The sequence below is a fragment of the Blennius ocellaris genome, assembly GCF_963422515.1.
Source record: "Blennius ocellaris genome assembly, chromosome: 17".
Classification (NCBI taxonomy): Eukaryota; Metazoa; Chordata; class Actinopteri; order Blenniiformes; family Blenniidae; genus Blennius; species Blennius ocellaris.
The window spans coordinates 9,560,991-9,688,919 of NC_137666.1; the positions used below are offsets into that span (position 1 = coordinate 9,560,991).

The 127,929-nt window shown below is 42.8% G+C and overlaps 13 protein-coding genes across 19 annotated transcripts; 6 read left to right on the forward strand and 7 right to left on the reverse strand.

Moving 5' to 3' along the window:
• Nucleotides 1-457: 457 nt before the first annotated feature.
• Nucleotides 458-1,813, forward strand: slc35g2a (solute carrier family 35 member G2a; the record flags this gene model as incomplete). The annotated part of the gene is made up of 1 exon (XM_080513160.1): nucleotides 458-1,813. The coding sequence occupies one exon, from the start codon at nucleotides 458-460 to the stop codon at nucleotides 1,811-1,813; it is 1,356 nt and encodes a 451-aa protein (XP_080369286.1).
• A 2,226-nt stretch (nucleotides 1,814-4,039) lies between these two features.
• LOC308142432 (pentraxin-related protein PTX3-like) lies at nucleotides 4,040-7,081 on the reverse strand. The gene is made up of 2 exons (XM_080512823.1): nucleotides 6,823-7,081; nucleotides 4,040-5,270 (listed from the first exon to the last, which is right to left on the reverse strand). The coding sequence occupies exons 1-2, from the start codon at nucleotides 6,956-6,958 to the stop codon at nucleotides 4,651-4,653; spliced, it is 756 nt and encodes a 251-aa protein (XP_080368949.1). The 5' UTR covers nucleotides 6,959-7,081; the 3' UTR covers nucleotides 4,040-4,650.
• A 4,142-nt stretch (nucleotides 7,082-11,223) lies between these two features.
• LOC308142031 (endophilin-B1-like) lies at nucleotides 11,224-17,309 on the reverse strand. Of its 2 annotated transcripts, XR_013936991.1 has the most exons (11): nucleotides 17,122-17,309; nucleotides 16,895-17,036; nucleotides 15,571-15,699; nucleotides 15,354-15,487; nucleotides 14,896-14,988; nucleotides 14,694-14,777; nucleotides 14,565-14,588; nucleotides 14,282-14,371; nucleotides 13,918-14,018; nucleotides 12,788-13,443; nucleotides 11,224-11,348 (listed from the first exon to the last, which is right to left on the reverse strand). XR_013936991.1 is itself a non-coding variant. In XM_080512320.1 (10 exons), exons 1-10 carry the CDS (start codon nucleotides 17,176-17,178, stop codon nucleotides 12,885-12,887), a joined length of 1,413 nt encoding a protein of 470 aa, XP_080368446.1. In that variant the 5' UTR covers nucleotides 17,179-17,309; the 3' UTR covers nucleotides 11,407-12,884. The 2 variants fall into 2 exon arrangements, 1 of the variants encoding a protein (XP_080368446.1); XM_080512320.1 differs by lacking the exon at nucleotides 11,224-11,348 and having other exon boundaries at nucleotides 11,407-13,443.
• Nucleotides 17,310-18,373: 1,064 nt separating this feature from the next.
• atr (ATR checkpoint kinase) lies at nucleotides 18,374-36,230 on the reverse strand. The gene is made up of 48 exons (XM_080513171.1): nucleotides 36,157-36,230; nucleotides 35,931-36,022; nucleotides 34,955-35,107; nucleotides 33,952-34,865; nucleotides 33,733-33,866; nucleotides 33,173-33,346; nucleotides 32,920-33,083; nucleotides 32,248-32,400; nucleotides 31,924-32,122; nucleotides 31,590-31,846; nucleotides 31,192-31,385; nucleotides 30,870-30,970; nucleotides 30,612-30,783; nucleotides 30,306-30,461; nucleotides 30,014-30,208; nucleotides 29,684-29,779; nucleotides 29,493-29,582; nucleotides 29,089-29,184; nucleotides 28,830-28,960; nucleotides 28,252-28,395; nucleotides 28,030-28,123; nucleotides 27,632-27,757; nucleotides 27,280-27,486; nucleotides 26,793-26,906; nucleotides 26,581-26,696; nucleotides 26,245-26,365; nucleotides 26,001-26,138; nucleotides 25,754-25,919; nucleotides 25,263-25,429; nucleotides 24,967-25,131; nucleotides 24,794-24,885; nucleotides 24,602-24,693; nucleotides 24,127-24,304; nucleotides 23,841-24,026; nucleotides 23,560-23,719; nucleotides 23,235-23,414; nucleotides 22,566-22,708; nucleotides 22,369-22,466; nucleotides 22,039-22,268; nucleotides 21,759-21,893; nucleotides 20,760-20,960; nucleotides 20,528-20,671; nucleotides 20,215-20,365; nucleotides 19,971-20,127; nucleotides 19,725-19,878; nucleotides 18,954-19,105; nucleotides 18,745-18,850; nucleotides 18,374-18,630 (listed from the first exon to the last, which is right to left on the reverse strand). The coding sequence occupies exons 1-48, from the start codon at nucleotides 36,207-36,209 to the stop codon at nucleotides 18,457-18,459; spliced, it is 7,815 nt and encodes a 2,604-aa protein (XP_080369297.1). The 5' UTR covers nucleotides 36,210-36,230; the 3' UTR covers nucleotides 18,374-18,456.
• An 838-nt stretch (nucleotides 36,231-37,068) lies between these two features.
• gins1 (GINS complex subunit 1 (Psf1 homolog)) lies at nucleotides 37,069-38,422 on the reverse strand. The gene is made up of 7 exons (XM_080513310.1): nucleotides 38,276-38,422; nucleotides 38,011-38,075; nucleotides 37,806-37,904; nucleotides 37,629-37,719; nucleotides 37,433-37,546; nucleotides 37,283-37,357; nucleotides 37,069-37,201 (listed from the first exon to the last, which is right to left on the reverse strand). The coding sequence occupies exons 1-7, from the start codon at nucleotides 38,348-38,350 to the stop codon at nucleotides 37,133-37,135; spliced, it is 588 nt and encodes a 195-aa protein (XP_080369436.1). The 5' UTR covers nucleotides 38,351-38,422; the 3' UTR covers nucleotides 37,069-37,132.
• Nucleotides 38,423-40,127: 1,705 nt separating this feature from the next.
• Nucleotides 40,128-48,271, reverse strand: pls1 (plastin 1 (I isoform); the record flags this gene model as incomplete). The annotated part of the gene is made up of 16 exons (XM_080513500.1): nucleotides 48,134-48,271; nucleotides 47,768-47,867; nucleotides 46,313-46,473; nucleotides 46,109-46,238; nucleotides 45,034-45,166; nucleotides 44,757-44,838; nucleotides 43,671-43,836; nucleotides 43,211-43,353; nucleotides 42,924-43,019; nucleotides 42,641-42,842; nucleotides 41,910-41,988; nucleotides 41,137-41,251; nucleotides 40,858-40,991; nucleotides 40,613-40,736; nucleotides 40,355-40,488; nucleotides 40,128-40,266 (listed from the first exon to the last, which is right to left on the reverse strand). Exons 2-16 carry the CDS (start codon nucleotides 47,865-47,867, stop codon nucleotides 40,128-40,130), a joined length of 1,938 nt encoding a protein of 645 aa, XP_080369626.1. The 5' UTR covers nucleotides 48,134-48,271.
• A 3,344-nt stretch (nucleotides 48,272-51,615) lies between these two features.
• LOC308142665 (glycogenin-1-like) lies at nucleotides 51,616-61,136 on the forward strand (the record flags this gene model as incomplete). Its single annotated transcript, XM_080513182.1, has 7 exons — nucleotides 51,616-51,745; nucleotides 55,266-55,401; nucleotides 55,495-55,669; nucleotides 55,777-55,939; nucleotides 56,574-56,700; nucleotides 57,785-58,001; nucleotides 59,312-61,136. 7 exons carry the CDS (start codon nucleotides 51,616-51,618, stop codon nucleotides 59,492-59,494), a joined length of 1,131 nt encoding a protein of 376 aa, XP_080369308.1. The 3' UTR covers nucleotides 59,495-61,136.
• A 469-nt stretch (nucleotides 61,137-61,605) lies between these two features.
• Nucleotides 61,606-69,366, reverse strand: hltf (helicase-like transcription factor). The gene is made up of 25 exons (XM_080513207.1): nucleotides 69,289-69,366; nucleotides 68,843-69,042; nucleotides 68,534-68,700; nucleotides 68,274-68,416; nucleotides 68,106-68,191; nucleotides 67,696-67,767; nucleotides 67,381-67,572; nucleotides 67,185-67,259; nucleotides 67,045-67,105; nucleotides 66,913-66,955; nucleotides 66,751-66,803; nucleotides 66,615-66,662; nucleotides 66,385-66,495; nucleotides 66,164-66,255; nucleotides 65,919-66,062; nucleotides 65,650-65,782; nucleotides 64,889-65,024; nucleotides 64,577-64,756; nucleotides 64,365-64,480; nucleotides 64,077-64,258; nucleotides 63,856-63,975; nucleotides 63,241-63,353; nucleotides 62,949-63,129; nucleotides 62,424-62,504; nucleotides 61,606-62,101 (listed from the first exon to the last, which is right to left on the reverse strand). The coding sequence occupies exons 2-25, from the start codon at nucleotides 69,038-69,040 to the stop codon at nucleotides 61,958-61,960; spliced, it is 2,871 nt and encodes a 956-aa protein (XP_080369333.1). The 5' UTR covers nucleotides 69,041-69,042; nucleotides 69,289-69,366; the 3' UTR covers nucleotides 61,606-61,957.
• Nucleotides 69,367-70,070: 704 nt separating this feature from the next.
• LOC308142109 (serine/threonine-protein kinase PAK 2-like) lies at nucleotides 70,071-83,998 on the forward strand. Of its 2 annotated transcripts, none has more exons than XM_080512430.1 (15): nucleotides 70,071-70,271; nucleotides 76,123-76,313; nucleotides 76,425-76,531; nucleotides 77,053-77,200; nucleotides 77,312-77,328; nucleotides 77,440-77,550; nucleotides 78,386-78,509; nucleotides 78,602-78,665; nucleotides 79,098-79,146; nucleotides 79,769-79,881; nucleotides 79,980-80,097; nucleotides 80,228-80,327; nucleotides 80,429-80,625; nucleotides 81,326-81,463; nucleotides 82,297-83,998. In XM_080512430.1, the coding sequence occupies exons 2-15, from the start codon at nucleotides 76,139-76,141 to the stop codon at nucleotides 82,381-82,383; spliced, it is 1,548 nt and encodes a 515-aa protein (XP_080368556.1). In that variant the 5' UTR covers nucleotides 70,071-70,271; nucleotides 76,123-76,138; the 3' UTR covers nucleotides 82,384-83,998. The 2 variants fall into 2 exon arrangements, with proteins under 2 accessions (XP_080368556.1, XP_080368557.1); XM_080512431.1 differs by lacking the exon at nucleotides 70,071-70,271 and adding an exon at nucleotides 73,839-73,944.
• Nucleotides 83,999-85,175: 1,177 nt separating this feature from the next.
• On the forward strand, nucleotides 85,176-88,827 carry tspan37 (tetraspanin 37). The gene is made up of 7 exons (XM_080512531.1): nucleotides 85,176-85,565; nucleotides 86,561-86,752; nucleotides 86,839-86,913; nucleotides 87,000-87,098; nucleotides 87,330-87,482; nucleotides 87,592-87,675; nucleotides 88,451-88,827. Exons 1-7 carry the CDS (start codon nucleotides 85,512-85,514, stop codon nucleotides 88,520-88,522), a joined length of 729 nt encoding a protein of 242 aa, XP_080368657.1. The 5' UTR covers nucleotides 85,176-85,511; the 3' UTR covers nucleotides 88,523-88,827.
• A 1,238-nt stretch (nucleotides 88,828-90,065) lies between these two features.
• On the forward strand, nucleotides 90,066-99,055 carry elavl1a (ELAV like RNA binding protein 1a). 4 transcript variants are annotated; one of them, XM_080512935.1, is made up of 7 exons: nucleotides 90,066-90,169; nucleotides 91,851-91,910; nucleotides 93,272-93,464; nucleotides 93,965-94,068; nucleotides 94,673-94,835; nucleotides 94,975-95,200; nucleotides 96,143-99,055. In XM_080512935.1, exons 2-7 carry the CDS (start codon nucleotides 91,875-91,877, stop codon nucleotides 96,465-96,467), a joined length of 1,047 nt encoding a protein of 348 aa, XP_080369061.1. In that variant the 5' UTR covers nucleotides 90,066-90,169; nucleotides 91,851-91,874; the 3' UTR covers nucleotides 96,468-99,055. The 4 variants fall into 4 exon arrangements, with proteins under 4 accessions (XP_080369061.1, XP_080369062.1, XP_080369063.1 ...); XM_080512936.1 differs by having other exon boundaries at nucleotides 94,673-94,826; XM_080512937.1 differs by having other exon boundaries at nucleotides 93,284-93,464.
• Nucleotides 99,056-101,207: 2,152 nt separating this feature from the next.
• Nucleotides 101,208-109,088, reverse strand: slc1a8b (solute carrier family 1 member 8b; the record flags this gene model as incomplete). Its single annotated transcript, XM_080513134.1, has 11 exons — nucleotides 101,208-101,354; nucleotides 101,507-101,657; nucleotides 101,770-101,904; nucleotides 102,009-102,203; nucleotides 102,295-102,528; nucleotides 103,424-103,523; nucleotides 104,487-104,700; nucleotides 104,813-104,855; nucleotides 106,880-107,095; nucleotides 107,574-107,653; nucleotides 108,924-109,088. 11 exons carry the CDS (start codon nucleotides 109,086-109,088, stop codon nucleotides 101,208-101,210), a joined length of 1,680 nt encoding a protein of 559 aa, XP_080369260.1.
• A 4,107-nt stretch (nucleotides 109,089-113,195) lies between these two features.
• Nucleotides 113,196-119,816, forward strand: LOC308142674 (receptor expression-enhancing protein 5). 2 transcript variants are annotated; one of them, XM_080513197.1, is made up of 6 exons: nucleotides 113,196-113,242; nucleotides 113,362-113,494; nucleotides 116,654-116,747; nucleotides 117,883-118,021; nucleotides 118,898-119,088; nucleotides 119,260-119,816. In XM_080513197.1, the coding sequence occupies exons 2-6, from the start codon at nucleotides 113,380-113,382 to the stop codon at nucleotides 119,264-119,266; spliced, it is 546 nt and encodes a 181-aa protein (XP_080369323.1). In that variant the 5' UTR covers nucleotides 113,196-113,242; nucleotides 113,362-113,379; the 3' UTR covers nucleotides 119,267-119,816. The 2 variants fall into 2 exon arrangements, with proteins under 2 accessions (XP_080369323.1, XP_080369322.1); XM_080513196.1 differs by having other exon boundaries at nucleotides 118,898-119,066.
• The last annotated feature ends 8,113 nt before the right edge of the window (nucleotides 119,817-127,929 follow it).

The window sequence follows — 127,929 nt, forward strand, 5'->3', positions numbered from 1 at the left end:
CGAGGAATGGAGAGTGAGGCGAATGAGGCAGGAAGCACTCGCTTATGTAACTGTCATTGCCAACAATCTCGAAGCTCTCGTGAAGGTTGTGCAATCTGAAGAAGCTGACAGGCGCGATAAGGCCATTACATTTCTTTGAAACTCAACCAATATGTCCTTTATGTGTAGCCTTGTCATGGGGCAGAAAAAGAAACAATTAAAGTGGAGGTGCGTCAAACCGGTAAAGCTTGCGTGCATTCACTGCCACAAGGGAAGATGTGTCACTTCTATTATTATCCTGGATATTAAAGATATATGAGATATCAAGCAGGATCCCAGAGAGTGGCAGCATGAGGAAGTGAGAGCAGCAAAGGCTGGCAGGAGTTAAAATATATATTGCATTTGTCACTAAAAGCCTGTGTTTTTTTTTTTGCTTGTGTTGTTTCATGCAGGTGCTCGTCCTCTCTTCAGTTTCAAAATGGAGTCCACTCACCTCCTCAGTGGCTCAAAGAAGAGAGTCAAGATCCACCCTCACACTGTCACAGCAAAATACGCCACACACACCCCATATGCCCCCCAACCCGGAGTTCACACGCACTTTCCCCAGCCTGGAGACGAAGGCTACGATGACGCTCCGTCTTTTGAGGACTTTGGTTCTTTCTTGGAGGAGACGTCAGACAAAAAACAGCTGACAGAGAGCAAGAGATGGCCCCTGACTTTGTTTGGGTCCAGAGACAAAGACACAGCACACAAACCTCAGGTTGCTGGTGGAGCAGAGGGAGGAGAGGGAGGAGCCAAGGCAGCAAAAGGCCCTGGGAAAGGGGTGGGAGAACAGCTAGCCAGCTTTGGTGAGGCGTCTGTATCTGCGTCTCGCCTCACCTGGGTAGGGCTGCTCGGGGCGGCTCTGGCACACGGCTGCTTGATTGTTCTGACCCGCCTGGCCTCTGAACATTTCAGTCTCGGTCCCTTGTTTCTGGTCCTGGTCCGGTCCATCGTACAACTACTGTCCGTGGCCGTACCACTTCACAGAGGAGAGAACCCCTTCGGACCACAGGGCTACCGACTGCGCCTTCTTTGTTATGGCATCGCATATTCCCTCTCCCTTTGTTGCGCCTACTCATCCCTTACCTTTGTCTCCCCTGGAAACGCGACGACAACGTGGCGCCTGGCAACCACAGCACTTTCAGCGACTCTCGCCTTCCTGCTCCTGGAGGAGAGGCTGGGATTGGCTGATGGGATCACCATCGCCGCAGGACTGTGTGGTTTAGGGCTTGTTTTACTCCCCACAGCAGATGAAACTAATGTGGATTCGCCGACTGACCCAGTTGTGTTCTGGAGGGGTGCGTTCGGATGGTCCCTCTCAGCACTGGCAGGGCTGTGGATGGCCCTGGCCTTGGTTGGGTATCGCTCCCTGAAGGACAGGGTGGGAGTCGGCACGGCTTTGTTCACCGTCAGCTGGACAGGTTGCCTGCTTGCCCCAGCCTCCCTGGTCCTGCTCCAGGAGGGCTGGTCGTGGCCGGTCAGTGCCCCAGCCTGGGCTCTGGTCCTGGGCCTGGTTGCATGCTCAGTCGCTGCCTTCCTGGGAATGACGCATGCCCTCACCAGGCTCCATCCCGCTCTGGTGTCTGCCTCTCAGAGCCTGGAGGTATCTGTTGCCATGCTCCTGCATTTGGCCGTGCTGCCGGCAGCCCCCACTGCTCCGGAGGTCGTGGGCAACGTCATGGTTGTGCTGAGCGTCGGCTGGCTGGTTGCAATGAAGCTGCTGCCGTCGCGAGGTGGTGGGCGCCGCCAGAGGGAGGAGTACGAGGAGATTCTGGACTCACCTATAAAATAGACATCGCTCTTCTTGAAGCGTTGCACACTTGTCCTTGGCTCACTTCCTTCTTTGTGAGATTTATTCCGGTGTACATAAAAGACTGCTATATGTTTATGGAAGCTTTAAATATTTTGTATTGTCTTCTTGATTTCAAGAAAGTGCCAATATTGTGTTGTCTGTTATGGTGACAAAGTGATGTAATATTAAAATCTCTCTGTTGAACACAGTGCAAATATGGTGCAACAATTTTGATCAGTTGCCGCCAAAATGACGTGCGTGTGTGTGTGTGTGTGTGTGTGTGTGTGTGTGTGTGTGTGTGTGTGTGTGTGTGTGTGTGTGTGTGTGTGTGTGAGTGTGTGTGTGTTGGCTACATTTCATGAAACTATTACGTCGAAACTTTGAGCAGCCAGCTGAGGTTCGGCCAAGAACTGATGCTGTTCTATTTGGCTGCTTGTAAGTGTAAGAAAAAGAAAAAGAAAAAAACAGAAAATGGGAGGTAAGAGAGGGAAGTGAGACCCACAATCACAGTAAGACAAATGGGGGAAGAGCAAGAGAAGACGATGGGATCTGCATACAGATAAGGACCAGATGACGAAATAGGGATGAAAGGGACAAAGCGTAATTAGAAAGGAAGTCAGGACAGAAAAGCGAGGAGGATGATGACGGGTTATTGTGCTGGGTCTGGCCAGCTGGCTGACAAGGGCGTGAGCGGTGAACAGTCATTGTTCAAAGAACTACTTGCTACACACACAAACACTGTCACAATTTTTTTTTAATCCCCCCATCAACAATTTCCCTCTTCATGAGCCCCCTTTTTGACTCTTTGCGTCTTCCCCTCTCTCACACACACCACATATGGAGAATATTAATGGCAACTGCTCCAGCATTGAACAGACTATGTATAAATACTAGGAAACCATGGGAAATAGCTGTAACAATATCTTGCAGCTTATTTGTAGTATTTTATTAATAAACCTCCTGGCCCTGCAATTCTTCACACAGCTGCTCATATATAAAAGCAAGGGACATGCACACAAGCAGAAATAACCACAAGTATACATTTATTCGATGGTGGCAAGACATTTTACGAGTCAAAATGTTCCTGTGACGTTAGTATGCTTGGACTAATTAAAACCACGTGTGGTTAAAATGTTTTTTTGTTGCGGCATTTTACTCATAGCCTAATCGAGCCCTTCCCAATCTTTTTTTCCCCCTGAAGCTTCCCCTGATTGCTTAAAAGAGAACGTCGCCAAGAGACAAAAGCAGGAGCCTTGATATTAAAAGCATTAACCAGTTTCCCTTGTCTGCTCTGGAGTTTAATTGTGTTTTTGTGGTTGCTTTTCCGCATCTGCCAAATCAAATTTGAGGCAACCTTTGATCTGATGGAGCATCAGGCCACCTTGTGATCTCTAATGCTCACTGAACCACTGGTGTAATAAAACTAACCTCTGTACTAAATGAAATTCTAAAGTATTAGTGCTTCCTAATTTGCAAAAGACATCAGAGAAAATGATGAACATTTACAACTTAGTCTTTTTTTTTTTCAAAGACATTTACTGCAGTAAATGTAAAAAATACAGACTCAGAAATGCACTGAAATGTAAAAAAAAAAAAACGAACCCAATGAACAACATTTCTATTAGCACATTATCTTGGGGATACAATGCTGTCGGGAATTTGCTATGTTGTCAATTGTTCACTTCCTGGCACGTGGCCACTCCCATTAAGAGGCGTTTTGATCAATAAGTGCTTCAAATCATGCATGTCTAGTTCTTCCTGACATTATGAGTATGAAATGTGCTGCTGAAATGTACGAACAGATCAATATTTCTGTAAGTTAATGTGTCATCCATTGAGACCTTATACAGGGCTGATGATTGCAAGGCATGTAATGATGGTTTTGTAAAGATCAAAGAAAAGAACAGTGAGGAAATTCGAACTCCACGCAGAAAAGCTCCTGAGCCAAACTTAAATTTGGAACAGAGATCTTTTCACCACGCTAAATCCTACACCATAGGTCATTGGTTTGAAATGAAAGGAATAATAGTGAAATCACGCCGTTGAAATATATACAACAGATACTATTTAAAGTAACCCAGTATTTGTATTTCATCATATTCCACTTCTGGTAATGATTTTTCTGCATTTGTCCTTCCATTGTTGTCCAATTTCCTTTTTCATGCAAATGTAAAATTGATTGAAAAGGGGGCCAAAAACAAGCACACAGAAAATAGAACCAGCAACCACACCACTCACTCATCTTTATTTAATAGTGAGTACACGTGCATGTGTATGTGCACAGCATAAAAAAATAAAAAAATAAAAAAAATGGGACGGGCGCAGTGTAATAAAGTTCTGGCTGGGTTTAATGCACCATAAACACTCTGAGAATCAGAAGTCATGGCCTCTTTAGGTTCAGACACCCTTAATACAGTTAATGAGTGGGAGAGACCAGAGTTACGCACAATCAAATACTTTGACACACCTTGCGGCTGTGGGGATTTTGCAGACGCCACCAGAGGCAAAGTCTGGCACATGTGAGCACAGATACTGCCCATGTACGAGACAAATACGATCCTATGAAAACATAAATACACAGCTGGAATGGAGTTGAGTGGAAGAAGTGTGGAAACCTTTCTGTGAGGCTGATTGAGTCGTTACATAAAATTGTATTCATTATAACAAGCCCCCAACGTTTATGGTACATTGAGGTTCATTGCCGCAAGACAAACACTAACATGCACATATAAATGAACTCTTTTAACAAGTAACCTCCGAAACAAATATGTGCAAACTCATTGTCATCAATTGGCGCAGTTAATGTTTTTAGAATTATTCCTTTCCTTCGGGCCAGTTCATGTGTCTCCTCTGTCCTTCCTCAATTCTCCTGCCTGCTCAATAACTTTATTAAGCTGCAGGTGAAGCCTCTGCAGCTCCGTTGCTATGGTAACCAGAGCCCTTTCCATTGTCCCAGTATCTGGTGGTGAAGTCACCTCTGGTTTCTTTAGGGCAGATGTGATCAGCTTCATCCCGGAGCCAAACGTCCTGGAATCCCCGGGTCCCTGTGTTGTCTGGGGTCCCGTCCCGCTGTCGGCCGGTCGTGACGGTATCGCATGTTCCAGCCGCCTCAGCCGGGCGTTTTCTTCATGGCTGCTGCGCAGGAGCATCTGCAGAGTCACGTTCAGTCTCCTCTCCCTCTGTGTTTCCTCCTCTCTGAGCTCCGCCAGGCTCCGTTGCAGTTTGAGGGTTGCTTCCTCTGCCTGTGGCCGACACACAGTCTCCCTACTGGGCGCACACTGCTGGCACGTTCCCCTGGACACTTTATCCACCAGGTTCTTCAGAGAGACCTTTCCCGCACAGCACTGCTCCGCAGACTCCAGCAGCATGTTCTGCCTCATGTGGGAGTCCTCCAGAGCGACAAAAAGCTTGTCCCAGCGTGAGAAATCTGCATTGCACGGTGAAGTTTGAGAGTCCCCTGCAGACAAACAACCCCATGGTTCCATCAGTTACACATTAATTACATCAGTCAGCAGCCAATGAAAGATTGTACGATCATCATAGCAACTATGTTATTCATTTGATTAAGTAAGATGATGATGGAATACAAATCAAACGTTTAAAAAGGTTTGTATTGGCACTTTGATATATAGCTGAAGGACTTTTAATGATGGTGAAAAACTGCCTAATGTGTGCATTGAATGTGAATACGTAAAGTTTAAAGAGTTACGTGTTGAAACTAAACTGCAATGATGGTGTTTGACAGTTATAAAATGCCAAAAAACTATTAGGTTGCTGCATAAAAGGGACTTTGGAAAATATTCCAAAAGTTGGATGGACAGGTCATTAAAGAACATATGTTTATTGTTGAAATGGGTGTCAGAAGGGCTCATTAATGCTGTAGTTTTGTATTTGGAAAATATGAGAAAAAAGTTACTTCAATTTCCCATAAGCGTAGAGAATTTACTATAGATTAAAGTTGTAAAACCATCCAAACACACATATTAGAATAAACCTATAAAAACACGGCGAAAAAGTCAATAATGGATCAGTTAAAATCTTTTGCCTGTTGTTATTGTTAGTATTGTTTCAATGCCATGTCTTTGTTCTGCATCAAAAACAAATGTCGCAATCTGACGTCGGTTTTATGTCAGTCCCAGTAAAGTTTTTACACACTTGTTGGCAATCACTTCAAATGGGTCAAACTCATGACTCCCCTCCTCTCCAAAGTCTGGCTTTCTTCCGCTTTACTTTTTAGTGAGTAACATAAAGATCACTGAAACAACAAAGTTGTGATGGAATTTCACATCAGAATCACAGTTTTCTCCATTTCATTGAGACACATGTGCTGTGTGATGCTGCTTTACCACTTTTCGCTTTAACATCTCAGATTCCTTCTCTGGTCTTGAAATCAACATTTTTTCCCCCCTTTTTTTTATCATTTTGCATCACATCTTCATTCTGTTGTTTGAGTTTTTGTTTGATGTGGCTGACAACGGTCTGAGAAGGAACTGAATATATTTACATGTTTATTTGCAGCTATATACGCTGCCACATAAATAAAGAAATCTTATTCTAGTGAATCAGATTTTTTTTTTAATGTTTTTTTTTTTTTTTTTTTATTTAATTCAACAAATGTGATGGCACTTAGACTCTATTACAGTGACTGTGAATGAATTTGATCAGAGAGTGGTGGTCAGCTTTTCCAGAAGCTTTGATAATCAATACTATTCGGTGCATATAATATCTGAAGGTTGTATATTCCACTTCACAAATAAGGCCATCACAATACGAACATGATAGTAACTCTAATTGGCTCAAATCAATAAACATATTCTGGATAAGCGTCTTGTGACATCTTCACTTTAAAAATCTACCAAACCAGTTTTTCATCCAATTCCATTCGTTAAAAAGTAAACATATATTTACTTGGCTGACGGAAGGCTGAGAGCAAAATGCTTCACAATGATCCATCTGTTCAAACAAGCTGCGGACCGAAGAGACCAAGACACAAAACAAATGAAGCTCACCCTCCTGCCGGTCCTCAGCGATCTCATTGTCATAGTTGTCCACGTAGTTTCCCTCGTACTCAACCTCATTCGCACACAAACATGAACCCAAAGTGCCAAGCAGGCAAATCAGCCTCCACATCCTGAGCGCACACATGACGGATTCCCTTTAGGTCAGCAGGAAATAAGGTGAGTGCGTCTTGGAAGCGTTTCAGAGTTGCTGCCACCCAGTGCTGCGCTCCCTTCACTCATTCAACCCCCCTCCCTTCACTTTATGTAAAGCTCCTTCTCACTGAGCCAGCTGTTGGGGGGGTGATGACTTATAAAGCCAAGCCAGCGGGAGGAAAAGGAGGGATGGAGCAGGGGAGGGTGGGCCGGAGCTGAGGTGCCGTGAGATCGAGTGAAGTAATGCTTCGATGGAGGTACAATGTCAAATGTCAAACTGAGTGGGAAACGTGAGGGAGAGTTATGGGGGCACGGGGAACGTTGGGGGCGAACAGAAAGAGGCACAGTGGAGAAAATATTAGCAAGAAAGAAAGTTAAGCAAAAGACAACTTAAAATCTGTTGCTGTTACATTATATTCTCTGTCCAAGTTGCTTCTCAGGACTCACATGAGAGGAATGACGTGATAATGGAATGTGCCAGTTATTGTACAGCTTGACCTCATCTATTTTATTTTCAAATCTGTAAAACCTTATTTTACCAGTCTGTTATCAATATATTCAATAGTTAATCCTTTACCGTTGGTATATGCATGAGAAAAACAACATGTTTACTGGCATCCTAAGTATTTCTATCTTTGTAGCATGAAATGCCAACCATCCGTCGTCTATACCAACTTCATCCAAAACCATGAAATACTTAAAGTATTTAAAATGTGGATTAGTTCATGTTACTCATGATTGCTTTATGCAATCGAGTTTATGATGATGAACATGCCGCATTTTACACTAATGTTCTCTGAGCTCATAGTTGCTTTTCAGCTCTCCGCAGCGTCTGGAACAACATGTTGTAAAGTTACATGCTATTGTAGCAGTAGTACATTTGTAATGCATTACAATTATCGGGTTTATGGTACTTTTCCAATTACCAGGCAATCATTTCACCTCACATATATTTATTTGGGCTTTGGGGTGGGGAAACCGGAGTATCGAGAGATAACCCATACATGCACGGGTAGAAATGCAAACTCAACACATAAAGACGCAGTCCAGATTTGTACCAACAACCTCTTTGAGTGTGCTAAAATGAGATATCTTTGTTTAGAATCTTTATTGTCATTGCACATTACTACAGCATATTGAAATGATTTTTTTGGGATTAAAACTAAAGCTTGTGGATTAAATGTGAACTACAAACAGGATCATATACAAATAGTGCATTGTTGTTAGAATGTAAATATATAAAATGGCTATTAAGTATCAAAATAGGTTTAGGCTGAGGTGCAAGACCAGTTTAGGCTTGTAGCAGCGGTTTTGCCGCACTGGGACCAAAGCTGTGTGTCCAGACACAGAAGAGCTAATCACTGAGCCACTGTACTGCCCAGGTTAGTAGTTTATTTATAGTTAGTTGTTGTTCCGCTTCAGCTCTCCATTTCTCGAAGAGCCTCGGTCTCACCAGATCGTAGAGCAACGTCCTCCAACTTAATAACGTATCTTCAGTTTAATGTGATGAGTGAGTCAGTCATTACATGACCCGCATTGTGCTGAAAGCTCAGCAACGCTGCAATAAAACGGCGATAGGCACATTATAAGGACATGCTGATCTGGGGATGGACGCAATTTAAAATGCTCCATGTACATGGAAGTTACTCTCTGAGATACACTTTACATTTAAAGCTTTAGAGCATTTGTTTCACAGCCAAAAACATCAAATCAAACACATGCCAGTTCTTTATAGCTATGTTGACATTGTTACCATGACACATCAGAAAGCACACACACATATTTAGGATTGTTTGATGAGTCAGAGTCACTCCCTGAGCTGTGCATAAAATCCCTAACCAAGAAATTACAACACAGCAGAGTTTGGATTACACCGTAAGCTTGTAATAATTCTGTTTTCACCGCTTGAAATCACTTTTTGTTGCCACGCGACGAACTGCAGTGCACTTTCTGACTTAGATTGTATTTTATTGCCGCCTCCTCACCGAGGTCGGCTGACCTTATTCTTACTGACAGATACGCTCTGGCCAACAGGTGCTGAGGTTAAGCAGCAGAAGTAGGACATGTCAAGGTCAAAGGAAAAGCCCTGACCTTTCTCCCCGCAGACCTCCAGACTGAGCGTGTTGCTGCTGATGCCAGCATGTCTGCTGCTCACCATGTCTGATTGTGTGCGGTCGGCTATAATTGTGGCAAACAGCTGGCAGATTTATCTAAGGAAAAGAATCAAGAGTGGCGAGACAGAAAGGTGGATTGCTGGAAGGAAAAAGGCACAAAAGGTCAGGGAGAAATAATTTTTCCTTTTCTTGCTGCAGCAAAAAAAAAAAAAAAAAAACCCTCACCGTGTCTATTTTCCTGGCGCGGTTCCATAAACTACAACTAATTAGGATGAATTCAGAGAGGTAATAAATTTAGAGGTTACAGGTGTGGCTGGAGGAGCTGTTCTCATGTTATGTTTCTTGGTTCCTGTACAAAGCATTACTACCATCACCACCACCCACCCCCCCTCTTCCTCCTCCTCCTCCTCCATTCTATCTATAGGTCATCTTTCTATTTCAGCCATCAAATGACTCCACAAGAAGGGAGCGACATTTAATCATCAGCTGCCAGACGCCGTTTATCACCCCCACCTGCACACCACACCTACAGTTTAGCTGTCACGCAAAACACTCCCAGATGGCGATGACGCTGACGAGCGATGACAGATGATGAGACAACATGAAGACAGAAAGCTAGAGGAGGGGAGGGTGTGATGTAAGTTGCATCTAAGGAGAATATTCCTTCCAATAGGTTTCGTTAAACCAAAGGGAATTGGAAGAAGAAGAAGAAGAAAAAAGTCCTCTTCACTGTTTTTATCCGGACTAAATGGAGACGCGGTGGGGGGGTTGGGTGGGGATAATGGGTGGTGTCTGCCCAGTTTATCCTGGCTAAAAACAGCAGTCATAAAACAGCAACAAAACTTTGCTGATGAACAAACCGCACACTAACACTGGCAACACTGGCAAGTTAATGAGAACTGTGTGGTATCCTTGGGTGGATCCCTTATTTTTGTCCCCAATATGTAGGCCAGCAAAGGGGAGGACACTTTAGAGATTCTGGTGAAATTCAGTGTGAAATGATAGAGGCGTTGTCAGACTATAGCAGATCTGTGATGACGTAAAGACCCTAAACCTAGTTAGGGTTTACATAAAGACTAAAAATCACAAAAAAAAAATGCATATTTGACCTATGTTTGCCTCATCGGAGGAACATAATTAATTGGTCAGGTTCGTGCTCTGGGAATTAATCAAGCTATTTAAATGGTATAAGGTTTATTATATAAAGAAAAAAACCAACACAGGTTTCCTGACCTTTTCTGTTTAATTTAGGTGATTTTTGTTGTGCTTTATTTGAAACAATGCATATACTTTGGTATGGCTATTTGAGCTTGCATGTCGTCCATGTGCCTATGTCAGGGCCAATTTCCTCTCACAATGCCAAAAACAAGTGACTAAACTGCTTTACTTTGTGAACGTGAGTGTGTGTGACTGTCTGTGTTTGAACTGTGATGGCGGAGGCAGCCTGTCCAGGGTGGAACCAGTGTTTCCCCAAGGTCAGCAGGTAAAGTGGAACAGAAGTGGATGCATGTATTTCATGGAAAAACCGTGACATTGCCTCTTCGGTAGACAAAAGAAAGGATCCCAGGGTAATAACAGGGGCATCCCAAATACCCTTAACGGCACGCATAACCTGCTCCAGGAATGCAAAAACATCCTTTCGGTTTCCTTTTCCTTTCATGCATCAAACAAGAGTACCCTGTGGAGACCAGTGAGAGTATCTGAAAGGACATATTGGAAATAATAATAAAAAAAAAATTAAAAAAAGCTGGAAATGTGACAGAAACTTGCTGTGTCAGTGAAACGGATGAACACTCACGAGCAACCAGGGACAGCTCGAGGAAATTCTATTCTTGTTCGGTGAGATAAAATGGAAAAAGGGAGCAGGTGAGAACCTGATTAATGTGTGGGGGGGGCTGTGTTTACCCCCACAGATGAAATTGTAGGGCTGATATAGTGGCATGGTAAAAGTGTTTATGATGTTATTGAACCACGGGCCTCCCGACTGCACTCGGATCAATATCATACAATCCACCCTTAATCGATGTAATCTGTTTGGTCAGCCCTGGATAGAGGAGTTGAAGCATTGTGTTATGTGGTTTACATAATTACTAATAGAGAGGCAAGCGGAGCTTGACCGCAAGCTGCACAGCGAGTCGGGATGTTTTCTTTCTACATCGGAAACGTCACTGGAGTTGGCCTCGAAAGCCTGATCCGGACAGCACACACTTGGCAGGTACTGTAATGTACATGAATGTCAAGGTCTTGACATGAAGATAACAGGAACACCTTAAACAAAACAAAACAAAAAAACACAAAACAAAAGATAAGAGTCCACACACACGACTGACATGCCATCACTGTTTATTTCCACGTCTTCACACGAATCCCAACGAAAAAAACGCCAAACCCTCACACTGACATCAGCTCAAAAACAAACACGCGACTCCATCGTGACCGCATCACGTACGAGTGGCGAACAGCTGGCAAGCGGCCCGGGTCGGGGGAATGCTGCGCCGATCCAAAACCCCACACGCGCACGCTCACGAGTCGGGACCAAAAGTATAGAGCCGGTGGGCGATTACCTCAGCTCGGCCAACGCCGCATTAATGCGCGTGTTTCCATTCGGGGGTCCCCAAAGTGGAACCACATCACGGTAAATCAGGGCCTAACCCCCATGAAGAAAAAATGAACAACATCTGGAGGTGGAAATTTAGACCCATTTCAACTAATGGGGGGCTTTAAGAGGGGTAAAAGGGGTACAAAATGTGTACGTGACCCGAGATGTTGGGGGAAACACCCAGAGTACGTATGAGGATGCATAAAAGGTCCCGTTCAACCCGGTGAGTCGTCGCCGCCCCAGACTTTTTCTTAACACGCGTAGAAACAGAAGTGACACTGTGCTTCGTATGGAAAAATGAGCTCACTTTGTACAAACGTGAAGGCAGAGACGCACATAGCAAGACGCACACTTCTTTTTGAAGGTGTCACAGACTCACAAATTCTCACAAACAGGTATACACGCATACACTTGGCACAACGCTTGACGAGTTCGGTTAGGTTTGCAAAATGTAAAAAATAAATATTTAGCTGCTCAAAAGAAGTGACCGCAGTAAATACACACACACACAACAGTCCGTCGGCCTCGTCCTCTCGCCTGCAGCCAGGAAATATCGTGTTGCACGGAGAGCAGGCGACAACATCTACGACGGCAGACATAATTTTCGTACAGCATGAGTTACGTATGGTAAGGCTAAAATTACTGTGGCACTATTACACGTTTAGAAAAATAAACACTCTTACCACCACTTCACATTAGCTTCCCTATGGGAAAAATTAAACCCTGTGATTTCTGTAATACGGCCTGTCGTTATTCAGCCCTAACCCTAAACTACTCATTTATATCGGGTGACGCAGAGCTGCCAACTCTCGCATTTCACCCTGAACTCATTTTCTCACACTAAGCGGCAATTTTTAACTCAAAACGGTTTCTGTGTTTCAGAAATACGAAACTAATTAATGAAAATTGTCGATTAACTTGATATGCACTATTGGAAGGTTTCATTCTGAACATTTATTGTCTACAACTGCATTACCTATAGTAATATTTCCTATTTCATGTCTTTTAATTGGTCCTTGTACTGTATTAAATTAAATCAAATATTACTTCTATGCTCCACTGTCTTTCTCTGTCCTCTCTATGTTAATCTACTCTGTTCGCCACAAACCTCAGTCCAAGCTTGGCAGCCGTGGCCGAAGCTCCACTCCATGTCATCACAAGCGGAAGTATTTTTTTTCCTGGTGTCCTCAACTGGACTGTCGTCTCTAGTGAGCCACATCCTGACTGTCTGACGACGACGGCGACGGCTCCTGGACATCCTCTCCATTAATGCTGGGCTGCTCGACACTTTCATTGGTCATTTGGGAAATCGGGGCCGGACTGTTGGCGGCGACGGACTCGGTTGGGCCTGTGTTTCCTGGCGAAGGTGGTGCATCATTACTGACGGGAGGCGGTACAGCGTCAGTCCTGCCGGGAGCCTGCTCGGCTTGGTTCGATGCGTCACTGTGTTCCAGAGCCTGACTGTCAGATAACTGGCTGTTAATACCCGGGCTGTGGTTGGAGGACTTGTTGTTGTTGTTGTTGTTGTTGTTGTTTTTATTAGTCCCAACCGGTGGCAGTGTGTTTGAAGAGGAATCTTGTGGAGACGAGGTACAATGCCACGAATCCTGGTCGAATTCTGGTAGCTGATGGACGACCACAGGCAAGGAAGTGACCTGATCTAACTCTGCAGGCCCGTTGGCAACATGGTTGGTTTTTGATGGCTGAGTGGCTGCATCATCAATCGCCGACTGCCAGTTGTTGGAGCAGAAGACAGCTGGAATGCTGCAAAGAGTTAAAAAAAATAATAATAAAAAAATTCTCATGAGTCATTTTCTTTGTAAAACCAGATGTCTTGAATTTGTGCTATAAATACATTTTTGCAGTGACAGGAAACGTCTTGCTCACAGAAATTTTTTTTTGCCAATTGACTCACCCAATTCATTAATTTTCATTAATGGACTGGGACTGGACTGACATTAAAAGTTCTTACATCCATACAATTTCACAGCTCGTTACAAATCCTTTTAATTGCATCCTGCCGCGGCTATTCGGCCAATAACACTTATGAACGCTGGACAATTCAAAACTAAAAACTGAAGCAGACAAATTGAGCTTTGTATCTATATAATCATCACTGCCAAATATTGAAAGACAAAAAGATGTGTGGTCTTCACAAATAGCGCAAAACTTTCAAAACTAACGTCAAGCAGTACTTTGGGTTTAATCTTTGGAAGTTGCGAATGGGAGTGCACAGACCTGGACAGTTGTTTGTGAAGCTCCTGTGCATGTTGGTTGCACTGAGCAAAGAAACTGGCCTGAGCGTCCACAAAGTCAGTCAGACTCCCCATGTGGTTGATCTGACATGAAAAAGTATCACAAATTAGCACCGTTTCGCTTTATTTATTTATTTTTTTGTGTGTGTGATTTTTCAACGGTTAAATCATTTGAATTGGATGAAAACTAAAGAGCTAAATATACATATCTATACACTCTATATAGACAAGATCAGTGGTTGGAGGGCACCAGATCTTCATGGGTGGTGCAGATGAAGGAAAGGGAGAAAGCTGTTGTCTGTTCTCCTCAGAGACGGCGACTGTGTGTAGGTTCTGTGTGCACGTACATGTGTGTTGTCAAGTCCCTCCAGTGTCCGTTTTGTGATTTCTGACTGGCGATCGAAAAGGCTCTGACAGATCCTCAGCTCCATCTCTGCCTACATACACACACACACTTATTATTTTCCAACAGCTTCATTCTATTGGTAAAAAAAAAAAAAAAAAAAAAGCCCCTTGAACAGCTCTGAGAGTGGAAACTAAAAAAACAAGAACAACAGGAAGGAGCAGTTTTCTATTTCAATGAGCAGGCGACAATTTCAGAGGTGAACCGAAGAAAGCAAAAGTACCAACCTGAGCGATTTCCTGAGCCCACATCTGCACGGAGAAAAGGAACAGAGGACAAAAACACTCAATTTAAGCCGAAACAGCCGATTCGTCGGTGTCTGACGCGTTGGTCGTCCCCGTCCCACGAACACTGACCTTCAGCCATTTCACGCGCAGGAAGCTGAACATGTAGGACATGTGAGACACGTAGTCGTCGTCCAGCGGGTTGGCGTTCAGATTCTGGAAAAAGAAGGGAGGATGAAATGGAACACGAGTGGATGAAGTGAAAAAGGGGCACGGTCGATTTGTTAAAGAAAACCGATAAAGCGGTGGAAATCGGGGACACGGCGGGACTCACTCTGGCCTCTCGGTCGGCCTCGTGGGCTTTCTTCAGTCTGGATTTAGCGATGTCCAAGTCCAGACGCTTGTTCACCAGCATCTTGCGCTCGTCCTATAGACACACATGATAATCGACCATTAAAAGGCAAACTGCTACGCGCAGGCGGTAGAAAATATGATGTTGAACGGAGCGTTCTGCTTGTGTGACTGCTTCCTCCTCTGAGGGTGGGCGAAGGACAGCATCATTCTGTCACCCTGTCAGGCTTTTCAGTAGAAAACCACACGGGGGATTAAGTGCAGTGATTCCCCGATGTCTCAAAGAAAGACTATCTGATCGCTGATTTGTCAGAGCGTCATAGTAAAGCCACACCAGGGTGAAGACACACACTATTTCCAACAAACAAAAGTTAGAAAAGTTTGAATAAAGCAGGTCTTTTGGAGATTCTTCAATACGTTTTTTACGTAATACGTAGCTACCTGTATGGCTCTGTATTCCCCCTCGGAGAAACCCCGCAGAGGATTGAGAAAGTGTATCTGAGTGCTCTGGACAAACTTCCTCTCCGCCTCGCCGAGGTGCTTCTGAGCCTCTCCACACCGCACCAGCGCGGTTCCTGAACACCCAAAGCACAAAGCAACAAACACTGAGGAACGATTAGAGAGACATTCGCCGCAAACAAGCCGAATTCTATTTCACCATAGGGGGTGTTGGAGCCGATCTCCAGCCCGGCGTGGATCATCTGATCTCCCAGCAACTCGTTGGCGCGGGGCCGAGGCGGGGCGCTCCACTCCAGATGCTCGTACAGACGGTCTTCGAGCCGTGCTCCTGTTGTAAGCAGGACTCGTACGTCAAACATTCAAACCAGGAGCTAGCTGGCGGACGAGACGCGAGAACTGCCACGAGTGCACATGCACACCAGAGAAGGCAAACGCATAACTACCAGACACATTTCATTATTAAAGCTTCACAGGCTGGATGACATCTGCATCGTTTCAAAACTGTATTCTACTCACGCAAAGTTGATATTCTATATTTTAGTAAAAAAAAAAAAAAAATACAAAGCTGCATTTGAACCATTTGTCTTTGGTATGAAAACACGGTCAATTAAATATGTTTTCAGGTAGACAAAGAGGCCCAAGCAGATGAACAAAACAAGATCTGAAATTAAATCCTTGATACATCTCCCAATTAAATATTATTATGTTTTTGTGATAGATTTGCAAACCCCCATCCAATGATCAGCTGTGGTAATTGGATTCAAAACAGGCCAAAGGAATAACCTGTTCATCCGGACAGGCCGATTACACTGAGAACAAGCAGCAGCGCAGCCCAGGAAAATGGACTGAAAGAAAATAGACGTGAAACAATGAGCTTCAGAGGGAAGCGTTCAAACCCATTTGAAGAGGTTTATTGTGTATAAGCCATGATTGTTACTGCCTATTTAACAGTAGCAGCTCTGATTTGGTGTAAACAGGAGGAGAGTTTGTTCATCGGGACAAAATATTGTGCAATTCGCTGATGAGACTATCCTGTATCACTGCATCCTAAATTAAGTATATCATCCACATGTATCTGTGCAGTAAATGTGTTGTTGGAAATTATCAGAATTAAAAGGTAGCTCAGCCAAAAGTCCAAAGTTTTCTCATAAACGTCTCAAAATATCAAATTCTTAAAAAAAAAAAAGAACAAATGTATGACGTCATATTGTAAATTCCACTTCAAGTTACTTGTACAAAACATCTTTTAGAAATACATTTGTTAAACAAAAAGAAAAAAAATAGACTTAATTGTCTGTTGATCCAATTAAACCTGTTGGCTACAAAAATGAAGATACATTAGTAAAAAAATAAATAAAAATACATACTTGAAATACTTAATTAATATTAGTAATGCGAGTATGTGTAATCTGTAACTTTCACCCCTGCACGTAGAAGACATTTTTTAGAAATTCAAAAAGTGCAAGGTTATAGAATCTCTCTCTGATACCTAAAATCAATAATAATATCTTGGAGCCTCTCACCGGGACTCGGCTGCAGTAAAACCTCAATCTGGGAGATTATCTGGTCCGTCCACGTCTTGGTGGCGTCTGCCCGGGCCAGCAGCCCCTCCAGCCCCGGGTCAAAGTCAGTCCTCTCGGCCTGGCCCAGACTCTCCCCGGTGTACTGGAGCCATAAATCAAACATCACGTCAATGTAACAAACCCCTCCCTGTAGGTTTTAACGCGGAGGAAGGCTCGTTATTACTCACCTGGACAGCCCGGTTGATGAACTGACCCGCATCCACCGCCAGCCGCGTCAGATCCATGACCGCGTCCCCAAGGTCGAACCGCCGTCTCCCGGCCGGCAGGACCTGCAGACCGTTACCGGCTCGGCGGGACCGCGTCAGTACAGACGCGTGAACGACCGACGGTCAAACAGCGGACCCCGCCATGTCTCCCAACAGCTTCACCGCCCCCCCTCTCCGCCCGTTCAGACAAGATTATGAGCTGCGGCGAGCAGCCGAGTCCGTGAAGGCGGCGCAAGTGCAAACAGCACCGGCTGGAGAGGTCGTTTATTCTCCTCCGGGCATAACGACAGTTACGATTCAGTTTTATTCCTCAAAGATCAGCGAGGAGTTTACGGCTTCGTGTTTGATTTAGACCACAGTGACTCACAGATGGAGAGATGTTCGCGTATCCCCCCGAACGCAACATTTTATGTCGGATTTTTAATCTGCTTCTTTGAACGCATCACGGTAAACAATATATATTTTTTAAAGGACATCAATACCGTTACAATTCGCGTAAATTTACACAAACTTAACTTGAAACGAACACGATTTTCCTGTTATAATGCATATATAGATTATGATGACTGATGGTTTTTATTTCTCAGAATGACGATATATAGAATAAACGACCATTCATTTGTTCAGATTGCACATCTCTGCACAACCTGGTCCGTTATTTTTTTTTTAATAAAAAATAACTCCACCACTGCAAGACGAGGAAGACTAAAAAAAAATGTTTAAAAATCCAATCACAGCTTGAAAAGCTCCTTCCGAATTTAAATGATTAGTAACAGCTACCCTAAAGCCAGCTGAAATACCAACCATCCATTGACGAAAACAAGAAAAGCAATAATAAAAAACACCGCGACTCTCTGAGTATCGGAACTCATGGCGCCACGAAACAAATGTACTCACAAATACACGCACGTGATCGAGTTCATACAAGGACCTTCGCTTAGGCGTCTCTCTCCTTGTGTGAAAAACACGCATGGAGACGGTTGATGGGACCACAGGGTGTAAGAGCAGAGAGTGAGAGGATTAAAACAATCAGCTGACCATCTGACTGCCTCCAAGGAAGGTTAAGTGATTAGAAGACACACCGAGGCACGTATTACAAGAGAAATGAATTGTCTACTTTATTACAAACCGATGTACAACATGGCAACTTTTTTGTTTCCAGAAAATAGGAAACTAAAACACTCCTTATTGAAGACCTATTTTGTAACAAATATGTCAGGGGAAGAAAAAAAAAAAGGCTTTAGATTCTCCTGAATGGACTTTCCAATGCCGTCATTCATTTATTGCAGCTGTTTTCTACAGGTAGGGCCCCCAGCCTAAATACATCTGACAGAGCAGTTTGTCATCCGTGGCTTCCTGGATGAGGTAGTGGACGTGTCCCTCTATGGACAGAGGAAGGCCCAGCACTTTGTTCCTGCTCTTTATCACTCCCTGCAGACGCTGCTCGATGTCGCACACGTGGGTCTTAGCCTGGAGGAGAGAGGAAGGGCATGACGAATACAATATTGGTGCCCCGTCAGCATGTAAACAACAAATGGAGCAAAAATAAATAAATAAATAAAAATATTCGAGACATGCACACACCTTTTCATTCACTATCTCCCCCGTCTCATTGGCCTGAGCTTTGGATAGTCCTTTGCCTTGCTTGCTCCACTCCACCAGCGGATCATGAAGGAACGTCTTCAGCACACTTGGGAGTTATCAAGTAAAGACGGAATCCACTCATTACTTGGGTTTGATTTAAACAAATGTAAATCTGGTGATACAAATTAATGACAGTGGAGTCGCTATACCTCATGAGTGGCTCCCTCTGGTCTCTCATGAGTCTGAGCGTCACCTCGCAGGCCTGCCTGAAGAGGCCCTCGGTGCCCATGGGCCCCATAGCGTGGACCATGTTCTGGGTCAGACGGAAGGGAACCACCTCAGGCACGTCAAATGTCTCCCCCTAGTGGGCGGAGAGAGGAGGACCACGATGAAAACTGGACATTAAACATGTTCGTCTTTAAATATGAACCATATTGTACTAAAAACAAAAAAAAAACAAATGTTAGATAAAATACGATAAAGACAGCGGTGATCATATTTTATTTAAATATGGATTGGCAGACCAACCTTTAACATATAAATAAGACTTATTATTTCTTTTTCATTAGTTAAAATTTTTGAAGGAACTAAAGATTTTTCCACACATCTTGGGAAGCGGACCAGTGATTTTCTGCGCTTTCGTATTTTTTATAGTCCATGGTGTTAAATTTATTACACAAAAATGTTGTTTCTTTCACCTGACCCACTGTAGCCTCTGTTATAAAATAATGCAACATTTATTAATCAGCTTTTAAACCTTCATGTTCACGTTTGTTCATACATTTGTTCACAATTATGAACTTCTGTTGTGTTTTATGCCAACATATATGATTGTGTGATTTTATATGTATAGGGTCTCCTGTTAATGTCAAATCCATACAGAGGATTTCGTCACTCATCTTGTCGCAATAAAAAAAATGAAATAAGTCGATGGGATGATGAATGAGTGGCACTTGTCCCCCACGCGAGCGCGACCAGACCTTGTTGAAGAGGCAGTTGAAGTCGACGTGGACACACTCCCCGGTGAGAGAGTCGAAAAGGATGTTTTCTCCGTGGCGGTCTCCCAGACCCAGGATGTAGCCCACCATCGACATCACAGCGGTGGATCGGCAGTATGCAGAGCGACTGCTGTACCTGTGAAAGCACACACACACACACACACACAAATTAACTCTGGGATTCATTCAGACACGTTTCTTAAAAGACTATTTTCATAATAGTTTGACCATGATGTGGGGTCGGGGAAAGTCCGCAGGAACCACTCGTGGAAGACGGGGGGATGTCGCGCACACAGCACTTCTTTGTGGATTTGGAGTTTCTCCTCAAACGGAGCCGTCTTCGGAAGAATGAGCTTCCTCAACTCTTTACCCGATAGGTAGACGCCTCAAAGACACACAAACACAAATCCATTATTTTGTCTCTCCTTACAGTCTCTCCTCAGTCACCGATCAGCTAAACCTGTGGAAGTACCTCTTTCCTTGTACAACTTGGTGAGGATGTGTCGCAGGCCCGCCGTGTTGTTGACCCACTCGATTATGCCGCACTCCTCGTTGAGGGGAATCACGGCATAGGTGCAGATGTGGAGCTCCCTCCTCCTCGACTCAGCATCTTTACGAAGGCACTACACAAAAACAAAGACACTGGAAACGCTGCGTCTTTCCTCAACATCGAGTACAACTGCACAGTCAGCTTATCCTCAGCGCAGCCACATTTTAAACAGAAGGAAAGCCAGTGAATGGAGTCGTAGCGTAATTAGCAGGGAAGCAGCTGAACGCCAACACACCTTGTTGATGAGGCAGTTGAACTCCATCAATCTGCAGTCCTTCCGCAGGTCGTCTTTCGGTTTGCACATCATCGTGTAGCCACGGCCGTCCGAACCTTTCAGACTGATCTTCTTTGGTTTCTGCAAGGAGGCCAAAATCTCCACCTGCACACAAATGCGCGGGTTGTTTAACGTCAAACCGGCAATCTTCCGTCGGCTACTCGGCGTTCGCTTCGGTTTTATTTTCACGCACGGAATCTTCGAAGCCGTCCAGGTAGGCCCAGTGTCCGGGGAAGGCGTCGTGCTGCCGGTTCTCCCCGCCCGTGGAGGGCAGCGTGGGGATGAGGACCGACTGCAGAGGGATGAGGATCTCGCTGAACGTCGGCTCCTCCACCAGCTGCTTCAGCTGCTTGAAGTGAACGCTCATACTCAGGGTGGTGCAGTTCCCGTCCACCTGAAAGACACACCGTCACAGTTTCCCTTCTGACTTCTGTTTATTCGCGTGACAATCACTGAGCTGTCACTCAATCTACAACAGAAATGCTTAACGAATAATACAGCTGCTTGTACTCACGTTTAGTTTACAGTTAATTGATGAGTTTAACACTTTTAAATAACTTTTATGATGTCCGTGACTTTTAATGAGGACGTTATGCTTGAATACAATGGTCCCTATCTGAAGTGTAACGATTAGAGGCAGTGATGCAACTTGAAGCTCCTGAGAGACTGGAGCCTAAATCCAGAACAAAAGATGGGCTGCCACGTTGCTCCACAGGTATATATGAGCCGACATGTGATTTTAGCACTAAAATTTCTACTAGTAACAAACAATTAAATTCATCTTAGAGGCCACATGCTGCCCCAATCCATCTTATGTTACTTGTGAATAACAACAGCTCAAATGTCTCCTTTTGTTTTGTCTGTGCGAAGAAATTTTCTGAAAAAATGTGAAACATTTCCATTACAAATCCAAAATACAATTTTTAAAACATACAACGTGAGCTTTTCAGACTGATTTTTAAACAAGCCTGTCACTACTCAGAACACTTTTCCCAGGTTTTTTTTTTTTGGTTTTTCCTGCTGGTTTCACTTCATCAGTTCTACTCCCAGAGAGAACTTGAAGGAAATCCGATACTTGTATTGGAAAATTGCACATAATCGCATCTTGTTAATTTTTTACTTGAGGCTTGGTCATGATTGGACGGTCTTGCGTGCTTTTGTATAAACCTTTGGTGTGTGTGTGTGTGTATACCGGCTTGTTGCAGAGCTCCAGCAGCTTGTCAGTCAGTCTGTTGGCGTCTCCAATAAATTTGGCCAGAGACTGTTTGAGGCTGGTGGCTTTCTTCAAGATCTGATTACAGCGGTTCATTCGCATGGGGTATGAAGACTGAACACAGAGAAAAATTATAGAATTCAGTTGTCTTGCAAAGTCCAAATACATTTCCTTTAAAAGGGAAGAAAGTGTGCCGCACAGATGGTTGTCCATAAGATTATGACCACAGGTGGAGGCGGACAAACCGATTTTCAGTTACCTTGGACACGGCGGTCATGAGCCACATGGCTTGTTGGGGGTATGCGAGGAAAACCTTGGCCACGATGGCCATGAGGACGGAGAAGACCTCGTCGCTGGAGTGACACACCCTGGAGATGAGCTGTGAGAAGGCCGTCAGGAACTGATAGGGAGCCAGGTTGGCGCAGTGCTCGTTGACCGCCGCGTTGATTCTCGCCAACTCCTGCCGCATCTGTCTGTCTGCTCGGCCGGCTGCAGCGGAGGGACGCGGATATCAGAGGGATTATTCAAAGAAAACCTAAAACAGAAACGTCCACCAAAAAACAAAAAAAACAAAAAAACCATCGCCCACCTTTCTCACATTCACACACTTTGGCTCCGAAATCCAGCCAGAGTGACAGCATGCGAGGCATCGCCTGGTAGATGTACTGGTTTCCAAACTGCAGGGCTCTGGGATGGAAGGAGGTTTTTTTAATTTGATGGTTGATGTAAAGAATAACTGGCCTGGAGCTTCACATGCAGTGCGAATGGACGGTAAGAGCAACTTACTTCCCGGAATATAAGACGATGTATCGGATGAGGTTGCCCTGCTTCTCCAGCTTGTTATCAGTCACCATGGGCATGACTTTGTCGTAGTATTTGGCCAAGTAGAAGTTTCCATCTTCCCACTCTGGAAGGAGGTTGGTCACATCCTAGACAACACAAGGGAACTGAGATAAAGGAACTGGGGGAAAGCAGATTGTTTGGATCTTACAAATCAACTAACGACATTTAAAAAAACACCTTTCTAAGAATAAAGTCAACACAGGCCAGGATGATAAAACAGTGCAAGAAAGAATAGTGCTTTTACAAAGAGAAAATAATAATAATTAGTCAAATAAATTTTTTTTAAACCATTAATTAAATGAGGAAAAAGAAAAAGCATACCAGGATTGATGCTAATAAATAAAAATATGAGCTTGCTGGAATATTACTTAGTATTCAATTAAAAAGATTTAATGAAAAGCAATTGGCAGATTGAATAAAGTAACTTCAAATAATCAGCCTATTAGCAGAGTAAGTATATGAAAAATAGATCTTTAAATTTGACAGATAATGTGTAATAAATATTTAACAATTTAAAATAAATTGTGTGGAGGGGGGGGGATCCTTATACATTCAAATAAATTGTTTTAAACTCTCCATGTAATCTACACGGTGTGTGTAGGAAACAGTCACCTTGTACGTCTTCATGATGGCGTTGGACTCGAAGTTGGCGGTCTCCTCCATGAAGCGTCCCACGAGCAGCATCGCCCTTCCTTTCGTCTGCAGGCTGCGGGGGTCCGTCAGGGGCTGGTCGTCGGGGAAACACTGGGCCACGCCTTTCTGCAGCACGATCAGGGCTTGGTGGACGTCGCCCTGACCAGAGGAAAGCGTCGGATTTATAAGCGGCCATTTTGTATCACATCACGCCTGAACACCGTCACTCTGCGCCACAGTGCAAGCGTACTGGACGAGCCGCTCTGTGAACAGGTGCTTTTTCACTTTGCAGACTTGTTCTAACCTTGGACCAGAGCCACTTGGCTTTCTCTGTGAGCAGCTCCGCCAGGTGTGTGTGTTCTGCGTTCAGGAGGGCGTTGAAGGCCGTCTGATGGTGTCCCGCCTTCCTGGCGACGCGGGTACTTTGTAGCCAGCACTCCCCGACCAGCTTCTGACACACGGGCCTGCACAGCGAGATGGAGACGGTCACCCAGGCACGCCAGTCGAACTCGCACTGTTGTGTGTGAACCCCGGGAAGTATTGATGTTAGTTTAAGGGTGTGTGGAGAGGTTTCTACATCCGTACTGTGGTCTCAGGCTGAGCAGAGCACGACGTAAGGCCAGGATGGGCTCCTTGGCCCTGAAGGAATTCTGAGTCATCTCCAGCCGCTCTGACCAGTGGGGGGGCAGCTGGCTGAGGGTTGGGGTCGAGCCCTCTCTGGGAGTCTGCAGTTCGGTGAACGTGTGCTCCAGCTCACTCAGCATGTGGAGCCTAAACACACAGGCACATTGTTTCTTAGAATTACAGGGAGAAAAAAAAACCCTCCCATTAAACCCCATTGATTAGAGTTGGAAAAAAAAAAAAACACTACCTGACTATGTACTCATATCCTCTCTGGTAAGTGCCACACTCGTAACTGGCGGCTGACAGAGGGACGACCTGCTCCTTCCTCACCAGCTTCAGCTTCTCATAGAAAGCCTCGGCATCCTGTTTCTTAGCCGACAGCAGCAGCTGGCCAAGCCGTACGCTCCACGTACTGGACTGCTGGTCTGGAGGCAAATGGCGAGAATAAAACAAATATTTTACACGGGACGGCAACGGAAATCGACACTCCCACTTTTATCTACAAGCCTCATCGCTCCGTTTCCTAATTTTTTTTCTTCCTGCAGTTTCTTGATGTGATTTCCACTGCAGAGGATGCTTCTCAATCTATACCCTCTGTCACCTGGATGCCCTCCTTCATTCTTCTCTTGTTGCCTGGCAGCTGTGGGTCTTATTCATATCCCAAGATTGTCAGGTACAGACAGTTTATCGTTATTCAAGAAGTCCATGTGGTTCTCCCTTACCTGAATCCAAATAATCATCCAGTAAGTCCCACTTCCCGAGCTTCCAGGCTGCTTCCACTCTGTAGGTGTTCAGCTCTGATTTCCATTGAGGCCTGAACGATCATTTTTAAATTAATGATTGTAACTTGCAGCAAAAGCATAATTGAGAGATAAACTTGACTTGTGTCTGTGTAAATGTATGAAATGTCTCACTTGTTGGCCAATATTCCATCCACATGCATGATGACGGTGGACAGCTGTCCCAGGCCGAGCATTGAGGTCATTATTCCGTGATGGTGACCGATCTAAGTGTGCCAGAAAAGAACACGTATAGATAAAACGAGCAGTGTGTTGGACAGTTTTCTGTGCATATATATGACATTAACCTGGTCTGACTCCAGCTGTATGGCCCGGTCATAGCAGGCCGTCGCGTCTCGGAGGAGGCCGATGCTCTCGTGCTCCAGGATCTGCTCCCGTAGCGACGGCTCCTCCCTCCTCAGGGCGTTGACCCCCCTCACCCCGTCGGGCTCGTGCATCGCAGCATAGAGAGTCTGTGACAGTCGGACATATCTCGCAATTCAAATTGTTTCACAATACAGATTGCTAGAATCTAAATAACATCGAGGTATAATGGATTAAATCATGAAATGCTTAACAACGATTAGCTGGCTGCTTGTCTGACCTGAAGGAAAGTGAGGTGGTCCTGGATGTTTTCTTTGTTTTCCAGGATGTACGCTTCAAAGTGCATAAGGGCGCGAGTGTACGCTTTGGATCGTAGAGAAGCCTTGGCCAGGACGTCCTGGGGAATCCCCTTCAGGAAGGCCACCACACGCTGATAATCTCCCCTCTCTGCAGCAACACATTTAATCTTTATTTTGTCACATCCCTGCATGAAAAATATCAACACGCTTTGACCAATTGATGCAACAGAAGCAAGTTAATTTTGAAGAAACATTTCGCTTCAGTCGACTTTTGTTATGATTTGAAGTATCCAGTAACTACAAAAGAAATTCCAAAGACAATCTGGTCAGATTTCAGATTAATCCTGGTTAAATTGTGCGGAATCATTTACAGCAATGTTTATAAAACCTGTTAAATCACTTGAGCGTAAAAAAAAAAAAAAAAAATGTCTGAACACCACGTGACTCCCGGAATAATTTAAATTCCTCTCACCGTTGCTTTTTGGTTTGGAGGAGAGGATGTGGCGGCTCCACTGTGTGAGGTGTGACAACATGCTGAACACGGTCTGGGTGCTGAGCTGTGATAGGCTGGAGGCGTTCTCCTGGACCAGCCCTCGTCCATCGCCTTCAGTCAGCACAGCCAGCATCTCCTCCGTAACCTTCAAAACAACGGAAATGGTCTAAAGAAATAACAACACTTGGTAGTGAACTGTGTGTATGGGATGGAAGTGCGTCCTCACCTCCTGCTGCTCTGCAGGCGTGCAGCCCAGCAGCATGTAGAGCAGAATATGAGGCAGCAGGTAGATGGTAACCTTGTAGTCGTGCTTAATGATGAAGCTGCAGCATGTAAACACTTTGCTGGCCAGCTCGTGTCGGACCTGAAACGCATACAAAAAAAAACGACCATTGCAACGTTTGACGTGAAGAAAAGTCTACGACGGGAGAAGAAAACGTTTTGATGCCGTTAGTCGGCGATCCACCGACTTTGCTGATGAGGTATCCGGCCCAGGTGGCCGACCAGTCAGAGAACTTGCTGCCTCTCTTACTGAGGTACACCGGCTTCTTCAGCTGGGACCAGTTCACCTTCTTCTGACTGCTCTTGTACCTGCACGAAAGAAGGAAAAAGCAGATATGGCAAAACAGGGAAAAATTACAAATGTTATCTTCAAAACAACCGTCACATTTATTCAGACGACAAGAAAACAAACATTTTGTGAATGAGTGTATTTTTTTTTCTTGAAGCGCCGTGAGATGGTTTTCATATAAATAAATCAAACTGAACTGAATGTTTCCCCACAGTATTCAGGTGTCGCTGCATACCTGCTGTTGAGGTGCGGTTCCAGTATTTCTTGAATCTGCTCTGGAAATCTCTTCCACAGACGGCGGCCTGACGTCGTGGTTCGACTTTCACGACACTCAAATATGGACAGCAGCTCCTGCAGAGCAGCCAAACAACCCCAAAAAATTGAAGCCTTTATACTTGGAAAACTCTATCATCAGAGAAAGGAAAGAGCGCGTGTGCTTTTATAGACCTGAATTGCGTAAGCGGCGGAGTCCTGAGCTCTCACGTCATCAGCATAAGCCAGAAACGTTCTGGTCAGTTCAGTCAGCAGCTCGTAGGCAAAGTTAGGATCATCAACTCCACTCTGAAAAGAGAGAGGTTTGGTTTCTGTTGAGAACTGATGAGCAGCAAAGGCACGACGAGGTGATCTCAGTGTCAAACAAACCTACAAGCAGGAGCAGCAATCATTACTCAACATCATTACTCAATTTTGTGTGTGTGTTTTTTTTAAGTCATTTTCAATCAAATGCATCACAATGTAGACAAATCAAGCATGCGAAGAAGTGAAACCTTTTTACATCCAACTCTGAATCCATCAAATAATCACAGTGATACATCCTTCTACCTTCTAATAAAAACTAAAGCAAGGTGGTGACTGTCAGCTATTATTTCCTACTCAGCTGAAGACGTCATGGAGTTAATTTTACAATACACAGATGTGGTCTAATGTGCCTCACCACGAAGGTGTTGTGATTTCCATGGGTGTGTGTGTGCGAGAGGTCCAGGCGACCGGGGTCCACGGCCCCCAGCTCGCCCAGACACTCCCCACAGAGGAGCCTGGCCTCTGGGGATGAATCCTGGCAGCCCTTCAGCAGCACGGACACCAGGCTGGAGATGACCGGCTCCACCGCCTCGCTGGCACACACCTGCTGCAGCACCCACTCCTGCAGGCCGGGAAAGAAGAAAACATTCATAAAAAAAAACAAACAAACTGAAATGCAGTTACAAATGCAAAGGCTGCTGTAATCCGTGTGTGTGTGTGTGTGTGTGTGTGTGTGTGTGTGTGTGTGTGTGTGTGTGTGTGTGTACCTGGTTGCTGTGCATCATGTCTCTGAGGCTGGTCAGTGCGTGAATCCTCACGTCAACGTTCTCATGCTGCACGGCTCTCATGGAGAGTTGCAGCGCTGCAGCCAGGTCACTGCTGCTGGCGGTCAGCTGAAATCAAACAAAACAAGACATTTCACATTAATACCTCCCATCCCAATCAGTCATCATGGCAAGTTTTTTTATTTTTTTTATTTTGTGTGTACGGGATAAAAGATCTCCCAGAACAATTATTGGGTGTGAACTGCACATTCACAGTGATTGGTTTGCGAAAGATGCCATCCCTCCTCTACTGTGGAGCAGTTTCACAGTAAACATGCAAATACGCTGATATGATTTCATGGTGTCTTTAATAAAGCTCTGTCTGTGACCAACAGACTGACCTTCTTGTAATCTTGCAGCACTGTGTGAATGTCTTTCAGCTCAGGATGGTCTGGAAGAAAGTAAATCTCATGCAGATAGTCTTTGACCTCGTCCCTGTGAGAGAGCAGATCAGACATGAACTTTACAAACTTACAGTGAGCCAAACATGACGGCACTTCAAAACCTGATGCACAGCTGGAAAAAAAAGTTTGGTTTGGTTTGTTCATCCAGATGTATGTTACCTGTTGTCCAGGATGAGGAAGCGGATGATGGCAGCAGTTTCTTTCGGCTGCAGAGGGATGAGTGGAAGAAGTGCAACAATAACATGACTCAGCAAAGGCCCGAGATGCGCAGGCTCGACACTTCTGACGAAACACTCCCATGTCCTGTGCACAGGAGGTAAAGAAAACACACAGAAAATCAGAAACGGTAGCTTTGAGTGAATCCTAAAATGATCATCCAGAGCAAACAGGAGTGGTCCTTTTGTGTGACAATACTTTGATTGCAGTCATGTTGTAGGATCAGGCATGTATGCTCATAACTATAAGGCGGAATCTGTGTGATATCTAGAAATTTTAATTTGTTTGATATTAATCATAAACAAAACTAATTAGAAATATGTACCTAACATGCAGGCAGACAGCAACACTGAGGAGAAAAAGAGCAACTGCCATAAAGTAAAACAAAAAGAGGGCAACTGTAGTGATAAAAGAGTTAAATGTGCTCCTGGAATTGTCATAACCGGGAGGATTTATGTTGATTTTGGACCAGAGCGCGGAGGTTCACTTGTGAATTTCTGATGACATGAGCCAATACTGACTGGCAGCAGAGCAGCGGGAAGTCTTCTCTGTATCGAAGGCCGGTGCGCAGCGTGGTCATCATCTTCAGTCTGACAGAGCTGATGTGTTTGGAGCCCATCAGCCGCATCAGAGCCATCACACTGGTCAGCGCCTGCACAAGACAAAACAGGCCGTGGCTTACTTTGGAAGCAGAAACGTGAAGAACTGACTCCAATGTTTAAGCAAAAAAACCAGCGACAGCAGCCTATATTTTTGCTCTGCAAGATGCAAGATACCAACCAGCTTCTTGCGATCCTTCTCTCCTGCGCTGGAGCTCAGCAGTTGCATATTGAAGAAAGCGAGAATCCCCAGCAGCTTCGGCTGCAAGTATTCAGCCTGGAAAAATAGCAGGCAAACACAAAAAGGGCAGACGAGCGTGTGGTTAAAAAGTAGGCAATGGCATTTTATTGTTTTTGTTAGCATTAAATCAACAACCAAAACAAATGCAATGAGTAAGAGTTTTCTGTTTCAAGCAATTTAAAACCTGTTTATAACCAATTTATACCTGACAACCAGCGAAACCTGCTCCTTCCAGGTAATGTAAATTAGCAAAAAAAAAAAAAAGATGTCAGGCTCTAGTTTCTACTTTGAATTATTTTCCGTCACATATTTAAAGTGTAGTGTTTTTGCATTCTAATATGCACCATGCGTTCTGGAGTCGTGATATCTCGGGGTCCTTGGTACGGGTCATCATTAGATGCAAAAGAAGCCAGGATTGACAAGCCATTGAAGACCTGTAAAAAAAACAAACAAACATGTGGTTTCAGTACACAGAAAAAAAAAACCACTTCATATATCATCAAGGGAAGTTTTTGTGTGTTTCATCTGCGTGGACCTGTTGGTAATGTTCTCCCAGACGCAGCAGCAGTTCATTGTGAAGACCCTGGAAGTCTTGCCGTAACAAAGACCCCAACTTGATCTCGGTCTCAGTCTGGGACAATATGAGGAAAGAAAAGTGATTAAAAATGTTTCTATGTTGCACAACCTTTTGTTGTTTTTTTAAACATTGAGCATCACACAATTATTCAACTATTCATGTTGGGGGAAAAAATGCTGTCTCTTCAAAGTTATTTTAAAAGATTCTATATCGTATAACTCTACAGTGCATCACTTCATGCTACATCACATTTTTTTTACATTTAAAGGAACAGAAGCCTTTTCTTACCTGTAGATAGTGGAAGGCCTTCTCCAGCTCCTCTTTGGTGCAGGAGCACACGAGGTGGCTGAAGATGTACTTGAAGTTATTGATGAGGATTTCTCTCCGGTTTGCCTTCAGCTCATTGGCGAGGGTCCGGATGAGAGCGGAGGCGGTGGAACTCGCCTTGGCCGCCAGGTAGGGCAGCAGCACCTGTAGGGTGCGCTGCATGTGCGAAGACAACAGAAAATGCCCGCAAGTCTATGAGCGCAAATGAGTAACACGGTCATGTGTACGGCTGCAGTGGTGCGAGGGTTCATACAGTGAGGAAGCGGTAGAGGTCAGGGAAGTCGAAAGCATGTGCAATCTGAGCCAGGATGTCCAGAGCCAGCTCCCTCTGATTGGCTGATTCGCTGCCCTGATCGGGTGTGCTTCGCAGGGCCGATGAATGGCGTGAATGGAGCGACTCAACCAAGAACTTAATAAAGAGAAGGCAAGGCAGGATGCACTCCCATTAATACGTATTACACCACATAACAAGGCTCAGTTCTCCAGCATTTATTCATATGATAATAAGTGAAACAAGGCAAGTCACAGTGAAATTATGCAAATGCTTAACAGTTAATACCTGGCAGATGGGGTTCTTGTACTGACTGAAAAGGGTTTGCAGTTTCAGGCCTTTGGCAGTGGCCAGAGCTCTGATCTGAGTGTAAGCAGCTACAGACACCGGGGACGACTTGGACAGCAGACAGTGGAGCAGACGCAGCAGGGAGAAGGACACCAGGCTACCCTGAGAGGCTCTGGAGAGGAAAGACGTGTGGACAGATTTAACAAAAGATGGGAATAAAAAAAGATTACGCAACAACAGTAAATGGATCATCTCTACCTGCCGATTTCTCCAGTGGTGAGGATGAGAGTGTTGCGCAGACCGTCGTCTCTGTTGGTCTTTGCATTGTGAAACGCTTCGTTAAGACGCGTGACCAGCAGCTGTGGTGACAATGGAAAACAAATACCATAAGACTCGTGGAAAAACTCACTTACCAGTCATGTTTTGGAATGATTTTCTTTGTTTCATGCAAAGCTGAATAAAAATGAAGCTAAACAAGGGCATCTTAAAGCAATATGCTAAATATTTCATTGTTAGATTTAGGGTGACTGTTGGGCAGTATTATTGAGCTAAAAACAGAATTCACGTCGGTCTTTGTCACCTCATCCAGAGATCCTTGCGCTGAGTTTTTGGTCTGTGTCACCAGGAAACACACCGACTGGCTGAAGTGTGTTCTGACCACAGAGTCTGAATCCTCCATGAGGCCAAGCAGGGCACAGATGACTGCTTGAGAATCTCCGTCTCCAACGATCAGATTCACATGTCGGCAGAGGTGAGGTAAGGCTTCGAGGAAGGCTGTGTGAGTGATGACAATACTTAATTTTTTGTGAAGTTTGCTGAAAAACACAATTTCCAAACACTCAACATTGCCAATGTAACTGGCATAAAGCATGAAAAATGGCCTCATGGCTTCACAGTGAACCGACACGGCGGTAGATAATGTGGCACATTTTACGAGGGTTTCAATACGACACGCAAGCGAATGGCAAAACTATCTACCTCGCTTAACGCTGCTTGGAGATTGTGGTTTGAGAAGTGGTAGAAAAGCTCTGACGGCTGACGCCTTCAACGACGGCCCTGCTTCTCCTGCATGCTCCACTGTGAGGCTGCAACGTCGGCACAGGATTTGGGGACAGGCTGCGGACTGCGTGTGTGTGTCGGTGAGCTGTGAGAGCTCTGACTGGACGCAGCTGAGCTGGCCGATCGTCCTCGCGAGTTCCGTCTTCACCTGCTCTGAACCGTCCTCCAACCTGGAGCTGAACACAGCCGACAGAGCTACGTCAAATATGGATCGGTAATCGAGAGATTGGTGAACGTGTGGGGTTTTACGTACAGAAGAGAAGTGCTGATGAGGACGTGGTGGGGTTTCCCCACGTGGTGGAGAAGGACGGGGACCACACCGACTGCTGCTGCTCTCACCGCTTCGTCTTCACTCTGCAGCGCCTTAGAGAATACACTCACACGCCAGGGCTCACAAACACCAGGGCGTAAATAGGCCAGCAGTGACACACAGTCAGCCTGGAACCCCGGCGCTGGACACAAAAGACACAGGCGACATCGGTAAAACAGTTTGGCTTGATAAAACCACGTGTCAGTTTTCTTCAGCCATTCTTCATTCCACTGCTTCGCTGATTTGTGGCGTGAGGGGAATACTTACAGTAGAACAAGCGGAGTCTCTGAGCCAGGGCAGGAAGCCAGGAGGGGAACCCCGAGCTCTTATAGACCGACGCAGATTTGTTGTCACACACCCAGGGAAGAGACATCAGTGCACACACACGTCGCTGGAGTGCGTCCTCACTCTGTGGACTCACTGCACAGACAGGCCAGAGGTATAACTGATCACTATTACACTGCATCAAAGAAGAGGGGACGAGATAATACTATTCAGAAAAAAATAATAAGCCGACTACAAAAGAATGGAATGACTGCCTAAATACGGATTATAATCGCTGGTTTCTCCACACATATTGATATTTCTGTTCAATATCCAAGTCAACCGAAGAAAAAATGTTCCCCGATAGACTCTGAGCATTCTGAATATTCCCAAACTGAGACCAAAACATGGCAGAGTTCATAACATGACTGTATTTATGTGTATAATCGTATAACTGTAGATTTGATTCTATAAAAAAGGCCTGTTTTTATGACCCAAAACAGTAATTCAACATTCTGGAGCTCATGCAGCTTAATTTAAAGCACAGCCATATCCCAAATCTATCCATGAATTATGAAACCAAGTATTCTGTTAGTTCTTTTAATTGATATTCTTCATGAAGTTTTTATGTGATCATATTAAGAGTAAACCAGCAAACAAAAAAAAACTTCTTACTCATCAAGTAGAGCACAGAGTCAAGAATCCTGACGGTGGTCTGGACGGCAGCCTGAAAATACTCCTGGTTTGAAGCAGGTTGAGGACCTCCTTCTAACACCGACTGACAGCTTTTCAGGATCCTACCCAGAGTCTCAACGGGCAGCCAGAGGAGAGAGGGCAAACTATAAACACAGAAACCACCAAAGAAAACCACGTCAGAAGCAGACCTGCATCAAGGTGACGTGACATCAGGCGTGTGTTGGTGCAATACCGGACAGGGCAGGAGCAGAAGGCTGCCAGGTGGAGGATGAGGCCCAAACCCCGCAGAGCGCACAGATTCTGTGCCTCACATTCGGCAGAGTCCGAGTTTAAAAACGCCAACAGCTCCTCCAGCCGACTGTTCAACACGGCCCATACGTCACTGCGGTCAAGCATGTTTACGTCGCTGAAAACATTGGTAAAATGATCCGCATATTTCCATGTCATTAATTCAGATTACATTACTGAATCTATTTCAAGGTTAAAAGTTAAAAAAACAAAATCTAATGCATGCATGTTGATTAAAATTGGAAGCGTTGAATTACTTACAATTCTAATGACAAACAAAATATTCCAAGTAGCCTTAGTTATAATACGGTTAAATAAACAACCTTCCTTGTGCATTTTTCAATTCAATTCACCTTTATTTATATAGCACCAAATACAAGTAATTTCTATGTGCTTTTTTAACAGAGAAAAGAGGAAAAACCTAACAAATGTTTCACCTTGACATGACATGTTGTACTGTTTATTTTAATATTACAAAGGAGTGCTAAACCTTAATGAACTCACGTTGTTATTCTTGCTTTTTTGACGGAGCTTTTGGATGTGCGGGGTTTCTTAGCAGCAGTCTCTCCATCTGCTGAGTCCTGCATCACCAGCGCCGTCTCGGCCTTCAGTGCCGCTTTGAGAAACCCTTCTGCACACTGTGGAACACGTTCAGACACTAAAACCACCAGGAAAACCCCCTGAGATGAGATTTCAGTTCAAAGCAAATAACAAGAATCTTACTTCAGCTTGATTCTCCTTCCCGATGGTCGAGGCCAGCGTTCTGCAGACCTCGGTGACCCGCTGCCTCGTCAGCAGTGCAGTACTCTCATTAACGGGGGCAACCGATAGCGAGAAGCTGAACAGCAGGAAGAGTGACTCAGTAACTTCTGGTCCGAGTTTAACGTCGGCTCCGCCAAGGGCACAGACGCACTCGAACATCTGCGACAGGTGGATGGGCTTAAAGTGGGTGTGAGAAACCAAAGACGACTGAAACACACAGCGAGTCAGGTTGAGCAGCTCCCCTTCGTAAACTTGTGTCTCGTTTGAGTCTGTGTTTGCTGCAGCGGCGTAGAAGTGCGTTTCCAGCAGGTGACAGAAAGCAGTGAAGAACTCATGGTCCCGCGTCTCAGGAAACCCTCTCAGCTCCACCAGCGTTCTCAGCATCACCAGAGACAGTTTCCGAAGCCGGGCGTTTCCATTGGCAAGAAAGGAGCAGGCCGTTTCCCAGGTTTTGCTCAGATCCTGACAGGAAATAACTCCCCTTAAAGAGTCGGCTATGATCCCGATCACCGCGGCCGTCAGCGACTCTAAAGCGGCAGGTGAGGACAGTACGAGAGGGGAGGGAGTGAGGTAGGAGCAGGCACACTCCGGGCTGGAGCTGAAGTACTCCAGTGTCACAGGCCATCGGCTTGGCAGGTCAACGCCGAAAGCCAGTCCCTGACCGGCCAGCGAGGTGATATGGGCGTAGAGGATGTTGCTGAGGTCCTGGGCCAGAGATATAAGCTCCTGGCTTAGGCGACTTAAGATGAATGGAGCCCTGATTCTCAGAGTGTGCAGCAAAGAGCACAGCACAGCTGAGATGCGCCCGTGGATGACCTCACAGTCAGGAGCTGCTGCCACTCGTAGCAAACGCACCGCCACCCACCGAGTGAAGTCTGAAGTCAACAAAGAAATACAAATTATAGTACATTTCTTGTATCCCAGTCAACCCTCTTTTTTTTTTTTTTTTTTTTACTTTTCCTACCAGTACAGCTCTGTATGGTGTCTGGGTACTCGGCTGGCTGACAGGCAGGATTGGCGAACATCAGGGACGACGACTTGACAATATGCTGTACAAAATCGAGCAGCATCACACAGGCCGGCTCGGAAGTGGACTTCTTACTCAGCCCAAGAGCAACTACAAGAATAGAGAGGTCATCCGAGTCATGACTGATGCACATCATCAGGATCAGAGAAAAAAAAGAAAAACAAAAAAAAACCATGTGCAGCCAGGTAGCAGCAACATGCAAACGGCTTCTACTCTGCAAAATAATGTGACAGAAATGTCTACTATTTATCTTTAACATTTAGTTTAGATATAGTAAATTAAATCAATGTTGGGAAACAAAGATACATGCTCATGGTTATAATCAGACAACCTGGTGCACAAGTTGAAAATACTGTTACTGCTTCAGTACAGAAATAACTGACTTAAATACAGGCTACTGCAGCCATCTATTGGCAATTATTAACATGTGGACATTAAGACACTGATTATTGATCAAAAATGTGGAAACACTTTTAAGCTTCATATCTCTTCTGAAGACCCCTTGCGTCAAGGTGCATTTCAAAAAAACACTTTAAATGCAATAGAAAAGTTCACTTTTCAATGGTAAAACCTACATTTCAGGTTTATTACAATATATTACACGCAAACGGAACCATTTCAAGTCTTTATAGTTGTATTATTTGTCATTGTATGGTATTATAGGTATTTCAAAAATCTATCCACCTCACAGGTGTGGCATATTAAGATGCTGATTAGACAGCAGGATTATTACACAGGTGTGCATGAGGCTGGACACAATGAGGGGGCACTCTCAAATGTGCACTTTTGGGGAAAAAAAACTCGATAGACAAGTAAATAAAAGATACAAAGATTATCTAAATATATAAAAACTGCAGTGTGTTAATAGATAAAAAATTGTGATATGAATAAAGACTACATTACTGTGACCTACCAACGTCCACGTCAGTCAAGATCCTGTCAATGAACTGACAGAGGATTTGTCGAGGTTTCTGCACCGCTTGGTCGTACTCGGCCGCGCTGGCCCTGCCACACAACACCACGTTATTCATAACAGCAACGTGAAATACCGACCAAAAAACACGACAACCACAGTCGAAGAAGTTGAATCAGGCACGCTGTTAGCTTGGAGACAAGTATAGCAGACGTCAACAACTCACCCGGCGAGCTCCTGCAGAGCCGGAATCATGGCGGACATCTCCAGTCCCTCCATCTTTAATCGGCTCAGCGTGGCTGTTTGTATGAGCTCTTCAAAATATCATCTTGGCGTGTTTTTTTAATGTATTTATGGCACGTCCATCCTCCCAAGTCTTTCGAAAAGTTTCGCTCCAAAATGACGTTTTTGTTTTGGTACGGCAAGCGGCGAGGACCATCAAGCTTTCGTCTACTTCTCTCTTCGCTGTTTGAACCGAGCAGCAGCTCGTGATGCTCTAGCGCCCCCTCCTGCATTGGACTGTTGATCACAGTCATGAGGAATCGCATCAGTCTGAAAATACTTGAAACGTTCAGCAAAAGTCATCTTTTTTTAATGTCAGATTTGCTTTTAATAAGCCCGTTGTCTTCACTGCATGTAATAACAGAAATTAATGACCAGAGAGGAACTGAATTAGAAATACTCCTTACTGTAACTGATCATTATTTTTTGGTGTTTGCACTGAAAATGTTATGTCAAATTGTCATCTATCCATCTATCTTCTATACCATTTCATTTTGTTCATGGTTTCAGGGTGCTGAAGCAAATTCGAGCCACAATGGCAGAGAGTAGGATATTCTATAATTTTTTATGTGTTTACTGTTTTTTGTTTTCACCAGTCCCAGCACAACAAATCCCTTGTATTGTGTAAACTATGCCTGACAATAAATCTGTTTCTGATTCTGATACACACCGGACAGGTCTCCAGTCCATCAGGGGGAAAACACACGGTCACATTGACACTCATGGGCAATTTAGGGTCACCAATCAACTTCACATGCATATTTTTGGACTGTGGGAGGAAACAGGTGTGTGCGTGTGTGTGTCAAGGTGATTCAGACTAAATGAACATGACTCAAAGTGGAGAAAAAAACCTTTATTTTTACATTTGAAACCAACAAGTTGAATTTTGTTCAAAGGAACAACGATTGGACGGCGCGCCATTAGGACGCCACGTGCTCCAGGATGCCCTGGCGAATCAGCTGTTCACATTTCCACCTTGGCAGGAAGTGCTGGGGACACAGACGATCGTCAGCGGTCAGGCCCTCCTCTCGATATGAACTCACGCCGTCGCCATGGAAACGAGTTCTCACCTGACTGTTCTTCTTCAGCAGGATCACAGTCCCGTCGTCCATCTCAAAGTCCCCGTGATCCTTCACACAGCGCACCTGCAGCACATAGGTCAGAGGTCACGACGCCGACCGGAGGTCACACGTGTGCGGACAACGGTTAAAGCGTCTCACCTGGATGTAGAGGCTCTTGGGGGGCTTCACGTCCTGCGTGATGTCCAGACCGTCTCCACCCAGAGAACGCATGAAGGTGGCCAGAGATTTTTTATACTGCGAGAACCACTGGAGCTACGCAACAACACAGCAGACGCGCAACCGTTTAAAACGACAGGAACGGCGGCGGGTCCACAGGAAGTGATGTCACACTGACCTCCTCGGCACACATGTGGAATCGAATGTTGGCGGGCAGCACGCTGCCGTACTCCCACCGAAGAGCGCGGATCCTCATCAGCCGGTCGTACCTGAGAGAGGAAAACAGGTCACAAAGGTCACAAGGTCACAAGGTCACACGGGGGGGGGGGGTGGGTGAGAGGGCGTGCCTGCATACAGGTATGCGGTGAGGCAGCGCTGGTTTCTCAGCAGGCTGCAGTGTCTCAGTTTGATAGAAGGAATCAGATCAGCTCGACCGTCAGACTTCGCCTGGTTCCTGAAAAACACAAACACACACACTTTTTACACTCTTCACTTCTTAACGAGCAAGCGATGAAGAATGATGAACAGGAGCAGTTGTTGACGAAGAGGAGCAGACTCACACGTCATTCTGGTTCTGTTCGTACAAGTTTTCCATCTCCTGCAGGACCTGCCGCAACACCTCCTCCTGCAACAACAGGCACACAGTCAAATTCACATTTTAAACTTTCAAAGGGCTTTCTTGCGGTTTTCATGTTCAAATTGCACAGACTGGTGTGACTTTATATATATTTATATGCTTTCAGGTTGATTTTCTTCTGCTAAGCTCCGGCGGTGGAGCACGGAGGATGGCGGGGGTGTTCACTGTTTTCACCGGGGGAGACTCACGTTGAACGCGGGCAGCTGTCCGTCGCTGAGCCGCTGCAGCTCCCGGACGAGCTCGGTGGCTTTTTCACAAAACATCCCGGTGCCCGAAACACCCGCAAACCGGAGAACAGACCCGTCTTTCTACTTTCTACACGAGGAAGCCGGAAGACAGACTTTCGCGGGAAGAAAAGTGTTTTGATCACGTGGTGGTGTGACGTTAGGCTCCGGATGCCGCTTGGGGACAAACGTCACGGAGAAGAAACTCGAATTAAGTCATTTGATTCTGCTGCTTCGATACCGATTGCCGTCAAGTTCAAAATGCCCAATTTTTTTTTTAACAATTATTAGAAAAAACAGCAGATTAAATGAATTAGGTTTAATTAGAATGTTATTATTAAACAATAAAGTTGCCGTTAAATGTCTCATGCTGCTTAAAATAATGATTCTGTGTATCTCGCACTGTATTTATTCACATTTAGTTCTATAAATTAGAATTTTATCGGCCCCATTTTGCTATTTTGAAATCATCCATCCATCCATCCATTGTCTGCCGCTTATCTGGGGCCGGGTCGCAGAGGCAGCAGTCTGAGCAGAGGTGCCCAGACTTCCCTCACCCCAGACACTTCCTCCAGCTCTTCCGGTGGCACCCCAAGGCGTTCTCAGGCCAGCCGAGAGACATAGTCCCTCCAGCGTGTCCTGGGTCTGCCCCGAGGCCTCCTACCAGGGGGACATGCCCGGAACACCTCCCGAGGGAGGCGTCCGGGGGGCATCCGAAATAGGTGCCCGAGCCACCTCAGCTGGCTCCTCTCGATGTGGAGGAGCAGCGGATTTTGAAATCATGATTTAAATTATTTACTGACCTAAAAAAATTCAGCATTTATTCATTTATTTATTTCACCGTTACTTATTTATTGGTGCAATGTGTCTGTGTTTGTATATACTTGTTCTGTTGGAAAATTACAGAACCCTGACAAAGTACTATGTAGAAAAGCCTATAGGTTGTTGTTTGAGCAAAAGCCTACCCAACTGTGAGCAAAAAGGCAAACAAGACCTTTATCTGTCACTGGTTGGCCTAATTTTGCTTGATCCTCTCAAGCCAAGTGAAATGAATGTGACCTGCTTTCACTCACAGTCCAACACCTGAGGCCCAGAGAAAGGCAACGAGGTGTGGAAGATAGATGATCAAATTGCATATTTATCTCCATGATAATCAAGAAGTAGTTGGGATCTGGGTTTCTCTTTGTTTTTCTTTTATTTACTTGTAACCCTCTCACGCAGGTAAATTGTCAGTTTCCTTAAAACTGTCTGGGGCAGTTACTTTGTTTCGAGTTGTGTTGTGTGAACACATGCTGCCTCACGCTGACGAGTCATACCTTTGTTTCATTAAATAATTCAGACCCCCCCCCCCCCCCCCCCCCCCCCCACACACACACACACACACACACACACACAAACTGAACTATTCAACACATTTAATTAATTCTTTTTAATAATTAAATAGCAATATTCAATGCACAACATTTACAGACAGAATGAGGTCCCGAAAGAACAAAAGTGTGTGTGATTCGGTTTCTGTGGTATTTCCTGTTACTAGTGCATGTAAGTAAATAGAACACAAAAACCTATTAAATATAAGGAAGCAAACAACAATTTGAATCATTTTTGATAAAATCAAAACTGCAGAATCAATTTTTACATCCACTTACAGCATACGGTTTTAAATGGATAACAAAAGAGAATGATATATTTTTTTTTTTTTTTTTACTGATTATAACAAGAAGGTAAGAAGCCAAGTTGAATGGTAAAAACAAAAAGCCAAACAAAAATGCATGTCGTTATTTTTCCTCTTTTAGTTTTTGTTCTTTGTTCTGTTTCAGTGGTTGGCCTTTTTCATGCCGTAGCCCATGAGGCTGGCAAACATCGTCAGCACCATCTTGGGATTCACATCCACCAAGTCGTCCGGCAGAGCGTAGACGCGAGCTCCAATCTTGCGAGCCAGTGAGACTGCGTACCTGAGAGGGTGAGAAGAAATGAGAGGAGTCAGCAGATAAGAAAAGTTAAACACAAACAGATGTAAAAGAGACAGAAAGATCCTTTTACTTGGCATTTTCAAGTTTATCTTCGCGGTCCAGTCCTCCTCTTTCGGGTCTCTTCACCATGTCCCACTTCACCGTGCCGGGCGCCAGCACGTCGATCAGATCAATCACAGGCAGGCTGGTGCTGATCAGCCTGTCCTGCAGGTAAAGAGGGGAACCAGGGGTAAATAAACAAAAAGAGCTGACTCCTTGTCTGAAGAGGGGCCTACGCGGCATCATTCATGTGGTTCTAATGTTTTGGCCGATCTTGTTACACACCAACCTTGAAGCTACTGATCTGTGTGTCCTTCTTCTTCTGGCCCAAGGTTTCATTGACCCAGCTCAGAATAATCTGATCTCCAATCCTCTCTCCATCACCTAGATCAGACAGAACCATGGTGGTGTACCTGGAAAAATGACAAACGACTAAAACTGTCTGAAAAAAACAAACAAATATACCCACCATTTGTCTCCCCCAAAAACAAAACATTACGTGACCCATCTCGCAGCTGGAGATGATGTATGTACCTCCTCATGAGCTGCCACACCAGTGCCAAGGTGTGTATGGCACTTCCCTCATTTATGTTTTCCCCTCCAACGCCGACCAGAGAGAAGTGAGCCGCGTTCTTCCCGAGGTCCACAGCGTAGTTGCAGTTCTCCAGCTGGATGTTTCAAAACAAAAGCTCTCTTATGAATTTGATTGAATATATATATATATATATATATATATATATATATATATATATATATATATATATATATATATATATATATACGTTTACATATTGTGATTGTGTATAGGAATACCTTCTTCATGTTGCCCCCAAGGTAAGGATAAGGAGGTCGGTTTACTTGCTTCCAGTTCACGTGCACTTTGACCTTTTCATAAAGCTGCAGGATCACCAAGGCGTCGCACAGATCACTGCAAGAGATAATGCTTTTCGTAAGATATCTGGTCGAGTCGGACATTAGTTTGAAGGTAATAAAGGACAATTGAAAATGCATCATATAGATTTTACATAATAAATGTCAATAGGTTTAACACAAATTGAGCAAAATCTAATTATCCTCATAAATACATGCTAAGGAAATCATTAGCCCATCAACAGTTTGGGCCAGTGAGTCAGATGCTTCCCATTTTACGATATTGGACGACCTTGGCGAGGTGCCAGAGGTCAGATGTTGGACTCGAGGCTCTGATGTTGCCAAAAGTGAGTGTGCTTGATATCTTGAATGTAGAGAACAACTGGAAACTACCTGTTGCTTTTATTTCGTACATTGGTGCGAGTGAGTGTGTCAACCAGCAAGTCCACATTTAACCAGAGAGGTAATCTGGAGGTACTTCAAGGTTTAAAGGATCGTAAACGGCTGCAGTAAAGGACTGCTCTCAGAAGGTGGGGCTTAACACAGGACTGATGTAATGACCAGACAACACATGTTGTAACATCCGTTATCGACTACCTTTAAATCCATTTCTGTTTTATTATTGTACACATGAACAGCTGACAGTAGGAGTGTTAAGCATTAATTTGTTGATCAGATAAACTGAATCCCGGTCGTACATATAACTGATAACAAACCTGTACAGGTGGTTGACAAACGGAGAGACGCCCAGAGAGTTCATCCAGTTGCGGAATGTTTTCTCCTCATTGGTTTCAGCTGGAAAGTCATCAAAACAAATGCTAAGCGGGTGGAAAGACAACTGAACTGATTTTCACTGAAGGACAACTTTTGTTACATAATTTAAATTTTACTCAATTACAAGTAAACGTATTGCTGGTAAAAGTAAAACTACAAGCTTATCAGTTTTATAAAAATAAAAAAACAACAACAACATTTTACATCAATTTAATTGTAGAGCAGGTTATTGTATTGAATTCCTTGTAATTAAAAAGAATGCATAGAAAATCTGTGAAAATATTCTGCAGCGGGATTTATTTTCTATTAAAAGAATAAATATATTCACGACAAAAACACTTAAAGTGTTTGAACGTTATTAAAAACGACAAAATAAACTAAAAAGGGCAATTTTTAGCTGTGAATAAATAAAATAACATACTTGGACAAAAATCTCATGGAGGTGTATATATTCATAGATCCTATTAGAATACAGTAATGTAAGTATTATAATTTTTTTTACTTCTATAGCTGAACATCGCATAGCAGCAATGACTCCAGCTATATAGAATGTTCATTTGTGTGTTTACATTCACACATCATCCACATCTTTATAGTTAACGCTGTGTCCTCTGTTGAATATAACAGATACGTCGACGCTACAGTGGGAGCAAGACCGGCGGGTGTGTCTCACCCTCTATGTGAGCCCCCTCCAGGCCGTTCCTGGTGATCTGGCCCTTCTGCAGACCGGAGTGCATGTTGAACATGTTGGCCACGAAGGCCAGGTTCAGCTTGCTGTTCCCGGAGGTGACGTCGCGAGGAGAGACGAACTGCCTGCAGTCCAGTTTGGCCGCCTGCCGCAGCATCAGCTCGGCCCGTTGCTCCAGGTTTCGCTCCTTTGAAAAGCCACACGGAGAGCAGAATGAGGACGCCGTCGCTTCGGGACCACATTTTCCCGATCGTGAAATATCGCTCACGTTGAGGCCGGTCATGTCGACTCTGACGCTTTTTCTGTAGACTTGCTCTTCGTTGGCTGCAATCTGGTCCATCAGGTAGAAGTAGGCTCGAGAATCCTTCGGTGCAACAGCGCAAGAGAGGGTTACACACTTGTATTTGTGTTGACAGATGGGTTTTCTAGACGTACGTGTGTGTGTGTGTGTGTGTGTGTGTGTGTGTGTGTGTGTGTGTGTGTGTGTGTGTGTGTGTGTGTGTGTGTGTGTGTGTGTGTGTGTGTGTGTGTGTGTGTGTGTGTGTTTGTGTGCACCTTGATATCTTCACTGAAGTTGTTGATGGTTTTGGTGCCTGCATTGCGGAGGTGGTAGTTAACCCAGCGGAGCAGCAGCTCCTCAGGGGATAGAGACATTAGATGGTCCAGTGTTTCCCCGTCTCCCAGGAGGTTGATCAGAGCTGCAGACACACAGAGCCACGTTTACTTTTAAAGCAAAACAATCAGGGAGGAAAAAATAATAATTTCAGACCGTAATACAGTCGGAATGAATCAAATCACTGTAGCGTAAGTGGTTTAGTGAATAAATGAAGCTTAACAAGTTAGTTATAAGGCTAAAGCGACAATATTTGCACTACTTGAAGATAGCTAGGAAGATCCATTCAGTAAAGATGCAAAAGGTGTAAATAACATTTGAAGAATGCAATTCACTCAAACTCAAGTAATAGTACAACGACAACATTCGCGTGTCTTTGGGTGTGCGTGTGTGTGTGCTGACCTTCGTTCCTGCTGATTTCTATATCAGCAAAGAGGCCAACCTTGATAATCTGCCAGAACATCCCCAGAACCAGATGGGGTTTTCCAGCCATCAGATCATGGGCGTCGATGCTCACCACCGTGCAGCCGATCGCCGAAGCCGAATTCAAGGCCAAGACCAGATTTTCCTACAAAGTTTAATAGGTTTATCGATTTTGAGCCAGAAACTTTACACAAAGGGCAAATTCTTTTTTTTTTTTGCAAGACTGCTGCTTTAATCTTCCCAAAACAAACCAAAGAATTAGAAACAAAATGCAAAACGACATTGTGATCGTCAAAAAAAAGAAAAAGTAAACGATATCACACAGTGTAGTTTCAATATACTTCTAGAGAGGTATAAAACTGAAGAGGCATGAGAATAATCTGCAGGAAAAAGTTAATGTATTACTTGCTGCTTATGCAGAGTACAACAATAACAGATAGCCAATCATTTTAAAACCATGTGTTTGATAAACAATCACTGTCATTTATATAAACAGAACTAGTTGTTATATATTTGAATGAGAGATAACATGTGCTTGAAAGTTGGGGTGCTTTTGTGTCCCAAATTGTATATTTAGTTGGTCATTAAACCCCCATGGTGTCATGATACATCTTTTTATTAAGTATTCCCTCATCATCACCAAGCCTATTTTATTGGAACAATTAAGATAATAAGGAGGCAGAATAAAGCTTTGTACCTTTGGAGTCTTACTTATGGCAATTTTTTAAATTTAGAATTTGACTATTCATTAAGAAAATCACAGTGAAAACACTAACTTGTTGGGTGTCAATCTGAAATCTACGCACTAATTACGCTGGTTTGTCCGATTTCAACCTGAGGAAAACTAAAGCATGACTGTGAGGACACACAATGATTCCATTGTAAAGCGTCATGCTTGAGAATGGGTGTGTTGGAGCAAATCAGAGGTTGTCCTTACACTGAGATAACTGTCTGATATAGATCATCTCGGCTGACAGAAACTCAAATAAGGATGATTTAATGTCGAAGAAGGCGTAAAAATCTATTTGCAGTACATGGGTGCAGAGTGGGATTTACGAGACTCACTGTCATTCTGAAGTGGGTGAGTTTCTTGGTGTTGATGACTCTCTCGTCGATCGTGTCAGGCTGAGACAGGTTGATCATTTTACTGAAGGAGAACAAGAAGCACGTACACATGAAACATCTAATTTTCATTTTAGAAACGTCTGTAAAAACATGCAAGGGGACCACGAGATGTGAACCACAATAAAATCGCAATTAAAAACGGACACACCTTGACTGCTCTCATAAAATGTGTGTGCGTGTGTGTGCATGTGTGTGAGTGTGTGTGTGTGGGTTATACCATAACAGGATGCCATCGCGGACAGAGGTGAAGAGGCTGTTGTCGTCGGGGTTCATGGGCAGCAGATGTCGGCAGTCCGGATCATTTGCCAAAGCTTTGTTGATCCAGTTGACAAAAGCCACTTTCTCCTCGTCTGAGAGCACACACACACACACACACACACACACACACAAGGGCATTTTACACTTCAACAGCAGATTTTCAAAAAGTAACACTGACAAACAATTAATCCTTGTCAGATCAATGTGATCATGTTCAATCTGTTTCACTAAAAATGTTTAATATTGTATCTTTAAAGTAATGTAAGATGCGTTTTGATTCAAGCTTGTTTACAGAATTAGTGGAAAACCTTTTTGATCGGAAATTTGAAATGTGTCAATCAAAAAGTGACCTAATCAGTAGAGAGCATAGTTAAAATAATAACTATAACCCATGTCTCAGAAGCTAAGGTCTGTAGGATGAATGACTGGAGAACAAGTGTTTACTATTACCGGTACATATTAATGTCTTTTTTTAAGTTTCATGGGTGTTTTAAAATTCAATATGGTTGAAATTGAAAGACAGAAGTAGTGAACTCCAACTCTGACCATTTTTGTAAAAAAGATTTGTTTAGATTAAACTCTTTCTAAAGTTATTACTAATTGATGTAAATCCTCAGTCATTAAATAAATAAATCATTGATGTCTTTGTATTTACAATTAATCTTGAGCTGTGCTTTAATTTCAGACAAGACGAAAATAACAGTAAGATTAATTATGATATTGAAGCTGTATGACCTTTCACTTTTTTAACCAGATGCAGGATTGATGCATATAACAAAAAATTATGACAGTACAGTTCTTAAATTGCGACTGGCCAGACAAGACAGTGGAAAATGTGTTGCAGTTTAGGAAATGATGAGACATTCATACAATCACGTTCCCAGTTTGTCTTTATCATTTCTTGAAACGTAGGGATGAAACCACTTTCATTTAAATGAAACTGAATAGTTTTCGGCTGAATTGCTGCTACGTTTGTCCACAGCTAAAATTCCCTGCCCTGAATTGTTTGTGCGTGGGAACCTGAGCACACGTACCGGAGTAAGAGTGCTGCGTTCCCTCGCTGGAGTTCCCCGACGTTCCTCCAAATGAGCGAATCCCATCTCTCCTGGAAATGGTTTTCCTGAACGTCTCACTGAAATCCTTGCTCTTCAGCTCTTGGTAGATCTGTCCACAAACAACAGGCCACGTCACTACACGGGTCCGACGCGTCACAATCGCGAAGCCCTTCAAACACTTACAGAGACGAATTCCTCAAAGCTGATCTTCTCATCCTTGTTTGTGTCTCCAGCCAGGAAGGTTTCAATAATCTGTCGCACTTTGTACCCCGGCAGAGAGTAACTGGCCTCTCTGAACAGCTCCTGAAGTTCAAAGTCACTCACGTAGCCACTTTTATCGATATCTGGACACGGGACAACACATCGATGTAAGTCAATCTGGTTAGGAAGTGCTCGTCTGAAAGTATGACATTTATTACTGTAAGTGTTGGAATTAAACATCACACTAAATGAAAGTATTGATGCCTTTACAAATGGTGATTTCAAAAAAATTCCAAGGAAAAAATACTTAAATAGAAATCACTGTGAAAGCACAACATCCAGGTTTGTCTGTGAAAGACTTCCAATTTGAAATTCCTTCAAACACATAGATGAAAGAGATGTTACTGATATCCTTTCATTTGAACTCAAACATAACCCGGATGTTTGTTGTCAAAGTAAATGTCATCTTTATTAGAATTACAAACCAGTCAGAACCGGCACAGTTTGTTCAATGAACTTGGTGATTTAAGAGTAGCTATTATTTCAAACACAGAGGTTGTTTTTAAAAGCCCCCCACGCCTGGTAACGCTTTAAGTAGTAACACGTTACTCTCATATGCCCACATTTGTCAGTAACGAGTAATCTAACCCCCTTCCCGCCCCCTTCTCTACTCTCAGCCAATCACAGGCCAACTCGCTCAATGGTGCGTTGAGGTGACACAAAAGAATTGGAACCAACCATGGTCAACAATAAACCTTAACATTGCAATAAACCTCCTTCTTTAAATGAATCAATCAAAAAATAATGACTGTTTATAGTTGTAAGAGAGAAACCTAGCATAAAACCATAAAATGGGCTTATGTAATGCAGTATTTTGCAAGATATTTTAAATGGGATTTGCATTATACAGTTGTCTGCTGTCAGAAATGAGAACAAATGACTTTCTGTTGAGTTGAAACAACAGGTGACTCTGCCAGGTTTAGATAGCAACTCAACAAATCAAGACACAAAATCACTTTACTAATTTAAAAAAATGTGCATGTCGTCAACCCGATTTAACTAGTTTAGTAACTAGCCGCTCAGCAGAGTTATCATTATATTCCTGATTCTGTTATTTTCTTACCCATCATGCACTTTTGCATGTCGTTACTTCGCTTGCCCCCTTTATTAACATTTCTTATTATAATGATGGATTATTGGCATTGCCTAATTATAGTGTAATAATTAACTGAGAGATTCTGTCAACGTTTCAGTATTGCATCCAGAAAATATCTCACAGACAAAGTACACACGCTCAATAGCCCAAGCAATAAAACCTTTTATGTAAGACTCCTGCTTTATGCTGTGCAGTAAAACTCTTTACTTTGATCAGAAGTCCTGACAATGCAGCCAGCGGACTCGGATCAGGTGTGTGTTGTTTGTGTGTGTGAAACTGACCGATCTTATCAAAGGCCTCTCTGAGTTCCTCCAGATCCTCTCGAGAAATCTGGGTGACATGATTCTCGATAGCTGACACTGATCTCTGCACTCGAAACATCTGCACACATGCACAGAAACACAAAGAGCGGACATTGAATCACACTGCCAACCCAACACAGTTTTCATAAAGTTGTGAGAACAAGCAAAAAAAAAAGAGAATGCAGATTATTATTTGAAGAGAAATCCTATTTAAAAGCGGAGTTTGTGCTTGTTTTACATGCAGTGAACTCTAAGCATGAAATCTTCACAGAATCAGATACAACACTTCTCTATCATCGCCAAAAGTACAGTAAATAGCAATAACAGCAGAAACAAGACAAGTACCTTGACAAAGCCCTGGTTTTTCTCGTTCTTTCTTGACGAGGAAGACTCTCGGTGCAGATCCTTCAGGCCCCGACGCAGGACTGGAGTCTTCCAGAGCTCTGCACAGCTTCAGGTCAGAGCTGGGAGGAAGCAGGGACTCCCAGGCTGGGAGTCGTCTATCTATCTGTCCTATAGGAGGAGCCACTCAACACACACACACACACACACACACACACACACATACACACACGCTCAGAGGACCTTTGGCCTGCCTGGACCCTGGGACGGGCGTCGCCCAACAGTTAACATTTAACACCTGAGCTGTGTCATCGTGTTATTGTCTGCAGACGGAGGCTCATCCGTTCTCCCCTGCTGGGCAGATGCATGACAGCTTAGGAAAAAATAAATAAAAATAATGCATGAAAGAGTAGACAAAGGTAAACAATAATGACATGCCAGCCATCAGGTTTAAAATTTTTATTTTTTTTTTTTTTATTGTATCACCTTACCCACTTTAGAGTCATGGGACACAGGCGCTGAGCCCAGCTGACAAAGCACAAAGGCAGGATACACACTGAACCATCTAATAGGATGGCTGGGAAACTCCAAATAACTAAATGGAAAAAAACTCTGATATATATATATTTGGGAGATTGTTTCCCTGAGCGGTGCCTCCCAGGCCGGGAGACTAATCAAACCAATCATCTGGCTCCTGCAGCATCTAATGTGAAGCTCTGATGCAAGTTATGTCACAGGTCCCCAATCAATCTTTCTTTTCACATAATCTGTTGGCGCTGAGCTTTAAGAGCAAATGATCAGTGCTTAAAAGTTGCACGGGTAGAAATCTTAGAAAGCTCTCCCCACTGGTTGGGTCAGCTCAACTGTCGTGTGTTGAAATATAGTGCATCAGGTCGAGTCAGCTTTACATTAACAACAGATCATTTTATCGTGCAGCAACTCAACAAAGGACAATAAAGTCATTTTCCTTCTGAAAGTCACATGATATTTTTATGGTGTAGTTTCAACAAATTCAAATAGACTTGTGTGACGAGTGGCACAACGGCATGGCCAACTACATGAACCCACTTGTGTTTTAGATGATGTTGATTGTTTTTCTTAAAGGTGCCATAGTGACATTTTGCATCCCTCATGTTTAAAACACGAGGCTCTGCCACACGGAGCCCTGTAACCCGAGGCACAAAACCAACGGCCTCACTGAGGTCGACACTACAGGCGACACTTTCTCACAAGCATTTAATGTTTTATTTTGAAATGAGATCTATGCAATGACAAACTATTATTCTATTCTATTTTATTGTATTCTATTGTATTGTATTGTATTCTATTCTATGTGTTTGAGAACAGCACACAATTCATATGAGGAAGAAACAATAGTAAGAGGCTTACATTCAGTCGGAGGCAGGCTGAAGGGCTTACAGTCCACCGCAGAGCCAGTCCAAAGAAGAAAATCAGCTTGCTGCTAAGTTTGAATCTTTTTCTTCACTACTTCTCTTTCCAGCCCCTCCTTTTCACAACTCTTTTTTTTCTTTTTCAAATTAACCCCTTTCCTCGTGTCTCTGCTCCCTTTCTTCTTCCTGCGCCTTGTGTTTACATTTCATCTGTATCATCTTCACTCAAAATGCAAACGGTCTCCTCCTCGGCAAATACTCCAACATCCTCACAGCCGCTGAATATAAAGTCCCACGGTCTCTATATTATTTGGGGCTCTTGCTCCATGCAGGGTATCTCTCTATTTTGCCTCCAGGCCTTTTCTTCTCCGGGTGGACACCTGATCAGCCCGGTTTCACTGGGTGACTCTGAGGAGCTCTCAGGTTTCTCTCTCCTCATAAACGCTGTCGTTCTGTTGATGCGCGAGCCGCAGTTCCGTTTGTGGACGATCACTTGTTGGTGTTAAAGAGCAAACAGGACTTTTTCAGTAGCCTTGCATGAGCCACTGCACCTGCACGTTCACCAGCTGGCAAATCTCCTTAGAGAAACAAAGTTTGTATAAAAGCACACAGGCATTGTAATAAAAAAACAAATATTAAAATGTGGTTGGACCCTGCAGTTATTTCCACTTTAAACCCTCTGATATGGCAAGTGAACATATTTGGAAACTTTCTAATTTATCCACTTTTTTTTTTTATCTGATTAGCCAAAACAATACAGCAAAGCCGAACACTTTCACAAATAAAACCTTGAGCTCACTTTTGATCCCTGGACTTTAATCCTGAAAACCACAAATGATCGACTTGTTCAAAATGTGAAATAAATCCTTGACACCATGAACACACCTCGGCAGATTATCCTATTTCCATTGTTGCTCATTACGAGTTAGTGTTGATGGATATTGCTGTTTGCATCGTTTTGTTATGTTAGAAATTTAAAAAAAAATGTTTTTGCGATGGCTAAATTCCATATTAGATACTACATATCAATGTGTATTCAATTCCTGAAGCCTGAGAGTTGACATGTTGCTTTTGAAGTGACGTTCAGCTGTAATGCAGACACATGACCACTCTGAGGCAGCCCTGCTTCAACCTGAGCCGCTCAGCTGTTGGAGCACAAAGGATCTTCCTGTTTTTGTTCGAAAAGTAGATCACTGTAGTGAAGGTCACGTCTGACCATGACCGGAACAGCGTGATGCTCAAGTTACATTTACCTCAGATTTAATGAACAGTATCATTGCGTTATATGTATTACAATTAGTAGTAGAATTAGTGCATCAGCTACCAAAAAAATAAAGGTATATTTAGCATTTTTGTTCAGGGAAAATTTTATACCTCTGGTAAGTGTAAAATTCACCCTTTTAGAAAACATTCAAATTTAGAATAATTATTCAGAATATATATACAGCCAAGTGTCACTTTTCAATATAGTTAGTCATCTTGATTATTTCCTTTAAAGAGGGAGCAATCTAAAATAGTTTTTACCATGATATTTTGGCAGGTGTAGATGTAAAGGTTTTCTTGTAAATTGGAGCTGTATTGACCCCCTTTCCCCCTCACAGGCCTGTATGTGTGGAGTTTGTATGTATTTCCTCTACATTAGGTTTTCCTCTGGGGCCTCTGATTTCCCCCCCCCCCCTTGCAGCCCAAAAACATGCATTTGAGGCTGATTAGTGAATCCAAATTGCCTGCAGGTGTGAAGGTGAATTTGCTGTGTTGTCCATCACTCTGTTTGCCTTAATTGTCACATTTTGTAACCTGGATTTGATCAAGGGGTGAGTTGTGTAGGGCAAAGCAGATTTATTATAATTTTTTTTAATGAGGGCAAGAGTCCATGGTGATATTATTTTAAAGAATAAAAAAAACAACCCAAAAAACAGATCTGATATGACTCAAACTCTGTCTTTCTCTTGGGGGAAAATACGATATTTCACATCACATGGGCTTTGAATGGACTTGACCGTTGTGATTTTAATCCTCACCAATAAAGTTATGTGAAGACGAGAAGGCGCAGAGGGGGCGTGTCCGCCGCACGCAGGTCACGTGACCCGGAAAATGTGGGACTTAATTCCTGCGTTGGATTGCTCCCAGCTGCTGCGCCTCTGCCCTTCGCAGTGCAAGCCGCTCGTCCTCCCCATCGCGACCCCCGACCCCCGGGTGGACCCTCCGCAGCGCACCATGTCGGGTAAGAGACGTCGAGCCTCCGGCGCACTGCCGCCTGAGCGCGGGCCTACCGGACCGGTGGCGGACCGGAGGGAGGGAGGGAGGGAGGGAGGGAGGAGGCTGCATAACGAACCGTCCCGAAACGTTTTGTCGGTAAATCATGCAGACGACACCTGCTGCAAGTGTAGAGGAAGAGGTGGGACGGTGCATGTGGAGCGTGCGGTCGCAGCTCCTGGGGGGATTTTGTTTAAGTTGCGGGGTTTAAGATGTTGTTGGACGCGATGAGTTGCTGCGTTTTTTTTTTTTGGACCTCAGTGAAGAGAGACGCGTTAAACCCCGCAGATCCGGTCACACTCACAACCGGCTCTACACGCATTTTAATTTCTTATTAAACTCGAGTTCGTTTGCATTCTACATTTTTAAAGGGGTGTTATCGCATTTGGCCTTAAGTTCTACAGCGTGCAAATGGAAGTGATTATTTGTTCGTAAATAAATAAATAAACAAAGGCTGAACTTGATCAAGGAGGCCCTGATGTGCAAAATTATATTCAACTCTTACTTTTCTTGCTCAACTTTTTAAAATCAGCCTCGTGTTCTCGGTTAAATGGGGACGTGGGAATTTTTCCATCCCAGGAAGGAAAAATGCACCTTGTAGCGATGAAATGAGGGAATTCCCACTTTCTTTTTTTACCCCTAATTCTCTCCAGACGGTCCCGCATGGCAAATTTCTGAGCTTTCTCCTCAGCATTTGAACAAAAGTGAGTGTAAATAATAAAAGGCCAGCTGCGTCATTCCTGATCTGATGAGTGCAGATGATTGTTCTTTACTTTTGATTTTAATATTGATGCCACCCATCTCAAACGCAGAATTGATTGAAACTATTGAATAATTTAACAGCTATTTTCTTTAATTTATCTATATACTATGCTGGGGGAAATGGTCTACTTGTAGTCGGGGAATTATCTGCAATTGTTTTTGTCTCATAATCCAAGCATGACTCCTAAATTGACATGGCGGTGAAAACTGATCCACATTTGTTTGAATAGTCATACATAGTTTTAGAGAGTAGAAATACTTTTTGATCATCTGATTGATTCATCAAATTGCTGTCAGGTGCTCACCCTTTCAGAAAAAATGATTGAAGATCACACAATTGGGTATCTTTTGATATTCTCATAGTTTAAAAATAAACTTTGTAAATCGACTGGCATTTTTTGTACAGATAAGCCAACATAATGAGTTTTGAGGCCTGGTTAGCCTGCACACCATCCAGAGGAGCAGTGTCACAATCTACCGGCAATGTGGGAAAGCAGAAGTTGCTCTCTTCACATTGCCAATGCGAATTTCCAAATGCTGGGTTTCTTACTGAAAACCTGCTCCTAACTATGATTCCAGATTCGTTAAAGTGCACCAGTGCTGTAAAAGCACAAATAGGCTTCAGGTTTAGAGGCGAAATACGATAAACGTAATGTAATATATAATCAATGAACGTGTTCGAGGTAGTCTAATGCGTTTAATCTTGGTGTCATTTCAGTGAATTTAATTTTGGTGTTGCTTCTTTTTACATTCAGGAATGAGGCTTTTTATTTGTATCTGCGCGTGTAAGAGCAGCTGATGCATTGAATTTCCTTCAGGATCAATAGAAAGATTTCGTCTTGTCTGGGTATTTACCAATATACAAAGGTTACAAAACGACAGGCCCAATAAATATTAAGGAGAGATAAGAAGAAAAAAAAACACAGATAACCCGAAAGAGGAAAAAACGGTGAGTTGTAAATTTAACGCAATAGAATATTGTTGCCTTCAGGTTAGTCCTGTAAAATTGTGTGTTTTAACTGTTAAGGACATAATAATGGTATTTAAAATGAGACTGGAGCATTACTGTATCACTGGCGCACCGGATTAAGTGCAAGCTGTGTGACCTGCTCAAACAAGGATTTAAATTGGGGAAATTGAACGTTTGTTTTTTGCAGGCTTTTATTGTTATAGAAATCGGCGCCCAGTTCCTGAGTCATTTGTGTTTGTATTGACTTGACTACTGTTTGAGTGTGTACGTGCTCCACAGTGTGTAGCTCTCAAGTTTTTTTCTTTTTTTCTCAGACACTATTAAAGGCTTGCCGTGTTTCACCCCTTGTGTGTTACTACTACCACGTGGACTGACATGAGTAATTACAAGCCTAACTTTAACATTTGTGTATATTATTCAGCTGAACGTGAATTTGTGACGTTCTGATGTGACTGAACAAAATATAACGTTTATTACATTGACAACTTTATGACTTGACCCCAGGAGCAAAATCGACCCTCGTATGGGCACATTTAAAAGGGATTCTTCACTTCGTGGTCCTCGTTTTGTAAGCGCGCTCAGAGGTGTGCAACTCATAAGTCTTACCACAGATAAGGCTGTGGGAACGCAGCACGTGCTTCCTGTTACTGACGAGAGAGGCCTCGCTCTTTCGCCCTCCTCTTTATACAAAGTTTATCATTCCTTTAATCGGACCTTAGCAACCGCGCGGCACAGATCGGGTTTCCCAGAAGCCCCCCCCCCCCACACACACACACACACGCGCATGCATTCAGCTTGACGAGCACCCGTTTTCTGGCTCTGGGCCTATTTTCACTCAAGCCGCAATGAGGTTCATCCTCCCCACCCCCTGCGGCCGTTGATGCATGCACTGCATCACACAATGGGCCTACAGAGGGGGTCGACTTTAGGACACAGATAGAGAATCGGTCGTTTACGACGTGACCTCATGATTGGTTGATAATGAGGTCAGGTATGGAAGGAAATAAATGTCCTACTTTCATGAGTTCAGGGTGCGAGTGCACAAATGTTGATCGACTTATTAGCTGCATAAACTTAAGGGAGTATAATTCTCTGTAATGAAAACGGTTTGTTTAAAGATTCATGTCAAACACCGGCGTGATTAATGGCTCACCCATTACAATCAAACACACCTGCCAAGAAGCCGTTTGCACAAGAGTTAAATAACTTGTGTTTTCATTTCCACTCCGGTTTCTGCAGGTTAGGTGTTGCCTTTACACACGCATTCCTGCAACTGTCGGTTGGTATGATCAGCCATAACATTATGACCACCGTGTGGAGGGAAAGACCCAACAATCACACCTGAGCCAGTATATTTGATCGCTGCTTCACCGGGGAGAGGACGAGACGCAGAGCAAACTTAACTTTTTTAGACAAGCAAACGTTTCGTCTATTTAATTTATTTTTAATCTTAAAGTTCATAATTGCATTACTTTATATTTTTATCATTGTATTTTTAATTTAGTTTTATATTGATAGTAGTAACTTTGCCATGTCTTAATATTTCAATTTTATTGTTTACTTTAGTTCTCAAGTTTTCTTTAAAGGTTTCAAGGCTTTTGAAAAGCCACAGAAAGTTTGACCTTGGCTAATGTGCAGTGCATTTAAACTTCTCACGTGACTTTATGGTGAAGGGAATTTTATGGCACAGAAAAGTTTATTTTTTAAGTCAAAAGATGCCTGAGGAACGACCTCATCTTGACGTCTCTCCAAGCAGACCAAGCTTTTGTGACGCTGGCGACCAACGACAGCTACGCCAAGGGAGCGATGGTCCTCGGCCAGTCGTTACGGAACCACCACACCACCAGGAAGCTGGCGATACTCGTCGGACCTCACGTTGCGGAGCCGTGCAGGTAAAGCCGCGCCGTCGCCTCTTTACTCGAACGTGAACGGCTGTATGTCGAGAATGCACGCTGATTGTTGGCGAAACCTGGATGTTGCCGCAGAGACGCGCTGAGCTCCATTTTCGATGAGGTGTACGTGGTGGACGTGATGGACTCGGGCGACGCGGCTCACCTGGCCCTGATGAAGCGTCCGGATCTCGGCGTGACTTTCACCAAACTGCACTGCTGGAGGCTCACGCAGTACAGCAAGTGTGTGTTCATGGATGCAGACACGTTGGTGAGAAATCCCACCCGGAAGCAACGAAAGGCCACGAATGCGTTTTTTTTCTCTCTCTCTCTGCGCTGAATTTAACGCACTAATGGTCCCATTCGGTTTGTGCTCAGGTTCTGTCCAACATAGACGAGCTCTTCGAGAGGGAGGAGCTGTCGGCAGCTCCGGATCCGGGTTGGCCCGACTGTTTCAACTCGGGGGTGTTCGTCTTCCGACCGTCCAATGAGACGCACGACAAGCTGCTCGCGTTCTGTGGGGAAAATGGCAGCTTCGATGGCGAGTGATTTTTTTTTTTTTTTAAATTTGTAACTCCTTTATGACCCCAAGAGAAATGACAACATGATCGGAAAAGAAAAGGGAAAGAAATGTGTGTGTATATATATATTTATTTTTTAGTTGGGTGTTAAAATTGTTTTAGCAGCCAGTTAAATAACAACTGAATACAAAATGGCAACAAAAACTTTTCTAACATCACTCACGGCTAATAAACAGTCATGAATGAGTTTACACAAAGACAAATGTTTGCAGATTAACAGTTAAAAATCCACCCTTGTATTTCTTCCTGCTGCTCTCATTCACTCCTTTGCATAGTGATTTTAACCAAATGTTGTCAGGCACTGGCTGGAATATCTTCTTGTCGGCTTCTATTTTTAATCCTTGGAAAGCACACAGTCTGCATGGTGTTGACTGGTCACATTTGAGCCGTAGAGGGTCAGGCTGGGTTACAACAGTGGGGGAGGAGAGGTCGCATAAGGTGAGATTTCAGAATAACAATCCTGAAAGGGCTTGTCTTGAATCTTTATGAACACACTTCATTGAACTGATGCACTCCTTCCCACAAGTTTTCTCTCAATTTGCGCTGCTGTGACCTCCATATAGGTCTAATCGGAGGGTGTTTGTGTGTCTGCAGGTGGAGATCAGGGGGTCCTCAACAGTTTCTTCAATACCTGGGCAACGGCAGATATCTCCAAACACCTTCCGTTCATCTACAACCTCAGCAGTATCGCCATCTACTCCTACCTGCCAGCTTTCAAACAGTCAGTACAAACACCGTTTGTCTGTCCAGTCAAGGACGTCACCTTCATTTCACCCTGATACACTGTAAATTCTAATATGACTTTAGCAGTGAAGTTGAATTTGCGTGCATACGACCGGCCCACCGTTACTGCTTCCAAAATGCTTGCTTCAGTTTCTGGTAACTTCCTTGTAAAACTGAGTGTTTAGAACACAAAGCTTATCAAAGGTCAGTTCAAAGGTTAGTTGGTTGTGTGCGTCTTCGTCTGCTGGTGTCGTATTGCAGAGAATCTGCTGAAAAATGGAACAAACAGAGAACGACCTGCTTGGAAGCTACACGTGGGTAGTTTGATCAAACCTTGTATCACACGCTTCCTTATAAAGAGTTTGGTTCAGGAAAGATTGAAAAATTGGACTCGCGCCTCTAGTGAGGCAAGAAACCTGAGAAGGGTGACTATGGATCCTCTGGTTTGACAAACATCAGCCCGAGAAGAGGGAGACGGTAAAATAAGTACTCGGGCCTTCAGATTTAGCCATCGACAAACATGCTCAACTTCTGCCTCTGCGTGGAGGGAAATAACATTTTACGTGCTTTAGAATTCGCTGTATGCACCATCCTGTTTTTAACAGTTTATAGTGGTGCACTGACTGCAGCTCGTGCTGAAATCCATAAATTCCGTCTCAATCAGGCTAATAGAAATGCATGTATTTACACATTCATTCGTTAGGCCAAAGTACATCCTTTTAAAAAAAGAAAAAAAACTGTTCAAAAGCGTTGCAAATTCCATTTCGTGTTTACAAAACTCATAATCCATGACCGAGGAGGAGAGGCGGGCAAAATTGATGGGTTGGCTTTAGAAATCCAGGAGTTTAACGTGAGAACAAATTAAAGATGTGATGAGTCAGTGGTTGGAAAATTGAAGCGGGAGGCGTCTCGTCATAATAATAGAGCACCGGGACAGCTCTGCCCTCAAGGTGTCTGCTGGTGAGGAGAGCTTCTCGTTATTTATTATTTAAAAACATTTTAAGCACTAAACGGAAAACGCGTTTCCACATTTACATAACTCTTGGTATTTTCTCTCGCCCTCTCGTCTCTCCGTCACGCAGGTACGGCCACGACGTGAAGGTGGTGCACTTCTTGGGCAAGGTAAAGCCATGGAACTACTCCTACGACGCTCAGCGGGGCGAGGTCAAAGGTCAGTCGGACCCGTGCCAGCTGCACCCCGACTACCTGCTCATGTGGTGGCAGCTGTACACCCAGTCGGTGCTGCCGCTGCTGCAGAAGTCCTACGGAGACACTCCCTTCAGCAGCGGCTTCATAGAAGTGAGTAGAGACGAGTGCGTGTGGCTGTTGGGAGGCGTGCCTGAGATCAGGCTGGCTGTTTTTTTTTTTTACCTGTTGCATAATCCTCCTGTCCCGACTGTGTCGAACTCTGCTTTTTATCGCATTCATCCCAATCAGTATGTGATTAGAGCTATATTCTGAAGCTGTACATATCATCTCAACCAGGATAATATTTATGGGTTGTATTTGACATGGTAAGAGGTAATTATTTTGTTCCGTCTGCAGCCAAAACGTATTTGTTACTGTTGGTCTCGGAGTTCCTCTCAGCAGTATCATGACTGTATTGAATAGTTTTGTGAAGCAAAATGACTTCCTGACACTCTTGACAGTTTAGCTGGCGCTTAAAGTTTTGCATCGTTCACTGAGGACACAAAACTATAATGTTATACTACGAATATAACCGTTTCCTTGCGCGAACGACTGCTAAAACTTGACGTGTCGCGTTGAGAAGCGTGGACAGGCAAACTGCAGGAAATAGCTCTATGTATTTTATAAACTAGATTTAATGAATGAAAATATACTGATGTATTGTATTGGCGGGGGGGAAAAAAGTGAATTGCTGCAGTTTCTGACTGTGCAAACAAATAACAACAATAAATGTATTCATATTTTCCCCCTATATCCGTTTGCACGGGGAGGATCATTGTAGACTGATGTTTTGAAGGAAGCAGAAGTTCATCTAACTTTGCCTCCACTGCATGTGTCCCACGGGCCATATAAAGTAATGAAGCATTGAATTCCACTGCTTTGCTTTATTTATTTAGAAGTTTTGTTCATCATCGGACAAAACGTAAATACCGAAAGGGAAACGGTTTGAAAAGACCCCTTACACACAAATCAACGACTATCTAAATTCTGAGCGTAATCTTTTATTGAGTAGGAAGAACAATGTCGGCGTAAACTGCAACAAAAGCATGTTTTAAGATGCGATAAGAAAACCGATGAGTATTTTTGATTCCGTGCAACGTCCATTCGGGGTCGAAGATGTTTTTGTTTCTACGAAGTGGTTGTGATGCCACTAGATATATTGTCTATTCCATACTATCGACAATACCTTGTTTGCACTTTTGACTGTTGTGAGGAAATGCCTGCATGACCTGAATATCTTTTAAGAAAAAGGGCCATTTTTTATTTATTTATTTTTCTTTCCCCCCGTAAAGCAATCTCGGCTGAGCCGAGGGAAAGTCGAGCGCGGAGCAGCTCTGGGGGGGAAACCAGTCCATATAAAGTATTGCTCCGCTTTTCATTCAGTGATGAATTCATTCACTCTCTCTCTCTCTTTCACGCAGCAAAAAAATCCCGAAGAGGTCCCGGTGCAGACGGCGTCCTCCCCCCCTCCTCCCCCTCTCCCTCCCCCCCCTCAGGTTACATCAGCGGAGAGGAAGCAGCGCTGGGAGGAAGGCCAGATTGACTACATGGGCGCAGACTCCTTCGCCAACATCGAGCGAAAGCTCAACTCATTCTTGAAGTAGCGGTTCGGCCGGGCGAGCGTGACGGAGAGCAGTCGAAGCTTTTTGTGGCCCGGGGTGGAGGAGGAGGAGGAGGAGGGGGAGGAGGTTTGGCGAACTCCGGCAATAATCAGGGGCTTGATGAGGTGACCGGATGAATGCTTCTGTGCATTGTTCAGTCTCTGCAGAGAGTTTTAAGTCTGCTAAATTACCACGCACCCAAACCATTATCTTGTCCAGAAGGAAAAGTTTGACATGTCACTTTCTTTCCAACTTAACCTGGCCTCCATTTCTGACCTTCACACTGCGTGGGTCACTCCGACGGGTCGTCACTGAGGCATTTATATGGAAACCCTGATGTGAAAAAAATGCATTTCAGCCCTATCTTTACAAATTCCAAGGATGTCTGTTGTCCACTGGGAGCAAATTAGTGGTTAAAGGATTCCAGGATTCCACTTGACATCTGAACAGTGTTTAATAACTGTGGACACACACAAATGTTTGTCAGACCACAAAACACTTTGGAAAAGTAACTTAATGCTAATCAGAGCTTTGCTTATGCTTTTCTGCCACTTTGTAACTTCAGGACTAATTACTAATAGAAAAGCAGCATGCCTAAACTCTATAGATCAACTCAAACCAACCAATTAAAGCAGATATTTTCTGTTTGTGGTTTTGTGTTTCCCCTCAGCCTTTATGCCAAGTTAAATCAAATATCTTCGTGAAGCATTTGTCACACTCGGCGCTTGCTAAGAAAGTGATGAAATGTCAAACTATCCCGAGTGTCATGTCTGGAATGAAATGAACTCGTAGTCTTCCTTGAACTGTGGGAAAATCTCCATAACAAGACTGGCGACGACGGCTTTGTGGTTCGAGTCTCTGGATTCTTGCCACAAATCTCATCTGCAATAAGTCTCAGTTGAAAATAGGAGCATTTCTGCAGCACTTCCCTCATTTCAGTCTATGCCGTCCTCCATTAAAACTGCCCGTTGGGACAATCCTGCTTTACTCGCCTCACGAGAGCACATAGATGATCGTCCCATATCTGTGCCTCTGACACTCCCTGTGACTCCAGCTTTGTGTTTCTGGTATTGTGTTAGGCGTGTTGTTATTTGCATGGCACAAGAGTTTAAAATGTGAGTCAGCGAAGTGTTGCAACCATTTGTTTTTTGGGGGTTTTTTTTCCCCCTCTCTCACCTGTGTTTTTTTGTGGGATCAAACACTAGTGCGCTCCCTGACCCGTCTTCCGTTGGCGTGCCCCTGCATGTCCGTTGCGTCCCCGCCAGACCCACACTGGCGCGTTTGTGCCACGTCCTGACTTTCATCACTTCCTTTCTCTCGTGTAACCAGCTGCCTTATTGCTGCTCACTGTTTACAAAAACCTCACTTTACTGCAACTGCTGTTAGGAGCACAAGAAACTTGTCGGGTGGCTCTTGTCCCTTTTGCCGACTCTCCGTTTATTTTCACTCCCACCGCGTGTCTCCAGTTATCGGCTCCCATCCATGAAACGCACTCCCAACAAGCAGCTGGAAGAATCCAGACTGAAGTCCCCATGTTGTATCTATTGTGTGGAAGTCAATCTTAAATGTGAATCCGATTATGCTCATTTGTTTTGTTTCCCAGCTGTTCATTGTACATCCGTCGAAGTGCTAATAAAGAGAAATCTATCAAGAAGTTGACCATCTGTTCCTTTTGACATTGTGATCATGTGGCTTTCATTTAAACTTGAGGTCTCCAGTAGAACATTTTTGCTTTGAATAAGTTGTATTGGCAAATAACCATTTTGATAAGTTGAACAAAAGTTTGACAGATGAAAGGGTCTTAAGGTGGTTTATCCAAGATGTATGAACGAGACGACCGCTCGAGCAACAGGGCTATGCTGCCCCAGAAAATCAGTTCAAGCTGATTCTTTAAAGGCAGGTAGGCTCACAATTATCTTCTTGCGCCATGTATTTTGTTAAAAGAAAAATGTAAGCTTTCTTGTATTACCCCTACCCACTAGCTTTTGCACAAAAATACTTTCAATCCAGAGGTTGTGCTGTACCAAGTTTCCTACTTCACTGCATCAGGGCAGTTTGTCAAAACTGTAAAATCTGGTATCTTAAACCTTTTAGAAAATATGAGAATGTTCAACTGGGGTCAAAGGGACAGAACTTATTTTATTAAATCTTTAAGCATATTTACAATTTATCAAGTTATTTATCCTAGGAGAATACATCCAGAGTAAATATTCACAAGGTAAAACCCCTTAACACAGCTTTGACTTTGATAAACTGTTAATCACATGTATAAAAGCTTTGCAGGTGGTACAACAAACAATCTGCATGTTCAAAAACAATTTGTGTGAAAAAATTTATCTCTAAAATGGATCTCAGACCAATAGCTACACTTACAAGTGTACAAGCTTTTTTTTTTTTAACACTTCAGATATATATACAAACACAATCCAGGCATCTTGCTGCGTCTCAGAGTCAGCAGATGAACATTTACAGCTCCATCAGAGCGCGGATATCATCAATACGCGATTTGGTCCTATCGCCGTCTGTGGAGCCGAACGCCTTCTCCACCAAGTCCTGCTTCTGCCTCTGAATGTTCACCATGTTCTCCTCCACCGAATCCTTCACAATAAACTGCAGCAAAACATGCAAAAATACACAAGAAGGTGTTTGTACAATCATTCTCTCCAATATGAAACTAATGCCTAAACCAGCAAAACAATTAAAACAGCTCGTCAAGTCATTTCTCATAAAACATCTAGTAAAAACAAGGATTTGTCTTTTTTTTTTTATATATATATAAAAATGGCAGTTTTTATAGGATTTCTGATCCGTTGCTGGGTTAAAATCAGCCCTGGAGTTTCTAGTCCAGAATGGTCGCAGCTTATCACTCGGACACAACTTTCTGTGCTTCTCTCCCATGTTTAGGCAACATAACGGGTCAAAGGTTCCCGACCTTGGTGACAACAACGTTCCTCTTCTGGCCCAAACGGTGGCAGCGGTCGATGCACTGCTCTTCAGTTGCTGGGTTCCACGCCTGAGACACAAAAGAGTGGATTTACCACACACAGACACGCGACAAAACTATTCATGATGCAACGTTTCTGTCAGTTCGAATCTCGTCAAGACACGTTTCCTCTTCCTGCTTCTTGTCGGACACGCAAATCCTGATCTCCTGAACAAGTCGCGTGTCATTCATGTGTAACGTTTGTCCTGCTTTAACCGACTTTGGGTTCATTCGGTGGCGACTATGGTTGAAGGCAGGACAACCGCCTTGGACAGATGACCAGTCCATCACAGGATAAACACTCACATTCTCTACAGTTTGGATTCACATTAGGCACAAATGCATTAAAAAAAAAAAAAAAAAAAAGGTCACATTCTACTTCTTGCCGGCTCGAAAAAGCGAAACTAACAAGTGTACCGGTTTACTTTGGGACAAATTAATTATGTGCGGCTGGTTCTGAGGATGTGTGCTTACAGGGTCCATGAGGAAAACGTGAGAAGCGGCGGTTAAGTTGAGCCCCACTCCTCCGGCTTTGAGCGACAGGAGCATGACGGTGGGGCTGCCGGCCGCAGGGCTCTGGAACTCCTTGATGACTTGTGCCCTTTTCTTTTGGACCAAGGTGCCGTCCAAGCGCACGAAAGTAAAACCGTGCTCCCTGGTGGAGAGGAGAGGGAAGCGCACGTGGGTGTGAGAAAAGCATTAAAAAAAAAAAAAAAAAACCCAAAGACAAGCTTACTAAATGCCTTTTGTTTGTGAACGCTGCTACCTGAGGGGAGCCTCCAGGATGGTGAGGAAGCGGGTGAACTGGGAGACGACCACGCACTTTATGCTGCCGTCTTCAGATCGCAGTCGGAGCAGGTTTCCCATGAGCGCCTGCACCTGCACACACAAACACATTTAAAAAGGAGGAATAAAACGGGCCTCAGGTGGTCGTATACAGGTCATTATTATTAGTTTGATAAAAATTAGTCAAGAATGAGTCTAAAACACAGGATAGCGTCTCGTTTATTTATTTTTTTGCTACATCAAATTAGCTGTCTAAATTAAAAAAAAAAAAAAAATTTGGTTTTAAGATTTTCTTGAGCGTATTTCTCAGTTTTACACGTAAAACCACAATAAGCTTTTCTGAAAGACAGTTAACATGCACTCGAATACCAAATATTGCCCACCGTCAATCCTAATTCACCTAAATTATAGATGCAAAACACTCTGAACTGCTTCTGCACTTGTTTAACAACAAAATACAGCAGAGGCTCTCAGCAGGTGACGTCCCTGTTCTTTTATCATTTCTAAATAACAGAACGAAACCTGAATGTCATCGTCATTAAAAAAAAAGGTTTGGTGCAGCTGATTCGATGAATCACACTCGACCCGACTCTACCTTTGAGCTCGTCCTCCACCTCCCCGAGTTTTTACCATCTCCATCTTCCATTTCCTCCTGAGGGAACTCCACCAGCTCGCTGGTCTTTATCTCGCTTCGACAGAGAGGACAGCGAGCGTTCTGTGGCGTGAAAACAGGGAAGACCAAAGTTGTCAATAATTACCCAATTACCCGACTTGCGTCATGTTGCAGTTTAAGACCGCAGATAACGCGGGTTATACCTGCTCGGTGCTGATGACTTGTGCGATGCAGGGCCGGCAGTAAACGTGGGCGCAGTGCGTGATGACGGGCAGACGGACCGAGTCCAGGCACACCGAGCACTCCTCGTCGGAGCCGCTGGCCAACACCAGCCGCAGCTTGTCGATCAGACGCTCCCGCAGCTCCGCCACCGTCGCGCCAGCACCTACAGCGCGGGGTTTGTGTTTTATTAACGCGAGATTCAAAAGGAGAGTCTCGGATGGAGTTCGTCTCCTGAAACCCGTCACGGTCACAGACTTTAAGGTTTTTACCTAAATCTGAGAAAACCTTGGGCAGCAGGTCGGGGTGGCAGCAGTGCTGTCGGAGCCGCATCAGGATGGCGAGCACGTCCGCGTAATTCTTCAACACCGTCCCTTCTGCTACATATCTAAGAACATTTACATGATTATTATTGATAAGCTGCCATATGTCCCGTCAAATGTCCTTATATGGTGAAGTTAACAGTAACCTCAAACCCCCCCACCTGCCAATGGTGTTTTTTCCGTCAGTGCGTGCCAGTTCATACTCCTCCCTCTCCAACTGGCTGAGTTCCACCTGCTCCACGTACACGGTCTTGTCTGGCAAGGACACTAGGGGGCGCCCGTTCACTTTGCTGCTCTTGGTGCGCCTCAAGGTGATGCACTTCACCAGGTTTTGAAGGTTTCTACAGAGTACACGTGCGTGGTTTGAATTTGTTTTCTTGATGTTCCAATCGTGGCACATTTTCATCAAACCACAAAGTTTCTTTGCTTCGGAAGAGTAAGTAGAGAAATGCAAGAAATCTGTGAGGACTCACTGCAAGCCGGCTCTTTCTCCTTGAGTCACAGGCCTCTGGATCACTCTGTTCCACCACTCCCTCACGTCGAAGGGCTTCAGACGCAGGAAGGCCAGCAGCATCCACAGGTCCTTCACACTGTTCTGGATCGGAGTACCTGAAGGACCGGAGAAACAATCGCAACGCAAAATAAATTATTCATTATTCATTCCATATAGTGACGACAGGTTCGAGGTCTTACTGATGATCTTCTTTATGTGATGTTACTGCATCATTGTTTTGTGTTCATTAAAACATTGTAAAGTCTGCAAAATCACCATGACTGTCATCGTACAAGGTTAATTAAAAAAATACCAGTCATAAGATTAAAAAATATTCTTCACGCTTTTCATCCTCACTACCAGAATGATGGCTCCTGATTTCATTATTAGAACTCAGTGGATTTCTCCAAACCAATTTACTAAATCAAAATGTAGCCTTTTGTTACATTTCATGTAAAAACACAATAAGTAATACAGGAACTGGAGTTTTCAAAATAGATGCCAGTTTTGAATGTGATTAAAAAGCCCTTTATTCATATCACAGGAATGTGTTTCAAAGAATGAGGACTGCATGTTATCAGTGGGGCCCCCAGTTTCCCATGTGTACTCTAAATATGTATATAGAAGTATATTGTGCCATGGTGTCCCCAGGACAGAACCCTCAGCATCCTCCACCATCAGCTCAGATCTCATAAGATGTCATGTTTCACATGTTCTCTTGTGTAAAGGCGTTTTCAATACCTGAGAGAATCCAGCGCCTGTGAGCCTTCAGCTGGAGCACAGCCTTACTCATTTGTGCGTTTGGGTTTCTTATGATGTGACCTTCATCCAACACGACCCTCAGCCAGTTAATGCCATGAAGAGGACTCTTATTCTGAAAGAACATTTCAAACACTTGAAATTTCTCAGTTCCTTTCAGTTGATTGAGACTCGACATTCGTTCGCCACATAGAGGATCGTCAACCCTCTTTTCGCCTCAACGAGCCTCTTGGCTCTGCCTCTCCACTCACCCCGAAGTCTGCAGAGACGACATTGTAGGTGGTGATCACCACGTCCTGCGAGGACAGAAACTTCTGGCTCTTGTTGCGCTCGGCACCGTAGTAAAGATACACGTTGACCTTGGTGTTGGCGCGCATGTGCTCCTCGAACTGATCCTGCAGGCGGAATAAGAAAGTGTAGAGCAAGATCACGAACGTGTCGCAAATTCCTCATTTATTGCCAACGTGTACAACAACAATCGCATTTCTTCGCTTACCAGCCAGTTGCTGAGGACAGACAGCGGGCAAATGATGAGAGTTGTTCTGGCTGAAAGCTCTTCTGTGCTTTCAGTGATGGGAGACTCTACAGCTGAACAAAACAAAGCATCTCCATCAACGTCTACATTTCTTTTAGAAAATATACTAAACCCCAATTTATAAAAAAAAAAAAAAGGACAAAGAGAAAGACACCAAATAAACAAATGCTGTTGGGACTCACTCTGTGTGGGATTTGCACTCTTCGTGGTTTTCTTCTTTTTGGCGACTGTATTTGACGTTGAACCGCTCAGCGCTGCAGCGAAGTCCAGATCGTCGAGCAACACTGGAGCCGCTTCATGAAAACCACACAGAGAGAAGGGGGTTAGTTCACCTTAGTGCTTCATCTTGATGCATCAGCAGCTTTGAATTAGGTCATAAACATCCACTCAGACAAATCAGTTGGTTTGTTACCTTTAACGAGCTTCCGTTTGGCGGGTCTCGTCTTTTCTTTGCTCGTATCTACAAGCGGAAATGTAACAAACGTCTCTATAAGCCACGAAGCACATCAAGACCAACGTCAAAGATGTGCAGGACAATTGGCGCTTACTCTTCTCCGACTTGTCTGCTATCTCCACATCTGGAACACCAACGGCGGTCACACTGGCCCATGCAGAAAAGAAAAAAAAAAAAAGATACATCAATGAGATCGATGACAAAAAGCAAAATAATCTCAAAAAACATGGCAATCAATTTGATACACGTCACTTACCGGTCTGAACAGGATGATCCACTTTGTGTATCGACTCCTCCCCCTGAAATAAAAGCCGCCACATCACTTCATCTTTCCACCGATCCTCACAAGAGTACGTCACAGACCAAACGTGTCAGAAAGTGAGATTACCTGCTGGCTTGGAGTCCGCGTGAGGTCTGTTTTTAGCTTTAAATGGTGAAGCCCGTTTCTCCTGCACACGCAATAAACGCACACTTTGTAATCGGTGAACCCGAATGCACTCACGCAGCGTCGAACTCCAGAGTACTTACACTTTGGTCCACAGGCAGCGGCTTTCCTTCGTGGAAGTTGGTGAGGATCAGGGCGATGGTCGTCAGAGTTTTACCCTGAAACGCAGAGAGAGTGGTTGGTAAACGTATAAGAGATAGTATTTATATTTTCACCATGAACTGTTTTTGGCTCGGAAACTCCTTGTGATCTCGGCTTTGAGAGCTACGAGACACTGACCAGCCCCATGTCGTCTGCCAGTATTCCTCCTCGGACCCTCTCTGGCACTTCTTTAGCGGAGAAGCCCGTGACACTGTTGTAGTACAGCTCGCCTCTCTTCTCCCAGAACGGTGGCAGGGCAGACTTGTTTTCGCGAGCGCACATCCACGAGAGAGCCTGCTTCTGGTGAGGCAGGAGGGGAGTACACACCGACTGCGAGACACAGTTTGAGGCCGTCAGGAAAACGTCCCGCTCGAGATTTGGCGATTTACGCAATTTATGTCACAATCGCTATCGGCAAAAATCGGGATAGAATTGCAAAGAGCCAATACATGCCTCGGCCGCTTCTTTCTCGCCGTCTTTACTCTCCATCAAACCTTCAAACAGGTTATCGAACGCATTCTTCAGCTGAATGGAGCAAATAAAGAGTTATTTGAATTTAAATAAAAACTGTTGTGTTAGAGACAGTGTTCACATCAGAAAAATATCTAACGCTAGTTAAAAATATAGTATTGATCTCTGTGAAACATTAAAAAAACAAACCTTTATTGTATTTAGATCTTAGCACTTTTGTTATTCTATTTCAAGTACTGCAACAAAACTAATGTACAGGACAGTGACATGGATGTGAAACAACAGCCTGGTTGCTCCGTGGTTTATCCATGAAAACTAATGAACATTAAATGTTTACTATAATCAATAACAAGAGTCTGACACATGACATCAACATCCACCATCTACTTTACCTCCTCTGCCGTTAGTGGGATCGTCACACCTTTTTTGAATGAAGGCGCTTGTGCATCTGTGCAACTGTAGGACGTTGGATTCACACCTGAAATCAAACACAAGCCAGTTACTGAAATAGTCAGTTAAAAAAAGGAGGTTTGCTCCAACTTTTAACGAGTCGAGCGTACCCGATTGTGCGGCTCCAGTTGGGTTTAGTTTATATCCACGACGAGCCATCAGCTCAGTCACAGATCCTCTCTTCTCCTCTTGCCCCCAGAAGGAGAGCATCACGGGCATAGAGAAGCTATTTTTAGTACCAGAGTACACCACCCTGAGTTAAAAGAGTGCAATAATGTGGCCATGAACAACAAAAGTAGATACATTGAGAAAGCAAATCTTAAACTGAGACATTGTCTTTTCCAACATTAGTGCTGGAGGAGCATCTCACCCCTCGACTTTCGCCAGGTTGTTGTCCATGACATAGGCCATGGCTGCAGCCAGCTCCTTCTTGATGTGTCCTACTTGATTGCCATAAATGTTGGCGACCATCACAGCATTGCGGTCGTACGGATTCTGAGGCTCCCGCACTAAGCCGACCATCTCCCCTCGATTCACCTGATGGGAGGAATAAAAAAAACAAAACAAAAAGGAGACGTTGAGAGTTCGCATCCTCGCCTCCTCATCGGGAGACGGTCCTACATTTCCAAGTTATTTAGAGGCCCAGGTTGGGAAACAAGTGATCCATATCCGTGCTCACCACTCCCGTGTAGTATCTGAGGCCCACCACGGTCCCCTGCAAGTGTCCGAACAGGACGCTGCCGTCCGCCTCCGGCTCCTCGGACGCTGCAGCGCGGATGGCCTGCGACAGGGTCTCGGCAGCGGCTTCATGTCGATCCGCGAAGAGGTCCACCTCCCTGTGCCTGCTCCAGCTGAACCTCCATCCGCGACCAAACATCCCTTCCAGGAGACACAACAACAACGCAGGAATTCACGTTTTCGGTAGGGACCAAAAAAAAATAAAAAAATCAGGGCAGAGTGAAGCTGCAAGTGGATGAAACGAGCTCAGCGCTGGACATGCCCACATACAACTCTTCATAACACTGGCTAGCAAACACTGCTACTCCGTCTCTGTCGTAATAAGTTACACACGTTTGCACAGAACAGCGCCTGAACGTGACATATATCGCATACAGTTTCATTTACCTTCTTTTTCTCAGACAGCGGTGTAGTGTTTTTGCAATTTCGTTGCTCCTGCCGTTTGAACTGCTTCTTCTGTGGTTCTCGTGCTCACGGTTAATGTACTGCTTCCGGTCCGTCACTTCGAAATAAAAAATTACACATAACAAAGCAACTGTTTCTATTGAACATTTAAAAAATATTTTAAAGGTTTTACGAATATTAAAATATAAAAAGAGACCAAACAACTTTATAGAACACAGATTCAATTTGTTGTAGTATTACAAATTGTGATAATAAATTTATTGCCCTGATTAAATAGTTCATTGTTGAGTATTTGAGCTCCCTGAAAATACTCAAACATATTGACTAGCGACATAAAATAATTTTTATTATCCTGACCAAGAAATGGGGTCAGAATGTCCACGTGGTTAGCACACTGTTATTATGACACAATTTTAGATTAAATTGGGTTGTTTGTTGCCCCTGAACTAAAATGTGTTTGCATTTAGTTCAGGGGCACATGAATTTAAGTTTATTTTAGTTTGTTATAATAATAATAATAAAAGAAAAAAGCGTGGTGGGAGGGCTTCGTATTATTTTGAAAGGGCACTGTGCCTTTTCTCGTCTTGTCTCCGTACATTTCCGCACTTGTCTGCGCAGAAACTTGCGCGCAGGCCTCGCGCGCGGTGCCAACTTGGCCAATGAGCGGCGCCGACGGAAGCAGAGAGAGGGGCTCCGACTCGCTGCACTCTTTTGCTACGACGTTCCGCTTCCTCTCCAGCAGGTTCCTCCCCGGGTCGGACCACCAGACGCTCTCTGGGGGGAAAGAAAGATTAAAGTGCCGCATGTTTAAATACTTTATCACTTTTTTTTTAAGGAGCAGGGCGTTTGTGAAACCACAGTGTCAAACCCGGGCGTCAAACGGACACAGAATAAGCAGAAACGGGGCGGAGTTTGGATAGTTTGGCCGGAGTGCGGTTGTTTTTTTCTGCGGTTCACAACAACCGGTGAGTTATGATCAGCCCATTCAACACACTGCGCCTCGGTCCTCGTTTTATTCCATATAGTTTGAGTTGTTGTTAGCATTTTTATATATTTTTTTGGTGGCGGGGGGCTATATAGCGTTTCTTCCGTCACTATTAATAAGACTTTTTTTTTTCTTCCTTCTATCAAAGTCCAGCAGACCGAAGCTCCCTGTGTTGGTGTTGGTGGTACAGACTGTGGCTGACTTTGTTTTTACTCACAACACGGTGATCCAAATGCACAGGAACACTTGTGTACTCAACTACCCACTGGCGAAGAGACTTCTGTTATGTGCACACAAGTAGAGCGACTGTCACATGGCTCAAAATGCCCACAAGTAACAAGTGAAAGTAGAACATACTCCAGTAAAAGTACTTTTCGAACACCTTTCGTTGCATTCACTTGCTTTTACTTGTATAACGCTTCAATATATCACAGCATAGGAATGTGGCAGACATGTTTAAAGCAGTGATTTCCTAATCTGATCATGACGTTTGGATGATAATTTAAATTGTGGACAAACTCAGTGGTGAAGCGGATCACATGTATAAGTAAAAAGTACTCTTAGAAATCATGAAAACAAAACAGTTATAGAAATGTAGTAGTTGTAATTTGTTACTTCCAGCACGGTTAGTACCATGTGATGTGCATCCTAAACATGTGATTGTAGCCCCTGGCATCTGGTCTCCATGCGCTATAATGTAGATCATAGCTGTTTTAGTTAAATAGGTTTTAATCAAGCTGATGTAGGCCTTCGCTTTAAGTTACAGTTTGGGCTAATTCATATTTAACTTCCATTACAGCCACTGCTTGTTGAGAACATATCCACTTCACATACAGTCATGTCCCTGAACACGGGTTAATTCTTTAATTTGAGAGCTTCTTAATGTTATTTATTTCTGACTAAAATCTGAAAAGAAAACATGTTTACTCCAGGGAAATTGGTTAAATATTTTAGTTGGTCCTGTTTGACAGAATGTAAAAAAAATTTCAATAGACTTTATATGATGAAAGCTACTACATTGTAAAACAATGTAAAAACAAACAAAAAACAATTGTTACATTTTTTGTTTGTCTTTTGATGTTTAGTTAAAGAAAAACAGGAAACACTGATAGATAATGAAGCGGATTCAAATGAAACCTACAAACATCCAACCATCTTCTATAATGCTTTGTCCTAAAGGGACATAGTGGGGCTGGAGGCTATCCTCGTTTACAGTAGGTGAAAAGCATGGCACATCCCAGAAAAGTAAGGCGTCCATTCAAACAGAAAAGAAAGACAGTCGCGTACAATTTCGTTCACTTTCAAGTAAATTATTTTTTTTTAAACTAGCGGGCCATTACTGATTTCATTGTGTTGACCATAAAGTCATTTCTCTCAACGTTTGGTATTATCAGTCATTCATTTTGTTTTCTTTCTCTGTGGGAATGGAATACACTAAACCTTTCTTTGTGATTTGAGCGGGTTTTTTATTTAATTTTTTAAAAACAGTACAAAAAAGACTTTGGGTCTTGATCAGTTTTCTGTACCTGTTCCAGGATTTCAGGCTGATTGTTGTGATCGGTCAAGATGTTGACACAGGGCCGAGGCTACTGTTTGAATAACAGGATAAGGTGCTCATGGCAGGCGTGCAGCTGGATAGCGTTTCTGCTGCATTGACTGCCGCCCCGCGATCAGACAGGAGGACTGTAGTAGCTTGATAAAACGTGTGTGTGTGTGTGTGTGTGTGTACACGTTTGTACAGTCTAAATGTGCGTTCTCGCATCGAACTGCTTTCTGTCTGTGCCTCTGAATGAGAGGAGGTGGAAGTGGGCTGTGTTTAGTGTGTCGGCTTCATCACTCCTTCCAGGAAGTCCTCCACAGAATTTCCTTTTATAGAAGCCGAAACACAAAAGGCTTGTTGTCTGCTTCCTGTAAACAGCTCGACACTGGCGTTTGCCACGCTCCGGTTGGCTCGGGGAGTTCCAGGATGAGGAAGCGGGCTTCCCTTGACGGTGGCCGACCGAGGGAATAGAAAGTGTTCTGATGCAACGGAGGAGTGACAAATGGGGGAATCGAAATTCTGCCAGACAGAAGCGTGGGACTGGTACGCAGACGCAGAGCTGTGAGACCAGAGATCCGGGCCTGTAAAATAGTGTGGTTTGCAAACGTCCAAACATTTGGGTGCTGCTAAATCCCGATCTCTAGATCGAACAGCGCTTTTCAGCGTTGTTCGTACGCCACTTGTTTGTGAGTCGTAGATGAAGGTTGAGTTTCTCCGCCGAAAAACTGCAGCAGCTGACAGCGGCGGTCACTCTGTCCTGAATGAGCGGAAATAAATGTGCATAACTCAAGAGTTTATGTGGCTTTATTGGCTTATCACCATGTTGATCGTAGAGCAAACAAAAGAAAACGCCAACACTTCCACCTGTGGCCTATTTATTATGTAAAATCTTGACTTACCGCAATCTGATTTCACATACTTCCAGAAGGTGCACGTGGGTTTTCTTGGCTTTCTCTTCCATTTCTTTGACCATATGATGAACCAGCACGCCTTGCTGGTGCGTGCTGAGCCCGCTGCTCTCATCCAAACCAAGTCTGGATGAAGTGCCAAACAGAAAATGGAAAGAGGGATTCGCTGATTGTTGTGGATTTCATGTCACGTCCCTCCGTGCTCTGGCTGAAAATGTCCTTTCTTTGTTGCTGCTGCAGGAACACAGACAAAGGCTAAAAGGATAAAACTATACAGAGAGAAAACTTTAAGAAAGGTAGGTTATGTCTTCTTTATTGGGTTCCGTACATCAAAGTGAAAAGCTGCTTGGATTATGTTCCCACAGTCTTGTGTTTCCAGTGCAACATCATCACATCTGGCACAATCGTACATGTAAAAATTGAACCTTTTTCTCCAGGAGGATATTTTTTAAATTGTATTTTTTTTTTTTCCTTCTTTCTTCCAAAATCCCTGCTCTGTATTATTGAAGGGCGACCATGAGCTTGTGTGTTAAGATGTGATCTGAGCAGCTTCTTAATCGTGGCAGTAATACCAGGGTGTGGGCAGTTGTTCAAACACGGGCCTGCAGCATGTGGCGTTGGCGCGTGCGCCCGCCCGCCCTCCGCTCAGTGAGCAGCTCGCCTCCGAGCTACAGAAAAGACGTCGGATGTTCGCACAGTTGAGTCTGTGTTGGCTACGGTTATGGTGTGTGTCTGAGGGCTGAGGCCTGCGTGGGGCTTGTATATATGTGTGTGTGTGTGTGTGATGAAAGGGTGGGGGGGGGGGACACACCCAGCCTTCGCTTCAGCCTCGTAGCTATGAAATTCCTTCTGAGAGACAACTTGTCTCAGCCTGGCCAGCTGGTACCCAAACACACACACACACACACACACACACACACACACACACAATCTTTGAAAAGGCACATCCAGGCTGGACTGCGGCTAATTTTATCCCGCCGGGTGCAAGAATACACTCGTCCCAGCCAGAGTCGCTGAGGAATGAGGCGGCCTGCTCAGACCTGCCCCGAAGAGGGTGAGTTGGAGGAAAGAGGGGTAATGGCACAGCGCGAGCGAAGTAGATAAAACCGAGCGCCACGTTGAAAGGTGCACGCAGGCGCTGGGGATCAAACTCTGTCGGCGTTCGCCTGGTCTTCTGTGAGACACACAGAAGAAGCGACAAACAGGTGAGTGTGTCTCTGGTTTGGTGCTTTATGGGACTTTTACCCGACGAGAACGTTTGAAGGACAATGTGATTTTTAATAATTTTAGGGTCATGCTGATGCGTTTGGAGTTTGGGGGACTTTTGACAAGGCAGTGGTGTGTGAGTGAGTGTGAGTGTGAGTGTGAGTGTGAGTGTGAGTGTGAGTGTGAGTGTGTGTGTGTGTGTGTGTGTGTGTGTGTGTGTGTGTGTGTGTGTGTGTGTGTGTGTGTGTGTGTGTGTCCATGTGTGAAATAACCTCTTTTGTAATCGAGATCAGGCCTGATGTGTGAAGAGAATCGGTGTATTTGTTATCCAGACTGGGTCAGATCTGCCACTCGGGAGGAGGTTTACAGCTAAAGTAGGGGGTGATAGACTTGCCTATTTAAAACAAAAAAAAAAAACCCACACACACAAGCTGTGTCATCAGCGGTCAGACACCGGAAGTGAGGAAACCTTTGTTTGCTTCCTGTTTCCTCCGTGATGTCACCAAGAATGCAGGCTGCAGCTCGCCGCCAATCAAACTTGCTGGCTCTGCAAATCTGGAAGAGGTTGGGGTTTGGGTTTTTTTTTTATTGCTTTTTTTTTTTTGAGGTGGATGGTTTTCATGTGTGTGCATGTCTGTCTCTCTCTGTCTGGATGTCAGTCTATACAAGCTCAGTTTTCGCCACATTAGGTTAATGGATTCAAATCAAGAGTTTCTGCTAGCTGTGGAGAGAAGCGCACAAATTAAGAGAGAACAGAAATGTCAACATGTGGAAAGAGTACTGTTACATTGGACCCGATTAAAAAAAAAAAAAAAAAATGAAGGTATCTCTGAAGTATAGATTATCCTCCTCAAAAACTTCAATCTGCATTTACTTGCATTATCGTTTGTAATCAATTATTCCGATTTACCTCGTTAAAGTGTCTCTGTGTAAAGCAGATTTGTCCGATAAACAACGGAGAATATAAGTACAATGTTATGGTCAACAAATGTGCAATAAGGTCTGTTAAAGTATATAGAACAAATACAAAATTCTATATAAAAGCATCCAAAGGTTAAAAACAGTAATGTGAGCCTGTGTGTTTTGCTCTTTCCACCTCTGCTTCCACCTTTAAGTGCAAACAAATGTAAACGTTGCATTGGCGCAGTCATTTTGATCGATAGTGATGAAATCCAAGTAGAGATACATTTGTCACGCGAAGCATCAAATGACAAAGAAGCACTTTTATGCGAAATTCCGTGTTGCATGATGTTACCACTTCTGCTTCATCCAGATCACACTGGAATCAGAGATTTACTTCTATGTGTCAGTTCAGACTTTTACCTTTCCTGTCAAGTATAAAATACCCTTAAATGTGTGTAATAGGTGTGTCTTTCTTAATTTATGTTCAAATAATTCATATTGATATGGTTATCGGTTCACCTTCTGCAGCAGTCGTCTGAGCTTCCTGATTCAATGTGAGCATTTTAAAATATCAGCCTTTTACCTGGAAGTCTATCATTGTTGTTACTCTTATAAGACTGACAACCAAAAAGGTCAGGAGCTGAATTGCAAGTTTAAAGATCAGTTTTTGAACCACCCAGTGAAACAGAAAAGGATCTGAAATGATGATCTCCAAACAAAGGTATAGGAGTAGTTTAAAAAAATCCCTAATGTATTTCTCTTTTCTTTCTCTCTCTCTCTGTCTCTCTCTCTCTCGACTTCATTGTGTTTCCGAGGCTTCAGCCACGGGTTTTTAGCGCCTGATGTTATGAAGAACTTCTTCATTCTTTCCTCTTCCTTTAACTCTCATTGTCAATGCCATTCTCAGTCTCTCTCCTCTCACTCCTTTCCTTCCTCATTCAATTTAAAACCGTGACTTGTAAATTGTCAACGGGACTCAACACGTCACTTTGCCCATTCAAAGTTGCTTCCTGTTTGCGCTCCGGTCCTTTTACTCCAACACTGAGTTGCTGACTTTAGGCTTGTGCCATGGATGGATTTGTTCGCTTGCTGCAAGTTTTCTTGCCAGTTTAAGATGATTTACTTTCTTTTTTTTTTTTTTTTTTTTAAGTTGACACGTGATTTGAGCTGAAACGTGAGAAAACAGGAAGAACGGTGTTCTTTTTTCTTTGCATGCGGCGAGGCCAAACCGAACGCTCCTGATTCGGTGCGCGTTGCTCCAACCCCAACTGCAGGTGAACGTGTGTGTAGATGTGTGACAGCGGAGTGTGTGAGGACAAGCCCCCCGCCCCCCCTGTCAGGATGAGTAGCCAAGGAGGAGCCAAGGACCCCCAGTCAGCCAATCACAGCTCGCGGCCGCTGCCGTCTGTGCCGGAGGAGAGGAAGTCCAGGAACAAGATCATCTCCATGTTCGCGTCTGAGAAAGGTGAGGGAGACGAGGGACAATGCACGTACCGCGGGATCCATCCCCATGAACCAATGCGAAGTGTCCTGCGTGACGTAAAACGACCTTCGCGTTTGGAAATTGTGTCTGCAGGAGGTCGGAAGAAGGACCGGGACAAGGACAGGCCGGAAATCTCTTCCCCCTCTGACTTTGAACACACTATTCACGTGGGCTTTGACGCAGTCACCGGAGAATTCACTGTACGTATCTTAACTGTGTGCCTTGAAAAATGTTATTTATCCACGGGTGTTGCTTCGTTGTCTCAAAGCACTCTGGAGTAATCAAAAAGATGAAGAATGTCACACATCAGGCCCCACGTTATTATATAATCCTGATTTTAAAAACCCAGCTTTTGTTGTTTTTATTAGATTTTAAAGCCTGTGGAATATTTTGTGGTGCAGTCAGAGTGCGAGTTGGTAGTCCAGAGAAAATGTTATGCTGAATCAACTCGAATCTTGAGGGATTTCCTGCTTTGTGTTCTTGTAAGATATTATAGAGTATTAATGCAGTGAACAATTAACCAGACTGTGTCTTCAGATAAGAATTTACCGCGTTTTTAGACCGGTGTTTTCATTTCAAGTCCACATGAGAAGTATGACAAGAAAGTTACATCAGAATTGTGTGTGTTTAGTGTTAAACTTGTAGGATGTGATGGTTTGAAATGATTTGCGAGGTCTTTTTGATTGACCGCAAGTTGTCATTTGTCCGCCTGTTTGTCCAGGGCATGCCGGAGCAGTGGGCTCGTCTCCTCCAGACCTCCAACATCAGCAAGTCGGAGCAGAAACAGAATCCTCAAGCGGTCCTCGACATTCTCAAGTTCTACGACTCCACCAGTGGAAAACAGAAATACCTCAGCTTTTCCGCCTCGGGTCAGTTCCTCTTTTCTCTCTCTCTCTCTCTCTCTCTCTCCACATAAATCGAACTCCAGTTTTGTAGCTGTACTTCTGACATTTTGTCCCGTATTACTTTGAACCTTGCAGATAAAGAGTCACAATCGGTGAGTAGCTCTTTTTCTTTATCGCTCCGTTTCATTTGTAACACGAGTGTAATCACGTCGAGCAACAGGCAACTGTCTTGTTCTTGAATGCCTGCGTGTCTGCCGTTGCAGCCAGGCAAACAGGGTACTACGACTTCTCCGTCAGGCAAGGATGGCGATGACGACGATGACGACGATACTCCGCCTCCAGTTGTGGCTCCTCGGCCGGAACATACAAAATCAGTGAGTTAAGAACCTTAAGGTTTTATTTTTTTCGTTAAAAGAACTGCTTGGAGCAGGTGTATCTAAAAGAATTCTGAATAAAATGGACTAAGGCTTTGGGTTTCCCTGTAATTTAATTGTATTCTTTATATTTGATAAAAAGTTATGAAAATTAAAGATATATTGTCACGAAATTAGTGCTGTCAAAAATAGCATGTTAATTCAGTTAACTAGTTTCAAAATATTTAACTTGTTAAAATACATTTTTTAACGCATTTAATGCGATTTAACTTTTCTTACTCCCTTTCTGGTGCAGCACCGTGACTACAGAGCAGCAGAATACCGAGCAACAATGGGATAATATTAAGGCAGAACATTTCACGAATTCATAAATACATATGCATTACAAGCTTCAGTCTTAAGTAGAGAAAAATGTGATTAATCGTGATTAATTTTGGGGAAAACATTTATTTTAATCAACAACACTCCTGAAAGTATTAGTATTTCTTTTAAACAGATTTTCTTTTTAATTGGAGGCCATAACTGCTTTAAAGTGCTTCAAAATTTTCACTTTATGTTTTATAATCAAAGAAATGTCTGACCAAACAGTTCACGTTTTACTATTTTTTACTCCTTTTTTTTTTTGATGCAGCTGTTCTGACTGAGCTTTAGGGATTTTATAGATTTTGTTGTTTATAGTTACTTCCAGTTCAATAAATGGAAAACTGAGACAAATCTTGCATCGCCAGTTCGTAAAAGTAGCCAGGCAAGAAGAAAAATGTCCACCGCACGTCGGCGTTTCTCCAGATTTCTTGAAAACAAATGAAAAATGAGTCGTTCTTGTTTTTAATGTCAGGTGTACACGAGGTCCGTGATCGACCCCATCCCGGCTCCGGAGGTCGACGGAGCCTCGAAGGCAGCTGACAAACAAAAAAAGAAAGGAGGCAAGATGACCGACGAGGAGATCATGGACAAACTAAGTACGTAAAGCGCGTGAAATGCAGGCAGAAGCAGAGGTTTTTAAATTAGATTTTTCTCTGGAGTGAATCGCATTCATTTGATGAATTCCCAGGAACAATCGTCAGTATTGGAGATCCGAAGAAGAAGTACACTCGCTATGAAAAGATTGGCCAAGGGTGAGTAAAAACACAGAAAAATATCATTTAACTGCTGTGAATGTCTCTTAAATAGTGGGAAAAAAAAAATGTGGTAAATCATGTTGTTGAATGTAGTCTCCTATATATTTCTCAAATGTGTCATTGTCTCTTGGGCTGTATTTTATACTATGATGTCTTCTTTTTTTTTTTTAAGTGAAAATTGGTTGACATAATAAATGTATATTGCCATTTTCACACACGCAAAACGGTCTAAAAGTACACTTAGACTGACAAAAATATACAGAATGAATAATGAGATGAAGAGAATTCTGCTGTTTGTCCTGCAATGGACTGGCCCTGCTGAGACCTGCTCCTCCACGAGTTGAATAAAGAACTGGTACCGAAGTAGGAGGAATGGAGGGAACCTCATTTCAACTCCTCCTTTTTTGTTCTTTTTTTCCTAACTTCCAGGGCTTCGGGCACAGTTTACACAGCCATAGATGTCGCAACAGGACAAGAAGTGAGTGCAACGTTTGCGTGGGCTTGAGCAGACAGGTGTCGAATATTTTACCAGCTGAAAACTGTCTGACGGTAGAAAGCGTTTGATGTTCCAAGCATAAGCTGAATCCACGATCCTGGATCACTTTTTATTTTATTTGTATAGTGCCAAATACAACACAGTCATCTCGGGGTACATTTACAGAGAAAAACCGCTCCGTAATGTATCCTCTATAGTTGTTGACACAACTGAGTCTTATGTGTTTCACCACTGCGTCTCTGGCAATAAAACAAATCTGACTCTTTTCAGTTTGACATACCTGCAGTCACAAGAAATTAAAAGTATTCCCACAGTTTAAACCAGCTGCATTGGAATTTGAGTTGGTTGTAATTTCACAGCATGCGTCAGATTCGGGATTGTGATAGTTTGAGCCCCATTTCATCCCATGAAAGGTGCTTTTCAAATAATCTTCTTTTGCTAAGAACGAGCATACATGTACAGTATGGGGGAAGTGTTTTAACCTTGTGTAGTTCTAATGCTGCCTATCCATCGCGTAATATACATATATTAAGACATTGGTCAAGAGTAAAAGGCAATTCAGTCCTTGAGGAGCGGAACTTTCACAAGCTGCTGTGTCCTGCAGGTGGCCATCAAACAGATCAACCTGCAGAAACAGCCAAAGAAAGAACTCATCATCAATGAGATCTTGGTCATGAAGGAGATGAAGAACCCCAACATTGTCAACTTTCTGGATAGGTAAGGCAATCTGAAATGGGTTTTTTTGTTGTTTTTTTAAAATACGGCCAGCTGTGGGTCGACGACAGTGTGAATGTTTGTGTGTGTGTCCGCTTCAGTTTCCTGGTGGGAGACGAGCTCTTCGTGGTGATGGAGTATCTGGCTGGCGGCTCGCTGACCGACGTTGTGACGGAGACGTGCATGGACGAGGCCCAGATCGCCGCGGTCTGCCGAGAGGTCAGGGTTCAGAGCGGTGGTCAACGAAATGCAAAAAAACTCCGGCAAAGTCCATACGTCGCGCATCAAGCGTTTTTTTTTGTAAATTTGAGATTTGAACTCTTTCGGCTCTCCTCCTTGTTGCTTTCAGGTGCTTCAGGCTCTGGAGTTTCTTCACGCCAACCAGGTCATCCACAGAGACATCAAGAGCGACAACGTCCTGCTGGGGATGGATGGATCCGTCAAACTCAGTGAGGGAGAACGCACACTCACACCTTGTGCTGACCGATGTGCTGTTTTTTTTCAAAGGAATGAAATGATACCCAACGTTTTCTTCCCCGTCTCTTCGCAGCTGACTTTGGCTTCTGCGCTCAGATCACTCCTGAGCAGAGCAAGCGCAGCACAATGGTTGGGACTCCTTACTGGATGGCTCCTGAAGTGGTGACCAGGAAAGCGTACGGACCCAAGGTGGACATCTGGTCTCTGGGGATCATGGCGATAGAGATGGTGGAGGGAGAGCCTCCATATCTGAACGAGAACCCTCTCAGGGTGAGTGTGAGGTCCGCTTGAACTCGCGTACTTGTACAGAAACGAACGCTGCGCTTGATGGAAACTGCAGCCACACAGAGAATCCAGTCACCACTTTACCAACTCGAACGTATTGAAGATTCACTGGTTCATGTAAGATGCAGCAGATTGGAGGAAGTTTTCTATTGTGAATCACATTGAAAGGATCCATCTTTCTTTTCGTTGTTGATTTGTGAGTGAATTAGAGGCCTAAAAACGCACTTCCTCCTGGGAAATGTGTTCCTCTTCTTCTTCTTTAGAAAGCTGACCAATAGTAGAACCGAAAATAGGTTTCATTCGCACTCAAGTCGACATGGAAAAGGAGGAAATGTTCATATTTCAGATGGCGGAGGCAAGCATTGATCCACGTCTCAGACGACAGTCATGGATAACAGAAAGGTTTAAAGTATCCCTGTTGCTGAGTCACTTAACTACATCAACAAGTAAAGGTGGTAAACTATCTCCTTAGTGAATGAACTTTCAGCATCTGTTAACTTTTCCTGTCGTGCCACCACATGGCTCAGTTAATATTTTTGCAAACATTTAAATGATATATTTATTTTAATCAATACTCTGATTATGATTATTTTCCAAAACGTGTTTCCCTTTTTTAAATGACATTTTATGTGCCATTTCTATTGATGATGATGACTTTCTAACCGTGTCCCTCTCCTGGTTTCAGGCGCTCTATTTAATCGCCACCAATGGGACTCCTGAGCTGCAGAGCCCAGAGAAGCTGTCTCCCATCTTCAGGTCCTTCCTGTCTCGTTGTCTGGAGATGGACGTGGAGAAACGAGGCTCGGGCAGAGAACTGCTGCAGGTACAACAATCGTCCTCTCTCATTTTGGTATATCTAAACATCTTTAAACAAGAACATGGTCATGCATTACCATGTTTTTTTATCCCGTATGTTGTTGAAGTTTCTTCATTTCGTGACGTTATAGTGTGATTATGCCAATTAATTTATTATTATTCATTTATAAACTGTCTCGCTATACATAAAAAAAAAAAATACTAAAAAGCTTTATATCACTTTGTATCAATTGTACATCAAATTGCTACTGCCATTTAAATTGACATTGTGTGAAAGTTGAGTGTAACTACTAATCTCATAATACCTTCCAATGTTGTAATTATTTTGGCATTTTTGTAAATAAAATCAATAACGCAATAAGATATTTGATCCAATAGTGTAATTGCAGTCGGCAATAATGTCATAAGTTATAAATCATATTATTGAATTCTCATTTAAAAAATGCTTTCAGTGTGTATAAATGCAACCATTAATGTAATAATACATAAACAAGGCTGTTTTTCACAATATTCATTCATTGAGGATCCATATTTGACTATTTTATTACAGTATTGGCAAAATTACTCTTGTTTTTTTTTGACATTATTACATGATGAATTGTTAAAAGAGGCCATCAACTATTTTGATTTCCGAGAACGACTTCTGTATGAAGGGCTACTTTCAAATACTTCCTAACTTATTAGTTGAATATATTGACGATCACTATGATGGAACAAGGCCCGCCGCATTAGTTCCCCTCCGATTCAGTACAACCTCTTGGTGGGGGCCCCTGTGATCTCAATAGGTTTCTAAATATTAACTTCGGTGCTCTGACTCGTGACATTTGTCTCTGTTGGCAGCATCCATTCCTGAAGCTGGCCAAGCCTCTGTCCAGCCTCACCCCGCTCATCCTGGCAGCCAAGGAGGCCATGAGGAGCAACCGCTAAGCCTCGGTCTCTCAAGACCACGAGCACAACTCCAGCCAGCAGCTTTTACTTTCTGATGACTATCAGCCTCTTGCTTGTGTTTGTTTTTTTTTGTTTTTTTAAAAGGTTGCATATTGCTGCTCAATTCTTACCCCATATTCCTCCCACCTTGGTGTCTTGTTTCCAATACTGCATGCAGCCATAGTGCAGTGCTTCCCAGCCTATTTATTTCCATCCCAGGTTTTGGGAACCACTGCCATAATGTGTCCTCTGTCTTGTTGCCGCCAACAGCGTTTCAGGGTCGTCTCTCTTGACACTGGTTATCAGGAATTGGAATATTACCGGTGTTTATGACACTTTCCGCACAACAGGTTTGAGATATAATCTCATTTTAGGGCTTCTAACGTGTTTCACAGCTTGGTGTGTCTCTCAATACCTGCAAAAAGCCATTAATATTGGGGGGGTGGGGTGAACAAATTCTGTGGAACAGACCAGGAAGGGAAACTTTTTAAGTAATGAATTCACTCCTTATCTACTCAATGAGTGGTTGACATTTATCTGGTTGACGAAGTTCCATATGTGTGAACACGGACAGGAAAGAAATGCCATTCTGCGTAGGAATACGTTATATTTTTAACAGTTTCTTCCAACTTTCAGGTGCTGCTTTGGGCCTGTTGCTTTGCTTTTTTTTTTTTTCTCCCCCCCTTCAGAAAAAGTCTTTCTGACCGTCGTCGTCCTTATAGATTCGTCCGTTTGACTTTTGCGGCCGGGTTCCTGGAGCCGCTGTTGTTAAATGTGTCCAGTGACATTTTGAATGAGGAATGAAAAGCTATAGTGTCCGACAGCTGTGCAGGGTTGCAGCGCAAAGATGCAACAGTGCAGTCTTTGTGTGGCGCAGCAGCCATGCCGGTGTTTTCATTTCCCCCAATGTTTCACATAAAATCAAGCCATTCCAGCTTATGGTGGAAATTAAGTATTTTGTTTTGTTTTGATTTTGATTTTTTAGATTTTTTTTATTCTATTTCTTTTTTACAAGTGACTTTTTTTTTTTTTTTTTAAATGCCTGTATAGTTGGAGTCTTCTGTCCTCATGTGGCAGTTGAAGGTATTACCAGGAACAAAAACACAGGGCTTTGACTTTATAAAACTCTGCTATCCAAACCTTTGTAGTTTCTTCCACAAGCTATGCAAATCAGTCGTGTCTCTAGAATTATGTGCCTAAAAACTACAATTCTCTCAGTATGATGCGTCGCCGGTATGCTGTGTTTGTCTTTCGCTGTGCCTTTTGCTGTTGGCGCAACACAAATACTGTATGACGTCGTCTGTTTGAATGCGTTAAACTGGAGGAGGAACATTTTGTATATTATGTAATGTCCTGTATTTTTAACAGCATTTTTCTGTATATCATTGTTTTATATTTGTAACTAACAAAAAAAAGGAGAAGAATGATTTTTTTTTTTTAAAGACATTTTTAATGTATCAGTTCATCATTGGTTCTCTAAATTGTCCAATTGTAGACTTTAAACCATATTAGTTGGTAGTTATGAAACCCCCTCAGAGGTAGGCAGTATTAGGATATAATTGTACTTTTGAACCTGCTTGGAGTATCAAATCACTTAGTTTCCTTCTTCACTTTGCAGATGATTGAGACAATCAGTGTGTGTGGGGGGGGGGGGGGGGGGGGTGCAGCGTTTTGTGGCTTCTGATCAGAGATCACACATTCCAGTTATGTCATCGTGGTGTTTGAAGTTAATATCTTGTCTTATCTTGGAACCAAAATGGCAACGAGTCAAATCCATACAGCATTGTAACTTATTAAAGTTGGACCTGAGCAAGTCGTGTCAATTATTTCGATTCACAGCTGAACGGCTGAGCGTGTCTACTGATCACAGAGATTTCATTAAACAGGCATTCCTGTTTCCTCCACACACTGACAACCCCATGTTAAAGCTTGAAAAAAAATGTAATCAAAAATACATTGTGAGACTTTGTGTCTTTGTTACATCAGGTTATCGCTTTTTTTGTGTCTTTGTCTTTGTCTTTGTGTCGCTAGAAACTGTTGACCAACCGGCGTATCCAGAAACAGCACAGGGAGAGCATTCAGACTCCACAAAGAGCCATTGAAGCCTCTTGCTTTTAGCAGAAAGTGTTAACCACTACACAGCCATGTCTTGGCGATGGTTTTGTATCATGTTTTGTGATTCACATGTTCAGAATTAATACATTTTCTTTCTTTTTACATAGGGATGGTTCTGCTCCATCCAGGGGTCTAGTAGTAAACGATCTACCATCTTAACAGAAGTTAAAAAAAAAAATGCAATAATTTGATACAGTTAATACATGCGTCTTCTACTGGAATACATTTTCTGGTTTAGTCTACTTTCAATTGTCTGTTGATTGGGAAAATGAGGCCCCTCCAGAAACCATACCCTTCTTTGGGGCCACCAGATGTCCCTGCTTGTTCTGAACCGTAAAGTCTGAATCAGGAAGAGAAAGTCCTGATCAGGTTTTAGTCTCCAGTCACGTGACTGAACTGCTGCGCGCTCGTTCCTCTTGCATGCGATTGACAACCTCATAATAACAATAATAATAATAATAATTTGTAAGCATTTCACGTATATATGACAGCGGTCCAGTGGTGTGGACACACGCTCTTTTCATGTGTGAGGTTTGCGTTCGATCTCGGATTATGTCACTTTATTTATTTATTTATTTATTTATTTATTTTTCATCGCGTCACGTCACACAGACAGGACGTCCATGTGATTTCCGGGAAAGACGTACAAAACAAAGCAAAACAAAACAAAACAAAAAACTTTCATTCTGTCCTCCATGAACACGTCTTATAAAAAAAAAAGACGGAAGGAAATGGTGTTTTAAAGACGTCATGTGGCGGACCATATCTCCGGACCACTCGTTGCTCCGTGGGGCGTCGTTGTTTGGGGAAGTTTTTACGTTTCTCGTCACAGATGGAAAGCTGTGCTTGTCCGCCACACCGTGCGAGGTTATTCTCTTTTAATCGCTAAAGTATTTTCAGCCGCATAGTTAAATTTTTTAAACACCTTCGCGACTCTCTTTGTGCCAAATCGCGCCGTTTACGCGTCGCATTTACGCGCAGGTTGCGTCCGTCTCTCCTTCTGTGGAACGAAAATGTGCCAAAACGCTTCAAAAACTACTCTTCAACTCATATCTCAGCTCATGTGGGTGAGTAATACTTTTTCACCACAACTTCAACGTTTTCACGCTGTAAATATTGACCATATGTTGGATGCTGTTCATTAACGTCTAATATTTGTGTCGACTTTTTTGGTGTATTATTTGGTTGAAGTTATATTAAAGCAGCAGCAGGTTTTTTTTTTTTTATTGAATGATATTGTTTATGATTGTGTTATGCACGTTGGAGTCACTCACTTGGTCATATGACACAAAGGTGCAACCAACAGGAAGTAGAAAGAGGACAGTGCAAGTGGGATGGCTGAATTGGTTTTTCCAAAGAGTTTTAGACTTTAGACATAAATTGTGACTTTTTTTTTTTTGGTTGTCTTTTAGCTGTTTCGTTTTAAAATACTGACATACTTCCCATATAAAATAATACACATCAGGCAAAATGCACATGTTCGCTTATCCTTCATTTAGCTGAATATTTTTTTATTTACTGTAGGTCCCATTACCATAAATCACTTTGAGACTTCAAATATCATAATTCTTGTGAACCTGATTACACTATAGTGGAGTTTCTGTCGATTATGCTACTTGATGTGATGTGTAACGACAGTAACTGTCTCTTTTATTTCTCCTATCTCCCTCTTTTCTTTTCTGTACCTTTGATTGGAGAAATACAGGTATATCACATTCTTCTCAGAATGGTTCCATTACTGGTCTCAAAAACATTGATGGTGAATATTTGTAGAAGTTAGTGATATGAGCTCCTTTAGATCCGTTGTTCTTAAATTGTGGTCTGGCGAATAGATTTGACTTGTCATTCAAAACCATAATAAATCACATTCTACTCGCCATTGCTTTATTTTTGAAGCCTCTAACTCTTGTACGTTAGGGCGCATGCGCATGTCTGGCAGTGCTTCACTGTAAATCTCTGATAGATCAGAGGTCAGAGAAGGGAGCATGAGTGGACTTCTCACTTTTTGAAGAAAAGGCCTGTCCTGTTGTAACAAAGACCTCTTCTTTCACTGAATCGCCAGGTGGTGGGGCTGGTGGTGGGAATCGGTGGATTCTACCTGTACAGTAAGTACATACATGCCAGCCAGCTTTTTTCGGAGTGCTACATCATACTGCCGGCCTTCGTCGTTCTCGCCGGCGCCGCGCTCTCGTTGATCATCGGGTTCTTCGGCACGTGGCTCAGCTTCCAAAACTCGTCCTGTCGGCAGGGCCTGGTGAGCTTGTCAGAGTCTGCGTACGTCTACGAAAGTCTCAGTACTGGAATGAACTGTTCATAATAAAGTGTGTTCCCCTCCTCCAGTTTGTTTACCTGCTGGTTGTGAGCTTTTGCTTTCAGAGTACGGCTTTAGCGTTGGCTTACTTCCGTTCTCTAAAGGTAAACAAGTTACACCACGAGAGCCATGGGTTTTTTGGTTGTTTTTTTTAATGTGATGAAGAATAATGCTTTCTTTTTCAATTTAGCTGGGTGCAGATTTAGCTCCTCTCAGTGACATATTTCAGAACTACAATGGAAGCATTCAAGACCCTGCATCTAAAACTGTCGATGCTGCACAGCAGGAGGTGTGTGCACTCTCATCAGTCACATTTCACTGGATCATATATGTGTTCACAAATGAAGTTTGCATCTGTTTACAAAGTTTTCCGACTCTAAATAAGCCAAAGCAATAGTATGGAACATAATTTTCTTCGTGTAGCGTGCAGGAACGGAAATACAATCACTGTTGAATCAGATTCATATATTTTTCTGATATATTTATTATAATTGAGCGTTTTGTGTTTTCATTCCTGCAGTTTGAGTGTTGTGGAGTGCATAATTACACTGACTGGTTGGAGACGGCCTGGTTCAATCAAAGTGGAGGGGTCCGGATCCCTCACAGCTGCTGCAACAGCATTTTTGCCTCTTGCACTGGCAGCGTGGACCAGCCATGGCTGCTTTACTCACAGGTAGAAGTGGTTCATTTAAGCTCTGATGAGAAAAGCTACTGCAGGTCTGTCTGACCAGATCAACACGTCCGTGTCAAAATGTCCTCCTTGATTTGTTTTTGTCTTTCAGGGCTGCCAGGAGAATGTGGAGATGAGCTTTCATTTCCTGCTGAATTTCATCCTCTGGGGTTCCCTACTGGTTGTCCTCGTTGGGGTATGATGATATTCTGGTGATTTTTGGTGCTATTTTTAACTGTATATTTGAAATAAAATGCCACTAAAATGTAACTGATAAAAGAATGATATAGAGATATCTGTAATTACATGAATGGTTCCTACAAATTGCATCAATTGATTTTTATCTTGGTCAAGTATTCAATACAAAAAAATTATGAAGCCATACTGTTAATTAGAGAAAATGTTGAATTATTTTCACCAGAAACTGAGTTTACATCTGACAGTTACGTTTCTTTAAGCCTTAATTTGGAATCCATTAATTCCAGAGATACATATCTGCCTCTAACTTTACATAAAAGTTGACTATTTTCACCTACAAGTTGCTCATTTCTGCAATTGTGTTATCAAATTATTGAATTGATTTACCTGCAAATATTTCCTACAAGTTAGACGCGAAACATCTAATCAATAACAATTTGTCATCTTATTTTATAAACTCAGAATTAGCATAATTTCCTCTATAAGAACATATTTATAGTTGGTTCTGTCTCAGTAACCACAGCTATTTGGGCTGTAAGTCAAATTTAAAAGAAAACACTGATTTATACAGCTTTAAATGGGTTTTTAAAGAAATTCGACAAGGTTCTGTCGGTGTTTAGGTAAAAATAAGCAGTGGGTGAATTTCTCATTGATCAAAATATTTCGATTTTTATTTTGAGTTAATGGCTGTCTGTTTTGAGTTTGGGTAGGTTTCAGAATTGGACTTGTTGAACCAGATTCCTGCTCTTGTTTCCTTTTCTCTTGTCATGCAGGTCATTTTGTTACTGACAATGATGCACATCATGAGGGAACCACCACCACTGTTTGGATATCAAGTGCTATGAAAAGATTAAATGCACTTGTGATGCACTGCTGTATATTTCAAACCATTTTCCAAAAAGTGGTGAGGCTGGCACGGACAAAAAATCATATCTATTGTTGATGATCCACAACTGGGAACCTATTCCATCCACTTTTACGAGGTTATAAAATATTTTACTGGTACAAATTATATTATTTTTTTAAAGACATATGGCAGGGGTGACAAATATGTATTTTTCTAGACCATTCAGATATCACTCTGAGGTACCTTCCTGTGGTGACAGTAATGTCTGGTTTATGTGATACCAAATAAATGACTGTTTCTTGATTTTAATATGCCGCATTGTCTTCTGTATGGGTATATGGCAAACATGCTTTTGAGACTGAGAAGATTCCCAGGCATATTATGAGGGGTTGCCTGATCTCAGCAGCAGCAGTTTGGAGTAAAGTTAATTTTGACTCACTCCATGCACATTCATATTCTTTTCATCTTGTTTTCAATTGCATAAATTAAGACCCCCGCCCCAGTCAAACAGGCTTACTCTTTGTAACTTTAAAACTCTAATGCAACAGTTCCATTTAAACTGATACACAATGTGTTAACAGAGAAAACTATCAAAACTGACAGCAAATGTGTATACATGTATAAAAATACATTTTACCCATTTAGCATCATGTCATTCACATCACTGCTTGAGGAGGCAATGTTGCTTCTTTGTTGTCATGGGAACACTGTAACCAGGGAAATTAGGCCTTTCCAACTCTGAATTTGTGCATAATTGCTGAATGCTGAAGGTAGTCACACATTAGTAATCCAAATCTTAATTCTTTTGTGAATGCTGAAAGGTATTCATGCACATTGTGTCTTCACTTCACTTCATATTTATTATTTGAATGTTGAAGGTAGTCACAGCTTTATTCAGCATCCACGCTTTCATTTTCTTGAAATGCAAACGTCCAGTAATACGTGTTTATTTTTCGTCACTGGTGTTGTATTTTTAATCAGTAGTATTACTTGGTATATATACATTGTTTGGTCATTAATTCAGCATTCCTGAACAAAGACCTTGTAAGTTATCTCCATTAAACGCATCCAGAAAGTGCGTTATGATTCTCAAGTTTCTTCACAGTTTAAAGATGCCTGTGCATATATATATATATATTTATATGAAATAAAGCAAAAAACAATATATTTCATCATTTCCACTTTTCTCAACTGATGATTTGAGCACCAATGTCTTATTATATATTTAATTATTTGCACAAAAGTACCCAAAATATGACTTTTTGTGCCAAAAAAAAATTTGTTCTGTCATTTTTATTACTTTATCTTCGAGTGCAGGAAACAAGCAGCAGTTGTCATTTTTTTATTTTTTTTTATTTATAATATATATATATATATATATATATATATATATATATATATATATAAACCGCACGTGGTGGAAAGACAAGCACCCTGTTTCCGTGCATGTGGACCGCGCGCGGCCTTCGCGGAGGTCCGTCCTTGTGGACGCTGGTGGGCGTGGCCGGCCCCGTCACGTAGCTCCTTCTTTCGGTGTCTTCGCTGCGTCGAGGCCGACTTGGAGGGAAGCGAGCGTCGTCGGAAGGGACAAGAAAACAAGGGACGCGAGCATAAACTGCAACTCCACCCACCCTAATAAAAGCTGGTAAGGTTTGTAAATGTATGGCGAGTGTTCGCATGGCGGCCGTAGGGCGCCAGTGCGACGGTATTCAGACGTTTTAAACGTCTGGTGCTGCCATGCTGCTTTGTAGCGGCCCGCGTTAGCCGTTAGCCTCCGGGGCCTGTTAGCAGGCCGCCCGGGTTTCGGCGCGGGGACGGACACGCGCCGTTTTGACGCTCTCCAAAATAGGGACGCGGTGCTTGAGGTTATGAGCTAGCTGGCCAAGCACCGCCACTTTTACTACTTAAGTCACGCATAGCGAGCAGTTACCGTCTTCGAAGCGTATCCCCACAGTTTTACACCTTTGTTTGGTGGAGCCATGTTGGGATACATTTGTCCTTCTGAGTGCAGCAGACTGTTAGCATGTAGCTCACCAATGCTAACAGGGCCTCTGCACGCTTCCAACACAGTGGAATCAACTGATTGTGCTATAATTTTAGTAGACAAAGCGATAATGCGCCACTCAAACCGAATCGATAAGCGAGCGAAACGTTTTATTTTGGCAAGAATTATCTCACGATCGTAGGTCACAGTGTGACGCCGGCTCACATGTCCACTTCGCGTTGCAGCCATTCATTCAAATCGTGCACGTTCAGCTCCACTTTTATTCCGCAGATAGCCAAATACCTCCACACACAGTTGACTTTATTAAGAAACAGGTATTCAGCTCTATACAGACGGAGTAACATCACTATTTAAGTTGTTACGCCCATGCCTTCCCCTGATGAATACATATGTGCATTTATACTGGTGTTTATTACAGGATGGTTTGGTATTTTTATATGTTGTGGTCACAAGAATTGAATAAATGTTATTTTCGCTACAGCTAAAACTCAATACATGTAAATAACACCAGCAACATTGACGTTTCACCGATGCAGCTTGGAAATCCCGGAGGGGGAAATCCATCATTCTGCATCATGACGTAGTGATCGTGAACTGTAATATTTTCCCTTTTCTGTGCTTCGATATGATCAAGATTTACATATCCGCGCCCCAACAGTTCTGCAAGGAATGATCTGTTCCAGCTGCAAGATCTTGCTGTTGGTTAGTCATTAGCAGTGATGGTTTATCATCAAATTAGTGAGGAGTGACATCCAAATTGGTTTTTTTTTGAGTACCATGTCATGTGGAGGACCTTTAGTGCTCAGATCTGAGATCTACCATGCTCACCAAATCCGGTGAAAACTACTGTATAGACAGCATTTTAATGAACTAATTATACCATCAACGTGTTAATTTGATCTCATTCTTATACTGGTAAAAGGGCATCGCAAGAGGGATTGGTCAGCTTTGCATTTCAGGCTCCAATGTTCACGTGTTGATGAAAACCACCGTGTTGCACGAAACAATGCAAACTGAATGACAAATTTCTCATTTTGTATTTTCTTGCTATTCGAACTGTAAATTTGCACAATGAACATTTCAACAAAATCAACTTTTTAAAGATGGGGTCTTAGTCCTCCTCACGTTACTCCTGCGTTACCGCACCATGGAGATAAGTGCTGCATTTAAATGTTTTACCTTGTTAAAAAAGAAAAATGTCTGGAATTCGTCCATCTGGTTGTTGCCGGGTGTGTTTTTCCCTTAATGTTGTGTTCTCCAGTGTACAAGTGTGTTTGTCTTGTAGCTGTAACATGCTTTGATATTTCTTATCCTCATTCAGCCTCAGGAGCAGTGAAGTGTCTTCATGGCAGTTCGTCGAGGACACAATAAGTACTTGAAAGTGAGTAGGAGATCTTGGCTACAGTTGGAAGCTATATTGCAGGATGTGATAGATTTGTCTCCAGTGTGATCAGACACTTGAGTTGTGGGTGTTTTCTGTCATGCCAGGTTTCTCTTTCTTATATGGTGGCAACTAGTGCATTCAAGTATGTTTGTTATACGTTGCTTACATACTTAAAATCTTGATAAATTCACTATTATTAATTTAATGCTACATAAATGAGTTGCACCTTTGAAATAAAACTAACAAGCATATTACTTAACCAATATTTATAGTTGTGATAACAGGACTCTCATTCATCCTTGTAGATAGTGTATCTCACCCACCAGAATGCATAATTCCAATCCTTCCCTGGCATGAATGGACCTCAGTCAGTTTGACTGCTGGACTCATTCCCATTTTGGGACTGAACCCAATTCAGATGCCAGAAAGTGTGTCGTAATACACACCCTGGGAAACAGCAGAAGCAATGTTTTAACGTTGTCAAAGTCTAAACTTGTGGGGGGTTTTTTTTCCTTTGCATTGATACCTGAATTTGTATCGAAGTCCTTGTTAGTAACACTGCAGACTGACGCAAGGCGGAGCTGATCACAGGGGTTAGAGAGTTGCTGCCGACTTCATCTTGCATTGTTGAAATTTCATGTCGGCTTAGTGTGGTTTAAATCCAGTCACATTATTTGATAACATGTTGACTTAAAACTTCACTACAGGCAGTCTTGACTGGCGATCAAATAATACTACAAAATAAGAAACCATAAAAGTTTTTTTTTTATTTCAATTCATTGTTGTGCCTCTTATATTTTAGCTAATATTTTTCAAGCACATTTTTATGTGGCCATGGGGCTCATATTTGTTTGTTTGCAAGCCCGAAGTGTTAAGTTGATCTGGTTGATGAGAAGTCAGTTTCATAATTTTACATAATACAACAACTGGACACGTGACTAAACGAGGCAGCAATCAAGTAGTGACTCGCCACACTGTGTTGACATGTTTACGCCCTGTTGTTGATTTCATGGGGTTGTATGAGGCGACGGGGAGGAGCTACGGCCACTGAAGCCTGCAGTTTAAATCATTGGAAGTCGATCTGACACAAAGTTCATATTAGGAATTTTGCAGCAACAGTGTGGATTTAAAAACACGCCATGGAAGTTAACATCTATTTTTTTTAATTTACTGCCTTTTTTTTGTTATAGAATAGGTTGCTGTGACTTGTATAGGATTTTGTATGACCAGTACAGACTTCTCAAATACATATTCTTTTTCTAACTCATCCGAACAATTATGCATTATGCTGTTATAACAATTGTTGTTTGCATCCTGTATGCTTATCTCTTTGTCTTTTTTTTTTTTCCACCCATCTGGCTGAGCTGCAGGAGGTGTATGACATGTCAAACGGTTACGAAGACCACATGGGAGGAGACGAGGGGAAGGATAACAAGACCAACCTGATAGTGAACTACCTTCCTCAGAGCATGACGCAGGATGAGCTGCGGAGCCTCTTCAGCAGCATCGGAGAGGTGGAGTCAGCCAAGCTGATAAGAGACAAAGTCGCAGGTACGCAAAAGTGGAGCTTTAAGACTCGTGACAGTCGAGATCGACGTTTTAAACAATGGCAAAAGAAGAAAGAAAAAAAGCTGAATCCTGTTACATGAAAACATCCATATATGTCAGTGGTGGCTCAGCTTCATGACTGCTTATTTGGAATTTCACTCATTTTCAGATTACCTCTTTCTGACTGACACTTCCCAAATTGTTTTCTGGCCCCTTCACCTCCTCAGTGATTCTATGATCCAATTCCTCTGGAGAAGCTGCCAATAACAAACCTCTGCCCGAGTTAGGCCGCAGTGTGCTCAAACTGTTTGCCCACCATAGACTTGTTTTCTTTATCCCAACGAATTCAGCGCTGTTTAACTGTAGACGGGTTTCTTTGTTTCACTTTAGCATGCAATGTTTAGATTTGCTTTTGTTTTGCTATTTATTTGTTTGCAGATTTTTTTGAACTATAAACCGTTTTTTTGTTTTATTTTATTGTTTTCCTTTTTTTTTTTCTCTAGGCCACAGTTTAGGGTACGGATTTGTTAACTATCTTAACCCTAGTGATGCAGACAGAGCTATCAATACACTGAATGGACTAAGGCTACAGTCCAAAACTATCAAGGTAACGTGCAATAAGGTGTTCTACAATTCTCAAAGAAAAGATGTCATGTCATATAACTCTCCTGTGGCTCTTGTGCTCTCCGTTAACTAGCTAGTACATGTCAGCCCGAGGAAATGCTTTTACTGCTCACTTATTTCCATACCTGACATGTCTGACTTTGAGTTAAATTTATTTCATTCTGTCAAGATTCTTTTTTTTAAAAAGTACCTTTTTAATCAGTTTGATTAATTTTTAGCGTGTCGTAATGTTTTATTTGGTTTTGATTCTATTCATTTTTGCTAAAAAAAAAAAAAAAAGTTTAGTCACTTGGGTAACAGTTGGCTTATCAGACGATCTAAATTTTATTTTGTTTTATTGAGTCGAAATGTTTTCATTTTAATAAACCAAAATCTTTCAGTCGAATGAGTTAAATTTAACTTGCAAACATTTCTGATATATATATATATATATATATATATATATGCCTCTGTAGATGACCTGAATATTGTAAGATGTTCCTTTTACTTCTGATAGTGTTAAAATAATTTATTTATTGCTGAATTATTATTTTTTTGCTTCATTCGTGTCAAAGTTTTAACGAGGCTTTATTATTTCCCGTTGCCAGGTTTCATATGCGCGGCCCAGCTCAGATACAATAAAAGATGCCAACCTGTATATCAGCGGCCTGCCGAGGAACATGACCCAGAAGGACGTGGAGGACATGTTTTCTCGTTTTGGCCACATCATTAATTCTCGTGTACTTGTTGATCAGGGTTCAGGTACGACAGGTGAATGACTTCCTTACTTTCTTCAATAACAAAAATTGCCCCTTGGGCTTTAGTTTGAAAAAAAAAACCCGGCAAGAGCACAGTCGTGTTCTGTTTGACGCGCCGCGCATGCACTCAACCGCTGCTCCATCGTATCCAGGCTCATCCCGCGGCGTGGCCTTTATCCGGTTCGACAAGCGGGCCGAGGCCGAGGAGGCCGTCAAGAGCCTGAACGGCCAGAAGCCGCCGGGCGCCGCCGAGCCGATCACGGTGAAGTTCGCCGCCAATCCAAACCAGGCCAAGAACACGCAGCTCATCTCGCAGCTGTACCACAACCAGTCCCGGCGCTTCGGCGGGCCCCTGCACCACCAGGCGCAGCGCTTCAGGTGAGAGCCGTCGGGGAGGCGCAAAGACTCTGTGACTCTTCTAGAAACATTTCTGTCCCGCCAAGTTTCACCTCTTTAATTCTTCCAACTTCAGAAATACTTTCATCCAGGTGAGAAGCAATGGTTGGTTCTTCAATCGCTCCATCTACACAAATAAAAGACCACTTTAACATTACCGCGGACTAGCTTTTTATCATTGCCTGCAAATAGTCTTGTTTCATGTTTACTACTGTGCTAATTAAAAACAATTTCTGTTATGTTCCTTGACATTTTTGAATGAAGAGATGGAGATAAGTGAATTTGTCTTTCAAATTGTGGGGAATGTTTCTCTGACAGCTTGAGGAAAGATGCTGCTTCAGGACAAATGTGGAGCTCCAGGAATTGCCCGTTTCCCCATTTTCTTCACTGTTCAAATTCTATATTTAAATAAAAAAATCATCCCACTCATTGAAACCACTTGAACTGAAAGCAAGTAAACGCATTTTATAATGCTGCATTTGGATATCAGGCACTTTATTTCTGTTGCATATTTCAGTAAAAAAAAAAAAGCAGACTAACATGGACTCATGAAACATTACGTACAATAATCTGAAATAACAATCTTTGGGTTGAAAAAAAAGTAAATTTTTTATTTTTATTTTTTTAATTCTGCTTTTGGGAGATCAGATTTTTTTTTAATGACTATGGCTAATTCAACTCAAATCGCAGGTTGAGTTTGAGTTTCTTTTATCTCCTGATTTCACACGAGCAGAAAATATCAATAAAAGGATCGTGCGTAAAGTGATGGAAATCATTCAGGCTCTGAAAGCTATGAACAAATACATTGAACCCTAACCCTAACTATTCACAAGTGGTATTACTCTTTATAGATGTGATGTTGTGACGTGTAGAATCACAAGGATGTTCACTACATTGAACTCCACTCCACTTTCCCATTTCCAGGTTTTCTCCCATGGGCGTGGACCACATGGGCGGGATGGGGGGCGTCAGCGTCCCGGGGAACTCCACGTCCGGCTGGTGCATCTTCATCTACAACCTGGGCCAGGAGGCGGACGAGAGCATCCTCTGGCAGATGTTCGGCCCCTTCGGCGCCGTCACCAACGTCAAGGTGATCCGCGACTTCAACACCAACAAGTGCAAAGGCTTCGGCTTCGTCACCATGACTAACTACGAGGAGGCGGCCATGGCCATCGCCAGCCTGAACGGCTACCGGCTCGGGGACAAGATCCTGCAAGTGTCCTTCAAGACCAGCAAGGGCCACAAGTAGAGCAGGGGGGAGAGACAATCTGGTGTTGGTAGAGGAGGACAGGAAGCAACTTGTGCCAGACGTTTGTTGCAGAAAGTGTTAGGTTTCCCAGGTCTGGCACATCATTTTGGGTTTTCGATGTATTCAGAGTTAAATAAGAACTTCATTCTTCTGCACCTTTGTACTTGTCTAAAAGAGTGTCTAGGTTCTTTTTCTTTCTTTTTTTCTCCTTCCATTGTTAAACTCGTGCTTGGGGCTTGAGGACACTCTGTTTATTTTTTTTTATTATTTTTTTTTGCGGAAGTGATTGAAGAAAGCAAATCCCCAAATGATCTCAAAAGTTTTTTGACAATGATGTTCTAAGATAAAATACTGTCTACATGTTTTGCATGCAACTGGGGTTCTAGATAAAAACTAGTCTCTTGTGGTGCACTGAGAAATTCCCTACAAAAAAATAACTGTTATTGTATTGGCTAATTTAAAGTGGTAAAGGAGGATATTTTTCCTAAGCCAGTGATTGTTTCGGTTGTGACAAAGCAGTGGCTCCGTGTCTGACCTGGTCATAAGTAGTAATAGATGCCTTAAATGACCCTCTGGTAGACGCAAACCTTTTCAATACCACCCACTGTTTCAAGTCGGTCTCGGAGCAAAGCACTTTTAACACGCATTGTTTTAGGTCGCTATGAATATCAGTCTTTATCGATGTCGGATCTTTAATCGCCCTCCACCAAGCTTCAAACAGACTGGAGGGAAGTGTTCATGTTTTTGTTTTCCCTGTTGAAAGTCTTCTTTTTTTTTTAATGGAAATTTGGGGAGAGAGAGAAAAAATGAGCCCCTGTCAATGAGGAAAGAATTCAGATGGACCAAAGTCAGGGAGAGATTTTGTCATAACCCCACAAGAGTTTCTGAACATTTTCACAGGCTGAAGTTACTGTTTTGTTTCGTTTTTTGATTCTTATTCTTTTTGAAGAGGTACTAAGGTTATATCAGGCTTCCTGAAAGCAGCATTATTTTGGCCGTTTACCTTCCCTTTTGATTCTTTTTCTTTTTTTTTTCTTCTTCCCCTTTGATTTAAAATTTTTTTGTTTCTCTTTTCTTTGTAGAGGCATAACATTTTATTTCCATCAGGATAATAACTTACACCCTTGTTTGGAGAGAACTTAATGGCCTTTGTTATCGATTTAATTTAGTTTTTGCTTTATTTTCTTCCCTTTCTTTTGTTTTGGTTGTTTCACTTTGAACATGAAACCATTAAATTTTGTTTGGTTTTGCCGAAAAGTTTTGTTTGGTTTGTTTCTTTTTTTGATGATTTATCTTTCTTTTTTTTCCTTTTAGATTTGTTTCTTTTCCTTTTTTTCTTTCTTCCCCCCCCCCCCCCCATGAGCAGACCTGCAGCGCTGACTGAAAGACGTGCGGCCGAGCGGAAACCATTGGAGGCTTTTACATTTACAAAATGTTTCAATATTTCTTTTTATTATTAACGGACCAATGTCAATTGAGCTTCGAATTTCTTAAGTGTACCGGCACATCGAGGGGAACTTGTGCCCAGTCCACATTGATGGTTGGATTCTTTTTAAACCAGAGGAGCAACTGGTCGTGTAAATCTTCATCCCATTGTTAACGGAGAGCTCTGTTTGTCAGCTCTTTTAAATAATCTTTTTAAAAGCCAAATTTGTTGTGTTTTTCAGTGGCTATTTTTAAAGTGAGAAATAAGTATCCACTGCTCACTTGGAGCTAAAAACCACTTGTCATTTCTTTTATCAACTCCATTTTTGTCTTTTGCGTACTAACGTCTCATTTAATGGGGGAATTTTGTTTCAGTGCTTTGTTTGATTTTTAGGCGGATAAAACTTTGGAGCGTTGGCACTGTAATCGTCTTGACTGAAATTAGGTCGTACTTAATTTTTCCTTGACCAATACTAAACCTTTGCATGTCTTTAAAAAAAAAAAAAAAGAAGAAAAAAAAAGCTGTTTATATTGTGAGGTTCAAAGAGTTTTCCTCATTGCGAGCTTAAAGAGTCTTAAAGGTGACTTTTGATTTAGTGTTTCCATGTGTTGTTTCTTTCATTTTAATTTTAATTTCGTTTTGTTTCACAGTCAGTAATGTCGTGCAATATTTCCTGCTCTGCTCGAAGCAGGTGGTAGAAGTCCGTTCTCGTCGTCCTTTTTCCATATTTCAATTTTTTTTTTTTCTCTACTCACACGTTACTACTTCGTTTCTCTCAGCGGTCTGGTCGAAGTCGCATGAAAGACGCGAGTCAGTTTTCACGGGCAGTCGAGGCAAACTGCATTCCGCCTTAATTTATAAGTGGAGGTTTTACATTGCGTGTATTTTTCATCGGAGGAGGCGAGGTTATTTATTTGATGGTGTATGCAGTCATCTTGATTCTCACTGAAAGTGTTTTTATTGAGTTGTTTTCTTGGTTTTGAACACTAAGTTTAAAAGTCCATTTAAATGTCTTCTAACATTGGATCATTTCAATAAAATCATGGTGGCATTTCAGAGTTGAAAACATTAAAAAAAAAAAAAAAAAAGTGTGTCTCCAGAAGCCTCTTGTGGATGTGCTGTAACTGATTTATTCACACGTCATCCAGGATCCTCACCAGGACATTAGACTGAAGCTGGGATTGTTAAAGTTGTAACTTTCTTCTTTTTTTTTTCCTCCTTACTCTTCTGTCAAATCCAGGAGTCGGTATCTTGTCTTCTGGTTCAAGAGGGATCGCTGGATCTCTTGTCAGTCTGATTCCTCCTGAAGCCACACGAGGGAGACAAGTTGCAGCAACTTGCCTCACAGACAATTGACACACTTCAATGAATATGAGCAAAAGATGAAAATAGAAGTTCCTCTTCCTATCATATTCAACCAGAGTTAGTGGTTGACTATTTAAAGTTAATGCATTTAAATAAGAGACATTGTTTTTGCAACGCATGTCATTCCTATTTCAGCAGGTTCACTTTCAGCCAAGTTGCTGCGGCTGTTTGAATGGATAAGCTTCTTTCTTTGGTCGTGTCACTTCTATTCCAGTCATGACTTTTTTAATTTATGTTTTCCATAAAGTACACCGATAGAAACACGTGTATGGGGGTAGGGAGACAACCGCTGGAGTTGGTGGGATAGCTTCTCAGCTTCATGGAGGTTTTGTGCGGTAGTTTTAACATTCAAAATTCCAGGTTAGATTCAGCTTCCTGTTTTGAGTTTGCATGTTCTTCCCTCTGTGTCTCGCAATCTTTAACCTCACTCAGCGTGCGACCACTTTAAACTTCCAAGTTCGACAAGACAAAGATTACAATCTTGGACAGAGCAGCAAATTGTTACCGGGAAAAGACTCGTGAGATTCTGCACAAGCTGATTCCCTCAGGATCTCAACCTTTTAACCCTCCGGGAGGTGAGAAGCTGCTCGGTGGGGATTGCAAATCACTGATTTTCCATTTTGCACATTTCTCCAGCTTTCTGGAGGTGGCATCAAATATCGGAGGCTTTAAGTCAGGGGCATCAAACTCATTTTAGTTGAGAGGCCACATCCACCCTAGTCTGACCTCTGGAGGGCCGAACAAGTCAAACATAACATATTAAACTGCAGATATGGACAAATGCAAAGTCTTTCCTTCTTTTGATTCTTTTGTAACTGCATGAATTTGCCAGTCTATTCTGAAATTTGCACATTAAAGTTAATCAGATATATTTGGAAAAAAAAAACAAACCCTCAGTCACCTGTATCTGGATCTCGTATTTGGGATTAAAACAATTTGTCATCATCTGGAAATTGTTTTGAGTTTAAGTGTCTAAAGTCTCATTTCACACAAGTTGGACTCATTGTTTTATTGTGAAAGGCGTTGCGTTATGTGACCTCCACAGATGCATTAATGTTGGGAGTCAAATTCTGACCATGGGTGGTTTTGAATGTCATTTTTGACAATCGAGTGTTTTTAGATTAGCCTCCTGTCAGTTTTCATTTTTAATACTTCAAAAATCACATAGCGGGCCGGATTAGATCATCTGGCGGGCTGGTTCTGGCCCCCGGGCCGCATGTTTGACACCCCTGCTTTAAGTGTTCAAAGTAAAACTCGCAGACCTTTAATGTGGCGTTCTTTTTTAATAGAAAACAAGCACAAAATTAAAAGTACGTATAAAAACAAATATTCTTCTTGTGATTTCTGTGTGCAAGGTTTATGTCAACATACCTGTCAGTACTTTCTCAATATCTACCCATAAATACCTTGTCTAATATAGATGGAGCATCCATTGTTGTTGCTCGTTCACTGTCGGTTTCTGTTAACGTTCAAGTCTTTCAAGTTCTCAGCATTATCGTAAAGACTGAGGTCATGTTAAGGCAAATTAAAACCTTGACTGAAGTCAGACCTGGTACCAAACGTCATTCGGACAGGCCTTGTGTGAGTCTCGTCACCCTGGACTTAAAAACACTAATACAACAGCATGAATGTCTGTGGATACATTTGAAAATTGAGGTGAATTGTTTTTTTTCTTTTTTCTTTTTAGCATTTTCTGCTGACATCCAGTCAAAACTGAATCGAGACAACATCAAGTATCAAAGGTTTCTCTTCATGGCACAGGCAAAATACATTTAAGCCGCTCAACCCTGACACCACAAATTACTCTTTGGTCTCATTTAGGCCAGAAACCAAACTCGGTTTTCAGCTGGACTGAACAGAGCTTCAGGGTTGTGCCCTTTGGAGGTGAATCTCTGTGTGAAAGAAGGCAAAGTCCCTCGTCCGTCCGTCCGTCCTGTAAAGCAAATGTCTCAGACTTGGCAGAGGTTGTAGCAGGGCACAGGCGTCTCCAGCACGTGGTCTCCGTCCACCTCGTAAACGTAATCGCAGCGATGTGCGATCAGGGGGGCGTCAGACATGGCCACGCTCTGATTGCCAAAGGACATTGCTGTGTCTCTCTGTTGGGGTGAGAGTAGAGTCAGTTTAAAAAACCAAAAACAAAGCTAACTCTTATTTTTTACTGCAAAGAATAATACATTTCCCAAAAGTGTCTTTTCTGGTTGCCTTATATATTTATTGGACATTGTAACGGAGCTCGGCTACTCCTTACCCGTCTTTTGACATTTCCGTTCTCGGGTTCGTCAGTCGCCGCTGCGGCGGCGGCGGCGGCGGCCCGATCAAAGTCCTTCTTGCATAGATGAGCCATAATCCCAGCAGCCAAGGCATCACCGAGAACGTTGATCATCGTCCTGAACCGATCGCTGCGGAAATAAACCAGGAAAAAAAAAAATGCATCACTCCAACAGGCCTCGTTAAAAAAAAAAAAAATCCCCTCACGTGTTGAGTGTGTGATTGTCTTTTCGTGGGACTTACAGAACCCAGTCGATGGCCACGATCAGGGAGATGTCAGCAGGCGGTAACCCCACAGAGGTCAGGACGATAACCATGGTGACCAAACCCGCCTGGGGAATCCCGGCTGCCCCGATGCTGGCTGCAGTGGCTGTTATACTGGTGAGAGAGAGAGAGAGAGAGAGACGGAGGGGTGTAAATCAAGCTGACTCATCACAAAGAGCGCATCAGCACATTATAAGACGGCGGCCGGTCACACTCACCTGATGGTGACCAGTTGTCCAAAGTCCAGATCATACTCGTTGACCTGCGCGATGAAGATGGCGGCCACGGCCTCGTACAGGGCCGTCCCGTCCATGTTGATTGTGGCTCCCACCGGCAGAACGAACCGCGCAATCTGCCGGTCCACGCCGCAGTTCTCCAGGAGACACTTCATGGTGATTGGCAGCGTGGCCGAGCTGCGCGCAGAGAGAAACGGCGAAGGCGGTCAGCATATAGAGACACACCGAGGCTCCAAGTAAGGATCGGTTGTCGGTTGTTTCGCCGTACCTGGACGACGTGGCCAGCGCGATGACGAGAGCCTGCAGGAGCCCTCTGATGTAGGAGAAAGGGTTTTTGCGCGTGAAGATGAAGTAGAAGAGAGGGAGCAGAATGAGGCCGTGCACAAACAGGCCAGACAGCACGGTGATGAAGTACATCCCCAGCTTCTCTCCCAGGTGAGCCGGGTCGTGCATGTCCAGGATCTTCCCTGCTACCAGGAACACAATCCCAAAGGGGAAGTACCTGCGCGGAGGAGAGGAAGGAAATATACAAGGATCTTATGGTTTGTTTTTTGTTTTATTTGGTGACACAGTAACAACCTTCGAATCACTTTCTCATGATGCGAACGTGAGCCTGAGGTGAAACATAGAATTTATTCATTTAGAATTAACGGGGTGAGTTTTCACCACCGACGTGTATCAATGTTAGGTCTGCAATATTACAATTACAATTACAGATTACAATTTGATCTCTTCCTATGATAAAAATAATTTTGCAAGACGTAGGGACATGCAGACCAGAGAGCAGTGTATCCTCCCCACCGCCAACTAAATATGAATCAGATTGTTTTGGGCATTTTTCAACCACAATAAGTTCCATACAACTACTTTCATCCCGAGAACTTATTAATGCACATTTGCTTTAAAATGTTCACTTTGATTATTTTCGAATTTGAGTTTGTGAATTTCTGAATGGGACTAAATCCCAGCTCCTGAAGACGGCGTTATCGTCTCAGGCTCATGCTTTATGGCTTTCAAATGACATTGAGATTGTCATGTACATGTTTCGGTAATGTTCACGTGGGTTTTGAGCCTTCGGATTTGACTGTTCTTCGCTTTCAGAATTAATCACATTTGCTTTCATCGTCTCCTGGCGCCAATCTGGCTCAATTCACACAGATGTAATCCAAGAGCAGACTCATTAGCTCAAGTGAGGAGTCTTAAAGGGCAGTCCGGGCGACACCGGTGACTCCTCTCCCCGAGGCGGTGAGGTTTATTTATAGATTTAATCCGGCCCTGCTGTCGTCTGCTTTTTTTATTTTTGGATGCATGTTCGTGACACGGTGGTGCATTTCTGAAGCCATGTGTGTGTGTGTGTGTTTGTGTGTGTGAGCGTGGTAGAGAAAGTACAGGCTTACCACATTGCAGCATTGATGATCTTCATGACGCACTCGTTGATGCACTGGCACACGTTCACCAGCGGTGCTCCACGTTCTCCCATCTTCCCCAGCAGCAGCCCTGAGGACAAACAGGCACATGTTGGGTTGGAGTTGATAGATACTGTATTTTTACCTCGTGAAGGGCCTTTTAACTTTGGAGCATATTCAAATATGTACAGTAAAACATTTAGAATTGATACATTTAGTATTTTATCATCTTTTTAGTAAAAAGGTGTTAATAAATTTGCAAGCAAATCTGTTTTTTGGGTTTTTTTGTTTTTTTTTTGCAATCTTCTCCCTCACACACTCACATTCAATCCTACCGGCAATTTAAACACACTGATTAACCTGAAACCCGAAACTTTGGTTTTGAATAGATGAAGGACAAACTCGCCAAAGAAAGCCCCCAAACCTTAACTACACCATGTAGTTAATACATGTACATCATGTTTCATGAGCTTTTTATCATGTGAAATCATTTTTCAGCTATATCAGTTGCATTTTTTTTAAACACACATCTTTTTAAAGGGGCATTGCATTTAAATAAACATTCAGTTTATTTATTTTTGCTGAATGATGTGTCTGCATTTTAATTAAAGAATTGCTATAAGAAGTGGGACCAATCACATATGGTTGCCAGTTCGCCAGAGAGGAACACAGATCTTTAGGTTGACCAATTCATATGAAATACATGTGTTTGGACATTAAAATACGCTTTAAAAAAACAAAAAACAAAAAAAAAACTGCAGACGCACAGTGAGAAGAACATGGAAACTCTACACATGACCTAAACTTGTTCGTACTGCATCACTGTAATTTTCAACACAAATCTATATGATAAAAAAAAACACTAATTGTGGAGAAAAGATATTTAGGAGATTGTAAGTCGTGTCATGAGAAGCAGAAAACAAGCATGAAGAAATCTGTTTGATAAACTGCCAATTCAAATAATATCAAACTGTGAATTAAAGTCAGAAAGTGAAAAGTTGACTATTCGGATGTGACAAGAGAAGGATTGGAATTTTTGTCAAGATGCTCTTACCCATGGTGGCTGAAAAGATGACGATCCCCAGTACGTTCATGCCTTTACTCGTACTGGGAACGATTCTGTACTTGATGTCAGGTGCAGGGGTGATCTCCAGGAAGACCGGGTGGCCCAGGCGAGGGTTATGGTAGTCGGGCATGACGTACACATAGTTGGCCTGGGACTCTTTCCCGTCGCTGTTATGCACGATTGGTACTAAATCCGTCCGGTACTAGAAGTGAACGGAAGCAACACACACACACAAAAAAATGTCTGTTATTACCGCGGCTCACAAAAGGATGTTGTAAAATACGTTTGGCCATTTTCTTTTTGGTTTTACTCACCTGCTGAAATGTTGCTTCAATTAGATTGGATGGGATCATGTTTCTGTAATAAGCAACACATTTCAACAAAGTCAGAACATGCAGTCCAAAATACTGCATTTTTATAGCATTTGCATGCATTTATGCTTCAACACTTTGCAGTTGTTCAGCACAGGATTGACATGGCACTTAAGATTAAATTTGTCAACTGCCTTAACATGAAGAAGCTCTTGAATCATTGAAGAAGAAATGCAAAGAATTAATTTGCCAAAATTGATGCATCTCTGATCATTTTTTTAGTTAATCAATTAATCAGTCACTTTAATCAGTGTCTTTTTGTGCACTTCTAATTATGTCAGCTTGGTTGTGAATGGATCACCATTGATTTTGCTGTTTTACATTCATAGGATGAAGCCTGCACACCATCTCCAACCCACAAAATGGTGCAACGTCTCAAAAGTGGAATAAATGTGCAACTAAGGTTGGTAAAGCTGTTTGATGGCTCTCTTGTGTTTTTTCACGTGCTGACGTCTTTGGAGGGTCGGAGGGGACATCGGGAATCACCTACAGGGACTGTATTTATACTCCATACGTCAGTGACACAGGCAGGGAGCTTGTTAGACACGTAAGAGGACTGAAATCCACACCTCACCACGGCTCAACAACAATTAACTCAGGTTAAAGAGGGGAGGTATTAGCAGCTATCGGACATGGATGGCCCTGCGGTAAGCCTGAGCGCACACCGCAGACTGCGGACTCGGACTCACAGAGAGTAATTGCCGCACAAAGACCTTCTCAGAAAGTTCAAGCTTAAAAGATCACAATTAAGAATCTCCCTATTCTTAGCCAAACTGCTGCATGGTAGTGACGCTGCAACAATCCGAGGAAGCTTTCCTCCCACCTTTTAAACACAATAGTGGAATGGTCCATTGTTGGCGGCGAGTGGGTTGGTAAAATTGCCCTTTTTTTTCTTAATGAGTTATTAGCCTAACATATAATATAGTTTCACTGTTGATTTCGCTTCCAGTTACATTAAATATTGAATTAAACACTTTTGGGACTCTTCAACTGAGGACGTCGTCGTTGCTCAACTTCGGTAAATTTCTTGAGAAAGCTATTATGTCAGCCCCCTGGGCTCATGCTGATCCGAGGAGATTCTCAGAGATTTTGTGCTTAGGTTGTATCCTGTCTCTTTGGATGTGGAAATAAATCCCAAAGTCTAAACTGGATCTGCACTGGGTTTAATTGGTCTGCACTGGGTTTTCACACATTGTGAAGGCTGTTACGTGGCAGATCCGGATCCTCTAAAGCACAACACTAACAAGATAGAGGGAGCAAAGTCTAGAATTTCTTGATAACAGCCGTAAAGAAGCTTTACTCCAGTGCTCTTGTGTTTAAAAAAGAAAACTATTCCGTGCTGCTTTCCAAGAACATGGAACATGTAAGAGAAATAGATCACTTAACAGAATAGAATAGAATAGAATAGAATAGAATAGAATAGAATAGAATAGAATAGAATAGAATAGGTAGCAGAGGTTTTCTGAATCTTTAACATAGGGTTGATGTTTATGGCTACAATTCATTATATTATGATGAAAGATTCATGCTTTCTCCAGGTTAAATTATGCTTCAAATCTCTGTTTTTGCACACAGTAAAACAACTTCATTCAAATTCGCTTCAGCTTCTCCTGCAGTCTCGATGTGTTTTAGGTTGTCAGTCACATTCACATGCACACACTCACACACCAATGGTGGAGCTGCTCTGCCAGGCATTCGTCTGCCATTGGTGCCAAGGACATTTTGACAAATGATCAGGACCTTGCAATTGGAAGGCAACTTATTCTATCAACTGAGGCCAAAACTGACTTCAAGACCACTGAGTTGCCAGCATTGCCACATTGCACTGGAATGCAACAATGCTTTGCAAGTGTGACTGAGTCCTCATCGTCTCTTTCCTCATAAAAGGAAAGGTGCCATTAAGTAAAAAGGACGGTCGCAGAGCAGCGCTTCGATGTGGTTGATTCTGCTTCAGTTGCTCAGTATGAGCGTGTGAGTTATGATGGTGGAAGTGTCCGTGTGGGCATTAACCTGATGAGGTCCAGCAGGGCATCAGCAGAGGTCATGACAGGCCCTGAACTCGCATGGTGACCGTCCTTGTCTGAGCCTGACCCCGGGTGAATGATGAGCACCAGCACGATACCGACGATGACGGCGATAAAGGTCGTCCACAGGTAGTAGGTGATGGTCAGGACTCCCAGTCGACCGCTTGCCTTTGTATCCATGGCTGACAGGCCGGACATGAGACTGGGTGTGGAAGTAGGAGGTGTCATTGATACTGAACGAGCGATTTGTAATGTTTCAGTGTAAGTTAGCTGAATTTTGCTGTTTTTAATGTGTCGTGTAACAACGATTCCTCTTAAACCAAGAAAAGATGCAATCTTCAAGTTAGGAATGATAATTTCAGCCCCATCTTTCATCTGTGTTATGTTTATAGTATTTTTTTTTTTTATATTGGTGTTAAATATGTACACAAATCCGCTTACAATTGCAGTTTTTCACATAATATATGTTAAAACAAGCAACTGAGGAATAGCAGGAGATTCACAAAATGTGACAGGATATATTTGAAGTGACGACTTCAGCAGGTTTTCTGTGTGCATCATTAATTCTTGTTAAATGCTCTACAGGAACACCCCTGGCCTCCCACTTGTGATGACAAATCATCCCTCATATATGTGTTTAACATAAATAAGTGGGCTTGTTCCCCGGAGATGATTCCTACCTGGAAGTGATGAGTGGCAAAATCAACATCTTTAACATCCTCATCAGGAGTTCTCCAGGAAACGAAAAGTAAATCTTGGCCTGTAAGGCAGGGAAACATCACAGATGAATAAAGCTTAGTGGTTGTTTCATGTTGAAATTCAACACCACGCCAAAAAGAACTTGCTGTTAAATTTGACCTTAAAACTACATTAACAACACAGAGAACCTGAAATTCACCTGTATCTGATATGAAAAAAAGGTGAATGAAATCTCAAATTGAACAAGAACAAAACAAAAAAGCAGATTTTCCATTCATACCATACATGTCAGAAGGTTTAGCTAACAGCAGAATTAGATTCAATTGTATTTTATTTAAGCTCAAAAAACCTTTTAAAACCAATAAGTTCATGTCTTGAACCTTGAGGTATATAAATATATATATATAAAAAAAAAAGAAAGTCAAACATGGCTGCTTCTCTGGTGACACTGATTTTTTTAAACTTTAAGGTAAAGTGGAAGTCACTGCTTTCAAATGTTGCATATTTGTAACTGATTCAATTGCAATCTAAAATGTTCATGTTTGATTTTATTTCAACATTTTGTTATCATTGCCTTGCAGAGAAAGTTGCAGCCATTCATGACCCTGCTGCAAAGCCCCCTGGTCCTCCATGGTCCGCTTAAAGCATCTTACATCACAATGACTTAAAGCCACACGCGTGGAACATTTGTACAGATATTTTTAGTCCTCTCTTTCAGTCATTTAATACAGGAGAAAAACACTATAGGAAGAAATCTATCTTTCAAAAGTACTACAGTAATGCTGTTTTCATATTAGTAACACGTAGCCTCCTGATCTTTGATCCCCCCCCCCCCCCCCCCCCCCGGTTAATTAACAAGACAAACAAACAAAATAAACACAACACTGACATACAAATAAATCGAATATATTTCAAATTATTATATACATTGGATTTTCTTGACCGTCAATCAAAACAATTGGCTAAAAAACTAAACCACGATTCGGAAAACTGAGATCAACACTCTGGTAATATTCAACAAATTCGCTGATTGTTTAAAGCACTATTCTTGGTTGCGTATAGTGATATGGAAACTTTTTTGCTGTAGGAACATCTACGTTTTTCGTTTTCGTTTTCACTTGTGACATACTCTTCTGCTTTAATCTGTTGTGAGACACTGTCGTTACATAACTGGGTACAGTGCATGTAAAGTTCAGACAGCAGTACGCCCGTTACATCTTAAAGAGTTTGTTTTCACAGGTTTCCTAATGTGTTGCGTTTCTCTCCCGTTAAAAGAAGTCTGGCAGGTTCAAGTAAAGTTGCTTTACGTCCCTTTGGTTTTGCATCCATACCTGTGTGGAGAGGTTGAATGACCGGAGGAAAAAGCCAACCACGCAGCCAGTCACCACCGCAAAGACCGAGAGTGTCAGCAGCCCGTTCCTTATGCAGTAGTCCTTCACACACTCCCTGACTTTCAGCGGAATAAAAGATTTTAACGGGTTCTTCAACCTCTCCATCCTCAGGCAGACTTGCACCGACCGTGTCCAAACAGTGCCCCCCCACCCCCTGAGAGACCACGGATATCTGGATCTCCCGGATCCCTGGATGGATGAGATGGATCTGTACGAATCCCACGAGATCTGAGGAGGAGGAGGAGGAGGACGGTGTGTAAAACTGATCAAAGGTGGGTCCTGTCTGACAGTGAGGAGCTCAACTCGTCCGAAACAGGAAGTACTGCCCGAGGTATTCTGGGAAAAGCGACGACTAACGGGATTATCTCGTTCCCGTGATAATCAAAGCTCCTTCACAGCCACACAGGTTTATTCAAGAGACAAAAGACAAGACCTTAGTACTGAATAGCCCCCCTCACTTATGCCTCATGAGGTATTAGCTTCCACCTTCCAAGTCAGCGCATTCATTAAACAGGTACATGCAAGCAGACCTCTGTGACTTTAGCTCTCCTCTCCTTCGGGGTCACGGCGACAATGCCCTTCACGAATAGGCGTTATATAATCCACACTACAGAGTTAAATATTTATAATCCAAACAATATAAGTTGTGACTGCTCCTTAAACACTGGTGCTTTATTTTGCTTTTATAAGGACTTATTTGATTGTCGTGTGAACCGCATGTTGAACTGCCCCGGCGAGATTATCAGTTGAAAGGGCAAAGTTGTAGTTCAGGAGTTCATCCCCTGCCACTTTCTTGGCCTTGAAGGATCCTGTGACATTGGGCTGTGTCATCCATTCAGGGATCAGGAGGTGCGCTTAGAAGCCTTTAACATCAAGACGCGTCATTTTAATTAGCGAATAATGCCTTGTTGGCCCGGCGAAGCGGTCTCAAAGTAACCTGCGGGAGACAGCGGGAAGCTTTGGTAAAGAATGTGTTTTGCAACCAGTCTTGGGGAAAAGAACTACGATTCCCACCTCGCTAACATGGGGCGCTTTTACTTTTTCAGGCAAATGTAATCTTTTCATATATTAACATGCATACTAAATAAATAAATATTAAGGTTTTAGTTTAAATAAATATTCACGTGTTATTGCCTCTGGTGTCAACTGTTGATCTTCATTCAGTTTTCTCTCCATACCTACATCTGCTGACGTCACAGACTTCATGGCTGACCCAGGAAGACGACTCTTTCCTGTCTAGTACTGTTTGTCAATGTCATTTGTAATGAATCCAATAACACTAATTCCTTGTCTGGAACAATGGACACAACAACAACAATGAATGACACCAACCTTTTGAAATGAAAGGTTTGACTCTCTGGAAGCATATTGCATTCACATGAAAACATTTTTATTTTGTTTGGCTGAATTAATGACATACTTAGGTCATAGTTATGAGGAAAAAATTCATAAAAAAAAAAAAATCTTTTCTGTTTTTCAGAATTTCTAAGATAAGAAATTCAAATTAGCTGGTGTCCATTTCTCAGCGGCGCTAACCAGGCTTACAAACATCTCCCGTCAGTAGCAGGTCCAGCAGAGACGGTCAAACACAGGAGAGGCTGAATCAAGGTCGCCTGCCTGATCGCGAGTGATTCATTTGTATCACGCATCCTCAGAGTTTCTCCTGATCAAATGCTGCACTGTGTGGTTTTCCAGCTGTACAGTCGAGAACAACAAGTACCTTCAGTGAGAGGTGAGGATGCCAGAGCACATTATTGAAAGTCATCGAAATACATAAAAAGGTAATGTGCCTGTTTATTATTTCACTTGCTTGTGTTTATTGACCAACAGTGAGTTGACAATATGGTTGCTGAAATAAACCTACTCCCTATAATTAAAAAAACAAAACAAAACAAAAAAAACACCTCTGTGGGCTCCAACAATTTTTGTGTTACTATTCTTCTTTCTCCTCCTTTAATTTGGATCACATGGTCTAAAAACATTCACATGGGCAATTTACAGAACATATATGTACTTTGCACGTTGAGAGGAAAGCAAAGTACCTTTGACAAAGCATGCACCCACGGCAGAGGACTTCCACACAGATTAGAAGTGACAGTCTGCTTGCTGTGTCGAGTCATGCGGTTGTGGTTTCTGCTGTGTTGACGAACGGGTCCGAGTGCCGCTGTGTCAAGCTCACATGACTTTAAAACTTCTCCGCTCACCAGAAGATGAGCTGATTAGGAGAATCCGTTTTTCATTATGAAGGTTAACTGGCAATTTGTGAAGTTCAGTGGGGACTAATTTCTACACAGGTGTGAATGTGACTGTGTCTCTGTGCTCGCCCTTTGACAGGACGAGTGACGTGTCCAGGGTGAACGCTGCCTCCTCCCATGACCGTGGGTCCCAGTGTTTCAGTGGCAATGGAAGTCATAACACGGAGACCCACTGCTGTGCAGTCAAGGTGCAGGACAGGAAGATGGTTGGTGCAGGTTGCAGGCTACTCTTTTTTTCTTCACATATTTCAACTTGTTAATTATTGATTTTGTGGAAAGTGCATGGAATGTGAACAGTTGTGTTGAAGTTGAAGGAGCATTTTGGACTAGGGATTTATAGGTTATCGTCTTTTTACTGATCAGGACAAATTGCTCTGTGAACTGAAAAGATTTTGACACCTCAGAGCTGCAGCAGATTCCACATCCTGCCCACAGACTACATGAGGCACTTCCTTGTTCTTGTTCCTCTTTTTTGGGATTCTACTATGCCCATGTCCACCCCCATATCACCCATTGTCTGCCTCATTGTCTCCTGTTAGACCAACCATCAAATGTCCTCCTTTCACTATATCCATGAATCCTCTTTGAAGTCTCCCACTTCTTTCTGCCTGGCAACGCCGCCCCCAGCAGTCTTTGTCCAATACTGTTCATCCAATCCACTTTCTCTCCTCTGCACATGTCTCAACCAACTCATCTGAGGCCTTTCAGGCTTTATCTCTAAACTGCTCAACCTCAGCTGTCCCTCCGATCTGTTCATTCTAAATCCTGTCTATCCTGATCACTCCCAATGAAAGTCTCAGCATCTTCCTGTCTGCCACCTCCAGCTCAGACCCCTGGCTTTTAGACAGTGCCACTATCTCCAAATCCATACATGACTCAGCAAAGTCCATCCTGCCTGCACTCGCTCCTCTGCTTGTTAATGTACTGTCCAATGCTCTTTTGCCCCTTTGGCACATTTTGAGATTATATCATATCTTATATCCTATCACAATAAGGTAAAAACAAGTCAATAATTTGTAATGTAGTATCATTGTTATTCATGTAAGAGATCATTTGCATACATTATATGAAATACACAGATATGTATTAATCTAACAATAAAACAGCACATGTGTATAAATATTAGTATCACATCACAAAGAGGCTTCACTATAACCTTATACAATAATAACACAAATGTCTATTTGAAGAATGTGAATGTTTTGAAGTTCCCTGACCACGCAGTCATTACACGACTAATTACTGTGCCATAAGTAATTCAATGATACCATGTCTCTGACATGTGCATGCTCATTAAAATAGATCAGTTCAGAGCAGCAGAGCTGGGTGAACATTATTATTATTATTATTATTATTATTATTATTATTATTATTATTATTATTATTATTATTATTATTATTATTATTATTATTATTATTATACTTTCTTCATGTACTGCGCAAACTGTTGTATTTTTGATGGCCCAATCATGCTCAAGCCTTCGTGACAATTTGCACACATGTATGTCAGAAGTGTGGAAAATGTTTTGTTACGTGCAATGACCATGACATATAACATTTTTTTTTACCACTTCTGACAATGTGCTTCTTCATATGCTTTGAACTTTTTAAAATATTTAAACTTTTTAGAATTTTTTTTAAACATTGAAGTGGATGGGAAAACGTCCGTACTTCTGTAATTTATGTCAATGAATGAGACTTTCCCACTTGGTACTTTTTTTGGTTTCTTTTTTTTAATTTATTAATAACTTTATTGCACAAATGAGGAATATCCAAACAGTACAAACAAACTTTCTTTTCCCCAATTGGTCCCTCGCGCAGTTCCAAGCTGCGTGCCTGCGTCATCAGCTAACGGGGGGGGGGGGGACCGTTGTTTCAATGGGTGGCAGCAGTCACCTCGCGGAGCTCTGTGATTGGTCTGTGTGGGGACCTCCAGGCTCCGCCCCTCCCCCCGACTGCCAACCTCAAGCCCGTTGTCGTCCAGGAACAGTGGGACACCAAGCGGTAAGTTTTACAGCGAATTATTAAGACCAACTTTTTTTGGGAGAAAAATGCTGGGTTTTTAGTTAAAACTCATACCCGTCGATAAAGATAACGCGAGTGACATTCTGTTTTGGCTACAGGCTGAAGGAGGCCGGAAAATGAGTCAGTTCAAGGAGCGCTTCGTGGCGGTGCTGCACGAGAAGAACTTTGTGACAGATCGGCTGGCGACGCTGGAGGAGAAAACGGGGGTGAAGAGAGAATACCTCGCCCTTGGTATGTAAAAAAAACACATACCGGTACACAAAAAAAACCCTCCTCTTGAATACGGATTAACAATTGTATTTGATGATACAGGGCACGCTTATGGACTTGCGAATGGTCAAATGCCTTCTTAAAAAAAAAAAAAAGTTGGCACGCTCGTTAATGGTAACCAGACGGGTGAAGGTTTGCTAGTTTTCGTAGCACGAGCCCTTTTCTTTTCACACCGACCTGACTCACATCCCAAAGTTCATCCAGACCAGAGCTTCACGCCACAACCGCAAGATTAGATTTAGTGCAGAATCATTCCCGTTTGATTGAACTGCTTGTTTGCGTCCCACATCAGCCACCAGCCGGCCCCAGGGGTATTTATATCACCTCCTGAAATACCCAGTGCAATGCAAAGATGGAGGTAGACTATAAGGTGACTGATAATTCAGCTGCAGGCTGCTCCTACTACACTGTGCTTGCTTCTTTTTTTTGTTTGTTTTGTCCTTCTTTGGGTGGGACAGTTGGTTTTGACACTGTTTGTTTGCACAGTAGATGTCAGTTAAGGTCAAACACCCCCAGACAATTGTGATTGTCTCTGATGCCACTCAACGACAGGAAACATGAAAGACAGGGTGACCTACATTCAAAACCACCGACTTTACACCAAAATGGTCCAGACAGATGACTTGACAGCCGAGCCCTGCCATGCCCTTCAAAAACCCCCTTTTCCAGACCGCAGTCCTTGTGCATTTTGCAAGCAATATGTTTAGTTTAATAGACTTTAAGCTTCTGCGTATTGTATAAACTGGTGGATTCTTTGCGTCATACTCAACACCTAACAGAAAGTACTCCAAACACCAAAACCTCAGAGAAGTCACAGTTTACTGATTATTCCAATTGCAATCCAAAAAATAAAAAGACAAAACAAACAAAAACTGCATTATTTTAAGTCTGAATTTTGCTCATAATTTTGTCAGACTTTCTTATTGTTTATCGCAGATAAACTATGATGGACTGGTGGGAAGCAATAATAATAATACTACTCTTATAGGATCAGATGTTTCTACTACTTTTTCATCAGTCTATACATATCTCAGTTACATATTTCAGAAATCCTGCCAGCTTTGTTCATAAAAACAATGGTCTTTTTGATAACTCTCCCAAAATGTTGATGCATTTGTGTAATTATTTTATTATCATATTTTCCACAATATTATTTCATTAAAACTCCTTCAATGTGGTACTTTGAGAAGTGTAACTACTGGATGTATAGATTTGACTCGTAAACAATTCAATATGTAAATTTTTTTGGAAGATACATTATGAAGTGGAATAACAAGCCAAAATCAACCACTGTATCGGTAAAGATGCGGCATGTGGCAGAGGTTACCGGGAAAGTTCGATTCCCACCGCTCCTCATCTGACATCCAGGGTCAAACCTGTTACAAGTCATACATGAACATTATGGATTTTCATCATGAGTTGGTGTCAATGTGACAAAAAAAAAATCCTCAATTCTTCTGCGTCGTAAAGAAGCGAATTGCTATTAAAACAGTTCACTTTTTTTTTTATTTCTGCCCTGGATTGAGATTGAGTAGAAGGAAGCACAGAACATGTTGTGCTCTGCTGTGTATCTGATACTTCTGTCAAGTTAAGCTTGTAACAAACCCGTACACAGATCATTAGTTACATATAACAAATTCTCTCCTTTCGGCTCACAGTTTAGGACCACGAAGCTATATAACTGTTTTCAGTTCGGCTGCAGAGCATCTCAAGTCCATGCTGACAGTTGTGACACTCTGAAGTGCTAATAGACTAATGTGCTGACTGGACTGGAAAGGCTTCAGCTCATGTGTGTAGTTGCAGTTCATTAGCTTCATATTTTTAGGGGCAGATTTGTTCCTTCGCTCTCTGTAACAAAACAATGGGCTGCTTTGATGTTTTGAGCAGAACTGAGTAATTACATGACTGCATAATAACGTCTGTGTCTTTACATCCATTCAACAGTCAAAACATCAATGTATCCATCGTCTGTGGACCCTTCAGGAGTTCCTCTTCAGTTTTTTGTGTCAAATATCAGACATTTTCATGTGGTTTTTTTTCACTACAAAAAGGTGTTTAAAAATAAAATCATCACAGCTTATATAAATTTATGAGCTGATGATGGGTTCTGTAAACTTGGGTAGTCTTTTATATAGCTAACTGCGACTATCATTTCAACTCGTTCTTCCAGTTTTGCGTCTGTTGAAGGAGACTGGGTACACAGTGAGGCACGTCGATATTTGAATATGAGCTGTGACAAACAAATGAGAGCGAGACAGCTGACAGTCGCTGCAAGAGAATCAGAGGCTTTTATTGCTTCGGGTACCGCGTATGTGTCATGTATGAAGTTCGTGAAAGTTGAATTCATCAAGTTCTGCTGGTACTTGAATGATATGACATTGACTGCTGGTTGTAGATTAGACTGCCCTTTTCCTTGTGGCTTGTATGACTTGTTTTCTTACACGCAAATGCATGAAAAGGAATCTGGAATATGTGTAATTTGACATTGTTATTTCGATCTGAACAGGCTCTGAGGGAGATGAAGACAATTTGAATGATTCTGAAGACAGCTTGCTCACTAATGGAACTGCAGAGGCAACGATAGTTGGCCAGACTGGAGTGTGTTTGCTGTTCGTCAGCATCTTGCTGTGAAATAACAGCGGGCTGTTTAAGCCTCTGTGGGATTACACTAAGCAATGCACTCAAATTCTGTTGTTGCAGTAAGCAACAAAGCTCCTCCACCCACATATTGATCAACCGACTTCTTAAAACTTCACTTTAAGAAACTTTTTTTTTTTTTATGACATGTTTTGTAGTTTGCTGATTAAGTTTCACTTTGGCTGATGGAACTTTGTCTTGTCTGTCACTGTGAATGTGTTCTACAGAAATCATAGTTGTTTTATGGATCACAGTGGTATTTGAGCCATCTATGTGACTCCGGCTTTGTTTGTAGTGTTTGACTTGTGTTGATACTCCTCCTGATCCTGCTGCCAGTCCCTCCTGACATCCTGCTTTCAGACAAACTCTGACAACGAAACAATTTGACTTGACATTAGAGGTGTTTGTAAAGCCAGTGGATCGCCTCGCCCTGCCCTCAGCCCTCACCTGACCCCCCCCCCCCTTCTCTCTCTCCCCTTGCAGGCATTCTCTCCTTTCTGGGTCTCTATCTGTTGTTCGGATATGGGGCCTCGCTGCTCTGCAACCTGATTGGCTTTGTCTACCCAGCATACTTCTCGTAAGTATCTTTAGAAAGATTCACGTTTTATTATTCCTCTCTACGGTTTTGCTCGTCATCATTCCAGATCATATCAGAGCTCCACAAGAGACACATATTATTGGAATGCAGTCACTGTTAATTTTTAACCCAATGTCATTTAAGAGATTTTCCTGCTATGACTCCTCATAATGGGTTTAGTTGAATTGGTCATTTTTTCCATTTGTGTTGCGGCAGAGAGTCTCCGTACCTTTATGAGATGATTAGTTTTCAGCATTCAGTTCAGCAAGTGACATACATATCCTCAGCACCATTACAGTTGTCTTTGAGCACATCTTTCCTATTCAATCCAAGGTTGTTTTGTTTAAAGGCATATCCTCTCCCAAGTACTATCACAATTCCTCTATTCTCTCCATACATGTCAGGATTTTCTCTCCGTCTCTATCTTGACGTCAGGCACACAAACCTCCTTTCACTTTATTCCCTCACCACATTGAAGCCGAAGCTGGAGTTTAAATTTTCATCCAGCACTTCAAAAGAGAATTTCTCATCTCAAAAGGCAGTTGCTTCTGCAGCGTTATGTAATGAAATCCAGATCCATAGAAGCACTGACGGCGGGCCCAAGAAACACCTGCTGAACTGAACTCCTTTTGTGTGCATGGTTGCTGAAAATTCTCAGTCTTAAGTTGACAAAAGGTTAAACAAATCCCAGTGTAGTTATTCTGTAGGTCAACATCACAAGCCAGGCAAACAAAGCATCTAACCTCCACAACCACTTATCAACAAGTGGTACTTCCTTTCCCTCATTACAGTTTGTCTATAAGACACGTTAGCGTCGGTGGGCCAACAAGCCACTAGGTGGCGGCTTTGTGCAGTCGCTGCCATTTTGAGACTGAACAAGAGGCAGTAAAGAACCCCAGCTCTTTCCAGCCGGGAGTTAAATAACCCGGTGTCTATTGTAGTTTAAGTACATTTACCAGGATTGTGAGATGTGCACAGAACCTTCTGTTGGAACTCAGGATCTCAAAATTGGTACGAGGTTCAGGAGGGGAAAGTTAAAGAAAGAAATCGTCCAACCCTTTGAGTTCAGACTCCGGGACTCCAAACCGCTCGCCCGTCTCCTGACACTAACGCGTGCGGCGGTCTGTCTGTCCAGCATCAAGGCCATTGAGAGCAGCAATAAGGAGGACGACACACAGTGGCTCACCTACTGGGTGGTTTACGGCCTCTTCAGCGTCGTTGAGTTCTTCTCGGACATCTTCCTGTTCTGGTGTCCATTTTACTACGCTGGCAAGGTAGGCTGATCTCCTCGTCTTGTCGAGTGTTTTTTGTTTGCGACGTCTGACCTGACTGTGGTCATATTGTGCACCCAGAAGTAGGGCTGGTCGATTTGGCCTTTAAAAAAAAAAAAGAAATAAATCTCAATGTACTTAAAAATGACTATGACTGCAGACATCACATATATTTTCAAAAGTGCAACTTTATTGCTCTGATTGTCCTCAGAGCTAAAATGCATATAAACAATCCAAAATAAAAAAAGTAAATGAGGCTCAGTCATTCAACAAATTCAAGCTTTAACCCGGGTTTACCCAAATGTGCAACAGCAACTTACGGAAACCCACAAGAAATGGTAGAACGGAATGCAAAAAAATACTGAAAAACTGTGGGGGGGGGTGAGAACTTGAATTTGCAAATTACATTTTTTTTTTAACCTATCAAAATCGGTTCAATCGATTTTTTTTTTTGCACAGCCCCAACCAGAAGCTGATGACTGATTTCTGTAGACCTTGCAAACATTGCACTCTAGTGGACATGACATAAAAGGACATAAAAGCAAACTGAAAACGCAAACCTATGCAGAAGTCTGTTCATACATTAAGGCTTCCAACAGTTTGTTAGATCTTTTTAATGAAGATATTGAAAAAAAATGTCTTTGTCATGTAATTGTTTTTCTTGATAAATGAAAGTAGATTTTGTGCAATTATGAATTTCTTCAAAGATTAAAAAAAAAAAAAAGAGATTCATAAATATGTAAACATACTGCATAATGTTCAGATGAAAGTGAAAACTAGGACGCATACATCTCAGCCACTTCGAGCAGACGTGACTTTTAAGTTGCACACCTGCACGATCTGCGAACTCTCGAAGGGTTTTTTTTTCTCTCTCCTCAGTGTCTCTTCCTGATTTGGTGCATGGCTCCGGTGTCCTGGAACGGCTCTGAGATGTTGTACAAGCGCGTCATCCGGCCGTTCTTCCTGAAACACCAGGCCACGATGGACAGCATGGTCAGCGATCTGAGCGCCAAGGCCAAGAACATAACAGAAACGGTCACCAAGGAGGGTGAGATACCCACTGTGTACATGCAAGTATAGAGCCATATTCATATACTTTATGCATGGCAGCAGCACACTTTCACTCAGCTTATCGCAGATGAACACTGTCGAGCTTACTTCTTCAAATACAGCACCGTTCTGTGTCTCCCTTTATGTCTCGTCATATTTAAGTTTCTCACTTCTCTTTTTTGTCCCCTCAGCTGTTAACCGAGCTCTCAACCATGACAAGGCCCAGTGAGAATCATGGAAACCCTGCGTGTATGAGTGACTGAGTGAGAGTGTGTGTCTGTGTGTTGTTTGCCTTTTACCCCCTCCCTCCCACCCAAATCGTTTGGTGAGGTGAAGCCAGTTCACAGCCGCCGGTACGACCAAGACAATCTGTGAAACTGTAACTTTTTTTAGTGTGACCTTACTCTCTGTGACCTTATCAACATCAGAATAAACTGCACGATGAGCCTTTGTGACGGATTCCTGAGGTTAACAGCACAGTTATTGTAACGACTTGCCCTCGAATGTCTTCATTGATCATAATTTATAAACCAAAAAAGGGGAACCTGATCGAACTGGAGCCGTCATTGGTGTCTTTGCTCTTATTATAGCCTTATTCTGCCTCTGACCAGCCAGAGGTTTAAACTCTGTCTGGACCCACTGTGGACTCTGTCTCGAGGAATAACTGGACAACTTTTTTGTCTTTTAATGTCTTAAATAATTTATAATCATGTACCGATGAAAAGATAAAAAGGATTCTTGAACCCTATTGAACTGGAGTGTTTCTGTGTCTGGCTTTCAACTGTTTCATTTCTCTCTGTCTTCTGGAGCCGCCCCCCCCCCCCCCCCTCAAGTACCTCTCACTGTGGGAGATGGGATTTATTTTGTTCAGATCACAACGTTCATGCACCAGTGATTTATGCCATTAGCTTTATATTGCAAAGGTGAGTTGTGGAAATTGTATGTCTGGACCTGTATAGATTGGTGCTAGTTCATTTTGCAAGTAAATCTTTTGGAATTGTTGAACTTAATTGTGTTGCTTTGTTTTTAACATTTTAAGTTAATGTATTATTTTTTATTTTATTATAGAACTATATTATTAATATCTTTTTCTTTCAGGTATGAGTAGCGGTGTGTTTTTGTTGCGGCTTGTTACCAGGAAAAATGTCAGTGTCATCACTGCACAGTGTCTCTTTTATCCCTCCCATCCCACTTGATCTTTTGGCCGGTCACCATCAAGTACGTTTACCGGCATTCAGACAGCCTAACCACCCACGCATTAATTTGTGTTTGGCTCTGCCATCACGCTTGAAGGGCTCTGAATGGGAGGCCCTTTTGTGTCCGCGCGCTGGATGTAATGCATGGGAAATGGTGGACGGGGGTCGGTGGGACGGCCACACGTCGTTCGCTGCCAGAGGAAGGCGCCCATCTGGAAATGACTGCTGCTGAGAAGATGTGTCTGCCAGGCGTTTGTTATGTACGCCCCCCGGCTCCCGACAGCCGACAGGTTATTGATTTAACAGAAATGGGACCCAGAAACCAATTATTGCAGCGTGGCGCCGTGAGGGGTTTGAGCCAAAGTCCTAAATTGAGTGTGGGGCCGGAGCTGAATGTAAGTACAAAATGTGTCCAGTACGTACAAGATATCACCGAGCTGACTTTTTCTTTGTGTAACCAAGAAGGACGGATCCTGGCGACTGGGTAAAGTCCTCGTCTTCACGCAGCACCGGCAGGCCACAATATATCTAAAACATCAGTGATTTCCAAGTAATTCATTTTGTTTAATGTCTATTTCTATGAACGCAATAAATATTTTTAATTTGACTCGGGATGTTTTATTGACTATTTCTGGAGGTTTTTTTTTGTTTACCTTCTTCATTTCTAATACATTTTTCTTCAAATAATGAATCAAAAGCCTCGGGTCAATCGTTCATTAGATTTTCCTTGTAACATTTTGTCTTCTCCTATCTATCATTAGGACTGATAACATGCAAAAAAAAACAAAAAACGGCCTTTCCTTTGTTTGCCTATCAGGCAATGTCAGTGCAAAAACAGACACAAAAGAAAAACAATGTAAAATGCTTCACTAGACATATCAGAATAGAGGAATACTGACTGCACTGATATGTAGGGACATGACTGAAAGTGATAACACTGATGTCGCAGCAAAGACACTCTGCCTCTCTTATCTTGAGACATTTTTAAAGGGCAAAGAAAAGATGCAATAGATAGAAATGCATATACTTTATAGGAGCCTACCTTGAACTTTGGTATTTAATGAGTACTGCTGAATCAGCGCTTCATCTCCAACAGGACTCATGTCTGTATGGTAATTGTAATATGTACAACATTTAGCAGACACATTTTTTTGGGATAGAATATTAGATGGTTTACATATAGGTTGAATGTTCATTCTTGTCCTTGATACTGCTCTCCAAAATTGTCCATATGACACTATATGGGTCTTGTTTCATTATAGCGTTTTTTTCAGTGCTGCCAAATGACTAAACCAGGATCTGACCAGGGGATCGTTAGAGGCCTTCCTTCAAACATTTGCGCCCCAACATGCGAGTTGCCTGAATCCACTCTGCAGCTCATTGACAGAAATAAGTGAGCCACATGACAAATAGATATGGATACATTTACAACTACTTTTGATGCTATGTGTATTCCTCCTTTTGTGTGGCTTTGTTTTTCATCTGCATGCAGTCCTCCTACGTAGCCATTATTATCTCCAATTACCCTCATCATCTCCCATCTATGGAGAATGCACTCGCTGCTGTGTAAAAGGCCCTCTTGCAGTCCCGCTACTCGCCGGTAGAGGGGGACACACCCGAGGCTGTGCGACCGAAGAGTTGGTGAGTCATACAGCGAGAGCGTCACGTACAGACAGCACAGCTCACACAGCAAGGCTTGGTCTGACTTGGCCAGGGGCCTACATTTAGCACCGGGGAGAGCTTTATTCACGTGTGAATGTGATATTAACCAAAGTTGGAGGGCTTTTTTTTTTTTTTCCCCCGATCTGTTTCTGGCAATGCGGTCAGACTCCATGCGTCATTCCATCCACTCCGACAGGAAGCGATGCTTTCCATAATATCGACCTTTATCTGTCACCACGTCATTCATCTCGTCATCTATCGCACGCTGTTTTGCTTTATTATGTATCGCGAAGGCCATATGCCGCGTACGTAACGTTCACGTGTCCGTGGCGCTCTCCGCGGTGCTGAAACTACACGTGGTCGCTGTCCGCGGTGCTGATCCCGAATTCAATACAGCGGCTCTGATTTATTTATAATTCTGGTAAAGATTCCAAGCTTGAACTGTTGGTTTATTGATGCTATAACAAACCGCAGAGGAGTTAAATACGTGCTCATTCAGCTATAAAATACTGCCTATAAAAAGGTGTTAAGGACGTATAGAGTGCGTTTTACAATGATCTATGTGGGGGGGGGGGGGGGGGGGGGGGGACTAAATTTCTCATTGATGAATGTGAAACAAAATAGATCATCAAACTAAAATTCAACGGGTTTCTTTGTGTGTGTGTGTGTGTGTGTGTGTGTGTGTGTGGGTGTATTAGTAACGGTGCTCCTTTAGCTCAGGATTAAGGAAAACTGGTATAACCCAAAAATCTGCCATCACCCCGGGGATATCCGCTGGCCACGGTACACCTGTCTGTCGCTATAATTCTCATAATCTTCTTTTTTTCTGTCGAGTTACTTTGATATGATTTCTTTCTGACGGGCCTACATTAAAAAAAAAAAAAAGAACTGGCATTACATGAGTAGATAGTAGTGGTACCACGTTGAGTTATCTTACTTTTATATTCAGTATTATTGTTTTATATATATTGGTTTCCCCATCAATGTAAGCAAATATAGTCATTTCCACAAGCTCAATCTTACATGATGTGTTTTTATTTATTTATTTATTTTCCAGAGATGATGTATAAAAATGCATTATTGTTGCTTGGCATCCAACCACTAGGAAGTGTACGAACTGAAGGAAAATCAAGTGTGGATTGAAAAGGGAGAGGGCATAGCACCTCCCACGTCCTATCTGCGAGAAAGAGAGAGAGAGAGAGGGAGAGAGAGAGAGAGAGAGAGAGAGAGAGAGAGAGAGAGAGAGAGAGAGAGAGAGAGAGAGACAGATAGAGTGTCTGCTGTGGTGGCTGTTGGAAAATCGGACGACATGAGCTCTACATGAACCGCGTAAAATGCTTTAAGACGCTTTCGGCGTTCGCCTTCCACCCATCCGAACCGAGGACGAGCCTGAAGCGGAGCCGCACTTCACGACCAGGTACGGAGATGCCGCTCGACCCCTCGCGCCTTAACATGGAGATCAGATGTTGGTTGATTCAGTGGCGTAACCGCGCTCCTTCCCTTTTTGCCCGGATGGCCGCCGTTCGTGCGCACACGACTGATGCCGTCGACGTCCAAACACGGGACGACAAAATCTCAGTGATCGTAGCCGTTGTCGTTGCCGACGAGTTAAATTCGTGCACATATCACGACTCACGTTTTTTTTTCTCACTCTCTCTCTCCACCCCCACCCCCCTTATTTTATTGTGCGGTCGTGTGGATCGGTATGCAGTCCGTGCCCGCACAGCCATATTGGCAGTGAGCAGGCAGGAGAGGAGAGTGAGAAAGAGAGAGGGGGCAGAGATGTGAGGGTGTCAGGATTATCATATTGCTTTGAGGAGTAAAGGGAGGTGGAGGGGGGGGGGGGGGGGGTGGAGGGGGGGTCTCTGAGACTGCGAAATGATGGCACCACTGCGAGAGATGGCGATCCTCTGGTATTTATGAATGAACTGAGCAGAGTAGGGTGGTCTGTAATGGCGTTGCGCACCAATCTGCGGACCGACGGCAAGCCCTCTCTCTCTCTCTCTCTCTCTCTCTCTCTCTCTCTCTCTCTCTCTCTCTCCCCGCCACCCCTTCCTTGCCTCCAGCCGAGGCGGGGACGCGCGTCAACATTACACTACATACTAATAATGACGCCAGCGTGACGCATAAAGTCCGCTTTTCCGAGGCAAATGCCACGGTTAATCCTCCATCTGGATCCGCGCTTCTCCATGTCTCCTCCTCCGTGTCTGATGGGCTGATTGCTTGTTGTGCGATTCACGATTGGAGAAAAAGAGGGGAGCCATCATGACATGCATAAGCAGTTGTGAATCATTTAGGAGCTCTCTATGCGCGCATATGTGTGACTCACTCAACTTCCTGTATGCATTGAACACTGCCAGTCATGGGTGTTGTGCGTGTGTGTGTGCGTGGGTTGCAGGGTTTCTGAGAGAAGAGAGCCGAGGGATGTATGGCAGAAAATCCTGTGTGCGAGGTCTGAAGAGTTGTGTTGAGAGAGGTATTGAGATGCAGATTGTATGAAGAGCGCGCATGTGTTGGAGGGATAAATGGACCTGTGGGGGAGCGTGGACGTCCTGCCCCCTTTATCTGTCTTGAATGGTCACAGTACAGTTGCATAAGAACACTAACCCTCTGCTGAGGCAAGACAATGAAATGACTCAATATCCAGTAACAAGAGATGCAATGATGCCAGTGGCAGTACTTGAGATGGTGATGAATGAGGCTGAAACTGGATTCTGATGTGGATTTCTCATGAGGTTTGTGTACCTAGATCATCCCTCATGAGCCAATGGGAGCGCCACAATTACGCCTGATGCCTATATTGTTTTCCAATTTTACTCGAACAGTAAGCTCAGCATGAGGAAAACAGCTTTACAATTATGTGAATATACACAGATTTGACAACGCTCAGAAATTGCAGAATAATGCCCCCGATAGTTGATGGCTTAAAAAGGTCTTATTAAGTGAAGTTCGTGAAAAACAAAACAAAAACAAAAGTATTTGCTTCTGTTGAGTGACTTCTTTTCATCCATGGATTGAAGTCTGAGTGTAATTATTGTGTTGGATCGCTGCCATTTGTCAATGAATGAAACAGTCCAAAATTTAATACTTGCTTTCTTGAACAGAACATGCCTTTTCAGTTGTGTGTTATTAAAAAGAAATCATTTATTGTGGTCAGCCAGATGTTTCTGGGGATTCACAGTATTTAAATGCAGGTGTGGGAGGGCATGGTTGCCAGCTTCAGGTCCACATCAACCTTAATATGTATGAGAAGGAATCTTCATGAATATAGAATATAATTAATATACAGTATATATAATTTAAATTCATACATTTTAGATACATTTCGAACTAGGAAATTAACTATAATGCAATGTTGGAAAAACAGTAAAAGCTTTTTGCCTCAACAAATTGCTTTACACGTCGATGGACCCCCCAAATCATAAAAAAAAATAGTATCTATTAATTTCAGATTTGTTAGGCTATACAACAAAGTCTGATATTAAATTGAGCATTTCCTTCTACTTACCACTTGTTTTGCTTTCAGGTATGTTTTGCAACCCTTGCTTCAAATCTGGAGACTCATGAACTGCCCCCCCCCCCCCCCCCCCCCCCCAAAAAAAAAAAAACAACAACAAAAAAACCCAAAAACAAACTTCCAGCATGAACTCTTCACGGTGTTGAATACCTCATCGGCTGCAATACTGGAACAGATCAATGCTGTTGAAGCAGTTCTGACAGCATCAGCTCATTAAAAGGTTCATCGTCTTTATTATTCATGGTACTGGGCAGGATTTTCATGGTCTTTTGCGTAACTCATGGCAGGTTGGGATGGCTCGTCCGATCCATATGCGCATTGTGACCTCTAAGGCACTGTGTTTTATTTATCATTCTCATTATTCAATTCACAGCAGAGAATCATTCGATAGAAAATGTAAAAAGTATTTTTAGTCAGAGGGTGGAAGTTAATGGCCAGTCCTCTGTAATCCCAGCTGTTTAGTGGCAGCGTCACGTGTCGTCTGGAGTGGAATCCCCCTTGTAGCTGTTGCTTTTAACCATCTGTGTTGTTATCAGACCTGGGTCAAGTGGTATTATATACATGTGTGTGTGTGTGGGGGGGGGGGGGGGGGGGGGGTGGAGGTAGAATAAAGCTGTGCTGGGGGCTCTTGCCTATAGAAACCAATGGAGTCCATCCAAAACTACCAACGCTGTCACCATCTGTCACTGAAGGCAGGCTTCGGCAGCACACTCCACCAGGCTGTAATTACTGCCTCAGTCAGGTCAGGGCCTTTATAGCAGCTAAAAATAGGCTTTTGTGGGAAAAAAAAAAAAGAAAAAGAAAAGAAAAGGAAGAAATACCTGAATATATTATGCAGACTTCAAAAGAACAACAGGCCAACTGCTCTGTGGCCTGTGCTGTAAAGCAAATGTCTCTGTCCTGGTGTCATTAGATGGTTACCCATGTGGTCCTGGTTTGCTAGGATGAGGTATTAGCGGGGCCTTATGGAGTGTCCAGACGGAGCATCCCGGTGTTCCCCAGGTCACACTAATACTAAACATCAATACACTTTAGAAGCCTAATTACATGATTAAGATGTAACTGTTGCATGGAGCCGTCTTTACCATGGTGTGGGTCCACTTCAGGAATCAATCTACTGTATCAATTCTTTAAAATTCCACTTGAAATTGCATTTTGACATTTTGGCATCTTTTCACCATTGGCCATTTTCAAAGGTTCATGAGACTTTCTGCTATTTTTTAGATTTTGTAACGTTTTAAACTCTGAATGAAGAAACGCTAATAAATATATTGGAAAGTGCAAAACTGACCAAAGAAACATAATTGGATTGAATTGGACATGATTCTCAGTTCATCTTCAAAAAAAAAAAAAAAAAGAAAGAAAAAGAAATCATCATCCTTTTTTTCATTGTTGTTATTACCTACTTGTGGTTAGTTAAAAAAAATTTAATAAAAGTGGAGATCACCATATATGAGCACCATCCTGATAAAGGGTAAAAGTATCTGCACAACCCTTAACATGTTGGTATTTAAAAGACTTATTTTGACTGAACCTCACTGATAAAATTGCAATTTTGTGAGGTTTTTTGCAGTGATTTCATTGAACGTTGAGTTTGTGGCAATCTCTCATTCCATTGACCTTGTGTGACCACATTTGCTGCAGTCAGTGGGTAGTGGGGAGAAAACAACAACTCTACTCACAGTGCAGAATTAATAAAGCATTTGGCTTTGTTTTACAGTGAGGACAAACAACTCTGAACTGGGCACGGCGCACGGGTGAACATAAATTTTTTTTTTTTTAAATGTGTCGACGACTGCAACTCGGATACGTCTGCCGTGATGGATCCTCCTCTGCAAAACCTTTTGTCCAGTGAGACGTGTTATTGCCAGCGAATCTAATCTTTTGTGGCTCTGCTGATGTTCCCGTGCCACGGCGCCGGCGATAGTGCGTGCCGAGTCAAAAGAGATGTGCGAGGGGTACCGGAGGGCTTCGGGGTGCATGTAGTCTTACACGGAGACGGCCGGTAACTTAAGTCCTGGGAATTGGGTCAATGCGGTGCAGGCCATGAGCACAGAAGAGGGTTAAGCTTGATGATTAGCTGCTAAGCCAAGACCACAGCATTCCAATCGCTTGTACAGTGAAGCACAGATGCTTCCTTGCATGTACCGTGGCGTTTGGTCAATCACGGTATGGATTGATGGTGATGAGAAGCGTTCACACCCGCAGGTTCACACAAAGCCTCAAGCGTACCCACAGGTATCACTGCCTATACGTTATCTTGTTCGTGTATCTCACCTGGTTTAAGCGCAAACCGGGAGTCGTCCGTGTAAAAACAGAAGAGTATTTTGAGTGGACAAATGTCCGATTTGGGTTTTTTTTTCCGTTTCTGTGTGATTTCGTTCTTTGCAGCTACATTTTAACCACGCGACTGAATATTGTGGTCTTTTGAATGGGACGACCTCGGATTCCCAGTAATATGCTGTGACTTTAAAAAGCAATACTGG

Bases quoted from the DNA above. Each gene is read 5' to 3' on its own strand.
- LOC308142674 (XM_080513196.1), top strand. From the start codon at position 113,380: ATGAGTCAGTTCAAGGAGCGCTTCGTGGCGGTGCTGCACGAGAAGAAC. The intron at 116,748-117,882 runs GTAAGTATCTTT...CTGTCTGTCCAG, and splicing joins GTCTACCCAGCATACTTCTC to CATCAAGGCCATTGAGAGCA. The intron at 118,022-118,897 runs GTAGGCTGATCT...CTCTCTCCTCAG, and splicing joins CATTTTACTACGCTGGCAAG to TGTCTCTTCCTGATTTGGTG.
- gins1 (XM_080513310.1), bottom strand. From the start codon at position 38,350: ATGTTTTGTGAAAAAGCCACCGAGCTCGTCCGGGAGCTGCAGCGGCTC. The intron at 37,720-37,805 runs GTATGCAGGCAC...TTCCTCTCTCAG, and splicing joins CGCTGCCTCACCGCATACCT to GTACGACCGGCTGATGAGGA. The intron at 37,202-37,282 runs GTGAGAACTCGT...CTGTGTCCCCAG, and splicing joins TGCTGAAGAAGAACAGTCAG to CACTTCCTGCCAAGGTGGAA.
- tspan37 (XM_080512531.1), top strand. From the start codon at position 85,512: ATGTGCCAAAACGCTTCAAAAACTACTCTTCAACTCATATCTCAGCTC. The intron at 85,566-86,560 runs GTGAGTAATACT...CTGAATCGCCAG, and splicing joins TCATATCTCAGCTCATGTGG to GTGGTGGGGCTGGTGGTGGG. The intron at 86,914-86,999 runs GTAAACAAGTTA...TTTTCAATTTAG, and splicing joins CTTACTTCCGTTCTCTAAAG to CTGGGTGCAGATTTAGCTCC.
- hltf (XM_080513207.1), bottom strand. From the start codon at position 69,040: ATGTTTGGTCGCGGATGGAGGTTCAGCTGGAGCAGGCACAGGGAGGTG. The intron at 66,496-66,614 runs GTAACAAACCAA...GTTTTCATGAAG, and splicing joins CAAACGGAAGCTCGTTAAAG to CGGCTCCAGTGTTGCTCGAC. The intron at 66,256-66,384 runs GTGAGTCCCAAC...TGTTTTGTTCAG, and splicing joins GAGTGCAAATCCCACACAGA to CTGTAGAGTCTCCCATCACT.
- LOC308142031 (XM_080512320.1), bottom strand. From the start codon at position 17,178: ATGGATCTGACGCGGCTGGCGGTGGATGCGGGTCAGTTCATCAACCGG. The intron at 14,989-15,353 runs GTAGCTACGTAT...GTGTGTCTATAG, and splicing joins GGGAATACAGAGCCATACAG to GACGAGCGCAAGATGCTGGT. The intron at 14,778-14,895 runs GTGAGTCCCGCC...TTCTTTTTCCAG, and splicing joins AGGCCGACCGAGAGGCCAGA to AATCTGAACGCCAACCCGCT.
- atr (XM_080513171.1), bottom strand. From the start codon at position 36,209: ATGGAGGGACTGGAGATGTCCGCCATGATTCCGGCTCTGCAGGAGCTC. The intron at 33,347-33,732 runs GTGAGTTCATTA...CAATGTTTTCAG, and splicing joins AAAAAAGCAAGAATAACAAC to CGACGTAAACATGCTTGACC. The intron at 25,920-26,000 runs GTGAGGACGCAC...GTTGTTTTGAAG, and splicing joins CGCCTGCAGAGCAGCAGGAG to GTTACGGAGGAGATGCTGGC.
- elavl1a (XM_080512935.1), top strand. From the start codon at position 91,875: ATGGCAGTTCGTCGAGGACACAATAAGTACTTGAAA. The intron at 94,836-94,974 runs GTGAATGACTTC...CATCGTATCCAG, and splicing joins TCAGGGTTCAGGTACGACAG to GCTCATCCCGCGGCGTGGCC. The intron at 95,201-96,142 runs GTGAGAGCCGTC...TCCCATTTCCAG, and splicing joins CACCAGGCGCAGCGCTTCAG to GTTTTCTCCCATGGGCGTGG.
- LOC308142109 (XM_080512430.1), top strand. From the start codon at position 76,139: ATGTGTGACAGCGGAGTGTGTGAGGACAAGCCCCCCGCCCCCCCTGTC. The intron at 76,532-77,052 runs GTACGTATCTTA...CTGTTTGTCCAG, and splicing joins CAGTCACCGGAGAATTCACT to GGCATGCCGGAGCAGTGGGC. The intron at 80,328-80,428 runs GTGAGGGAGAAC...GTCTCTTCGCAG, and splicing joins GGATGGATCCGTCAAACTCA to CTGACTTTGGCTTCTGCGCT.
- LOC308142432 (XM_080512823.1), bottom strand. From the start codon at position 6,958: ATGTGTGCGCTCAGGATGTGGAGGCTGATTTGCCTGCTTGGCACTTTG. The intron at 5,271-6,822 runs GTGAGCTTCATT...GTTTGTCTGCAG, and splicing joins CGCTGAGGACCGGCAGGAGG to GGGACTCTCAAACTTCACCG.